This window comes from Cibotium barometz, chromosome 60 (genome assembly GCF_041138505.1).
Source record: "Cibotium barometz isolate CiBa-2024 chromosome 60, ASM4113850v1, whole genome shotgun sequence".
Classification (NCBI taxonomy): Eukaryota; Viridiplantae; Streptophyta; class Polypodiopsida; order Cyatheales; family Cibotiaceae; genus Cibotium; species Cibotium barometz.
The window spans coordinates 36,382,731-36,526,909 of NC_141105.1; the positions used below are offsets into that span (position 1 = coordinate 36,382,731).

The 144,179-nt window shown below is 44.9% G+C and overlaps 2 protein-coding genes and 2 pseudogenes across 8 annotated transcripts; 2 read left to right on the forward strand and 2 right to left on the reverse strand.

The window, feature by feature from the left end:
• The first annotated feature begins 22,942 nt into the window (after positions 1-22,942).
• Positions 22,943-88,065, forward strand: LOC147605300 (uncharacterized). 3 transcript variants are annotated; one of them, XM_086793936.1, is made up of 9 exons: positions 23,282-23,370; positions 23,484-23,532; positions 23,640-23,723; positions 24,090-24,232; positions 61,285-61,364; positions 61,481-61,746; positions 84,593-84,670; positions 84,771-84,833; positions 87,738-88,065. In XM_086793936.1, exons 3-9 carry the CDS (start codon positions 23,679-23,681, stop codon positions 87,780-87,782), a joined length of 720 nt encoding a protein of 239 aa, XP_086650062.1. In that variant the 5' UTR covers positions 23,282-23,370; positions 23,484-23,532; positions 23,640-23,678; the 3' UTR covers positions 87,783-88,065. The 3 variants fall into 3 exon arrangements, with proteins under 3 accessions (XP_086650061.1, XP_086650062.1, XP_086650063.1); XM_086793935.1 differs by having other exon boundaries at positions 22,943-23,532; XM_086793937.1 differs by lacking the exon at positions 23,282-23,370 and having other exon boundaries at positions 23,406-23,527.
• Positions 30,746-31,902, forward strand: LOC147605301 (uncharacterized; annotated as a pseudogene). Its single transcript, XR_015265228.1, has 2 exons — positions 30,746-31,004; positions 31,103-31,902. The product of XR_015265228.1 is annotated as an uncharacterized LOC147605301 (transcript).
• Positions 48,819-51,730, reverse strand: LOC147605302 (uncharacterized; annotated as a pseudogene).
• A 28,233-nt stretch (positions 88,066-116,298) lies between the features above and the next one.
• LOC147605303 (pentatricopeptide repeat-containing protein At4g19191, mitochondrial-like) lies at positions 116,299-142,633 on the reverse strand. Of its 4 annotated transcripts, XM_086793774.1 has the most exons (4): positions 141,991-142,614; positions 138,698-138,923; positions 138,302-138,485; positions 116,299-118,973 (listed from the first exon to the last, which is right to left on the reverse strand). In XM_086793774.1, exon 4 carries the CDS (start codon positions 118,744-118,746, stop codon positions 116,506-116,508), a length of 2,241 nt encoding a protein of 746 aa, XP_086649900.1. In that variant the 5' UTR covers positions 118,747-118,973; positions 138,302-138,485; positions 138,698-138,923; positions 141,991-142,614; the 3' UTR covers positions 116,299-116,505. The 4 variants fall into 4 exon arrangements, with proteins under 4 accessions (XP_086649900.1, XP_086649899.1, XP_086649897.1 ...); XM_086793773.1 differs by lacking the exon at positions 138,302-138,485 and having other exon boundaries at positions 141,991-142,633; XM_086793771.1 differs by lacking the exons at positions 138,302-138,485; positions 138,698-138,923 and having other exon boundaries at positions 141,991-142,592.
• Between the last annotated feature and the right edge of the window lie 1,546 nt (positions 142,634-144,179).

Here is a 144,179-nt window from a genome sequence, read left to right on the forward strand (position 1 = left end):
ATGTGTTAGTATTGAAAATCAATTGTAGACATGGCCATAGACACCTAGGAAATATTTTGCCATCTTAGGAGGTCATAATCATGATGGGATGTAATGCGACATAAGCAGTTATGATATGGCACGTCCAAGCAGGCCGTTAAAGAGCACACCTTTGGATTCTCTATAAAAGCCTCCTTTTATGCTATTGACTGCTGGCTGTTGATATATGGTGAACTAGAAACATTAACCTAACATGTATTGTGAACTAGAGACTAACTTAATACAATGTTGTTACCCTTACACATATGTTTTGTAATGAGAGTCCTTCATTAGGTGCTACATTTAATTCTTTGGTACTTTGTTTGTATGTATAATTAGAACCCGCTTATATGTGTGTGCACAAACCCACCACCCGGTAGGGACTAAGCCACACATAATATTGATTAGGGAGCATTATGATCCGAGTAGCCCTTGTACAAGCTATTATATTTGAATGGATAGATGAATGTAAATGGGTATATGAAAAGCTGAAGAAGGCATTAGCAAGTGCACCCACCTTAACATCCTCTAGGAGTTCCCTAGTGGGATGAGATGTGAAGCACTATATACAACTTTCATAGATGGACCTAGGAGAAAGGGGTTAATGAGACCCTTGTTCCCAATTCCCTACAATAAAGCATGGCCAAACAATGCAAGAATTTCGACGTGTGTTAGGTGGCTATCATCATATCATGTTCAAGCATAGAAGCCAATCTTAGAGATAGCTTCCTTTCAATGTTATGAGTTTAACAATCTCTACTTGGACTTGTTTACAATTCAACATGCAATTAAGAAGTATTATGGAAGTAGTCTTCAAGGGTCATTAATTAGAGAGGGTAAGCTTGACATTGATGAACAAAGCATTGAGGTAATGATACATCTACAAAAAAGCTCCCAAAGAGGGCCTCTTGGATTAACTTTTGATTAGGAAGGGGGCTGGGTGCACATTTTTTGACTTCTTTGACCCTAGGGGGCCTAGGCTTTGGTTTGCTAATGGGGCCTAATTACTACTCTTGTCCCCCTACCTCTTGGGCCCAAGCTTAGAGGTCCCCCCACCTAGAATCGCGCAGATTAAAAACCCTAAAAATTAAAAAAAAATAATTTTTTCCCAAAAGTGTGTTTTCCCTCTCAAACTCCCCCCCAACATACTCTAGGTTTAGAAAGCTCATTTTGAACCTCTTTCTTCCTCTTCTAAGCTCTCCATTGCTACAAAAACTCCATACCTCTCAAGCTCTCCCTCCTTGTCAAGCTCCCTCAATCTCAAGCTCCCTCTCCCTCTTTCTTCCTTTTGTAAGCTCTCCATTGCTGCAGAAACTCCATCCCTCTCAAGCTCTCCCTCCTTCTCAAGCTCCCTCCCTCTCAATCTCCCTCTCTCTCTCTCTCAAGCTCCCTCCCTCTCCATTGCTGCAGAAACTCTATCCCTCTTTAGTCTACTCTAGGTTCAGGAAGCCTATTCTCAAACTCTAACCCTCTTTTAAGCTTTCCATTGCTGCACTGAAAACCCTGAACTTTCTCTCCTCTCCACTTCCTTTGTTGTAAAACAAGCTTTTCTTTTCTCTTCTTCTCTTTTCTTACCACCATGGCTTCTTCCAGTAATGTGAGAAGACCTAGGGAGAAGGTGGAAGAGCTTGTGCTGCATAACACAAGAGATGAGAATGGAGTTTGGGCTCCAACAAGATTCAGGGTTGGGGCTTGGGTCTACATGCAGCCAAGCTCCAACAAGATTCAGAGTTGGGGCTTGGGTCTACATGCAGCCAAGCTCTAAGGGACCACATCAAGTGCATCAACTGGGGAATATGCTACATCATTGGAAGGGGCGGCTACAAGGCTTCAAGCATACTAAGAAGGAAGGACTGGTTGCCATAGTGCAACATGTGTATACCCTTGGAGACCTGTACATTCAAGGCCAACGACCAAGGTTTCCTTCAAATTGTCAATGTAACATAAACACAGCTTTAACAACATGCTAATGTTGGATTTTTTCTTTCAATTTTTCTTATATTTCTCCATTTTCTTATGTCTCTCTTCTGTAGATATTTTTCCCTCTAGTTATGTTGAGGAACAACCACTCCAAAGCCTCACTGGAGTTTTCTATGCTATGCATGCATCCATTGGAGAGGCAATGTTTGTATCTCTAAGCCCAAGTGATCTTGTGCCAAAACAGTGCGAATTTGGGCTCTACAGCAACGGTGCAGGCTCAAAATTCGCATTGTTCTGGCACTGCTCCCCTAGGCTCCTAGGGTCATTTCTGATGCATTCACTAAAACATTGATGGTACAAACTAGAAAAAACAATGACTAACTTGATGAAAATAAGTTTGCAAAAATTGTATATTATATTCATAATAAGAAGTGATACATCATCTTTACAAAAGCTTTCTTACAATACTTGATGAAAATAAGTTTGCAAAAATTATATTGTATTGTATTCATAATAAGAAGTGATACATCATCTTTACAAAAGCTTTCTTACAATATTGAGCTTCCTTCTCTTGTTATTAGGCAGAGTGTGCTCAAGGAGTGATTGGGCTATTTCTTGAGGATCCTCTATGCCTATGCTTTTGGCTATACCTATACGAGCAAGAAGCTTACCCCTAAATCCAGAACCAAAAACATCGAAGGCAAGGGATTTTTTAATCAGAACTATACATTTGGTGCGTTCAAGGCGCTAGATGTAGGAGTGGGCATATTGTTGAATGTACTTAAGCAGCTCAACATGCACTCATCGATCATTGGGGCAATGGAGAAAGGAGATGGAGTGGGGAGCCAAGTATTGCTTCGTGTATGCAATCTGCGTCTCATAATGTTGGGATGCAAGGGCGAGCGACTTTTCAAAGTCGACTTCACGAGAGAACATGATAAAGAGCTCACTCTTGCCCGTCCACGGGGTGGTGGAGAGGAACTCACAGAAGTTGTCAAAGTGGGTAGCCATGTGAATGTAAAGAGATAGTGTGAGCTTGTGCTTGGTTTCTATCACGTGAAAATGAGAAAGAAGGCACCTTTGGCTATTTATAGTTAAAATTTAAAGTTTGGCCTTTTCACACTAGACCGCTAGACAAAAAAATTACAGTTTGTAAAAATATTAAGATTTCAATTAAATAAAGATTGGTTAAAAAAGAGCATGCTACAAAATTACAAGCATGTTATCAAATCTAGGAGCAATTCTGATGCATTGGATAACAAATAATGTATTTTTACACATGATTAAAGGTATTTTTATCTTGTAAATTACTGTTTCTCATAATCAATGTACTCAACTTGATTATAAATGCACCAGAAATGATTCTGAGTGTGGCTAGGGGAGCAATGCGAGAACAGTGCAAATTTTGAGCCTACACCACTGCTATAGAGCCCAAATTCGTACTATTCTGGCATAGCTTCCCCAGCCCTCTAGGAGCAATTCTGATGCATTGGATGACAAATAATGTATTTTTACACATGATTAAAGGTATTTTTATTTTGTAAATTACTGTTTTTATAATTAATGTACTCAAGTTCATTAAATGATCCTGAGTGGCTGGGGGAGCAGTGCCAGAACAGTGCGAATTTTGAGCTTGCACCTCCGCTACAGAGCCTAAATTCGCACTGTTCTGGCATAGCTTCCCTAGTCCTCCAAGAGCAATTCTGATGCATTAGATTACAAACAATATAATTTTACACATGATTAAAGCTGTTTTTATCTTATAAACTATTGTTTCTCACAATTAGTGTACTCAACCTCATTAAATGCATCAGAAATGATCCTGAGTGGCTGGGAGAGCAGTGCCAAAACAGTGTGAATTTTGAGCCTGCACCACTGTTGTGCAGAGCCTAAATTTGCACTATTCTAGCATAGCTTCCCCAGTCCTCCAGGAGCAATTCTGATGCATTGGATGACAAACAATGTAATTTTACACATGATTAAAGCTGTTTTTATCTTATAAACTATTGTTTCTCACAATTAGTGTACTCAACTTCATTTATAAATGCATCAAAAATGATCCTGAGTGGCTAGGAGAGCAATGCCAGAACAGTGCGGATTTTAAGCCTGCATCGCCGTTGCAGAGCTTAAATCGCACTGTTCTGGCATAGCTTTCCCAGTCCTCCAGGAGCAATTCTGATGCATTGGATGATAAACACTATATTTTTACACATGATTAAAGGTGTTTTTATCTTATAAACTAATGTTTAGTGTGCTCAACTTCATTATAAATGCATCAGAAATGATCCTGAGTGGCTAGGGAAGAAGTGCCAGAACAGTGCGAATTTTGAGCCACATCACCGTTGCAGAGGCCAAATTTGCACTGTTCTGGCACAGCTTCCTCAGTCCTCCAGGAGCATTTCTGATGCCTTGGGTGACAAACTGGCACATGATAGACACTCCATGTTAAACAAACATGATCACACCGAGATATTATAAGAGAAACTTAAAATTTTAATTATCACAGAAGGTTACAAATGAAGGGGGATTTGAAACAAAAGAGTTGCTTCAAAAAAAAGGTTAACATCTAAGATCTCTAGATCGTGTCTTGCTCACCTCAAATGCATTGAGCTAGTTGCATGTCCTTGGCAGATATGGTAATCCTCTTTGCATGTATTGCAAGGAGGTTGGTGTCTTCAAAAAGCCCAACAAGGTAAGCCTCGGAGGCTTCTTGCAATGCTTCAAGGGCAATCCCCTGCACACGGAACTCGGAGGTTGCCGTTGGTGTCTTCAAAAAGCCCAACAAGGTAAGCCTCGGAGGCTTCTTGCAATGCTTCAAGGGCAATCCCCTGCACACGGAACTCTGTTCTATATCGTTGGAGAATCTCCTTCACTGTGTCAACGAAAGGGGCTCTTCTTATTAGCAACTCAGTGTTCCTCTGATAAAACTTGATTTCTTGTAGAGCCCTATGATTTCTTGTAGAGCCCTATGCCCTTGGCGCATCCTTCTCCTTGGAGCTCTCTGTGTTGTGTTAGTGCGTTGGCAAAGTTGGGACTTCCTTGGCTTGAAGAGCTTGACCTTTCTGCACTTGCGCGCACTTGCAAGAACCTGCTCTTGGTCTCTCTCATAGTCTAAATCCTCCTCCTCCTTTTTCTGTGGTACCTGTGTATCAAGTTCCTCCCGGGTAGGTAGGGGACCTTGTCCTGGTAGTAGGGTCTTGCCACCTATGGTGCTGCGCAATGTAGGAATGTTTTCACCAACCCAGTCGAGCTGCTCATCATCGGCCTCTCTGTCTTGATCTCTGGGGTGGCTGCATTGTGGGGTCTTCTTCGCACGCTTGCTCCCACTAGAAGGACCTGCATGTGTGTGCGTTGGTGTTGTTGTGGGAGGAGGATTGGACTGTGGTGATCCCATTGGGTGTGTCCTAGAATCCAAGGGGTCACTCTCTTATGTGGTCATTGGGTGCCTTGCACTGTGTTTTGTGAAGGCATGGTAACACGTGCGGTGTTCTTGGTGCATGTCATATCCATGTACGACTATGCTAATGTGGTGATGTGCTGGTGTCCTTACGTGGGTGTCTACATAGATCTTGAGCTTAAGCTCTCTAAAAAAGTGAAATGAAAATGAAGTGAGAGAAGGAATTATTAATAGTTTTTTTTAAGGCAAAAAAAAACCTAACTAAACTTATTTTCTTAGCCTTATTACATCTAGATTTATGCTGGTGTGTGCACAACCCAACGCCTCCCTTGTCTCCTCATTTGTGCATGCCAACAAGCACCATGCCTATGGGGAGCATTGGTCTGCAACCATTCAAGTCGAGCATGACTTTTTGCAGCCTTGCGTACCTCTTGCGCAAGCTTAGATTGACATTCGGGATTCAATCATTGAAATGCAAAAAGAGAAATTTTTGGCATATTAAAAAAATGGGTATTTTTATTTAATTTAAACAGAGAAATTTTCTTGGTATTTAGGTAGAAAAAGGTCTAAATTAATTTTGATGATAAGAGAGAAATTTTCACCAATTCCACATAAAAAATTAGGGTATACTAATGTTGATGATTAAATTGGTGAAAAGAATATTCTTAGATATTTTTATGTGGATAAATCAACAAATTGATATATACCCAAGATTGGACTAGTGGAAGAAGAGTATTTTTTATAAAATCTCGATATTCTCGTATATAACTATTTTTTTAATTCGATTGTGGTTAGGAAGGAAAGAAACTCATAAAGATAGAATTCTCTTACGATTAGAAGTTTCGTTAATTTATCTGAAGAAAGAATTAAAGTTAGAAGTAAACCAAATAATTTTTTGTTAGACCACAACCGTAAGAATGGTGGCTAGTAAATTACTTGCCCATCTCTCGAATTTGAATCAAGCAAAAACCTCGTGACCAATTCCAAATCTTGACACAAAGAATAGACTACCATTGAAATTAGAGTAGTTTTCCTTTAACCGAAATCACTAAGAATCACAGTCAAGTGATGGGTAGATTACCCTGATGGGTAGATTACCCTGATGTGAGATCAATGATTCTCATTAAGAAAATTTGGATTGTGAGAAAAAAGGGTCTTGTGGAATCACACTCAAATCAGGAATTCTACTTGCATAGAACCTCTATTTTTTTTAAAGGATTGTTTTACGCCAGAATGTTGGAGGAAGCATTTGGTTTGTGTGATGAACTAAGGAGAGACTCGTTTGCCAATAGAGCTGGCAGGGAGTTGTCGAGGGACGTCGCTCGCAGAGCAAATCCTGCCGAGGTCTTGACTAGTCTCGGTATGGTTAAAATGGTGCGCTTCCGGTACCATGGGCAAGGACCAACGAAGCGGTCGCTGAGTGAAGTGCTAGGACACACCTAAGTAGGATCCAAGAGGGTTCTGACCACGTGATGCACGGGCTCGTGGTTACTAGGACACCCATGCGTACGTCGAGGAAGATATAGATGAACTGGAAGAAGGAATTACTTTTGTGAACTGAATTTTGATATTGGATCTCGTTGGTTGACCAGCTGGTCTTCAACGAAGAGTCCAGATGATATATTTTTGTAAAACAATGGACTCAATATTTTGGAGGATTATGATCAGTAATACTATGGTTTCATTGAAAGATTGTTTTAAAGACAGCCGAATCTGTTAAAATGGCAATTTCTTATTGGGTGTGTAAGTGGTATGACTACTTTAAATTTTGCTTGAAGCGCTGGCTAGGGGGCCTGGGAACTCTTTTCCTCCGTACCCGGGCAAAAAGTGACCAAATTTTTATAAAGGAATCCTACCAATACAGTGGTTAGGCGGCTGGCTAACCCATGGGCCGGTTGGGGTTAGGCTAGATTGGGGGATTCCTGCGATACAAATAGTTACGATTAAGTTACGTTAGTTAGATTAAGTCCTAGGAAGACCCTTGTTCTGTGGGAGGGAATCGGCGCGATTATGCCTCGCTTCTAAAGGGGAGGAAAAGCGAGTATTCTATGGACCATGTGCAAGTCTCTTCCTTGATCTGGCCATGTGACTTTCGGGTTTGGTCGGATCAGTTTGGTTAGTTAAGACTTTGACTCGATAGGTTAATTCTTCCGTTAGATTATTTTCTTGGTGGTATCGCCCGTGCCTTCTGGGCAAGGGAAGTTTTTTCGGGTTCAGTTTCGGAGGAACCGCCGGGCTAGTCTCTTGTCTGGACATCTGTGGGCGAGGCCCTGAGTGTGGATCCCTCCCCCACGCGAGAGGCTGACGCTACTTCCGCCACCAGCGCCCTCGGAGGGGGTATCGCGGAGGGGGCGAGAGTCTTACACATCTAGTACAGTGGAAAGATTACCCTGAAGAGAATGCAACTTGGGAGGATGAAGCTACACTCTTAAAGGACTATCCCCAATTCATGAAACGAGATAAGGACATTTCGATTTCTTTAAGGGGAGAAGAATGTAACATGCCCATCTTCATTAATAAATATATGTCCTTGTAATAGATGAATTTATGAGTTTTTATGGTATAAAATCAGCTATTTTATTAAACGAGACATTCCCACTTAGAATCTTCAAATTTGGAGTCCAAATTTAGAATCTGCGGACGATTTTACCCTAATATAAGATACAACATCCAAAACGGACACCAGATCAAGCTTATACGCGAATTTGAGTTATTATTAGTTTAAAAAACAATACCTTAATAAATGCACGATCGGGTGTTCGATTGACAGACGGTCTGCATCCCAATGACCAGGGAAAAATCCCAAACATTTTTGTCGAAAAAAAAAATTTGCCTCCCCCCAGGCACCTGGATGGCATGCAAATCGAGGACAACGTCCCAAATTTGTGGACCTCACCCCCAAAAAGGACCATACACACTCACCAGGGCGCCCATACAATGGCTGTCTAAGGACCAAAGACCGACCACCCATTGTATGGTCCACACGTATTGCCACGTGGACATCCATGTTGCCTCTCACCGCCACCAACACCCCTTTGCATAGAGTACACCCTGCACAAGACCGTACCGCCAAGCCGTACCATCCTTCTACACTGCATACTGTACTTGCAGCCATCCCTTATAGCCTTCCTCTCAACACCCCCTAATCAGCCTACTCTTAGATAAGGCCATTCTCAATCACCCCACCCTTGTTGAGGAGAGGGTGTCCTTAACTCTTCTTCCCCCCCAGGAGAAAAGAGACTTACAGCTGCCCTCAGCTCTTCAGCAAAACATTTTTGCCTTTAGGACATCGCACAAATCCCCCCCATTTGCGTAGACTTTGAGCCTAGAGGAGGTTCACACACCCATAGTTTTTTGCTCATAGAGTAAGGAAACGATCTCGAAATCGAGATCCGACTAAAGCACTGCGAACGCAGCATCGAGCACTACAAGGTAGTGATAAGGATGGCCCCATCCCAGAAACGCCAAAATGTCACCTCGGGAGAAGCACACAACAATGAGATTAGAGAAGATGCTCCTAATGCAGCTCCAACCCTCCCGTTGTGACAAGCTCCACAAGGAAACGGTGGTCAGGTTAGTTTGGTTATCATTTAAAAAGAGTTTTTCTTTAATAGTGTCGATAAATCAAGAAAGAAGATGCGTATCTTTTCCATTGAAAAAAAATGTTAGAAATTCTATGAAACTAAGGAGGGAGGTTGCATTTGCTTGAGCAAGAGCTTCTTCCCTTGGATATCGATGTATAGCGCATCGAGAAGTGGAGGCTGATTGTCCTGGACCACCATTGTAAGATTGAGTTTTTAAGATTACAAGATTCATACTTTGCATAACGCTTAAGCTTTTTTAAAAGTAAAACATAGAAATCATTTTATTTCCCAAATATTTACAAAGACAAGTTTTATTACAAAGATCTGAGACTAATATAATTAGTCTTATTTGTTATGAAGGGAAAATCCTAAGCTTGACTATGACATAAGGGTAGAGCGGTCCACATAGGTAAAGTATGGGGTTTTCGTTGTAGTTTCTAAGACTCAAAAAACTGATGGTAAGGGTGGTAGACTCTGGATTGGGCTAGGTTCCAACACAGCTACTCTGTCGACAGGTAAGATCTGCATCACTCGGTCATACACCCAACGATCCTGTGGTATGAGAATCCTGTCTATAGTCACAGAGGTGTCGGGTCTAGGAGTACCCACCACGAACCAAAATAAACGGACCATCTTCAACTTTTCAATCCCAGGAATTTGCCTTAGGTCGGTGGTAAGGTTCCCAACTCGATCCGCTCAGATGAAGAAATATCTCGGCCCACAACTCGAGAAATCTTTACCCTATCCTCTTTCAATACGAGAGAAATGGGAGAGGGACATCTTCTCTAGTATCTACACCGTGGTGTCATGGAACTCGAAATTTGAGGAGTGACAAGCGGTCTCGAAGATACACTGGAAAACTAGAAACTTCGAGTAGGCATCTTCCTCTTCCTACAATCATTCAAACATCAATTCAAATTGTTCTTAGTAAGGCGTTTTTATTAATTAGCAGTATGTTAGGTAAAACATACATTACAAAACAGTCCAAATTGTCCTTAGTAAGGCGTTTTTATTAATTAGCAGTATGTTAGGTAAAACATACATTGCAAAACAGTCCAAATTCTACCAGAGGAAGGTATTGAATCCATCTTCTTGGTTCTCATCTCCACAATATGCTTTGAGAATGTCTTCAATTACCTGATTGACTCTCTCAGTCTGGCCATCAGTCTCTAGATGATAAGCTGTGCTAAAGCAAAGTTGAGTGCCCAAGGCTTAAAATAAGGACTGCCATAACTTTGAAGTGAAGTCAGAATCCCGATCACTTACTATTCTCTTTGGGAGACCATGAAAATTGAAGACTTCCTTGATGAATAATCGAGCAACATCAAAAGCTTTGAAGGTCTTCTTTGCTGGTATAAGATGAGCTACTTTGGTAAGTAAGTCCACTACTACCAGAATGGAGTCATATCCTCCTTGTACAGTGGGGAGACTTGTAACAAAATCCATACTAATGCACTCCCACTTCATTTGGGGAATATCCAAGGGCTGAAGTTTCCCAGGCATCTGGACCCTTTCAGCTTTGATCCTTTGGCATGAGAGACATTGCTTCAAGTAAGGACATCATTTTTCAAGCCTGCCCAATGAAAGCTTCTCCTTACGGCATTTAATGTTTTTACATAGCCTGGGTGTCCCGCAGCAGCGGGACTATCATGAGCTTCATGGAGAATTAGTTTCTTTAAAACGGGATCCTTAGGGATACATAGCCTGTGATTGAAGTAGAGGTTTCCTTCATGAGTGGAGTATCCCTTCATTAGATTCTTCTCCTTTTCTGAATTTTCCCCTTCTTCTACTAACTTCACCATCCTCTGATAATCTAGATCATGAGATGAGACTTCCTTCACCTTGACTAGTATGGGATCATTTGGCATCGAAATTGCACTTAAGAAAGATTTGCGGCTAAGTGCATCTGCTACCACATTATCTTTCCCAGGGTGGAATTTGATGTCGAAGTCATATTCTTTTAGGATTTCAATCCATCTCCTTTGCCACATGTTGAGGTTAGGCTAGGTGAAGATCCACTTTAGATTTTTGTGGTCAGTTACAAGCTGGAATTCGCTCCCCAAGAGATAATGTCTCCATATTTTGAGGCAATGAACAACTGCTAAGAGCTCCAAAGCATGGGTGACATAATTTGCTTCATATTGCTTAACCTTGCGGGGCGAGAAGTATAAGCGACTGGTCTTCCTTCTTGGCCTAAGACACCCAACAAGTGCTAGACTATTGGCATCAGTAATAACCACTTCAAACTCCTTGGTGAAATCGGGAAGTTTCAGGACTGGGGCTGAAGTAATAATGGCCTTGAGCTGATCAAAACTGTTTTGATGAATTGGCAGCCATACTATTTTGCAATCCTTCTTAAGAAGATCCGTCAAGGGTGCAGCTACCAGGACATAATCCTTGATGAAAATCCTATACCATCATGTGATTTCCAAAAACCCACAAACTTCACGAATTGATTTAGGGGGTAGCCAATCCAATATATCTTTGACCTTGGTGGGATTTATTGAGATGCCATCTTCAGAGAAAATGAACCCAAGATACTCAATTTAATGGGTAAAGAAGGTACATTTGCTCTTCTTGGCATAGAGTTTGTGTCTGCACAGCAATTGCAGAACCCTACGCACATGCTCCTCATGCTCTGCCATTTGACTTGGAGTAGACTAAAATGTCATCAAAAAAGACAAGCTCAAATTCATCCATGTAAGGACGGAATATATCTTGCATTAGGTGGTTGAAGGTTGTAGGAGCATTGGTTAACCCGAATGACATTACAGTAAACTCACAGTGGCCATAATGGGTATTGAAGTCTGTCTTGGGTATATATGCTTCCTTGACTCTGATCTAATAGTAACCAGACCTCAAATCTATTTTTGAGAAAACTTTGGCCCCATGAAGCCTGTCATCAAGAAGCTCGTTGATATGGGAGGGATAGGATACTTATTCTTGACAGCAGTGACTTGATTTAGCCCTCGATAATCTATGTAGAGGCGAAGAGTACCATCCTTCTTCTTTTGGAAAAGAATAGGTGCTCCCAAAGAAGAGCTACTGGGGCGTACAAATCCTTGCTCAATGAGTTGAGAAAGTTGCTCCTTAAGTTCAATGGCTTCAGGGAGGGACATTTTATAGGGCGTTTTTGAGATGGGTTGAGCTCCAGGGATCACCTCGATTTCATGATCGATTTCTCAAGGAGGCGGTAGCCCTGTAAGCTCGTCCAGGAAAGATGTCAGAGAATTCTTGGAGCTAAGAGGGTTCTGTCTCCTTACTAGGCTCAACGGCTTTGTTGAGCTTGACTAGGAAAACTTATTGACCATTACGTGCTCCCTTGAGAAGATGTTTTGCCTTGACTACCCTAGATTTAGGTTTACCTGTTTTTCCCTGAACGGATACTACTTGGCCATGCTCATTTTCAAAAGTGATACTCCCCTAGTTACAGTGAATGCTAGCTTTGTCTGCAATTAACCAATCCATCCCAAGGATTCCATCATAAACTCCTAATGGTAGGACTCTAGAGTGGCCATGAGTTTGCTCATTACCCAGCTCAAAATCAAGGTTTCCTATAGAGTGGTGAGATACTACTTCTTTCCACTAGCTAACTCTACATTCATTCTTCTAGTTGTTTTTTGACCCAAGTTTAATTTTTGCAAAAACCTAGGAGAAAGAAATGAATGGGTACTACCACAATCAATCAAAAGTTAGAATGGCTTACCGCGATGAGTGGCTAGGGTTTGGATTACACCAAATTGTTGATTCAAACCTTGATGTTCTACCGTCGCATGGACGGTGGCGCGCTCTTCTTAAGCCATTTCCAAGGTCAGTTCTTCACTTATAGTACATGTAGTTCTAGCAACTGTTTCTTTGCGGCCTCTGCCACGTCCACCACCTCTTGCACCTTGGTGGATAAGGGTTCCACAGCCTTGATTTCTTCTGCCACCTTGGGGAAATAATGTTGCTAGCTTGGGACCGTTGGCCCTAAAGTGTCCCGGCTCATTGCATTCAAAACACAAAGGGCCTTCTCTGAAGCAGCATACGAGCGGGGGACAAAAGAGTTGCTTTGCCATCCTCTGTTGTAGTAGGGGAAATTCTTTTGGGGTTTCTTGTAGGGCTGATCTTTAGGGTTTACCTCAGAGTAAGATCTCTTTTGAAGCTTAGCTTTGTCGATCCTTAGTTCTGTCACAAGGGGCTTTGCTCGTATGAGAGCATCCTGTAACGTGCTTGGCCTCATTGCTTTGAGGCGAGAATCTAAGGGTTCATTTAACCCTTGGTAGAAACGAGCCACTTGCTAGTCATAGCTGGGGCATACTTCCAAAGAGTGATAAATTTGGAATAGTAGTCTTTGAGAGTTAAGCTATATTGCCTGAGACTAAAAAACTCATTCAACTTTATGGACTCATGGGATGGGGGAAGATATCTTGCCTCCACGGCTTGCTTGATGTCTTCCCACGTTTAGCGCGGCGACTCCCTTGTCATGGCACCATTGTTTCCACCAGAGTTTAGCATCTCCAGTGAGGTGAAACCGTGCAAGCATAGACTGATTTGCTGCTCCAGTACCGGCAGCAATAGAGAAATAATCGTCCATCGCTTCAATCTAGACTTCAACATCCTTCTCAATCTTTGAACCTTCTCCTTTTAAAGGAGGGAGGTTGCATTTGCTTGAGCGTGAGCTTCTTCTCCTGGATATCGGTGTATAGCGCATCGGGAAGTGGAGGCTGATTGTCCTGACCACCATTGTAAGATTAAGCTTTTAAGATTACAAGATTCATACTTTGCATAACACTTGAGCTTTTTTTAAAGTAAAACATTGAAATCATTTTATTTCCCAAATATTTACAAAGACAAGTTTTATTACAAAGATCTGAGACTAATATAATTAGTCTTATTTGTTTTATGAAGGGAAATTCCTAAGCTTGACTATGACATAAGGGTAGAGCGGTCCACATAGGCAAAGTATGGGGTTTTCGCTATAGTTTCTACTAAGACTCGAAAAACTGATAGTAAGGGTGGTAGACTCTGGATTGGGCTAGATTCCAACATAGCTACGCTGTTGGCAGGTAAGATCTGCATCACTCGGTCATACACCCAACGATCCCGTGGTATGCAAATCCCGTCTATAGTCACATAGGTGTCGGGTCTGGGAGTACCCACCACGAACCAAAATAAACGGACCATCTTCAACTTTTCAATCCCACAAATTTGCCTTAGGTCGGTGGTAAGGTTCCCAACTCAATCCACTCGGATGAAGAAATATCTCGGCCCACGACTCTAGAAATCTTTACCCCATCCTCTTTTGATATGAGAGAAATGGGGAAGGGACATCTTCTCTAGTATCTGCACCATGGTTTCATAGAACTCAAAATTTGAGGAGTGACAAGCGGTCTTGAAGATACACTGGAAAGCTACAAACTTCGAGTAGGTATCTTCCTCTTCCTACAATTATTCAAACATCAATTCAAACTGTTCTTAGTAAGGCATTTTTATTAATTAGCAGTATGTTAGGTAAAACATACATTGTAAAACAGTCCTTAAATGGTAAGTCCTAGGAGCTAAGATCGGCTCTGATACTAATTGTAAGGTTCCCCCCTTCCAAAATAGGGAAAACACTTAAGATAGTCTACTAAGTCTTAACTTGGAGAAAATTTACTACTCGTCGACACCTTGACCATGCAGAGATTCAAGGATACAATTTGTAAGTAAGACCTAGTCCTATCCCAAAGGGGGAGCGTGGTCTTCTAAAAATCAAATTACCCATAGGGTAAATGATCCTAATTTGGGCAACTACTAATCTTGATTTCCTAGAGACAATGCTTTTTTCCTCATCCATGCAAGGCATAACCGCTGGCCTAGTCTTCTAGAATAGAGTTACCCGAAAATCTCTTTATCTAGCGTAGGGCTTTCACTTAATCTGTTGGAAAGCTACCTGACTAATCGGGTCCACCCGTCCGTGGAATGGTGCTGTCGGGGCATTTCATCCTCCCACTTTCCACCCTACTCACGCGTCAATTTGTTTTCTAATTAATCCTACCACACTGTTTGACATAAATAAATATGTTCCTTAAGGCCCTTTTCACAAGGTTCGTTTTAAAACAGCCTCTTTCACAAGGTTCGTTAAAACAGCCTCTTTCCACAATACTATAATGCGAAAGGCAAGATTTATAAAAAAAGTTTATACAAGAATCAATTTCATACAAGCTAAATCGGCTCTCTTATTCTTTTCCTTTATACTGCCAATGATCTAGAATTCGGCCTTCCAGCCTCTACATGCTGGGCAAAACCCTACGGGACCATACACCTCGTCGTCGCGTCGGCCATTGGTGAGGTCTCAAGCCGGCCTGTCGCCCCCCCCTCAGGCTCCGTAGCTCGATCCTCCCGCCTATCAGAGGGATGTGTATGCGCTAGGGTGGGCTTATTCACCGCACTAGCCAGGACCCTCAGAACTAGACAGCATCACAATCACTCGCCTCCATTAGCAAACCTCATTCTCCCAATGGTATGAGGGATACCATGGGTCGATTTGCTAACGATGCCGCCCAACTACACAAGCACGAAAACGGAGTTAGCGTTGCCAAGAGAAAAAAAACCTGTACTCTTTCTCTTAAAGATACCAATTTCAATACAAACCATTGATTACAAGATACAACATCACTTTAAATAGTAGTTTTATAAAAATTTTAACATTTTTTTCAATGGGAAAGATATGCATCTTCTTTCTTGATTTATTGACATTATTAAAGAAAAACTCTTTTTAAATGATAACCAAACTAACCTGACCACCATTCCCTTGTGGAGCTTGCAAACGAGAGGGTTGGAGCCGCATTAGGAGCATCTTCTCTAATCTCATTGTTGCGTGCTTCTCTCGAGGTGACATTTTGGCATTTTCGGGATGGGGCCATCTTTATCACCGCCTTGTAGTGCTCGACGCCGCGTTCACAATGCTTCAGTCGGATCTCGATTCCGAGATCGTTTGCTCACTCTATGAGGAAAAAACTATGGCGTGTGAACCTCCTCTAGGCTCAAAAACCTATTGCTAAAGTCTATGCAAATGGGGGGGGGATTTGTGAGATGTCCTAAAGGCAAAAAAGTTTTGCTGAAGGGGTGAGGGCTGCTGTAAGTCTCTTCACACCGGGGGGGAGGGGGAAGAAGAATTAAGGACACCCTCTCCTCACAAGGGTGGGGTGATTGAGAATTGCTGAGAGGAAGGCTACAAGGGATGGCTACAAGTACAGTATGTAGCGCAGAAGGGTGGTACAGCCTAGTGGTATGGTCTTGTGCAGGGTGTACTCTACGCAAAGGGGTGCTGGTGGCCATGGAGTACCCCGGGGGTTTATATAGCTGCAGGGCACAAGTGCGGGTACTGAGCAAAGTACAGTTGAAAGGACGATGTACCATCAAAGTGTATCGATCAGTGGTCTACATGGGCTGGGGAAAGGTATGGTGGTGGTGCACATGCAAAGGTGTGATACACATATACCCTTTTGGTAAGAGGCAACATGGATGTCCACATGGCGGTACGTGTGGACCATACAGTGGGTGGTCAGTCTTCGGTCCTTACACGACCATTGTACGGGGCACCCTGGTGAGTGTGTACGGTCCTTTTTGGAGCGGGGTCCACAAATTTGGGACGTCGGCCTCGATTTGTGTACCGGCTTGCCCGTAGGGGTAATTTTTTTTTGGGCAAAAATGTCCAGGATGTTCCCCTGGTCATTGGGGTGCAGACCGTCCGTCAATCAGACGCCCGATCGTGCATGTATTAAGGTTTGAAGGTCATTGTTTTCTAAACTAAAAATAACTAAAATTCGCGTATAAGCTTGATCCGGTGTTCGTTTTGGATGCTATAAAATCCTATATTAGGATAAAATCGCACGCAAATTCCAATTTGGACTCGAAATTTGAAGATTCTAAGTGAAAATGTCTCATTCAATAAAATCACTGATTTTTACACTATAAAAACTCATAAATTTATCTATTTTACAAGGACATTTGTTTATTAATGAAGATGGGCATACAACATCCCACAATGCAGGTCTAAGCCAAGGAGGAAGTCCAGAAATTTCAACCGACACCGGGCAAGCCTCTTGAAGGCTCCTATTTACATCAAAGAGGGGAACAAAAGGGAACACATGCACCAACTTATGGGCCATGAAAAGTAGAGCTTTCGCGAACAGTTCTAAGACAGATTGCCCTTTACTGAATAAGACATTAAAGAATCCCTAAATAAAACACATTAGAAATGCAAGACATCCTCCTGTAACCACTTGCCTACCTCTACCTTAGCAGGGGGTTTACCTAGAGAGAAGATGATAACACTACACAAAGGAAATAGCCCAATTCGATTATTGATAAACTCAGGGTTCACCTTCATGCATACCTTCCTTCCTTGGCTCTAAGCATGCGTGTTGAGCCATTAATCCAATCGGGAACATTTTTCTTCCTCTCCCTCTCACCACCTTCTTCATCATGGGATCGCTTCATCTCCTTTGTTTCCTCAAACTCCCCATCTCCCTAACCCCCACCATGCTCCTCCACCCCTTGCAGCCAAGGATCGACTATCTCAATCGTGTATGCACACATAAGAGATTGGATGTCCCCTCGACGTACGGGGACATGCGCCCCTACACGTGTGATAGTAACTTGCCACTCTCCCACTCGTTCGCTATGTGTCCACACTTTCCCATCTCTCTAAGTTCTTTACTCTTTCTCATAGGTATAAGGAGGCAGGTAAGGCTCGAGGCCAACCTTTTTTTTGGGACCAATACATACATACACACACACACACACACACACACACACACATACATACACACATAGTATATAAAAAAGAATTACATCCTTTTAGCCTTACAAACAGGCTACCACAACAATAGCTAATTTATCCATCACCCTCTATTAAGCAAGTTACAAATCAACTCCTATCTATCATCCTCAAATACAGAGGATGATTTCTCCCAAGAAATCTGATTAACCAAGCAAAATGCAGGCTTCCACCATAGCTTGAGCAGTGCATCCCCTATGAGCATGTTTCTCCAACACATCACCCTTCTTGAACCAGATTTTGACTGTTGGTCTGGTGCCAGTTGGGTTCTCAATAAAGGCAACAAAAGTGTAACTTGTTTGCTTTACCTTCTTGTACCATCTCTTAGTTTTAGGTCCATATTTGACTGGTTTGGGTTCCAATTTCAGCTTTGCAAGGCTATGAAAGCAAGAACACCACATAGTTAGGCAAAGCCCAGTAAAATTGCAAGTCACACCAAAAGGATAGGGATCAAGTGATGGTGGCTGATTGTTGCAGAGCCTTAATCATCTGAACCAGCTCTTCCCCATTTAACTTGTTAACCAAGCATATAGACTAGCACGTACATATACACTTATGCATCAACCCATTCACATCAATTCCTATGTCACAAGCTTTCTGAAAAATAATACAATTTCTAGAATTCCAGATCTCCCACAAACAGCAGAATCTGACTATATTAAAAATCAAATCAACATGTCCACCATTTGTTTCCCAACTCCCTATCCCCCATTGTCCTTGTACCCCTAAGTTACTAAGGATCCATTTCCCAATCTTGGATCAAGTACCCCTAATGGTAGGGAAATCCCAAAATGCATGCTTTCCATCTTCCAATGCAGTCTTACATCAAGGCCAACATCCACTGGTAAAATTCCTCTGTACCAATTTAGAACCAATAGGCAAAGCTTCCATGCAACTCTCCACATAAAGACCTAAGATTTAGTAGGCTTTTCAATCTCCCATATTGCCTCCATTTCCTTCTCCAACAGCTAGAACTCCAGCTCACTCTCCATATTTTATTACAATAAATGACATTATCCTCACTCATTCTCAATGCATTATTGTATAGAACCTTGGTTATACCTCTATCCAACTTGGATCCATTAAACCAGCAGTCCCTTACCTAGCAAGATTCATCCACTGCTGTTGATGTGCGCCAACCTTTTTGCACCTCATCCAACACATATCTAACAAGTTGCCCTTCCCTATGAGACAAAGCAAGTTCCATTCCAACTGCTCAGACTCCTTCCACCATGAGCAATCCACTAGTTCTTTTAGCATCATTGTCTAAATTTCCTTCTTGGGTAGAAGCAAAGCCAACTTGGAAGTTGTATGAGAGGGAAGATGAAGAATACCCAAACCTCCTTCACTTTTAGGCAGGCGAAGTCTGTCCCAAGCAAACCAAGCCAATGCCTTTTTATTGGATCTAACATTCCTCCATACAAAGTCTCTTATTATAGGTTTAACAATCTTCTGCCAATGTCCTTTTCCAAAGTCCAACACTGGGCATAAGAACATTATATAGGCATTCAAAACAATGTTGCATATAGCCACCCTATCATGGAAGGGGACTCTAATGCCTTCCCATTTCTTGAGTTTCAAAAAGAATCTATCCAATGCCTAGTTTGTTAACTATTTGTTGGTCACCTCAACCCTAAAAGGAACCCCTAAGTATCTAACAATTTGTCCCCTCTTCACAACCTCACATCCCCATCTTTCTAAGTCAAAGTCATTATCCTCAAAGAGGGTGATTAGCTTAGACTTGTGAATAATACATTTTGAGCTAGAGGCATAATCAAACTCTTGTATAATGCTTAAGTCCAATCTAACATTATCATTATCAGCCCCCAGAGAGAGTAAAGAGTCATCTGCAAAACATTGAATGATTGTTCTCCATTGCTCAACTTTAGCCCAGTTACCCTCCCCTTAGTAGAGGCATGTTCTAAAGCCACAATCAGGGGGTGAGAAGCAATAGAAAATAATAAAGGAACAAGAGGACAACCCTGTCTAGTTGACCTGTTCACCTCAAACCCCCCAACCACCCTCCCATTCAACAATAATTTGAGTTTCCTCCCAATGTAAGGGTGTATATACAAGATGCCATTTTGAAACCAAGCCCCATTTTTTCCATCACTCTAGCCACAAATGACCAATGAACCCTGTCATAGGCCTTCTCCAAGTCAAGCTGCCAAAGGATGTATTTCTGCTTAGTCCTCAGGGCCACATCTCTCCCCATCATGGCAGCATAAATATTGTCATATATAGACCTTCCTTTTATAAAGCCATGTTGTTTCTCATATATGAAATCTTGAAGGGCAAGGGTAATTCTAATGGCAATGATTTTAGCCAAGATTTTGTATATAACAGTCAACAATGTAATAGGCCTCCAATGATTAAATCTATCACATGCATTTTGTTTAGGAATATGCTTCACCAACCCTTCCTTTAAGTCCTTATCCAGATTACCTGTTTTAAAGGCATTTCTGCACATTCTCCATACAAAATCTATTAATGAAGGCCAGAAAGCAATGAAGAACTCCATAGACAGTCCATCCCATCCAGGTGATTTTTCTCTCTCTAACTTTAGAAGGGCATCCTAGCATTCCTCTAGCTCAATATCTCTCTCCAGCCATTTGGCCCTATCAAGGTCCAATCTCCTATTAACTTGCTCTAGCAATTTGGTCTCAGCTTGGAACCTCTTGGTTGATTAGTCTTCCTTAAGACTGAGGGTCAACCCTAGAAACTCCACCCATTTCGTGGCTATTAACCTCATCCCTTTTATCTCCTGTCCATTTTCATCCAGGACCCTACCTATCAAGGTCCAATCTCCTATTAACTTGCTCTAGCAATTTGGTCTTAGCTTGGAACCTCTTGGTTGATTAGTCTTCCTTAAGACTGAGGGTCAACCCTAGAAACTCCACCCATTTCGTGGCTATTAACCTCATCCCTTTTATCTCCTGTCCATTTTCATCCAGGACCCTACCTATCACCTCCTTACCCCTCAACTCTCAGTCAACTTAAACAAATACCCGTCTGGCTTCCTTTTATTGTTGAAAGTTTTCCATTTATATCCAATTTCCTCCCTCTTAGTGCATTTCTCATCTTCACTCTTCAACCTAGCTTGACACTTAAAGTACCAAGTTGTCTCTTCAGCAGTTAGTTTCCCAACCTGCCTCTTGTTTTGTAGAGATTCTAAGAGATCACTCCATATTTTTCTTTCCTGGCTTCTTTCCTAAACTCTCAATTTCCCAACCCCCCTAATTATATCTTGCATTTCATTGGCAAAAGTCCTCCTAGATCCTTCTAAGTTACCTCTCCTTTTAAGTCTCTCTATTGCCTCTTCAATATGATTGATAAACAGATCATCCTTTAGTAGCAAGTTGTTTACCCTTAGTTTCCTAGTAGGAAACTTATTTAGCTCATCTTCTTCCCAGTCCATTATATGCCTTCCCCATTTGAGGGACATGTGATCAGACAATGCAGTACTGGAATCCATAGACTTTCTCAGAGTATGAGGAACCCACACAGCTTGTTGGCTAAAGAAAACCCTATCTAATCTAGATGATGACCCAAAATATTGCAAGCTAAAATAAGTGTGGCCAGGATCTAAGCCCCAATCACCCATCTCCCATCCATCCCTTAGGCCTAATCTCCCTCTCAGCCCTTCTGACTTCATCTTCTCTTGTCCCATCCAAACAGTGCTCCCCCCACACCTATCCCTCTGTTTCTCAACCATATTGAAGTCCCCCATAAATATACAGTGACCTTGAAAGTTTAAATCAGCTATCCATTCCCACATCCCACTCCTCACCTTATGATTATGAGCCCCATAGGCATTAATTATCCAAATCCTCTTCCCTTCCAAAACTATTTCCACACAACCAAAATTCTTCCATTAGGATGATTAACTATGATGCTAGGATTTAAACAGCTTTTAACAATGGTAATGACTCCACTAAACCCTCCATTCACACCCCCATACATTACAACCCAATCCTTAAACCTATCCTTCCTCAAAATTTTAGGCCCGCATAAATTATGTTCTTGAATAGCCAATATAGACAAACCCCATTCCTTCACTAAACCCCAAAAAGCAACACTCTTCTTTTTATCCTTGATCCCCTTAACATTCCACGTATAGCCATTAGCTCTGAAAGTCGAGCTCATGATAATGCAGTTTCAGGCACCATCTCTACCTCTTTCCCACTCCCCCCATGATCCCCTTCTTTCTGTATTTCTTTCTAAGCTTCGTCCACTTGCTAGTTAAATTTATGAACTGATGAGGTCCCGCTATCCTCCTCCCCTAGCGGATGGACTTAGACTATCAGAAGATCTACTACCCTGATTAGCCCAAGCCACACCTTTGTTCACATTCTTTCTAGCCTCCTCCTTAGCATGTCTTACACTCATTTTCCGTTTCACCTTTCTCTAACCTCCATCTCTTGCAGAATCCCCATCATTCCCCAAGATCCCTTTTCCTTTATCCTCTTCCCCAGTATCTCTGCACACCTCCTTTTCAATGGTCGTATTTTCTATCCAGTCTCATGCTTATCTTTATTTTCACCCTTTGATTTAAACTATATCCCCTTTACATAATTTCTAGCAATATGCCCAAACCCACCACATCTAAAGCATGCTCTAGGAAAAGGCCCGAACTTCAACATCAGCTCTAGTTTACCTAGTTCGCCTAAATCCACTTCAACAAACTTGGGAGTCTCTATTGCTATGTTCCATGAAATACATACATTGTTAGCATGACAATTTCCCGCATCATCTTTTGGCAGATATAAAACCAGGCCAATCGCTAGCTATCTCACTTAGCGCTGGGCGAAGCCAAGGAGGTAAGCCTACCACCTCAACCCATACGAGATAGGCCTCATAAAGACTTTTATTAACATCGAAAAAAGGATCAAAGGGGATAGCATGCATTGGCCTATGATCCATAAACAGAGGTGCTCTAGCAAACAACTTAGAAACAGCCTGAGCTTTAGTAAAGAGAATATTAAAGAAGCCTTTACCTACATAGAAAACCTGGGAGACAACCCTACCACCATGACATATATCATCCTTTCCACTTGTGGTGGCAACCTTACTTTTTCTAATTAGTGCTGCTTTGAAGACCTGTTTTGGGGGTTTATTTATTTAGCCTTTAGAGAAATGTATAAAGAAAAAATCATTAAAACATTTATGTATATAGGTATTTTGAGCATTTTGACCCTAAAATGCAAATACGGCTTCACGAAGCGGAAAACTAGACAGTAGAGAGAGAAGCACCATCACAACAGCCTCAGTCTCTTGCTAGGGTTTTTGAGCAGCAACGCAGCGACGGAGGTGTAGTTAGGTCTGCTGCTGATTCTTCTTCACATTTTGTAACGCGCCCACATTTCGTAACGCGGCTTCGAACACTGTAGCTGGGAGGGGCAGCTCATTGGAGACCTCACTGGTGATCTAGCTGCCCTAACCCTAGCAGCAAGCCCTAATCCTAGAAGAAAAAACTAACCCTAGCAGAAAAATCCAACCCTAGCGGAAAATTCTAACAGGGATGGCTACAAATCTTGCTGCTCATCAGGCGAAACCGAGCGATTGACCTTCTGCAGAGTATCGATTTTGCGCGGATTTCGCTTCCGCCATAGCTTGCCCGCAGCAGAATAGCGAAAGCAACACTGGTACCCCTCCCTTTTTTTTCCCCTTTTCCTTCCCCCCGTTTTTCTGTTGCAGCACTGTTTGGCTCTTTCGCGATTCTTTCCTTTTCACAATTGGGAAGGTAAATACTAAGCACAGCTTGGTGACTGGAGCAAACCCTACCACCACAGTTCGAGCGAGGTCAGGTCAGGCTTTCTTTCAATTTCTGATACTCTATCTTCCTTAGCCAGCGTGTAATGTACAGGCAAAGTTAGGGTTTGGTTCATAGAAGTAAGTTTCTTTGATGCTGCAGACACCAATTTGTCCTTTGTAAAGTGCCTACTACAAAGTAATGTCTCAGCCTCAAGTCACGGTTACTGTTGGACGAGGCGGTCAGGTCAGCAATCTCATGAGCATGTGCATGTACATGAGTAGACGTAGATGCCCATTATTCACATACACGTGCTCTTAAATAATGTCCACATGTACATGAGTAGACATAGATGTCCATTACACGCATGCATGTGCAGTTGCATCATATACATTAGAAGACAGATGTCCATTATATACACACATGTGCACATACATGCATAGAATGTGTATATCTTAGTTTTTATGCCTCAATCACATGTGCCCTCAACTGCAGACCATATAATACGACGCTTAAGCTAAGCTCTTAGACTGCCTCTTACATACCTGTAATTAAAGATTTCATTTATTATGATGCTATGCTAGCACTAATTATCCTTTGTAGTGTACACAGAGGTCAGCCACCATCTCGTCGGGTAGAATGTATTCAGATCGCATTGGAGGAGCAGCAGAAAGCAGGAAAAGATCTGTTAAAGATCGCCTCGGGGGCAGCTTGATGAATGTTTCACCCAATGCTTATCAAATGAGCAGCAAACGGTATAGTCAGATTTCATTTTCCTCAGTAGATTTTCCAGTGAATGAATCGCTGCTGTTATGATTATTTTAAGTATTGAATCGTCGGGGTTGGTGTGGGAGCATCACTGTTGTTAAAGTTTGCGTGTAGACCAATTGACCTTAATAGATAGGTGAGGGTCTAGAATCCTTAGGGGTCTAACCCCTGTGACATTGTATAGGAAACTTATCAGTTTAGAAGGTTATGGTTTAGTTGGTCACTGTTGCATCCCTGTAGAATCCAGTACAAGAAGTTTTGTAGGCTTCACTACTCGGTAATTACAAAGTTCTCCATAGTTGATTGAGTAGGCTGATAGGGCCATCATATCATCATGCTTGACTGCATTAAGTTTTACAATTATGATGGTTTAGGTCTCTTAGGATTTAGCTTCAAATCTGAGGAGCTTGTAAATGGTTTTTATGCATTAGAAAAATTATCGATACATGTGGCAATCATGAAAGTTTTAGATACAAGTGATGCTATTGTAACATGCGGAAGCTTGGGAGAAGATCGGTAACTTCAATGCTCAGAAATCAGCACACTTTTCACGACGGAAATTAATGCACAAAACTGAATGAAGATGTGCGGAAAAAAGAGAGAGAGAGGGAGAGATGGAGAGGACACAATATTGGGTCCCAAATACCCTCTGTAGGGCCCCCACCACGGATGGTGTATTTGCTTTATTAGAATGATGTGAATTTGAAAAGAAAATACAGAGAACTTGACCTTTCTTGGCTGAGAAATCTATGCCCTTGACCTGCAGTCCTTCACCCCTTTGCTTTAGCAACTCCTTGGCTTGTCTAGCCCTTGTTTGCCTTGGCTCTTGGTGAAATATGAGATGAGATTATGGGATTGTGGGCTCACCCTTTTATACTACTCCTACAAGAGTAGTCGGCCAGCAATAAATGTTCCCACGATTGAAATTCCAGCATTTAATGCTGAAAATAATTACATAAAATGCTGCGTTTTTTTCCTAACTGGTTGGGCATCATGCGCCTGCTTCTGTATGGCTGGACAATGGTTTTGCAAACCTGGAGGGCTGGGCAGCCTGTATGGGCTGCCCCATACCTTCCCTACAGCCACACAAAGGCTGCATCTCTTGAAATCTGCCTTTAGCTTGCCACTAGGGCTGTCCTACAGCCTCTCCATGGCTGGTGGGTTCAGCCAGGGCCTTCCTGGCCCGCATGGGGGTGGTTCCACACTATCCCCATGCCCACACAAAGACCCGGGATAGCCCTATGGGCTGGCCCCTTGTTCTAAACGCAAACCCTAACTAACTACTCAGTGATCTGGCATCCGATACCATCAGAATCACTGACATCATTCCAGAGGGAGACTCACAGCGCGGACTGGCACTGTTTCATGTGCAGGACAGTGCACACCTGACCTTAGATTCATGTGCAGGACAGTGCACACCTGACCTTAGATTCCTGTGCAGGACAATGCACACCTGACCACGGACAACTGAGATGGAACCTTGATTGGGCTCACATGGGACCAGTTCACCATCCCAGGTCCTAGGTCCTGCACCTTATGTACAGATATGTCTATGTGGCATCCAAGTGCGGGATGCACGTGACATCCCCTTCTGCTTAACTTGACGGAAGCTACATAGCCTCCAAATAATCCGTCAATAATGGCGGATAGTCTTCGAAAAACTCTTTGTCGAGCCATACCGCTTCATGGGTCCCTCGGTCCTGAAACTTCGTGAGGAACTGTCTTAGTCTTCGGCCTGAGCCATGCTTGAAACGGTGCAGAAGGATTTGTTATGGAACCATAACTTCTGCTTCATCAACAATATCTGGTTTCGCTTCGTCTTTGACCTTTGAAGGGATAGGACATGCATATGGCTTTAACCAACTGACGTGAAACACATCATGCATAGTCCAACTCGGAGGTAGCTTTAACTGCATAGACACCTCATTAATCTTTTTCTTGATGGGAAAAGGTCCGAAGCTCTTGAAAGACAACTTCGGGCATCGCTTGTCCACCTGTTTGAACCTTTGCTTCATAATCCGAAGATAAACCCAATCCCCTTCCGAAAACTTCATATCCCTTCGGTCTTTATTGGCCTGTCGAGTGTAGGCCTCTTGCGCTTTAGCCAATCTGTCTTTTACTGACTCTAAAATCTCCTGGTAAGACTCCGTCACTCTGTTCGCTTTAGGTACTGAACACGAGGTCCTGGTTGACTGTCACCAGCCTCGACATTTCCCAGTATGAAAGGGGTCTGGTGGACTCCAAGATGTCTAAATATTTGGAAAGTATAAGCTTTGGGAATGGGAGATTATCCTAGAATACAAAGGACCACACTCCTAAAATTTATGAGAGTTGCTATTTTTGAACTTTTCATGGAGAACCGAGTACTTCTCAGAAGCACTGGCCACTGTCTGGGCTGTCTAGCCCATAAGTTGTATAGTACATGGTACTTTTAATGTACTAAGTGCACACTGTGTACTAGAGCAAATATACATGTGTGATAGGGGAGTCACACACTCACACTTGATGAGTTGACTTATCCCGACATATGTCTCTCTCTCTCTCTCCCTTTCTCTCCCTTCTTCTCTGTGTATGTGTCTCCCACATGAAACGTTGGAACATGTCTGTAACACTCAAGCCTGGTGCCCTAGCTGGGCTGCTTAGTGTACTGTGGTCCCATGGTTCTTGGTCTCTCTCGTCGTCGAAGCTCGCCAGAGCAAGAAAATGCACTTCTTCTCCGGAACGCAATCTGACCATCTGGTATCTGTGTGGGAGACGTCCGGAGGCTTCCGGAGGCTAAAAACCAACCGTCCTTCGAGGGGCAGGAGTCACTCCGAAAGGGGTAGTCCACCGGCATCTAAAAACCAGCCACACGAGCGAGAAAAAATTCTGGTTTCTTTGCTGAATCTTTGCACTTGAAGTAGGCTCTGATACCACTGTAACATGCGGAAGCTTCGGAGAAGATCGGTAACTTCAATGCTCAGAAATCAGCACCCTTTTCACGACGGAATTAATGCACAAAACTGAATGAAGATGTGCAGAAAAAAGAGAGAGAGGGAGAGAGATGGAGAGGACACAGTATTGGGTCCCAAATACCCTCTGTAGGGCCCCCACCACGGATGGTGTATTTGCTTTATTAGAATGATGTGAATCTGAAAAGAAAATACAGAGAACTTGACCTTTCTTAGCTGAGAAATCTATGCCCTTGACCTGCAGTCCTTCACCCCTTTGCTTTAGCAACTCCTTGGCTTGTCTAGCCCTTGTTTGCCTTGGCTCTTGGTGAAATATGAGATGAGATTATGGGATTGTGGGCTCACCCTTTTATACTACTACAAGAGCAGTCGGCCAGTTTTAAACCAGGTGGCCAGCAATAAATGTTCCCACGACTGAAATTCCAGCATTTAATGCTGAAATAATCACAAAATGCTGCGTTTTTTTCCTAATTGGCTGGGCATCATGCGCCTGCTTCTGTATGGCTGGACAATGGTTTTGCAAACCTCTTGAGGGCTGGGCAGCCTGTATGGGCTTCCCCAGCCACACAAAGGCTGCATCTCCTGAAATCTGCCTTTAGCTTGCCCCTAGGGTTGTCCTACAGCCAGGGCCTTCCTGGCCCTCATGGGGGTGGTTCCACACTATCCCCATGCCCACACAAAGACCCGGGGTAGCCCTATGGGCTGGCCCCTTGTTCTAAATGCAAACCCTAACTAACTACTCAGTGATCTGGCATCTGGTACCATACCAGATACACAGAATCATTGACATCATTCTAGAGGGAGACTCACAGCGCGGACTGGCACTATTTCATGTGTAGGACAGTACCCACCTGACCTTGGAATGCACACTTGACCTTGGACAACTAAGATGGCTCCCTGGTTGACTCGTCCTGGACTGAGCTCACATGGGACCTGTTCACCATCCCAGGTCTTGCACCTTCTGTACAGATATGTTTACGTGGCATGTAAGTGTGGGATGCACGTGACATCCCCTTCTGCTTAACTTGACGGAAGCTACATAGCCTCCAAATAATCCGTCTATAACGCCGGATAGTCTTCGAAAAACTCTTTGTGGAGCCATACCGCTCAGCCCTGAAACTTCGTGAGGAAATGTCTTAGTCTTCGGCTTGAGCCATGATTGAAACGGTGCAGAAGGATCTGTTCTGGAACCATACCTTTTGCTTCATCAACAATATCTGGTTCCGCTTCGTCTTTGACCTTTGAAGGGAAAGGACTTGCATATGGCTTTAACCAACTGACGTGAAACCAAGGTTGTTGCCGTACGTATGTACGGATCCGTACATTACCGTACAATCGTACGGTACGGTACGGTACCGTACTGTACGGATCCGTACGCAATCATTTAAAATAAAAATAAAAATAAAAATATGTGGCGTGTGGCGAGGCGCGTGTGTGGCGATCAGGCGATTGTAGATAAGCGACCAAATTTTGGGCATTTTGTGTGTACTTGCAAAATCGAGTGTCCTGTGTGTACCTGCAAAACTTTGCAGAGCAAATTTCCTCGCTCTCTCTCCCGCCCAGACTTCATCATGCCGCGCAAGACTAACCCGAACTGGGCAATCCACACCAATGTCCTGAGGGTTGTTAACACCCCTTCTCAGCAAGGGTCAGGTACTCGGCTATGGGCATGCAAGTATTGCGGGGAGCAGTACACTAGCACCATAACTCGCGTCATCAAGCACATGACAGGTATCGAGTGCACCAATCAATGTGGTCCATGTGATAAAATACCACAAGCTTTGAGGGACCTGCAATGGGTGGTGCAAGCAGTGTTAGAGGTGGTGAAAGTACGCAAGATGCTCTCCGTGATGCTTTTATTGGAGATGTTACAGGTTCAGGTACACTAGATGAGGGTGAAAGTCTTTTGGCTTCAGCCCAATCCACCACAGGCAGGAAGAGGACACGTACTGCCGATGATGAGGACCTCTTGCCACAAGATGCGAGAGGTACAGGGGAGGCATCAAAGCAATCCACTCTGTGTTCTTGTATCTCATCACAAGCTTGGGTAAAGGAGCGGCAAAGGGTGGCAGAAATGGAGATTTGTCGTACTCTTATTGAGTGTAATATATCCTTCAATGTGTTAAGGACAGACCAATGGAAAAGAATGGTGAAAGCAATTGCGTAGGTAGGGCCTACTGAGACGTGGACAGGTCTTGAGTATACGAAGATGCGTACATCCATGTTGGATGAGCAGAAGGCCTTGATAGACAAGGCGCTCACTCCTGTGAAAGCAGGTTGGCAGGAGTTTGGATGCACTATTATTTCAGATGGTTGGGCAGACATTCGCAAGAGGCACATAATCAATATCCTTGTGTCATCTTGCTTGGGCACCTATTTCTTGCGTGCCATGGATGCAGGGAGAGCAGGAGACAGGATCACAGGGGAGTTCATTTATGGCCACATTCGACAGGCTATCCTTGAGGTTGGGGAGGACAATGTTGTGCAGGTGGTGACCGACAACGCCTCTAACTGCAAGGCAATGGGTCAAATGGTCGAGGCAGAGTTTCCACATATAGTGTGGACTCCATGTGCTGCCCATTGTCTTGATTTACTTATGGAAGACATTGGGAAGCTTGTTTGGGTGCAGCCCATTGTTGCAGATGCTGTAAAGATCACCACCTCTTCCGCAAGAAGCATCAGACTCTTGCCATCTTTCGGAGCCATAGCCCTTTGGATATGGTGAGACCCTCCAAGACCAGGTTTGCCTACATATTCTTGGTCTTGGATAGGCTCTACAAGATAAGAGATTCACTATCATCAACAGTTGTGGATCCAAGGTGGCGACAGATGCATCATTCAGAGGATGAGCGTACAAAATACTTGCAGAGGCGGATCCTGGATGATGATTTTTGGCAGCAAGTTCATAGCCTTTCAGTTGCACTTAAGCCCGTGTATGTCCTTCTCCGACTTACAGACATGGAGGGCTCAACTTTGGGGCTGGTCTTTCATTTGTTTATGCAAATGAAAGACCATGTTGCTTAGTGCTCCATGATGACTGCTCAACAGTAAGCAATAGTTCTAATTTCTTCCTCTTTCTTTGATTTTTATGACTTCTCGATTCTCGATTCTCGATTCTCATGACATGGCAGGACTGACATGTGTACACTTAGCACTATAACCTAAGACATGTATTTTCAATCTCTCATTTTCAGCCGAGATGAGATCTTGGACATTGTAGACAAACGGTGGACATTCATGAGCCGTCCCATCCATGCGATGGCTACCATGCTCCATCCTCTCTACAGGTCGCCAGAGCTATGGAATAATACTGCTTTGAGCATGAAGCAGTCAGAGTATGTTGGAAGGATGTTCTCAGAGGAGGAGTAACTTCAGATCGATAGAGAGCTCACCACGTACATGAGTGGTATTGGTGCTTCATTTGTGAGACCTGTGTCATTGAGGAAGGAAGCCATGAAATTCCCTTTGACATGGTGGCACTCTTATGAAAGGTTGGTCTTCCAAACCTTTCACGCTTTGCTCTTCGTGTTCTATCTCAGGTAACTTGTAATTAATCTCTAAAGTATAGTCTTCGGAAGTGAAGCTTGATGTTTTAGCATTAAAAGATTTACAAATTTGCTCGCATTTTGCACTCATTTTTGCACAGGATTGCTCAGCTGGAGCATGTGAGCGGAACTCGAGCTCATACTCTCTTATACACACCAAGATTCGGAATCGCCTTAGTACTTCTCAATTAGAGAAGTTGGTGTACTGCAGAGCTAACATGAGGCTCGTGCGAAGCTACCATGCTTTGGGGTCACCGAAGCAGGTATAAATTGGAATTTGGACTCAAGAAGAACTTAGAAGTAGAAATTTTTTTCTAGTTCAATGAATATCCAATATGCAATTTGTGGCATGTTTAAACAGGTTGCTCCAACACTACTCAAATTGGTAGATGAACCCAGCCCGGAGCTTGTGGATCGGCAGATTAGAGATGAGCAAGATGAGATTTTGAGAGCTTTACATAGAGAGCTTGAGAGTGTGGATCGTTGTGTGACCCGCTCACGTGCACGATCTCTCAGCATTCCTCTACGCCAGGCAGCTCTAGATCCAGGCTCTGCGAGACGAGAGAGCATTCGCAAGGGAAAGCTTCCAGTTCGTCGCACCCAGCAAAGGCGTGCAAATGAGGCTGTCGAACTCATTCACACTCAGATTCCCGAGGCACATGACGAGGATGCACTGGAGCGTTGTTGCTGAGCCAGAGTTCGATGAAGAGGGCAATGGTATCAATGATGGAGGCATGCTCTCTTCAGAAGACTCATCATCTTCATCTGATGATGAGATTTGAGACTCTTGCGTCTAGAGTCTAGACTGTTAGACATCATCCCCTACTTGCTGGCTTCCTATTTGGTGTCCTATTTTAGCCTTTAGGGCTGACCATGTTAGTCAGAGGGGCTGGTCACCCCTCACTCATATTTTACCCATATTTATTCCCCATTTTATGGTCTTGGGATTTTCCCCAGTCGTGGAGGTATTTATCCCTAGTCGGCTGCCTTCATGTAGAGGTATATATAGCCGGCATGCCTCCCTCATATTTTACTGCTTGCATTGCTTGCCTAGCTTGTCTAGCTGCAGTCCCTCACTTACGAGGTTCTCCCCTCTTGCTCGGGACATGTATTCCTTTTGATGATGATATTGAGAGCAGGTTCTCACCTGTGTTTCCTCTCCATCTTTCTCTCTCTCTCTCTCTCTCTCTCCCTCCTGTGTTTCCACTTTCCCTTCTTCCGCTGCACATTCTATCATGGTATCAGAGCGTCGGTGATTTTCAGCGTTGGATGCTCCCTCCTATACCTCTTCATATTTGCGTTTTTTTGGCCCCTGGACAGACCTGCGTTTTTGCGTTTTCAGCAAGGGCAGCAGCACATAGGTTGCTGCGTTTTTCTTCAGGTGGCTGTCTACAGCAGTTTTCAGCAGTTCTCGGCATTCATACCCCCCCCTGTAGTGCTGGTCGCCTGTTTTGTATAGGCCAACAGCAGCATATTTGCTGCGTTTTTTTCTTCTACAGGTTTCTGATGCTGATTTGCTGATCTGAGGCTTGGGTGTACCTATTTCTTCAACGTTTCCATATTCAGCCCCTTATACCTCTGCGTTTTCAGATTTGCAGCCATGGTTGCTGCGTTTTTTCTGAACCGATCTTGCTGGTAGCTCTACCTTCACTTGGGCTTCATCTGTTGGACCCGAAGGTACCTTCTCTTCAGCGTTTTTCCTCATAGGAGGTGTGGACACTGGTTGGCCTGAATTTTCAGGTTTGTAGCCCTTGTTTGGCTGCGTTTTCTTCTCCAGTGGACACAGATCACTTGCAGAGGGGGTTTCTTGATTGGATTGTGGCTTTGGAGGCAGTTTGGTACTTGAGGAGGATTCTGAATTTCAGATTTCAGTCAGCGTTTTGCTGATTTTGGAGCATCTATACCTGTGTTTTGTTCCTGGCCTACACGGTTTCCCGGTTTCTACATGTTCCTTGCCTTCTGTTGGCGGTGGAGTGCTATTTTTGCTGGATAGCAGTGTTTTGGTTGCGTTTTGCTTCCCATAGGAGTTTTCTACACTCAGAGGGGGCCTTTTTCCAGCTACTTCACTTGAAGATCAGTTTCGGGAGCTGTGCTGTACCTGTGGAGACATTCTTCTTTGACAGGAGTTTACAGTTATTTGGAGGAGAGCAGTGATCTTTTCAGAGATCCTGAGCAGAGTTTATTTTGTCCGAGCTTGTGTTCTTTGCAGTATTTGCAAAACAAGGAGGGTGTTTTGCCCTTTTTGCGGTGCGATCCTTTTACATGGATCTTTTATCTGTTGCTGATTCTTGGGATCTGGTTCTACTTCTGGAACAGTCTTCTGCTATGTGTGATGCTTTTGAGGACTTTGTTGCCACTGCAGTTTATATTCCTGCTTCCCTTCCTCATTGTGAGGAGTCTACCTCTGCCTCTCTTTGTGATGCTTCTGAGGATGCCCCTCTCCCTGCCAGTTCTGATGGCTTGTTGTTTTGGAGGATGGCTTTTTGGACCCAGTGGGATGCTTTGGATCTGTGGTTGCTAACCGTGCCTGGGGCACAGTGGTACTTCCAGAGTTTTTTGGATTTGGATCAGAATCAGGTTGGGCTTGTACCAGTCCAACGATATCATTTTTCAGAGGGGGATGTGGAGTCCTTTCATCTAGCGATGCCCACCTCAGTGGCGTGTACTTATGTACAGCATTGGGCAACTCATGTTATGGAGTTTGAGCAGATGGACCCCATATTTTCTACAGAGTCTTTACATCTTGCGATGCCGACCTTTTCAGAGGATGCTCTTATACAGCATTTGGCTACTCTTGGTACAGAGTTGGAGCAGATTGACTCTATTTCTTTTGAGGATTCCAGTGAGGAGCAGTTTGCTTCTCTGAGGATTGATTATATACAGGATCTGATCTTGGTTGGTTATGAGGTTTTTCATACCTTCTCCAGGCTGGATACACGACATTCGACTTCGGGGAGTGTTCTTACACTTGGGTTTGGAACCATTATTTGGAGCAGCACGTCGCAGCCTATATGGTTGTCTTCTTCCAGAGGAACGGTGTATTTGGCAGCTTGTTCTGTTGCTTTTGCCGCTGAGTTACTGAGGAGATTGCTTGTGGAGCTTTCTTGGCACCTGTTTCTGCAGTCTTTCATCTTTGATCGAGGACGACGTCTCTGGCTTCTTGGAGTTTGCTCAGCATCTGGTGTTGAGAGGGGGTGTTAGACATCATCCCCTACTTGCTGGCTTCCTATTTGGTGTCCTATTTTAGCCTTTAGGGCTGACCATGTTAGTCAGAGGGGCTGGTCACCCCTCACTCATATTTTACCCATATTTATTCCCCATTTTATGGTCTTGGGATTTTTCCCAGTCGTGGAGGTATTTATCCCTAGTCGGCTGCCTTCATGTAGAGGTATATATAGCCGGCATGCCTCCCTCATATTTTACTGCTTGCATTGCTTGCCTAGCTTGTCTAGCTGCAGTCCCTCACTTACGAGGTTCTCCCCTCTTGCTCGGGACATGTATTCCTTTTGATGATGATATTGAGAGCAGGTTCTCACCTGTGTTTCCTCTCCATCTTTCTCTCTCTCTCTCTCTCTCCTGTGTTTCCACTTTCCCTTCTTCCGCTGCACATTCTATCATAGACAACTGTAGTGTTTCATTGTTTTGCTTTTTGCACTTGTGGACCAGGACATGTGCTGTAGACATGATATTTGTACTCTCTTTTATCATCTATGACTTTCATGGTTCTTACTTATATCACTATGACTCTTGACATGAGGTATTGTGTAATGGGCTTGGTAACTGATTTAAACTTTAAGTAATGAGGTTCAGTCTTTATTTTAAGTATTTTGGTTGCTATGTCTACAAAATATTCAGGTTTCTAGGACTGTTTACAAATGGTACGTACTGTTTACGTACCTTAAAATTTGTTCCGTACAGAAGTACGTTCCGTACGTACTGATAGGCTGTACACTACGTACCTTTCCACCTTGCGTGAAACACATCGTGCATAGTCCAACTCGGAGGTAGCTGTAACCATAGACACCTCATTAATCTTTTTCTTGATGGAAAAAGGTCCGAAGCTCCTGAAAGACAACTTTGGACATCGCTTGCCTACCTGTTTCAACCTTTGCTTCATAATCCGAAGATAAATCCAATCCCCTTCCGAAAACTTCATATCCCTTCGGTCTTTATTGGCTTGTTGAGTGTAGGCCTCTTGCGCTTTAGCCAATCTGTCTTTTACTGAATTTAAAATCTCCTGGTAAGACTCCGTCACTCTGTTCGCTTCAGGTAGTGAATTCGAGGTCCCGGTCAACAATGACTGGAAAGGTCTTATAAATGCTGCCTCATATGGAGAAAAAGAATCATTCAAAACAGCTTGAACTAAAGGCAAATATGATTCCCACTTACCTTGCTGATCGTGGACATAACACTTCAGCACATCAAAGGCCAATTGGTTGTATATCTCTGTCTGGCCGTCCATCTGTGGGTGGAATGCACTGGAAAAATTTAACTTAGTACCAAAGTTATCAAACAATGCCCTCCAAAAATGACTGGTAAACTTGGCATCTTGGTCTGACACTATGGTCCTAGGAATCCCGCCAATCGGGTACTAGTGCTGAATGAACAACCGGGCAACATCCTCGGCGGTCACATTTACTTTGCAAGGAATAAGTATAACAAATTTGCTAAATCTATCAACAATAGTTAAGCACTGCGTATTACACTTACTTGGACTGGGAGAGGCAGATTCGTGACAAAGTCCATGGAAATGTCTTGGAAAGGACCCTCAGGAATTGGCATGGGCTGTAACAACCCTATCTTCTTTCCACGAGGAGCTTTCACCTTTTGACAAATATCACAGCGTTGTACATATGTAAACACATCACGCCTCATCTTTGGCCAATAGTATTGCCGTTCCAATTTCTCCAGAGTCGAATTCATGTCCCTATGACCACCTGTAATGGCGTCATGGGCATTATGGAGAAGAGCTGCCCTGAACGACTTCATGACACAGAGTCGGCCTTTGTAGAAAAGCCAACCATTGCGTATCAGAAAATGGCATGGTTCTGTGGCATCCAATGCCTGTTCCCAATGTGTACCGAATTCCTCGGAATCCGCGTACGTGTGCTTCATGTCATCGAGTCCTATACCAACAAGATCAAGTCTAGTGGTCTGAATCGTAGTCACTTGTCCCTTCCTGCTCAAAGCATCAGCCACTGGATTGGCCTTTCCTGGAAGGTACTCAATCATACCACCGAACTGCTGGAATATCGGACTCCAGCGGTGTTGTCGATCACTCCACTGTGCACTTGGCATTGCCTGAATCCAGCGTAATGCCTAATGGTCAGTGCGAACCTCAAAGTCACGGCCACACAAAAAATGTTTCCAATGTTTCAAGGCCTGTATAATTGCTAGGAGTTCACGATCATAGACTGAGTAGTTTCTCTTTGCGGGCACTAACTTACGAGACATGTAAGCTACTGGATGACCATTCTGTTGCAGTACACCTCCAATTGCGATGTTACTCGCATTGGTGATCACCTGAAATGGTTCATCCCACGAGGCAAGTGCTAAACAAGGCGCTTCTGGTAAAGCCACCTTGAGGTTTTGAAATGCCTCCAGCGCTCGTGGAGTCATTTGAATCTTTTGCCTTCTTGTCTTCACTCCCTTTAGCAGATCGGTGAGATCTGCCGAGAGGTCAGAAAACTTGTCGATGTGGGTGGAGTATGCCTGGCATATACCCGCAAAGGATCTAATGTCATAGGCTGTGTGAGGTACTTCCCAGTTGACAATCTCGGCTTTAGCGGGATCAAGTCGAATGCCTTCAGCACTAATTATGTATCCCAAATAATGCACCTAGAACAGATAAAATTCCGACTTCTTTTCATTGACGTAGAGCTTGTTGCTTTCCAGCAACCTAAGGACTTTCTCCACATCAACGTCATGCTGCTCAACCGTAGCTGAAAATACTAGTATGTCATCCAAAAATATGAACACACACTTTCCAATCAAATCCTGGAAAACACGCATCATCATGCGGTTAAATGTAGTTGGGGCGTTCGTCAAGCCAAATGGCATGACCACAAATTCATAGTGGGCCCGTTCCGTACGGAAGGCTGCCTTGGGGATGTCCCCTTCCACAATCCGCACCTGGTAGTACCCACTCTTTAAATCAAATTTCGAGAACACCTTTGCTCTATTCAGCCTTTCGAGAATATAGTCAATTCGAGGCATCGGGAATCTTCTCTTGATAGTCAGCTTGTTGAGTACACGATTATTGGAATTTATGGCCCCTCTACATGGCTTTAGTAGTGGACCTTAGTAGACTATTTCTCTAAGGTTTAGTAGCTTGGCTTTAGATTTGGACCTTAGGAGATTATTTCTCTAAGGGTTAGTAGCTCTTTTTTGGATGGTCCTATTTTCCACTTTTTTATATGCCTTAGTGGAGAATCTCTACTTCTTGCTCTCTACTCTAGGCTTTGGGTGCTCACTTCTAGGCAAGTGATAAGCATCTTTCACATTGTCATTATGCTCATATGATTTGTCTTTAGCTAATCTAGCCATGCTTAAGCATAGATCCTTGCTCTAATCATGTGCTCAATCCATCCTTGAGCTCCCATGTTTTCTAACATGGTATCAGAGCTGTGTAAGTCACCCTCAAGCTGTGTGTAGTCCCTAATCTCATTTGCTAATCATCCCTCATTAATTAAGTCACTTTTACCTCTTCTCACCATAGCCCATCTGCACCCACAGCTGAACATTGCCTTGCTGTGCACAAACCACTTCAACAATGATTAAGCCCTCTTAGGGGCTTCAAGCTAACCCCTAGGCAACCCTCTATGTGGAGGCTCGAAGCAAAACGATGCTCACAACAGGCGGAATCGCCATCGCCATCGCCATCCTGAAGGAAAAATTTTGGTTTTTTGCAAAAATTGAGCCAATCACCACGAATTGATCTAATTCCTCTTAGCCCTGGGGGTTTTTGGGCATGGCAAACATGCGTGTAGCATCAGATCTGGCTGAAAATGTTTGCTTGTAGCTCCTCTAGCATTGTGGCAACTACAGAAGGCACTTTGGTCAAAACATAGATTAAGTAATGATTTCTTTGCTTAATCAAGTGTTTAGGGTGATGATATGATTTGTCTTAAGCTAATCTAGCCATGCTTAAGCATAGTCTTGCTTCCTAGTTCTTAATCCTTGCTCTAATCATGTGCTCAATCCATCCTTGAGCTCCCATGTTTTCTAACAACAACGATAATAGACACACAAACGGGAAGACCTATCTTTCTTCTTGACAAATAAGATCGGTGCTACAAATGGTGACACGTTGGGGCGGATGAAGCCAGATTGCAATAATTCTTGGAGTTGGCGGTCCAACTCCGATTCCATTGCCTTGGAAAGGCAATACGAAAACTTGCTCGGGGGTTCCGAGCTTGGGAGGAGGTCAATCTTGTGGCCCTCCGGTCTAGACGGGGGGAGTTGGGGAGGGAGGCTGTCCCGAAGAAAAATCTTCTGGAACTTTTCATGGAGAACCGAGTACTTCTTGGAAGCACTGGCCACTGTCTGGGCTGTTTGGATGTAAATTATCGCACATTGTGCGTCTTTCCTGACTGCTCACTTAGCCTGCAAGTGGCTTATGAGCGGAAAGTTCGGAATTCCTGGCTCACACTTAATGGTCACTGGGCCGTTTGACACATTCCGATTGATTTGGAACGTGTGCTTGTCCCACTTGACATCAGGGAGAAACTTGTGAAACCACTGAATACCCAAAATTATGTCTGCTCCTACAAGAGGGGCAACCATAAAATCGCGCACAAACTCTATGCCTTGAATAACTAATTTAGCACCTAGAGCTTCATACTTGACGCTCGTTGTCATGCCTGTGCTAAAACCCTCAACCTGTTTGTCCACCGAAGTCAGCTCGAAACGAGCACGCCTAGCGGCCTGTTTCGTGACCACATCCACCGTGCTGCCGCTGTCAAACAAGACGACAACTCTCTGGCCACCTATGTAGCCAAAGGACTTGAGCAATTTGTTGCGCTCATACTCCTGGTCATGGGCGCCCTTCTGCTTATCTTCAAGCTCCCGACTAATAATTGCTCCAACTGAAGCACCGGGGTTTGAAGAACTAGGGGTAGCCACTGGGGTTTGTGTGGGAGCTGAGCTGTGGAGGCCGCGGCGGCGGGCTTTGGAGGCTTCTTCAGACAATCCCGAGAAGTATGTCCTTTTGTATGACAAAAGAAACATCTACCCTCCTCCTTGTACTGAGAAAGCTCCTTAGCACTGAACTTGCCACGTGTTTTACCTGCCTCCGCTTTCTGGTCTGGAGTAAGCTTAGAGGCATTGTTCGAGTTCTTGGAGCCAGAGGCTCCCGGGCTTTGTCTTGGGGAAGACCCCGTTTGGTTCTGGTCTTTGCCCCCGAGGCGATAGCCCTGGGAGAAGCCGGCTGGAAAGTCTTGGGCTTGCCACCATTATGTTTCATTTCTGCACTCTGCGCAAGTGAGAGTGCGTCTTCAAAGGTGGCTGGCCTAAACATATGCACCTCCCATTGGATTTGCATGTCAAGGCCATACAAAAACTGCCCTTTCTTGTCCGTATCAGATAAGCCTAATTGCAGACATAAAGTCGAAATTCTATTGGCAAACTGAAGGACTGGTTGCGCGTTCTGACGCGCTCCTCTGAACTCGTCTTCGAGTCGCTCAAGGTAGTGGGGTGGTAGAAACCGCTGCTTAAGGTCGCGGACAAACTGGTCCCACATATAAGCTGCCATACCTACTCTGGTGTGGGCATGAGCCCACTAAGTCCACCAAGGAATGGCCTCACCTTCCAACTGGCTAAGATCACTCTGTCAGTATCTGTTTTTCTAACTGCGGCAAAGTAAGCTTCAAACTGATGCAACCATGAATAGAGAGTTGTGGGATCGAGTTTACCATTATACTTACTGAAGTTCATTTTCTCGGGAAAATGATTCGAGGGCACCGCCGGTGTCAATCTGGCGTCCAAAGCTGCGAGGTAACGCTCGTGCTCCACGCGTTGCATGGCTTTGTCTTCACGTTGTCAGATCTCCAATGCACGCATCTGCAACTCAAGCAAAGAGCTCGACTGTGATTGTGACCCCGCAAAAGGGTCCCTGTGTCGAGGATCTGGAATCAGGGATACGCAAGGAGAGGGAGGAGGAGACGGAAAACGCAACGCTGGAGAACGGGTACACTCTTCCAGAACCAATATCTGCGATCCAACTTGGTTGTCTGTTCTGCGATTGCTCACATCATCTGTTGGAACATGTCTGTAACACTCAAGCCTGGTGCCCTAGCTCGGTTGCCTGGTGCACTTTGGTCCCATGGTTCTTGGTCTCTCTCTCGTCGTCGAAGCTCGCCAGAGCAGGAAAATGCACTTCCTTTCCGGAACGCAATCTGACCATCTGCTATCTGTGTGGGAGACGTCCGGAGGCTTCCGGAGGCTGAAAACCAACCGTCCTTCGAGGGACAGGAGTCACTCCGAAAGGGGTAGTCCACCGGTGTCTGAAAACCAACCAAACGAGCGAGAAAAAATTCTGGTTTCTTTGCTGAATCTTTGCACTTGAAGTAGGCTCTGATACAACTGTAACATGCGGAAGCTTCGGAGAAGATCGATAACTTTAATGCTAAGAAATCAGCACACTTTTCACGACGGAATTAATGCACAAAACTGAATGAAGATGTGTAGAAAAAAGAGAGAGAGAGAGAGAGAGGGAGAGATGGAGAGGACACAGTATTGGGTCCCAAATACCCTCTGTAGGGCCCCCACTGTAACGGGAGGCGGACGCGTGTATTGGAATCGTATAAATGTGAACAAGATTCTGAGCACTTAACACTTGAGCATTACAACCACAAAGCTGAAAATGACAGTACACCACATAAAGGGGCCGATGATAGGCTGACCCCCCCCCCTTTAGGTTATATTACCAAAAGAGTCTGCAAGTACAAGTTTACGGGTGCCTGGGGATTCACCACCAGCCTGCACCTGATTCTTCCAAATACATCATGAATGAATACATTTCAAACAAGAGAATCTGTAGGTACATCCGCCCTACACACAGGTACATCCGCCCTGCACAAGCCTCTTCACAGGTACGTCCGCCCTGCACAAGAGAGTCACAATCCTCACAGGTACTCCGCCCTGCACAAGATGTAAATGGATCTTTAGGCCCTGTTTCCACGCGAGAAACTGATCCAGAAACCTGTGTTCTCCGCAAGCAAGTGTTCCCAATGCTTGCCCTAAACACCTGTTACACCAGGAATCCTTGAGACACATCCATGCTCACATATTCCATTGCTGTCCGGCCTGTTTTATGCAATAACCAGTCCAAAACAGCAACTTTCCATCGCGAGAATTCCACCTGTAAAGGGTCCTACAGCCCTGTGGAGGTCCCTAGAGCTGTCCTGTACTGTCCAAGTTGGCTTTGGACACCTGTAACCAGCCCAAAACTCGCAATAACCAGAAATTACAGGTCTGAAATTTACCAACCAGCCCTTTAGAAGAGTGTGGGGATCGATATCCAAGCTTGTGTGAGTCCGGGAAGCAAGCAACCAGCCCTGTAGCAACTCCCAAAGCTTCAACCAGCTCTCCAATGTGTTGAGTTATGAATAAAACAGCCCAAATGACCTCTTGAAGGAGGCGCCTTTCTCCAGTGCCACCTATGGGGCTTGGTGGGTTCACATACAGGCTGACAAGTGTCCCCATAAGGTGTCCAGGTAGGTGTCCAGCCCATAGTGCTCCATTTGTCATGTTTGTATAAGTTTAGGTCCAACCAAATGGGAAATGGCCATAAGCTGTCCGGACTTCATTAATTTTGGTCCAACCAAATGCGAACGCAATATAAGTTGTCCGGCCACTTATTAATGAGTGTGGACCTGCAAACCAATAAACTTTAGTAGTAAATGAAATAAGCTGTAAATTGAGTGTGGACGCACTTACCACCTGCAAAACCCATAAGCCCATAGTTTTAGGCCCAAGCAGGAGTGCACACACGTGTCCACAAGGTGCCCGGGCGTCCCCGGTCCCTCGGACTTCACAAGCCAAAATAACAAGCATTGTCCAGGCAGCAAGACAATGTCACGCAAAGTAAAATAAAGTTATGGCATGCATCATTTATGCATTGTGCACATGTAAACTTGGAGAACCACCTATCATCATTCTTGTACTTGAAAATATTCCGCCTGCCATCATAACACACCATGTGTGCATGGCCGGAATCCACACGGGCACCGCCCGAAAGTCCACAAATGTCCTGCCACGTCCTTGGACTCATATGCATCCACTCATATGATCCATACACATGCCCAGGTATAATACATACATGCATCCGCATGTTTCTAGGCCTGACACGCATCCGCATGTCCCTAGAATATAGGGATTTGTGACATCCCCCCGGCTTCTAATCAGTTGACCGCAACTGAAAAGCCTCCAGATAGGCCTTCAAAAGATTTGGGTAATCCTCGAAGTAGGCCTCATCCATCCATTTCGCATCCAAAGCTGAATAATTCTTGAACTTCACAAGGTACCTACGAACAAGTTTGCCTCCCGCAAGCTTTCGTTCCTTGTGAAAAACAATCTGTTCAGGTTGAAGAATCTCTTCCAGCTCATCCACCTCGGGTGGGTCTTCCAAAACCGGCTCAAACGGTGTCGGTCCCACATAAGGCCTCAATAGGCTCACATGAAAAGCATTATGCATGTTCCAATGATCTGGGAGTACAAGCCGAAATGCAACATCATCGATCTTCTCCAAGATCTGAAAAGGTCCATAATACCTGTTGGAAAGCTTAGGGTACTTTCCCTCTTTCCCTGGCCTCTTCCGAAGGCGTGCCTTTTCAAATTTCAGCAAGACCCAATCACCTTGTTTAAATTGTACATCCCTTCTATGCTTATCAGCTGCCTTTTTATTCTTAGTTTGAGACCTCTCTATGGCTGTCCGTACCTGTGCAAATGCAGTATCCAAGTCTCTGACATACTCATCTGCTGCAAAAATCTCATCCTTTGTACGAAGGATGGGTGGTAGTACCACCTTGCCATAGATAATCTCAAAGGGCGCCTTGCCCGTAGAAGTATGTACCGTATTGTTGTAGGCAAACTCCACAAGTGGCAAATACTTCTCCCAATCCGATTTACGGTCGGATACATAAGATTTCAGCAAGTCGAGGAAAAACATCCTAGCCATAAGATCTAGCTTTATTGTCTTGCGCACGGGAATGAAATGTGCCTGCTTGCTAAACCTGTCAATAATGGTCCAAATAGCATCATTTCCTTGTGGCGTCCTTGGCAAATCCATAATGAAATCCATAGCAATGCTTTCCCATGGTTCATTTGGTATAGGCAAAGGCTGAAGCAATCCAGGTGCTTTATGTCGGTCAAACTTGACCTTTTGACATACCATACATTCACGTACATATGCTTCAATATCCTTGCGAATATGTGGCCAAAAGAAATACCTCTCCAAAGCTTGTGCTGTGGCCAAAATGCCTCTATGACCTGCATATGGAGGAGCATGGCACTCATCCATAACCTTATGGCGAAGGTTCTTTACCACACACATACGATTTTGCATCATGAGATATCCATCTCTTATGACATAAGATGGGACAGCAATACCCTCTTGCAAATCAGCCCATACATGTGCAAAATCCTCATCCAGATGATAAGTATTACGCATATCCGATAAGTCCTCATGGTATGCAACTGTAATAGCATGAACCTGTGGTCGTCTAGATAAGGCATCTGCCACCACATTCTTTTTCCCTGGAGTGTGTAAAATCTGAAAATGAAACATTGAGAGGAAATTTGCCCATCTCATATGCTTCTCTGAGAGCTTACTTTGAGTCAAAAAGTATCTCAAACTTTGATGATCAGTTTTGACCATAAAATCAGCCCCTAAAAGATAGTGTTTCCAAATAGTAAGGGCATGAATTACAGCCAACAACTCCTTCTCATAAACCTGTAAGTGAAGCTCTGCATGTTGCAAGCGTCTGCTCTCATAGGCAATGGCATGTCCTTCTTGGTTCAAAACAGCCCCTATGCAGTCCCCACTTGCATCACATTCCACGACAAAAGGTTTGTGCAAATCCGGAATAATGAGTACCGGTCCCGAGATGATTGCACTCTTCAACTTTTGAAAGGCATCTCTCTCTTCTTGTGTCCATTTAAAGATTGCTTTCTTCTTCGTTAAGTCATGTAACGGAGCGGCAATGAAAGCAAAATGCTTGACGAACCTCCTATAGTAAGCACATAAACCAAGGAAGCTCCTCACTTCATGGACTGATTTCAGCTCTGGCCATTCTTGCATGGTTTGTATTTTTGCGGGATCCATGCGCACACCATCCTTTGATACAATGTGACCAAGATAGTGAATTTCTGGGAGGAAGAATTCACTCTTTTTTGCATTTATGTAGAGCTGATTTTCCTTGAGCTCTTTAAACACAATAGCCAGGTGCTCACGATGTTGGGCTTCATTCTTTGAGAATACAATAATGTCATCAAAGAATATACCTGTGAACTTTCTATGCTTTCTGAACACCCTGTCCATCATCCTGTTGAAGGTAGCGGGTGCATTTGTAAGGCCAAAAGGCACCACCAAAAACTCATAAAGACCAAAGGCTGTCCTGAATGCAGTCTTGTGTACATCTTGAGGTGCCACTCTCACTTGATGATACCCACTCTTGAGGTCTATTCGGCTGAAACATGCCGAACCTTCAAGCTTGTCCAAGATGTCATCAATGCGCGGAATCGGAAACCGATTCTTGATGGTTATCTTATTGAGGGCACGGTAATCAACACACATCCTGTAAGTACCATCCTTCTTTTGAACAAGAAGTACCGGCGAGCAATATGGCGAGGAACTAGGCCGAATCAAACCCTTTTCCAAAAGTTCATTCACCTGTGCCATAATCTCTTCTTGTTGACTAGCACTCACCCTGTATGGTGGCCTATTAGGTGGAGAGCTACCGGGAATTAGATCTATGCAATGATCTTCCGGCCTCTCTGGTGGCAACCTTGCTGGCAAAGCATTCGCAAAACAATCTCTAAACTCATTCAAAAAGTCAAGCTTGTCTTGATCTAATGTACTAACATCAACACTAGAATGTTCAATGGTATCACGTACAAAAACCAAGTAAGAACAAGCTGATTTCTTTATTGCCTTATTAATTTGTACATGGCGTACAAGAGGTATGGTACTTCCAGTAGTACCAGCATCTATAGAGTGCTCACGGCCTCTATGTACAAAGCTGATTTTCTTCTCTTTGTAAGCCTTAGTAGGCTCTAAACGGTGATGCCAGGGCATCCCCAACAAAACATCACAACCTGTAAGAGGAGCCACTAAAAAGCTCTCATAGTCGAGGTAGTCCTGTATATGTACACGGAGCTTACCAATGACCGGAGTTACATCAACCTGTTTGCCCTCAAAGGCGGCATCTGCATTCATTTGCATTCCCATGTCTTCCACATTGAGACCTATGGCGGCAGCCATCTGTACGGATATAAAGTTATCTGTGGAAGCATCATCAAAAAGAAACAAAGCGGGCTGATCCTTCAATTTGCCCCAAGCCTTGCATATGACTCTACTCTTGGGCTCATGCCCTGTATTACCCTGCACATCGGGTACAACATTCACAAGAGGCTTTTGCACATTAGGCTCAGCATTCTTAGGATTCTGTGGGCATTTAGGATATATATGATCTTTACTGCCACACTTAAAGCATTTTCCAGCCTTCCTGTACTCTTCCAATTGCTGTTTTGAGAGCCCAAAATTGTGGCGTTTACCCCCCGGCTTCTTTTCGGAGTCATCCTTTGCATCTCGGCCATCTTTGGGAGCATTCTTAGGTGGCTGTCCACCCTTTTTCTGGTCATAACCAGCCCTGAATTTGCTCTTGTTTTGACCTGCAAATGGCTTATTTGTGGGTGTTTTTATGTGCAAATTCTCCACAATCATGGCTGAGTGTATAAGCTCTTGTATGGTCTTATTTGGGTACACTCCCAAGCTTTGTTGAATGATGTGATGGAGCCCCGATTCAAACTTTCTCTTCTTCTCGTCCTCTCCAATCTTCATGAAGGGAGTAACCTTGAGAAGGACTTTCCAAAACTTTGCTATGTATGAAGCAACGGACTCTCCCTCATCTTGGGACAGCCAGTCCCACTCCTTGCGTACATCCTTTGCAAAGTTTGGTGGTAAGAATTGATCATAAAACTGAATTTTGAAAGAAGACCAAGTTGGGGCAGCATTTCCATCAAGTATTTTTGCAAGCCACCAATCACTTGCCGTATCCTTGAGATGCATTCCCACATGCCTGAGCATAGACTTTTCCGAAAAGTCTTCATTGCAAAAAGCTATCTCAAACTGTCTAATGAAAGCAAGTGCTTTGGTAGAGTCCATCCGTCCCTGAAAGTTTTCAAACTTTACATCCTTGTCACCGGACTTGAACTCTCGAGGCTTCTTCCTTCTATATGCATCCCTATGTACATCCTGTTCATCTGCATGATGATGATGCCGCGATGAAGATTCACGATCCCTCTTCGTTCTCTCTTGAGCCACACTCTCCAAATGAGTGGAAAGCTCAACACGAGAACGGACATGTCTTCTTGGAGCAAAGCGGGAATGAGTAGAGGATCCCTCATCCTTACTCTTCTCTTGACCTGCATCAAGCCTAGCACCAGGGACTCTTGTCCTTTCAGCATTTGGCACTTGCTGTGCTCTTTCTGCTTGTTGTGCATCATGTGCATCACCACGGGCAGCCATGAGGGGTGGCTTCTTGAAAGCCAAACTACCATCTGCTTCAGTGTATACATCACCCTTAACCATTAGGTATGCAAGTGCAAGCTCTTGGGGTTTCTCAACATCCATTTCCTTTGCAATTGCTTCAAAAGTGACTTCATGGACCGAAGCCTTTGCCTTCGCAGCCAACACCCTTTGTACATCCGGGTCATTTTTCAATGACCTAAGCTCTTCGGTTTCAGCCCTATAGCGTCGCACTTGACGCCTCAAAGATTCCAAATCAGAATGCATAGTGTCATGAGTACGTGCATCTCCATAGACATCATTGCCTGCAGCATCTCTTGCATCCTTTGTACCATGAAATTCACGGTCCTGTGTGTTCTCCACATTGTCAGAAATGTGGCTGTCCATGACACTCAAATCAGGTCACCACTTATGATTCCAAGCCTCAGATCGTTTTCCAATGAGGGGAAAAACTGAGCTCTGATACCAATGTAACGGGAGGCGGACGCGTGTATTGGAATCGTATAAATGTGAACAAGATTCTGAGCACTTAACACTTGAGCATTACAACCACAAAGCTGAAAATGACAGTACACCACATAAAGGGGCCGATGATAGGCTGACCCCCCCCCCTTTAGGTTATATTACCAAAAGAGTCTGCAAGTACAAGTTTACGGGTGCCTGGGGATTCACCACCAGCCTGCACCTGATTCTTCCAAATACATCATGAATGAATACATTTCAAACAAGAGAATCTGTAGGTACATCCGCCCTACACACAGGTACATCCGCCCTGCACAAGCCTCTTCACAGGTACGTCCGCCCTGCACAAGAGAGTCACAATCCTCACAGGTACTCCGCCCTGCACAAGATGTAAATGGATCTTTAGGCCCTGTTTCCACGCGAGAAACTGATCCAGAAACCTGTGTTCTCCGCGAGCAAGTGTTCCCAATGCTTGCCCTAAACACCTGTTACACCAGGAATCCTTGAGACACATCCATGCTCACATATTCCATTGCTGTCCGGCCTGTTTTATGCAATAACCAGTCCAAAACAGCAACTTTCCATCGCGAGAATTCCACCTGTAAAGGGTCCTACAGCCCTGTGGAGGTCCCTAGAGCTGTCCTGTACTGTCCAAGTTGGCTTTGGACACCTGTAACCAGCCCAAAACTCGCAATAACCAGAAATTACAGGTCTGAAATTTACCAACCAGCCCTTTAGAAGAGTGTGGGGATCGATATCCAAGCTTGTGTGAGTCCGGGAAGCAAGCAACCAGCCCTGTAGCAACTCCCAAAGCTTCAACCAGCTCTCCAATGTGTTGAGTTATGAATAAAACAGCCCAAATGACCTCTTGAAGGAGGCGCCTTTCTCCAGTGCCACCTATGGGGCTTGGTGGGTTCACATACAGGCTGACAAGTGTCCCCATAAGGTGTCCAGGTAGGTGTCCAGCCCATAGTGCTCCATTTGTCATGTTTGTATAAGTTTAGGTCCAACCAAATGGGAAATGGCCATAAGCTGTCCGGACTTCATTAATTTTGGTCCAACCAAATGCGAACGCAATATAAGTTGTCCGGCCACTTATTAATGAGTGTGGACCTGCAAACCAATAAACTTTAGTAGTAAATGAAATAAGCTGTAAATTGAGTGTGGACGCACTTACCACCTGCAAAACCCATAAGCCCATAGTTTTAGGCCCAAGCAGGAGTGCACACACGTGTCCACAAGGTGCCCGGGCGTCCCCGGTCCCTCGGACTTCACAAGCCAAAATAACAAGCATTGTCCAGGCAGCAAGACAATGTCACGCAAAGTAAAATAAAGTTATGGCATGCATCATTTATGCATTGTGCACATGTAAACTTGGAGAACCACCTATCATCATTCTTGTACTTGAAAATATTCCGCCTGCCATCATAACACACCATGTGTGCATGGCCGGAATCCACACGGGCACCGCCCGAAAGTCCACAAATGTCCTGCCACGTCCTTGGACTCATATGCATCCACTCATATGATCCATACACATGCCCAGGTATAATACATACATGCATCCGCATGTTTCTAGGCCTGACACGCATCCGCATGTCCCTAGAATATAGGGATTTGTGACACCCACCACAGATGGTGTATTTGCTTTATTAGAATGATGTGAATCTGAAAAGAAAATACAGAGAACTTGACCTTTCTTGGCTGAGAAATCTACGCCCTTGACCTGCAGTCCTTCAACCCTTTGCTTTAGCAACTCCTTGGCTTGTCTAGCCCTTGTTTGCCTTGGCTCTTGGTGAAATATGAGATGAGATTATGGGATTGTGGGCTCACCCTTTTATACTACTACAAGAGCAGTCGGCCAGTCATAGTTGTCACGGTACGAAAATACGATACCGTACGGGAATATTCGGTACGATATGAAATTTTGGGATACGGTACGATAAAATACGGTTTTTTAAATTAAAGAACACCTACAAACATAGACATTTTCAATTTGGAAGGGTAGAGTCTAGAGAAGTTGTTTCAAACCAAAATATCATTAAAAACAACTAAACAAGTTTGAAGTGACAAACAAAAGTACATAAAGTATAGAGGTGCGATGCGATCATGCGCGCTAGGCGCGAGTACAAAAAGAGAGGCTAGAGCCAAGGCCCAAGGAGAGACTAGACAAAGGCATCACTATCAGAGCTCTCGCTGAAATCATCCTCATGAGAAGAGGACACATCAGTGGCCTCGCCGAAGTCGCCATCGCTAAGAAGGTTGCCCTCATCATCGAACTCGGGCTCTCTAAGCTCATGTGAGAAGCCAAAGGGAGCATCCTCATCTGCAAGAGCGAGTGTGGAGCTACCTGATCCACGCCGCACATAGGTATGCACTATGTCCCTGGGAGCACCACGAACCGTGCATCCACGGCTTCCTACTTGCACTCCTCTGCCACTACCTCCACGCCCACGACGAGTGCGAGTAGGTCGTCGATCAAACGACTCGAGCTCTCGATAGATCTCTGCATAGATCCTCTCCTCCTCCTCATCCTGCACTTTGTTTACACTCTGAAGAGTGCCCCCTGTGAGCTTGAATGCATCCACATTCACCTACATTGTACAATGATCAAGTGACAAGCAATGTATTAGAATTTGGTTCCAAATTTCAATAAACATTGAAGTTTGAAATTTGAATGCTTATAACTTATAACTTATAAGTTGTAACTTATACCTGTCTTGCCGATTCCATCTTTTGCATTGCGCGCAACATGCGCAAGTTAGCGCGGCAATACACTAGCCGCTCTAACTGTTGCGTGCTCAAGCGATTACGTAACTTCGTGTGTACAAGTGAGTAGGAACTCCAGTTCCTCTCACATGCACCCGAAGAGCAATCCTGAGCTAGGATTCTCAAAGCCACCTTTTGGAGGCTTGAGAGCGCATACCCAAATGTCTCCCACCAAAAGAGGGGCTTCACAAGGGATTCCCTCTTCCAACAGGTAGTAGATGCAAACGCGGCTCCTCCCCTTTGGTCATTGTAGCTTATGAGCTCCTCAAGGAACTTCCCATGGCGATCCTCCGGCAATGCTTTGGGCAAGTAAGCATCTCGGGCTTCAAGTAGCTCCACGTTGGTGAAGAGGGCGGGTGATTTGTAAGCCGGATGTAATAAAGCGGCAAGACCATGGATAGGTCTTCGCATCCACTTCCACCTCTTCTCCACAATGGCCAACATACCATCGCGCTTCTCCTCGTCGATGCATGTCGGTCATCCGCAATACCCTATAGAAGGGCGTGACCGCAATGACAATAGTGCGGACCGACTGCCAAAACTCCTCCTTTAGGCAAAGCTGTTGCATGGCTTTGGCCTCCGCCGATTCTCGCTCATCCCACTCATTCCACATTGTGGAGACCACTGTTTGGCGAAGGGAGGATTTCACATCGTGGAGGCGCTCCAAGAGGAGCCACATGTAGGCGAAGCGTGTAGATGAAGACTTCTTCAATTCCAACTTGCTATGTTCGCGGAACATGGCAAGCACCTTCACCTTTGTGGTGAAGAAGGTAACAATAGAGATAGCTTCGGTCATTACTTCCTTCATCCACACTAACTTGCCCATATCCTCCATGAGCAAGTCAATGCAATGGGAGGCACAAGGCGTCCATACTATGGAGGGATAGTCCTTCTCGAGCAACTTCCCCATCCGACGGCAATTTGAAGCGTTGTCGGTGATGACTTGCACCACGTTCTTCGATCCAACCTACATGTCACAATGCACATGAATGGATGCAATGAGCGTATGCGGTATGAGACTTGAGTCACGACTCATGATATAGCCACATATGATCATATCACATATACTAAAGCCTAAACTTTAAAGACTTTAGTGCAATTTGAAAGTTGAAACTTACCTCCATGATGGCTTGCTTGATATGGCGATATATGAATGCACCCGATGTTTTCCTCCCCGCCTTTCCGGAATCCATGCCCCGCACAAAGTATGTGCCAAGAGGGCAAGAGACAAGTATATTGATGATGCCTCTCTTCTTCCGGTCACTCCATCCGTCGGAGAGGATGCTACACCCATACTTGGACCATGCCGCCCGCACCGGATTGAGAGATCTATCGATTCTTTCCCTCTCTTCCACAAGCCTCTTCGTGCGCATGTCATGATAGGAGACGCCGGTCCATCCTTCACATGGGCCCACATTTGCAATGGCTTTCACCATTGACTTCCATTGATCTACCTTGAGCACATGGAATGAGAGATTGCACTCAATAATGGTGCGTGCAGTCTCTAGCCGTTGCCGTTCTCGGAGATGTGATAGAGAAGAAGAGAACCCCCCGGTGGCTTGGGCTAGAGTGGCTTGCCTCATGGGAGACTCAAGCCTTTGTCTCTTTGAGGAGGCGGAGGCGGAGGCGGCACCGATGGAGGTGGCACCGATGGAGGCGGCGGGGGAGGATGTATCACAAGGCGGGGAAATGACCTCATCATCCGCCCTTGAGCTTCTACCACTATCATAGTGAGCACCCAATCCACCCTTGATCTTGTTGAAGATCTCATCGGATATAGCAAGGGGGACTTCCTTGCATGGTGCAACTTGCCCCCCCACCTTTCCAACATGTTGGAGAAGCCTAGTAACTCCACTTGTGTATTGTTTGCCACAATACTTACAAGTCCACCTATATGACTTGGACTTTCCATCGGCTTTCTCTACATGGATAGCATGCACATTGAAGGCTTCATTCTTCTCCCTTGTCATTGTAATAGAGAGAGAGAAGTTAGAAGATTCAAGAGATGGATAGGCTTGAGAGAGAGAGAGAGAGAGAGCCTAAAGGCTTGAGAGAGAGAGAGGCTTGAGAGAGGGCCTATGGGGGAGAGAGTGGCTTGAAAGTTGAGAGTTGAGAGAGAGAGAGAGAGAGAGAGAGAGGGGGGGGGGCTTGATGGTCACTTGAGCAAGACTCAAGAGAGGGGGGGGCTTGATGGTTACAACTCACTAGAGTAATGAGAGGCTAGAGCTTTGAGAGAGGCTTAGGGGGTGGGCATTTTATAAGGCCATGTAGCATGTCCAATGGGCACATGGGCCACAAAGCATGCCCAAAACGGCCAGCAAACGGCTACAAAACGGCTACAACAACGGACAGAAACGGCTAGAAAAATGCGCAGTCGGCGGCGGCGCAACGGCTGAAAATGGGCAGAATTCGCATATCGTACCGTACGATATCGTACCGGACATCGTACCGTACGAAATTGTACGATATCGCACCGTACGAATCGTACGTACGAATTGATTCGTACGCGTACGAGAAACAACCATGCGGCCAGTTTTAAACTAGGTTGGCCAGCAATAAATGTTCCCACGACTGAAATTCCAGCATTTAATGCTGAAAATAATCACATAAAATGCTGCGTTTTTTTCCTAACTAGCTGGGCATCATGCACCTGCTTCTGTATGGCTGGACAATGGTTTTGCAAACCTTGAGGGCTGGGCAGCCTGTATGGGCTGCCCCATACCTGCCCTACAGCCACACAAAGGCTGTATCTCCTGAAATCTGTCTTTTCCGCTGCGTATTTTGACATGGTATCAGAGCCCTAGCCTCTTGATAGATCTTGGGAGTTTTCTGAGCAAGAGGGGGATAGTTAAGTTGCTGATTGGTGGACTGTTTTGGACTGTTCGGGAAGAGAAGTTGCAAGAGGAAGGCGGGCTAAGGTGCTGGACAGCCACTTGCAGGTTGAGTTTTTTTTCCCACCCACCCACCCTTTTTCAGTAACATCCCCGCGATGCCAGATTTGTTAGAGATGGTTGAGAAGCACGTGAAGATCCCGACTCTCCCCACGTTCCCAATGGACCGTCAGTTGGACGGGAACAATTACGGCATCTGGAAGGTGATGATGGAGTCTGTGTTGGAGTCATATGACCTTGCTGATTTCATCGTTATCGGGGTTCCATGGCCGGAAGCAGAGGAAGGGGAGTTATTGTCGATGAAGAAGGACAGAGAGGCACAGCCACATATGTGGGATCGTGTCAACGCCAGGGTCCGTTCGTTTATCTTTCTCAACTGCACACCGCAGGTAATCAATCATGACGCTGGCCAGAGGTATATGGCAGCATTTGGCCTCTCTTTACAACAGGGTATCGCCCATGAAGAGAATCTCCTTGGAAGTACAGATGCGGGTTATGAGCCTTGCAAAGTCGTTGACGATGCGGGAGCATATTAACAAGCTGCAAGCTCTTCAGCAGGAAGTTCTTCAGGCTGGGAAGGAGATATCTTCAGAGGACATGGCGATAACGTTGCTGTCGCACTTGCCCTCTCAGTACTCAGTATTTTACTCGTCTTTGATTACCAGTGGCAGGCTCAGCACCATCACGTGGGAGGAGCTTGTGCCCAGGGTCTTGGACCAGGAGGAACGATTCACGAACCCTCCTCAGGGTGGAGGTTCGGAGGCCTTAACTGGCCAACGGTCGAAAGCCCGCAACACGGGCAAAGGGAAGGCTTCCTCGGAGAAGTCTTCTGAGAAGAAGTCCGACGCTGACCGCGAGAAACTAAAGGCAGAGAGGACGTGTAATGATTGTGGTGAGAAAGGCCACTATTGGAGGCAGTGTCCCAAGTGGAAGACCGAGAAGGGTGAAGATTCCTCAGTAGCAATCATGAAAACTCCGGCTTTTATGCACCTGGACGTGATGGACGCCGATGTTTCATTTTCTTTAGGCAGGGAGGAGATTGGAGGATTCCCCGCAACAACGGATACTCGGGAGTGGATTCTAGACAGTGGTGCTTCCAGGCACATGACTCCTTCCCGTTCAGATTTATAGGATCTCTGCAGGTATACTGGTCACATTCTTATTGGGGATACATCCACTATCCCAGTTCACAGTGAGGGCAGGTTGGAGTTAGTTCTCGATGGCAGAGGGGGGAAGCATTCCTCCCAGGTGTTGTATGTTCCGTCACTTGGTTTTCATCTGTTGTCAGTGCATCAGGTTTGCAAGACTGGCGTACGGCTGGTGTTTGATGATCATTTTGTTGCTCTATGGGACAAAGCAAAAGGCCAGGTGGTTTGGGAAGGCGGAGTGGAGAATGGAGTTTACAAGCTCTCAGCACTCTCTCTCCCAGGTCCTCAGGTTTGTGATGAGTGGCAGTCTGGTAATGGCCACTTAAGTGTGGATACGGTGCAGGTGCAGGCTTTTCGGGACCAGATGGTGGATAGCTTGCCAGTAGATGGCAACAGGTGGCAGGAGCTCTCTAGTACTGATGTTGGTAGTTCTTGTGTTCGTCAGTCAGAGGAAACTGAACAGGTCACTTATGCTCTGACGTCTCGTAGTATTCGGGACAAAGAACCTCCTGTAGATGAGGATGTTCTTTCCACAGGGACCTTTCGGAAAGCCAGGCAGGTGGCAGTTGATTACTTGCAAAAGGAGGTGCATACCCTAGGCTTTGTGGTTCCGAATTCAGAGGGGGTGGTTGACAGGTTACAGAAGGCCTTGCATGGTCTTCAGCAGGTTTCCAGGACTTGGTTTTTCACCGTAACAGGTGTTGATCCTTGTGAGCAGTGTGATGCCACTTTGACTCAGAAGCAGAATGGTTCATTGATCTTGTTGATAGACACCAAATTGGACGTGAGCTTCCTGATGAGGCTGTTGAGCTCATGGTTGCAGATGACTCTTTGGGAGGCACGATTGCGTATCCTGTGGTTTCTGCGGCATGCGAAGGATCTTGGACTCTTGTACACAGGAGGGGGATTGATTGATGGAGTCCAACTCCACGGTGGGAGTGACTCAGTTTGGGGAGGAGATCCGAACACGAGGAGATCTACTTCAGGCCCAGGAGCAGTTTTATGGCGCAGTAAGAGGCAGTCATCTTTTGCCTTGTCGACGATAGAGGCAGAGTACCGGGCTGCTGCTTGCGAGGTTGTGTGGTTGCGGAGGCTGCTAGGTGAGATTGGGTTTCCACAGAAGGAGCCCACAGTCATCCAGTGCGATAACCAGAGTTGTATAGCTATTGCTCGGAACCCGGTCTTCCATGCCTGGACCAAGCACATAGAGATACAGTATCACTTTGTACGTGAGAAGATCTTGGCTGGTGACATGTTGCTCCTTTATTGTGCGACGGAGGACAATGCGGCGGACCTCTTCACGAAATCTCTACCTTAGGCTATGCTCAGGCGGCACTCCAGCTCCCTTGGGTTGATTTCACAGCCAGGAGCTGAGAGGGGGTGTTAGAAGTCATCTCTTGTCTTTATCAGACACCAGGGCCTCTGTTTGTGGGTGTGCCCGCCCTGTATAGGTGTTTTATCATTTTTCCTCACTCGTATTTTTTTCCCATTTTTCCTTGGTGTGGGTGGATGCCACATGCTGGCAGGAGCCTCTGATGCTGGCCGACTGCACTCATGAGTTCCTGAAGACTGGCCGACTTGATCAGAGGAGGTCGTGGTGTTTTTTTGCTCGCCGACTGGCTTTGCCCAGTCGTGGAGGGCTGGTGGCACTTCATGTGCTGGCCGACTGCATCCATGGGGCCATATAAATAGGCCCCATGATCCCCACTTTTTACTCATTAAGTTTTTCTCGGGATCTTGTGTATAGAGAAGAGTTTACATGCCTATCTCTCTGTCTTTCTTGTGCTGTCTATTTTCTGCACTCTACTTGCTCTTGTGGTCTCAAGTTTGGTTATCATTTCCGTTGCGTATTTTGACACCCAGGTCCTGCACCTTCTGTACAGATATGTCTACGTGGCATCCAAGTGCGGGATGCACGTGACATCCCCTTCTGCTTAACTTGACGGAAGCTACATAGCCTCCAAATAATCCGTCAATAACGCCGGATAGTCTTCGAAAAACTCTTTGTCGAGCCATACCGCTTCATGGGTCCCTCGATTTTGAAACTTTGTGAGGAACTGTCTTAGTCTTCGGCCCGAGCCATGCTTAAAACGATGCAGAAGGATCTGTTCTGGAACCATAACTTCTGCTTCATCAACAATATCTGGTTCCGCTTCGTCTTTGATCTTTGAAGGGATAGGACCTGCATATGGCTTTAACCAACTGATGTGAAACACATCGTGCATAGTCCAACTCGGAGGTAGCTTTAACTGCGTAGACACCTTATTAATCTTTTTCTTGATGGGAAAAGGTCCGAAGCTCTTGAAAGACAACTTTGGGCATCGCTTGCCCACCTGTTTCAACCTTTGCTTCATCATCCGAAGATAAATCCAATCCCCTTCCGAAAACTTCATATCCCTTCGGTCTTTATTGGCCTGTCTCGAGTGTAGGCCTCTTGCGCTTTAGCCAATCTGTCTTTTACTGACTCTAAAATCTCTTGGTAAGACTCCGTCACTCTGTTCGCTTCAAGTACTGAACACGAGGTCCTGGTCAACAATGACTGGAAAGGTCTTCTAAATGTTGCCTCATATGGAGTCCTGCCAATAGCTGAAGAAAAAGAATCATTCAAAACAGCTTGAACTAAAGGCAAATATGATTCCCACTTGTCTGAAGAAAAAGAATCATTCAAAACAGCTTGAACTAAAGGCAAATATGATTCCCACTTACCTTGCTGATGGTGGACATAACACTTAAGCACATCAAAGGCCAACTGGTTGTATATCTTTGTCTGGCCGTCCGTCTGGTCTGTGGGTGGGATGCAATGGAAAAATTCAACTTAGTACCAAAGTTATCAAACAATGCCCTCCAAAAATGATTGGTAAACTTGGCATCTTGGTCTGACACTATGGTCCTAGGAATCCCGCCAATCGGGTACCAATGCCGAATGAACAACTGGGCAACATCCTCGGCAGTCACATTGGCCCTGCAAGGAATAAGCATAACAAATTTGCTAAATCTATCAACAATAGTTAAGCACTGTGTATTACGCTTACTTGGACTAGGAGGTAGATTCATGACAAAGTCCATGGAAATGTCTTGGAAAGGACCCTCAAGAATTGGCAAGGGTTGTAATAACCCTATCTTCTTTTCACGAGGAGCTTTCACCTTTTGACAAATATCACAGCGTTGTACATATGCATGGTTAGTTAGTACGAAAGGTACGATACGGTACGGTACGATAAAATACGGTACTAATTGGTACCTTAAAATTTTTTGAGGTACGGTACGATATTAGTACGTTTTTTTTTTAAAAATACTTCCTAAACTTAAAAATTGTAGACAAGAAGTTACAAAATAGTAGAACCATGAACATAATGTCATCATGCCATTAGAGTACAAAATTGCTACAAAAGGATAGGCCAAAAACTCATGGCATGGGCGACCGCCAACATGCGTACATACATGATACTACATACTACAATACATCATCGATGGGCTAGAAGGAGATAGATGCCCAATGCCTAGAGAGCTATAACATATCAAAAGTCTACATCATCACCAACATCTGCATGATCACTACTAGAGTGTCCATCAAGAGAGTTCTCTGAAGAGGACTCTTCGAAGGTGGACGAGACACTCTGGGGATCATTCTCGCTAAGTAGGTTGCCATCATCATCAAACAAGGGCTCTCTAGGCAGTGGGGTATCATCATGAGGGGGCAATGGAATATCATCATGAAGGCGGGGATTGGAGCTCGAGGATCCCCGCCTCACATATGTGAGGAGGCCACCCTTTGCCGATGTCGAAGGCGGAGGCCTATGAACTCGAACTGCTCGGCCCCGTCCATGCTGACTCCTGGTGCTGCGAGTATCTGCTGCCACAAGCTCACTATAGAGCTCCATGAAGATTGCCTCCTCCTCCTCATCAGGTTGTTGATTGACACTTGCAAAGTTTTCACTCGTCAAGGTGAAAGTGTCAACATTGACCTACACATTAAGGCACAAAAGTTAGAGTCTGTACAGTGTACACAAAACTTAAAAGTTATGAGTCATGACAAGTTAGAGTCTAGACTTGTCACTTACTTGCTTGGGACTACCCATACTAAGAATGCCCTGCATCATGCGCAAGTTAGTGCGGCAGTAGACCAACCGCTCCAACTGTCGTGTGCTCAGTCGATTGCGTATTCTCGTGTGTATGAGAGAATAGGAACTCCAGTTCCTCTCACATGCACCCAAAGAACAATCCTGGGCTAGGACCCTTAAGGCTATGGGTTGGAGATGCTCTAGTCCATACCCAAAATTGTCCCACCAAAAAAGGGGCTTCACAAGTGACTCCCTCCTCCAGCAAGTGGGAGACGAAAAGGAGGTTTGACCTCTCTGATCAACATAGCAGCCCAACTCCTCTAGAAAGGCATTGTGCTCATCAACTGGCACAGCTCGAAGCATATATGCATCCCGATCTTGTCGAAGCTCCCTATCGGTGCAAACTACTGGAGACTTGTAGGCTGGATGTACCAATGCTGCAAACCCGTGGATTGGTTTGTGCATCCACCTCCATCTCTTCTGTGCAATCTCCATGATTTGTGCTCGCTCCTCAGATGTAATGTCTGTGCAAGCCTCCAACTCCACAAGGGCAGCTCTAAAGAAGTGGACAAGAAGGCCCATGGTGGACCCCTCGCAATCTGTCATCCGCAAGAGCCTATAGAATGGAGTCATAGCAATGACAATTGCTCGGACTCTAGCCCAAAATCTCTCCTCTAGGCAAACGCGTTGCATGGCTTTGGCCTCTTCAGTGACGTGCTCATCCCAATCGTTCCACATGGTGGAAACAACTGTCTGGCGAAGGGCGGGCCTCACATCGTATAGACGCTCCAAAACCAGCCACATGTAGGCAAAGCGGGTGGCCGATGGCTTCTTCAAGTCAAGCTTGCTATGCTCACGAAACATAGCAAGCACCTTCACCTTTAGCATGAAGAAGTTGACAATAGATGTAGCTTGTTGCACAATCCTCTTCACCCAGCCGAGCTTCGCCACATCCTCCATGAGTAAGTCAATGCAATGACTCGCACATGGAGTCCACACAATGGTGGGGAATTCCTCCTCAAGCAAGCGGCCCATGCGTCGACAATTTGATGCATTGTCGGTGATGACTTGCACCACGTTTTGAGCCCCAACCTACATGGTAGATAAATCATATGAGTTGAGGGCTTTGCACAAATGACAAAATCAGCCACACTTAAGTAAAATAATGCTTACCTCTATGATCGCTTGCCTAATATGGCGGTAGATGAAACTCCCGGTTGTCTTTCTCCCCCTTCTCCCGGTGTCAACCGCACGCAAGAAGTATGTGCCAAGCGGGCAAGACACAAGGATGTTGATAATGCCACGCTTCCTTTGATCACTCCATCCATCTGTGAGAATAGAACATCCATACTTCGTCCATGCGGCTCGAATCGGGTCAAGGGCTCGATCAATTCTCTCCTTCTCTTCATCAATCTTCCTTGTGCGCATAGCCGTGTAAGAGACCCCCGTCCACCCCTTACATGGGCCCACATTTGCAATCGCCGTCACCATCTTCTTCCATTGCTCCTTTTGGAGTACATTGAAGGCAAGATTGCATTCAATAATGGTGCGAGCAATCTCTATCTCCGCAAGGCGTTGCCGCTCCTTAAGGAATGCAACCGAACCTCTCACACTACCCGTGACTTGGTGGAGAGAGGGTTGCACCCCTTCACGCTCCACCACCCTTTGCCTTTTGCCCGGTGCGGAGGCGGACCGTGCATCCGTGGAAGTGGCAGTGGAGGATACACCAATGAAAGAGCCGGTGGCCGCTTCATCATGTGCCGATGGTGGTGCCGGTGGTGGTGCCGGTGCGCGTGTTGATGATGCTCCTCTACTTGAATTTGAGCCGCGGCTCATCTTCCACGAAATGTCATCGGCAATGCTTTGCGGAATCTCCTTGCATGGGGCAACTTGTCCCCCAATCTTCGAAAGGTGTTGGAGAAGCCTTGTTGTTCCACTAGTGTATGACTTGCCGCAATATCGGCATGTCCAATGATGGGAGTTGGACTTCTTGGTGTCCTTCTCCACATTGAGGCAATGCAAATCAAAAGCCTCATGCTTCTCCCGAGGCATGATGGATAAGAGAAGGACTGAAGTGGAGTAGAGGAGAGAGCGTAGAGAAGATGAAGTATGGGAAGAGCTTGGAGGAAGAGAACTTGGAGTAGAGGCTCAAGTGGGTTGGAAGGAGCTTGGAGGAGGGTGGAGGAGGGTGGAGGAGAGGCTTGGAGTAGGGCTTGGTGCTTGAAGCTTGCTTGGAGTAGATGGAGGAGAGGCTTGGTCCTTGAGGCTTTTATAGAAGGACTCAAGAGAGATGAAGGCAAACAACCAAAAAAAACGGGCAGAAAACGGCTAGAAAAACGGGCAGAAAACGGGCAGAAAACGGCTACTTCCAACGGACAGAAACGGCTACTTCCAACGGGCAGAAACAGGCGATTTTCGTACCTAATCGTACGGATACGTACGGTACCGTACGGTACGATTCGTACGTACGAATCTGTCCGTACGACGTACGGAACTAAGCCTGTACATATGTAAACACATCACGCCTCATCTTTGGCCAATAGTATTGCCGTTCTAATTTCTCCAGAGTCGAATTCATGCCCCTATGACCACCTGTAATGGCGTCATGGGCATCATGGAGAAGAGCTGTCCTGAACGACTTCATGACACACAGTCGGCCTTTGTAGAAAAGCCAACCATCGCATATCAGAAAATGGCATGGTCCTGTGGCATCCAATGCCTGTTCCCACTGTTACCGAATTCCTCGGAATCCGCGTACGTTTGCTTCATGTCATCGAGTCCTATACCAACAAGATCAAGTCTAGTGGTCTGAATCGTAGTCACCCGTCCCTTCCTGGTCAAAGCATCAGCCATTCACTGGATTGGCCTTTCGTGGAAGGTACTGAATCATACCACCGAACTGGGAGTGTATTCCACCATAGTGTACCACAATAATTGAAACAAAGACTATATGATCGTCTTGTGAGTGAACATAGCAATGGCAGGTTTAAGGAGAGAAAGAGCTGGTTGCATGGATGTTGCTTGACTTGTGGTTCAGGCATCGAACCTTGATCTCATTGCTTTCTCAGGTGGAATCTTATAGTGATGTATATGCTTTTCTTGTCCATTCTACCATGGTGTACCACAATAATAAAGAGAGAGATTCAGTATGATTGATTATGTTATGGTCTTGTGAGGTCAACTGCAGTTAAATTGCACATAGCAACGACAGGTTTAAGGAGGGAAAGAGCATGTTGCATAAATGTGGCTGACTTGTTTTTTATTCATTGTACCTTGATCTCATTGCTTTCTCAGGTGGAACCTTATTTTGATGTGTATGTTCCCTTGTCATGCTGTGGAAGGCATTCTGAGTGGTTGTTTATTTGTTCTTGGTTAAGGATTTTATGTGCGTACATTCTTTTGTGTCCGTAGTTTTTAGCTTTGTGAATGTTTCTGGGCTTGTTATGCATTGATGTGTTCTCTAGGCAACGTCACGAGGCCAATTGGAAGCAGAGAGTTTACGAGGACGACGAGGATGAAGATATAATGTCAGCAAGTATCCATAGTAAGGGGATTTGTTTGGTTGGTGTCATGTTGATGAGACCTTTGCCTGGAGTTATGTGAATTGTGGATTACACGAGTAATTAGTTCTTATTATTTTGATTCTTAATTTTTATGCAGATGTTCAAAATCCTAGACAGGATTTGAGACACAAATTAGATCAGAAGAACTCCCTTAGGAGTAGGCAGTTCTCAAACGGCTCATCCAATGTGGGGAATGATTTGCGCGAAAGGATTTCTGGGCCCCCTCATCCCCCTCAAGCCCAAAGGGTTGTTGTGCGAAGGCACCCTTCCTTGCCTTTGAAGGGCATGCCTGTAATAGGAGCTTTGCCTCCACCAACTGTCGTTGCATCCCGAGTCAAAACAGTGCAGAAAGTTTCTATGGCAGTAAGTTTGCGTGAAGTTTCTTGGTTTCTGATTATTTTCCTGATTTGAAAGTATTCAAACTGCATTTGGCGCTGAAGTCACTGAAAGTTGTCTTGATAAGATTTATGATTTAAAAATTAAAACTTTTTTGGGTGCTCTCTGAACATGCAAATTCTTTTTTGGGTTTTGAAGGTGGTGGCCATGGTCTTGGGTTGTTGGTTTTCCTATGTGTCCTGTAGTAATATGTTTTGTAGTATGTCTATCTGAGGGAGCAATGAAGCTGTGGCTGTTTCAAATGTAGAGTACACACCTGCCCTCGAACAAATTTGGAGAATGGTCATGGACCACATTTACACATATTTAATCTTGAACATCTCCAAAGAACAGCCACATATGTCTCAAGTTTGGCATTTGCAAATAAATAAGATGATTGAGTGGAAAGTGGAATCCCTCTTCTCACTTTTTAAATAACAGTCTAGTCATAAATAGCCAATAACAAATGTTGGCTCGCTGAAGCTCCCGCCCCTCCCTGGTCGCGCTACCTGCACACCTGCGCCCCCCGCCTACCTGCCTGCTCGTCCCCTCGCGCCTCCCCTTGCCCCCCCCGCCTGCCTTTGCTACTGCGCCCCCCTCCCTCGCTGCACTGCCCGCTGCCCCTCCTATTGCCCCCCCGCCTGCCTTCGCTTCTGCGCCCCCCTCCCTCGCTGCACTGCCCGCCGCCCCTCCTCGCCTTCGCCCCCCCCCCCCCCCTCTTTCGCGCCCACCTCCCCTCTGCAGCGCCCCGACCCCCCCCCCCCCCCTCCGCCAGCTCTTTCTCCCCCCCACCCCTAGGGCTACTCCTTCGCCGCTTCATCCCCCCTCCCTTTTCTTGCTGACTTCCGCCCCCAGGGGGGTTTTTCCTTTTTCTCCGGCCTTCGTCTTCCGCCTCTCTGTGTGCAGCTCGGTTCTTGCAGGATCTCCGCTTTCGCCTCGCTTTCGCCATAGCTTCAGACTCTGATGGAGGCTCCTCCTGCCCCGCCTCAGAGGGACTCCCTTGCAGCCCCCTCGCCCGCCCCTGAGGACACTCCCATCAGGCTTTCTCTTTCGCCAGAAGAGGAAGCGAGCCTCACCGCAGAGGTGGAACGCCTCCAGGCTCATTCCACCATCTGCCGTATAGTCGGCACTCGCCCCAGCAGAGGGGAGATCCGGGATCTTCTCCAGGCCCGCCTTCTTGCAGATGTGGGCAAGATCCTGGACGTACAGCTACTGGGCCGTGGACATTACCAGATCGAGTTCGAGACCGCCCAGAGCGTGGCCAAGGTCCTTGCCATGAGTCCCCTTGACATCAGGGGTGCTCGGGCTTTCTTCAGACCTTGGCAGCATGGCTTTGACCCAGCAGCGGTTGAGCAGAGAGAGCGCCTTTTCCATGTTACAGTTTGCTTCCCTGGACTCCGCCGGGAGTATCTTCCGCTCCTCTCTAGGCTAGGAGCATTGGTGGGCTCGGTACTAGAGACTGGCCCCACAGCAGCTTCAGTGGTGGTCAGAGCAGCTGGGCTACCTTCGGTCAGAGTTTTGGTGTCTGACATCTCCTCCCTTCCTAAGGTCATTCAGCTACCTAGGATAGGGGGGGGATGGATTGATCAGAGAGTGGAGTTCTCGGGGCTCCCGAACCAGTGCTTCATTTGCAGGCAGGTCGGTCATCTGGCCAAGGCCTGCCCTCGTAGGAGACCCCGACCCTCACCACAGCAGCAGGCCCCTGATGGCCCGCCCACAGATGCGGCTTGGCAGGCTGCCTCCGGGACACCTGCTCAGGCCACAGAGACCTCGGAGTGGCAGCCTGGACAGGGGCGCCGTCGAGGGAGACAGCCACAGCAGCACGCCCAGAGACCGCTGCAGCAGCAGCCACAGTCTCAGCCTCACTGGGTTCCCGTGAGGAACAGCTTTGCTCCCCTCCAGGAGGAGACCCCTGCGGCGACGACTGAGGACCAGGAGATGCCAGCATCCCCTCCTTCACCCCCCCACCCCCGTCCCCTCCCACCGCCTCGCTTCCACCTTCGCCTTCTCCCGTCCCCGCTCCGGTTTCGGCAGCGGCTCCCTCTCCACCCCCCTCGCCCCCCCCTCCTCCCCCCCCGCCCGCCTCACCTTCCCGGGAGGCCTTGGCAGTCCCCTGGCGTTCACCTGCAGTCCGGAGGGCGCTGAGCACCGACCTCGCTCGAGCACCACAGAGGAGACCTACCATGCCGATTCGGGCTTCACGGATATCATCTATCCGCAGTCGGCTGAGTCGCTCGGCATTAGACAGCGCTCGGAGGCTTTTGATTATGCCTTCACACGGCTTTTTGGAGCAGAGGGCCCCCATGAGCCAGCACCCATCCGAGTTTATGTAGTGATACCTCCGGCCCGCGGGGAGGAGGCACTTGATTCAGCGGTGGCCTTCTCGTTCCCTCTATGTGGCCCTTGCGATCGGGAGTGGACTCTAGAGCTCGCTCTTAGCACTTTGAAGACTCAGGCAGTTGAGTTTTCTCATCATGTGAGCAAACTGGATGTGATAGATGTGATAGGCCGACTATGGGAGTTGGCTCATTTTTTCTTGGATCCCGGGAGTGTGGATGCCTCAGGGATTCGTCATTTGGTCGTTCACCTAGTGGCAGACTTAGCACGCGACCCTGGATATGTATGTATACACGAGGTTGCTGTGTGGGAGAAGGAAGAAATTAGGGTTAGGTTAATTCATGTGTGGGAGACATACACAGAGAAGAACAAGGGAGAGAGAGAGAGAAAGTTGTGGGGATAAGTCAACTCATCAATAGCATGAGTGTGTGACTCCCCTATCACACATGTATATTGCACTAGTACACATAGTGCACTTAGTACATTAAAAGTACTAAGTGTACTATGTACTATAACTTATGGGCTTGTACACACTATAAGAGTGGGCATAATGCCTTTACCCCAACAACCTCCCACTTAAAGGCAAAGTGCCCTTAAATGAAGGAAAAGAAAAATCAGCATGTACATGATAATATACAAGGCCATATCAAGGCTGAAACTGGCCTCATCCAATGCCCATCAAGTGTCTGCAATGAGCAAACTGCTCCGGAGGCAAACTCTTTGTCAACAGATCAGCCGGGTTGTCATCCGTATGAATCTTAACAAGCTGAATTTGCTTGTTCTCTGTCACCTCTCTGATGAAGTGATACTTCACATCCACATGCTTCGTCTTTGCATGAAAGACAGGGTTCTTTGCCAACTGGATGGCACTCTGACTGTCACAATGCAACAATGGAATATCCCCTGTATATCCCAAATCAACCACTAACCGAGATAGCCATAATGCCTCCTTGCAAGCCTCTGTGGCTACAATATACTCGGCCTCTGTAGTAGATAAGGCTGTGCACTTCTGCATCCTGGATATCCATGACACAGCACCTCCTGTGAATGTAAACACATAACCGGTAGTAGACTTCCGGTTATCTGGATGACCGGCATAATCCGAATCCGTGTAACCATGCACTAATGCATCCTGTTTGCCAAAGCAAATGCACATATCCTGTGTGCCCTTCAGGTATCTCATGACACCTTTCACTGCTTCCCAATGCTTCTTGCCAGGGTTGGCCATGTATCTAGAAACCACTCCCACTGCAAATGCAATGTCCGGCCTAGTAGCAACCATGGCATACATGAGACTGCCACAAGCTGAAGCATACGGAACCTTGGCCATATAGCTGAAAAGAAAAATCAGCATGTACATGATAATATACAAGGCCATATCAAGGCTGAAACTGGCCTCATCCAATGCCCATCAAGTGTCTGCAATGAGCAAACCGCTCCGGAGGCAAACTCTTTGTCAACAGATCAGCCGGGTTGTCATCCGTATGAATCTTAACAAGCTGAATTTGCTTGTTCTCTATCACCTCTCTGATGAAGTGATACTTCACATCCACATGCTTCGTCTTTGCATGAAAGACAGGGTTCTTTGCCAACTGGATGGCACTCTGACTGTCACAATGCAACAATGGAATATCCCCTGTATAACCCAAATCAACCACTAACCGAGATAGCCATAATGCCTCCTTGCAAGCCTCTGTGGCTGCAATATACTCGGCCTCTGTAGTAGATAAGGCTGTGCACTTCTGCATCCTGGATATCCATGACATAGCACCTCCTGTGAATGTAAACACATAACCGGTAGTAGACTTCCGGTTATCTGGATGATCGGCATAATCCGAATCCGTGTAACCATGCACTAATGCATCCTGTTTGCCAAAGCAAATGCACATATCCTGTGTGCCCTTCAGGTATCTCATGACACCTTTCACTGCTTCCCAATGCTTCTTGCCAGGGTTGGCCATGTATCTAGAAACCACTCCCACTGCAAATGCAATGTCCGGCCTAGTAGCAACCATGGCATACATGAGACTGCCACAAGCTGAAGCATACGGAACCTTGGCCATATCAGCCCTGTCTCTATCCGACTGTGGGCTGTCCATAGCACTGAGTTTCACATATGGAGGCAAAGGAGTACTAGTCTTCTTCCCCCCGTCCATATTGAACCTCTGCAAGACTTTGCCAATGTATTCCTTCTGAGACAAATACAACACATGCTGATTTCTGTCCCGAAGTATCCGCATACCCAAAATGTGATTTGCATCACCCAAATCCTTCATATCAAAGGTTTCATGCAGCCTATTCTTCAAGGCATCCATCTCTTTACGAGATTTCCCTGCAATCAACATATCATCAACATACAAGATGAGGATCAATAGACTGCCATCCAAAGCTTTTTTTGGTGTATAAGCAGTGATCTATGTCACTTCTCCTGAATTTCTGGGATTTCATGAATGTATCAAATTTATGATACCATTCCCTTGGTGCCTGTTTGAGCCCATAAAGACTCTTTTTCAGCTTGCATACAAGCTTCTCCTTTCCACTTACTGCATAACCCTCTGGCTGCTGCATATATATCTCCTCATGGAGATCACCGTGAAGAAAAGCAGTCTTCACATCCATCTGAATCAAGTCCAGATCATCATGTGCAACCAAAGCTAACACAGCTCTAAGTGTGGTCATTTTGACCACTGGAGAGAAGATCTCCTCAAAGTCCACACCATATTCTTGCTTGAAGCCCTTAGCCACTAACCTGGCTTTGTATCTTGGCTTTGCATTTGGTGCAACTTTGAGCCTGTATACCCACTTGCATGGCAAAACCTTCTTGCCTGCAGGCAAATGCACCAACTTCCAAGTTCCATTTTTATGCAGAGAATCCATCTCTGACTTCATGGCACGCTCCCAAAGAGCCTTGTCTGCCCTCTGTAAAGCCTCCTTATAACATGAGGGCTCCCCACAGTCAGTGAGCATCAAGTAGTCAACCCCTGGAACAAACCTGTCAAGGGCCCTGGAGGGTCTTGTGGACCTCCGTACCCAATGATCATCATTTGCAGGTTGCTGTCCAGCCTGCATATCACCTATTGGTGGCTCCTGTTCCATGCCACAAGGTTGAAAAATCATGCCCGGTATCTCCTCTAATTGTGGTATATCCATAGGGATATCTTCTGCCATCTCTGGCTGTCCATTTGGACCATTTTCAGCACCATTTAAGGGCTGGTTTTCCTGCTGTAATGGCTGATTTACAGCCCTTGGTTGTTGTCCATGATGTCCATCATCATCAAAGATGACTCTGCTAGGCTCCTGTTGCCTTGCAGGCTCCTTATACATGCATGTTTCATCAAAAATGACATCATTGCTACGTATAATCTTTTTATTCACGGGATCCCAAAGTCTATACCCCATTTCACCTCTGTCACCATATCCTAGGAATATGCATTTGTGAGACTTAGGATCAAGTTTGGTGCGCATTTCCCTGCGTATGTGCACGTACGCAACGCAACCAAACACTCTCAAGTGCTTGTATGACGGAGGCTTCCCTGTCCATACTTCTTCTTACTTCTTCTGGCACTTTCCCACCAAGCCTCGTGTTAGGTGACCTGTTTATAAGGTGAACAGCAGCTGAAATTGAACCTTTTCCTCACTCAAATCAGTGTACAGTCATGCCAAAACTTGCACAAAGCTGTGCCAAATCTGTATCAGCAGGTACAATAGCAATAAATGCTCTCCTGGCTGTCCAAATGAGTGAAAATCAGACTTTTACAGTCTCGTACACTGCATACAACAGTCCCGAACAGAAATTGGGCAAAGGCCCTTGACTGCAAGCTGATTTTTGAGGATTCAAGGCATAAAAGTCTTGCCTGCTGCTTTGCCAAGCTCAACAAGCATAAAATCTTGAAAAGCCCCTTGATTTAAGATCAATTGCTGATCATACATGGTACATTGACGCACATGAAGGCATCTAGAGTGTTCACGATGCTTCCCCCTGGCCACATATACATCCAGTACATAAAAGCCCCTTGATTTACAGGCACATTGAGTGCTTGTAAGGCATCAACACATTATCCACAGCATCAAATGCGATTGCCTGCATGCAAATCGATCCAATCGGCACAAAAGCCCCTTGATTTGCACTACAATTTGCTGCAATTTTGCCCAAATGTGCGATTTCTCACATCATACAGCATGTATGAGTGCTTAATTGCACAATTACATCAAAAGCCCCAAATTTCGACATCCAATTTCCTGCAAATTGATCCTGATTGTGACCAATGTCACCCAATTTTACCAATTTTGCTCAAAAATTGAGCAATTGGGCACCTGTACTGCAGGCTGAATTTTGTTGTTGCAGAAAAGGGGGTGATGATGCTGCTGCTGTTCTGTGCAGGTGGGGGGGGGGGGGGGGGGGGGCACTTCTTGCTGATGTGCCTGCAGTGCTGAAGTTGTACGGATGGCTGCATCTACCACCAGCTCATCCTCTGATTGGCTGTTGGCTACCTATAGCCCACGTAGGGGTGTCTCTGATTGCCTTCGCTTCGCCTGCGTGTCTCTGATTGACTGTTGGCTACCTATAGCCCACGTAGGCGTGTCGAGCTTGCCTTCGCTCCATGTCACCCAACTTGAGCGCCGCCCGCCTAATAGCCAGCCGACGACCAACAAAACCTTCGCCGCCTCCACCTAGTAGCGCTACACGTCGCCACGCTGCCTTCGCCTAGCGCTGGCGCTACACGCGACTTGGGCTGGCCTGTTATATTGACGCCCGCTTGCTTCTTCGCTCCACGCTCACCGCACCATGGTATGTCGACTTCGCCTGCACTTCGCTGCCTTATGGTAGGTTCTCGCCTTCGTGTAGTAGCAGCGCTACAGCATCTGCACAAGCAAATTGGGCGCCCACTACCTCATTCTGCCTCAGCAGTAAGTGCTGTCTCCGTTTCTCACAAGATCGGCCTCACTCACTCACTCCACGCCTTACAGAAATCTGATACAGAAAAGGGGAGGGAGGCGCTTCTTGCTCTGATACCAGTTGTGTGGGAGAAGGAAGAAATTAGGGTTAGGTTAATTCATGTGTGGGAGACATACACAGAGAAGAACAAGGGAGAGAGAGAGAGAAAGTTGTGGGGATAAGTCAACTCATCAATAGTATGAGTGTGTGACTCCCCTATCACACATGTATATTGCACTAGTACACATAGTGCACTTAGTACATTAAAAGTACTAAGTGTACTATGTACTATAACTTATGGGCTTGTACACACTATAAGGGTGGGCATAATGCCTTTACCCCAACAGTTGCTCTGTCAGAGCGGGAGCCAGTCGCCATGGGCCACAGCGACTGGTGCTTGATCCGTGATTCTTGCAGTACACCGGTGGGCAGATTCGCAGCCGCTCGGATGGGGACTACTCTCCATCCAAGCCGCTTGCGAAGGCCCGCCGTACAGTTGAGACAGCATCCACCTCAACAGGTCATCCATGAGGATCATCTCATGGAATGTACAGGGCCTTGGCGGAGCACATTTTATACGCTATCGTGGTTGCTTGAGGCAGAGCTTCAGAGATGCCTGGTTGGTGGCAGCATTGATATTTTGATGATGCAGGAGCACCACTTGGGTGAGAGCAGGATCCGGAGATATGGTTCGGTGATGCCTGGTAGATGGGACACCTTTTGGTCTGCAGGGTTTGGTCCTTTGGGTGGACAGGGAGGAGTATGCATGGTCATTGCAGATGTATGGCGGCAGGCCATTGTGGATCGAGGGATCATTGTGCTTGGTAGAGCACAGTATGTCATTCTGAGGATGCATGATGAGCTATTGGGCGTGCTCAACGTCTATACGCCCAATCATGCTAGTGCCAGAGCAGAGTTCTGGACCCAGGTTACGGATGCATTGCCAGAGGTTGCACATTGGTGTGTCGGGGGAGACTCCAACATGCTTGAGGACCCGGCCGATAGGGTGGGAGGCAGTCATGTTACAGTGCACGGCACGGAGCTTGCAGCTTGGGACCGGTTTTGCATGTCACTGAGGATCACTGATGCATGGCAGCATGGGGCCTTCTCCCGCTCTGAGGACAGTCTTAGTTTCTCTCGGTCGGATCGCCGGCAGGGAGGGACTAATCTATCACGGATTGATCGCTTTTATGTGGGCGACTGGTTAGGGGAGCGAGGGGGCTCCGTTGGCATTCTCGCTAGCACCTCATTTTCAGATCATTCGCCAGTTATCTTGACATTGGAGGAGAGGACACGGGAGCCCAGCTTGCAGTTGAGGATCCTAGAGAGGGTACTTACAGATCCTAGTCTCGCTGAGGACATTGAGAGGATCTGGCATGATAGTCAGTGCTCTGACCAGGATGCAGCATGCCAGTGTGCCCAGGGACTCATCGAGCTTAGCTCTTTTTTGCACGCTGCAGCTTTGACACGGTTAGGAGAGATTCGCGAGCGGGAGCATCGGCTGAGACGCAGCCTTGCTTCGCTACAGCGCCTTCAGGAGCAGCAGCCTGCATGTGAGTGGGTGGCGTCACAGCTGAGCCAGGCACGCCAGGAGGTTAGAGAGGCAGAGGAGCAGAGACATGAGTTTTACTATCGTCGTCAGGCCTCTCAGTGGACGCAGCTTGGTGATAGAGTGACTGGGGAGTTTTTTGAGATCACTGGACTCCGCCATGCTCGAGCAGGAGTCTGTCAGCTTGGTAGATCGGATGGATCGGTAGCTACTGAGCCCAGGGAGATCAAAGCCATTGCCACTGCATTCTATAGAGACCTGCTTTCAGCGGAGCCAGCCACTGGGGATCGAGATGCTTGCAGACAGACTGTGTGGGCCCATGTGCAGAGGAGGGTCACAGATCGTATGCGTACAGTTCTTGGTGCGTCTCTTTCAGAGATTGAGCTTGCCGAGGCCTTGAGGGTCCTGCCGCGACATAGTTGCCCAGGGGAGGATGGACTGACGCCGGCCTTTTTTATGCGCTATTGGGACCTTTTGGGGCCAGGTCTCCGCAGGGGTTTTCAGTATGTTTTGGACACTGGGGTGATGCCACAGAGCTTTTCAGAGGGCTTGATCTTTCTTATCCCCAAGGGGGAGGGAGTATCAGATGATATTCGGCATTGGAGGCCTATTACGATCCTCAATACTGTCTACAAGGTCTTAGCAAAGGCCTTGAGTTTGAGGATCCAGCCCTTCCTGGGGGAGTTGATTCATGCTACCCAGACAGGATTCGTCAAGGAGCGCAGTATCCTTGACAACATCTTTACTTTCTGGGAGGCGACGGCCCGAGCTAGATTTCTTGGTGAGGACTTGGTCGTGATGCCTTCTCGATTTTGAGAAGGCATACGATAGAGTTGATTGGGGTTTCTTAGAGGGCACTATGCTTCGCCTGGGCTTTGAGCCAGGATGGATCAGAGGGGTGGCGGCTCTGTATTCCACAGCTCGTAGCCAGGTGTTGATTGCAGGAGGACGGGGGCCGAGTTTTGAGCTGACCAGATCAGTCCGTCAGGAGTGTCCCCTCGCCCCTTTTCTTTTTCTCTTCTTTGCGGAGGCTATGAGCATGTATTTGACGGCAGAGGAGGTTGGTTTGAGAGGACTCCAGCTCCCAGTCCGAGGGGAGGACCTGCTCGATGCTGAGTTTGTGGACGACACGGGCTTATTTTTGCATGGCCAAGAGGCTAATCTTCTTCGGGCAGAGCAGTCGCTCCAGGTTTTTAGTGCAGCTTCGGGAGCATTGATCAATTGGCGCAAGACAGTGGCCTTTTGGATCAGTAGTGCTCCCACTCCGGCATGGAGCCCGGGCCCCGGTTCTAGATGGATTCCTCCTGGCACAGCAGTGCGGTATTTGGGATGCCAGATTGGACTAGATTTGTCACCTGAGCAGCAGATTGCCCCACTTCTTCTGAGCAATCGGAAGAAGCTTTTGTACTGGAGTACAGCTCCACTATCCTTGCCTGGGAGGGTGGTGGTGGCAAATCAGGTGCTGTTAGCGACACATTATGTCTTGCTGGATCTTCTCGAGCTCTTGCATCAGCCAGGTACAGAGGCTGATCAGGAACTTTCTTTGGTTTGGGCGGGACGGTCAGCCAGCCCGGGCAAAGGTTGCATGGGCAGTTATTACACTTCCGCTGGCTCAGGGAGGCTTGGGCATTATAGATCCAGTTGATCAGAGTAGAGCCTTATTGGGGAAGCTTATTGTTCGGGGGCTGCTTCCAGGCTGAGCCTTGGAAAGAGCTTCTCTTGCAGCGTCTGCAAGCTCGGGCTCCCCCAGCAGGGGGCACTTGGGCACCAGAGATTCGTTGGATCTTCATAGAGATGAGGAGGACAGGCCTCAGTAGAGGATGGGAGGACAGATTTGCTTTGAGCATCCTGAGAGCTTGGGAGCTGCTGAGACCGGGGCTCTCTCAGCGACCTCCTTCTTGTGTTGAGGAGCGGGCCAGACAGCCGCTCATCTGGAGCCCAGCGGTTCGCACAGAGCAGGGTCATATGCTGGGTTCTCGGCCTCGTCTAGCCTGGGGACCTTTAGCGGCAAGCCCAGCACGTAGTTTTGGAGACTGGCAGGCCTTCTGCAGTCTCCCATAGGAGATCCAGGTGGAGAGGTTGAGTCACTTCAGAGGGGGTTTGATTATGAGGGATGATATTCAGGAGGCACTCACAAAGGAGTGGTTCACGCCTTTCGAGCTAGTGGCCCCACGGTGGATGGGAGCTGTCACCAATTGGCCGACCATTTGGTCCATCTCCAGTTTTTGCGTCTCGTTCACTTGAGGCCAGGCCGGTGTCTCGTGTGAAGAGGCCAGTATTTTGCTGACATGGACGGGAGCGAGACTGGTGCCACCCGTGTGTTAGCAGGATGGTGTCGTATGGACGGGAGCCAGACCAGTGCCACCCGTGTATGACCTGGACTGTGTTCGACCCATGGGACTGTCACGCCATGGAAGAGCCAGTATTCGTGCCGTGTTTTGCCTATGGGACTGTCACACCATAGGGAGACTCGTGCCTGGAACTGTGTCTTACCTATGGGACTGTCACTCCATAGGAAGACCAGATTTTTATGTTTTTATGTCGTGCCAGTTTTGTGCCGACAGATATTTTGTACTTGTTCCATGAACGGGAGATATGTCCATGTTACTATTTGCACATGCACACATGATTTGCATGCTTGAAACTGTTTTCACATGACATGTATTTGTGTGTTTGCCTGCCTGACGTGTTACTTACTGAGCGGGGACGCCTGCCAGTGAGTCGTGAAGTCTGCTCTGTATCCTGACGAGTTTTAGTGCATGTGAACAGGTGGTAAGTATGTTGCACATGTTGCTTTTATTATTTTATCTCTAACCTCTTATTTTATAAGGTTAGGTGTTCACATTTATTTAAAAGTGGGCACCCCCTTTGGGCACCCACTTAGGGGCCAAGGTGGGGAGCCCCACTTTAAGTGAGTGTGGGGGTGGGCATGGTCACCTACCCAAACTCCCCACCCACATGCATGCGTAGAAATCTTTAGTGGTAACTTCACTTTAATTTCTATTAAAAAAGGTTTCCCCCTTCAAGCGTGGGCATGATTCGCTTCTTTCCTTTTACGTAAGATCACCCGGCGACCATCTTCCTTGCGCATGTTTACCCCAGGCGACTGCTGAATCTATTGTGCTTACGTACTCACTACAGGCGGCTGCCATCTCCCACGGAACTGCTGTGCATAGGCGGCTACTGTGTTGCAGCCGGCTGCCACCACCTGAAGGCTACCTGCTTCTGTGCTATTACAGTCGGCTGATTCTCCACAACTCCTCTTCATGCAGGCGCCAAAGCACTAACCTCTGCTGGTAGCTGTGTACGCTCTCTCTCCCAGGCGGCTGGCTGTAACTGTACTACAGGCGGCTGCTCACCTCCCTTACAGGCGATTACACCTTCACTGCTGGCGGCTGCTTCTCCTTTCCCAGCCAGGCGCCCATCACATGCTCTGCCTACACAGAGTTGGCTGCCACCATCTGAAGGCCACGCCTCACTCTACTGCTCCTCCAGGCAATCTCCTTCTCAGGCTGCAGCCAGGCGGCTGTGCACTGCAGCCAGGAGTTACGAAACTACACACCGAGGCCACTACTGAATTGCTCCCCCAGGCGGCTGTGTGTCCAACATCGTCGGGCTGCGTGTGCATCACCCACAAGTGGCGTCTTGCATCCAGGACATTGTCCACCACCAGTAAGCTGTACTTCTTCTCTCACAGCAGGCGGCTGTACCCTTCGTGGTGGTGCTTGTCTTGTTAGTTCTACACGAGGCAACTCTTTCTTCAACAAGGGTGGCTTCATATTCTACACAAACACCACAAGTATTGGTTTTCTATCAACCATCTACAAGTAAGTGATTTTCAGATTTGAAAAAGTATTTTATGTTTAAATCTGATAAAGGATTCATCCCGTTCGGCCAACACCCGTTCGGTGCCGGGTTGTCCAAGCTGTATTGGCGAACCTCGGTTCAAAGGTGGTGAGATCGGGAGAGCCAGGCGTTAGTACGAGAGCGCCTGTTTGTGCGTGGTCTCGGAACACCAGTGAGGCGCTCTCTGCGGAGTCCAGTGAAAGCACAGGACCGTAGCGATTGGACCACACCAGTGGTCGTTCTGCTTCGAGCTTCTACATCGAAATTCGAGCCTATTTGTTTGGTACTGTTTTCATATGTATATGGACATTATCTGGTTCTTGGAACCCATGGAGCATTGTATTCATTAAATACTCCCAATAAATATATCATATATTGAGGGGGGGGGTCGGCCCGTTCCGGCCCCAGTGCTGGTGTCCATCTTTCCATTTCATTTCATTTAAATTTCAAGTTGTTTTAAGTTGTCCATTTCATATTTGTGGTTTTAAAGTTGTGCTATTAAGCGTGTGGGTGTCCAACGGAGTCTTTCCCACTTGACGGGATCGGTTTCATTGGTATCAGAGCACGGTTGTTTCCCTCTTCCTAGTGGGGAAACGAACCTGTGTACTGGACATCCCGCTTTTTAGCAAACTTAAAACACAATGGACAGCCAAGGCAACCCTTTGGAAGTACCAAATTCGAGGGGTCCATCTAGTGCTTCTCGTGGGTCTGATGCCCTGCGTGGTAGGCACAAGCCCCTTGAAAGGGTTCTTGATAGTGAATCCAAGGGTCAACTGTCTCCAGGAAAGACAGTTATGCTTGAACAAGAGCCTGAAGCTATGAGGGCTGAAATGGAACATATGAGAAAACTTTTGCAGGCTCAAGAGCAAGAGTTAAAGTTCTTGCATGAAGATCCACATCTGCAAAGTGCTATTGAAGCCAGGAAGGCTGATGCTATGGTTGATGTAACTTTTGAATCAATGGCTCGTGAAGTGGGCAAGAAACCAAGGGAGTTGGCACTTGCCTATCTCCTTCGCAAAGGTGATATCAAAGAGGGGGATGACGGAGAGCTGAAATTCAGAAATCCACCTCGTTTGAAGCATGGAGATCCCGCATCCCAAAGGCTGAAATCTTTTATGCAAAAGGAAGAGGTGACTGTCACCTCTCGTCATGCATCCTCTCCACAAGGCACAAAGCCTGATAGATATATGTATGCCAGTGCTCATGGAGGGCATGAGAGTCACATGCATGCCAAACATGTATCTCATGGTGACAGGTTTGCTTCCAGAAAAATTTTGCCTTCTGAGTTGTCTCATGGAGAGACCATGCCATATGCAGGTCAGTCACATGCATCTGAGTTTCGAGTTCGTGGAGCACATGCCACCGTGCCCCATGAAACTTCTATGACGGCCCATGGAGCCCATGCAGACAGGACTGCCCCGTTGGATATAGGGAAAAGAAAAAGAGAAGACCATGAGCCTCATGCCAGGAAGCTCAAGGAATTCAAAGCAGGTGATAAATCTGTCAAATTTGATGTCTTTCATGGTGAACATGATGCTTCTAAGGTGTTAGCATTTGTGGCACAGTTCGACATTGCTTTTAGCGATGAGGATTTCACAGAAAAATCAAAGGTGCGCCATGCTAGCATGTTTTTGAAAGGGACTGCTGCCCATTGAAAAGATCACCAAGGATCCCATCTCTACTCGGAAGGAATTCAAAGATAGATTTTATGCTCAGTTCTTGCCACCCAATGCGGAGCAAACTCTCACTCAAAAGTGGGACAGGCTGGAACAAAAAGATAATGAGAGTGTGCAACAGTATGTTAACAAATTTTGGAAAGTGTTGCTAGAAGTGACTCCCTTCATGCAAATCACAGAGGATGAAAGAAAGAGGAAGTTTCGTTCTGGACTGCAACCAGCATATAGATCGGGTATTGAATTGCACCCAAAACATACGTTGCAACAACTCACAGCTTTTGCTCTTGCTACAGAGCAATTGGTGCTCAAGATTAAGCAGGATCAAGGAGGTTCCAAGGGGAAGGACAAGGCTGTCCCAAATCAGCAAAAGGGTGGACAGCCACCTAAAAAGAACTTCCGGGAGCCTTACAAGGGTGGTAAAGCTGAAAATAACACATCTAAAGAACAGGGCCCAAGGAAGAACAAATTTGGATTAACCCCGGAGCAAAGAGAGCAATATGCTAAGGATGGAAAATGCTTTTCTTGTGGTAGCAAAGACCACATGTTTCGGCAATGCCCAGATCGCAAATCAAAGCACGAGGACAAGCACACCAAAGCTAATGTACATGCAGTTCCTGATGTGCAAGGAAATACAGGTCATGATGCAAAAGAGCGTATGGTTTGCAAGGCTTGGGGGCAAATCAAGGATCAGCCCGCACTCTTTATGTTTGATGACTGTGCAATTGACAATTTCATCTCTATGCAAATGGCAGCTGCTTTGGGTATTGAGGTTGAAAACATGGGACCTCAGATTGAAGCCGAAGCTGCATTTATTGGTAAAGAGGTGCAGGTTACCCCTTTGATAGGGAAGTTGCGTATCCATATCCAGGGCTACCTTGACAATGAGCATTTCTTAGTTGCTCCACTGAATGGATGTGATGTATTGTTGGGCAAGCCGTGGCACCATAGGCTTGAGCCCCGCAAAGACTACAAGTCTAATATGATTTCTTTTATGCATAAAGGCCGCATGCATTTTATTGATGCTGGCAAAGAAGGGGATTCCATCCCAGTTGTATCACACATCCAAATTAATAAAGCAATGAAAAAGAGTCTTTCAGCGTACTTGGTTTTTGTGCGTGATAGTCTTGTGCCAAATCATCAAAATGTGGATGCTATGTCTAATGATAGGCTGAATTTTCTTAATGCATTCAACGACTGTTTTGCTGACTCGTTGCCAGATGAATTACCTCCCCAAAGGCCCGAAGATCACCGCATAGATCTTGTGCCAGGTAGTTCTCCACCTAACAAACCCGCATACCGAGTGAGTGCTGCACAACAAGAAGAAATTATGAAGCAGGTAAACGAGCTTTTAGAGAAAGGTTTGGTTCAGCCCAGTTCCTCACCTTACTGCTCTCCTGTGCTTCTTGTTCAAAAGAAGGACGGATCATTCCGTATGTGTGTGGACTATAGAGCTTTGAACAAGCTTACCATCAAGAACAGATTCCCAATTCCACGTATTGATGATATCTTGGATAAGCTTGATGGTTCAGCTTGCTTTAGCAGACTTGATTTGAAGAGTGGTTATCACCAGATACGTGTGGTGCCACAAGATGTCCATAAGACTGCATTCAGGACAGCCTTCGGATTATATGAATTCTTGGTAATGCCTTTTGGTCTCACCAATGCTCCTGCTACTTTTAATCGTATGATGGATAGGATATTCCGACCCCATCGCAAGTTTACAGGAGTCTTCTTTGATGATATCTTGGTTTTCTCCAAGAATGAGCAGGAACACAAAACTCATTTGGTCACAGTGTTCGAAGAGTTGCGAAAGCATAAACTTTTCGTCAATGCCAAGAAAAGTGAGTTTTTCCTTTCAGAGATTCATTATCTGGGACATATTGTATCCAAGGATGGAGTTACAATGAATCCTGCAAAGATAGAGACTATTCGGAATTGGCCCGAATTGCAAAACGTAGATCAAGTACGTAGTTTTCTGGGATTATGTTCGTATTACAGGCATTTCATAAGGCATTTTGCCATGATTGCCACTCCTCTACATGATCTCACGAAGAAGAAAACTGCTTTCAAATGGACTTCAAAGGAACAGGATGCTTTCTTGCAGCTCAAGCATGCGATCATATGTGGTCCAGTATTGATTGTTCCTGACTTGCACAAGTCATTCGTGGTTGAATGTGATGCTTGTGGTGATTGCATAGGAGCTGTCCTAAATCAAGAAGGGCATGCAATTGCATACGAGAGCCGTCGTTTGCATGATGCTGAGCTTCATATGGATATCTATGAGAAAGAGCTCTTGGCTGTAATTCACGCCTTAAAGATTTGGAAACACTACCTTCTTGGGGCTGAATTTGTAGTCAAGACAGATCATCAAAGCTTGAGATACTTTCTATCTCAAACCAAGCTTTCAGAGAAGCAAATGAGAATGGCAAACTTTCTTTCCATGTTTCATTTTCAGATTGTGCATACTCCAGGAAAGAAAAATGTGGTAGCCGATGCAGTATCTAGGAGGCCTTATGTTGCTGCAGTCTCAGTGGCCTCTCATGGAGATCTATCTGCTATGAGAGATTTGTATCATTTGGATGCTGATTTTTGCCATATATGGACTGATTTGATGGCTGGTCATTCACATGCCTCTTATGTTATCAACGAGGGTTATCTCATGAAGGATAATTGCCTATGTGTGGTGAAGGATTTGCGTCCAAAGGTTATGGACGAATGTCACGCTCCACCTTATGCTGGTCATAGAGGTATTATGCCTACTACTCACATGATTCAGAGGTACTTCTTTTGGCCAAGCATGCGTAAAGACATTGAGGCTTATGTGCGTGCATGTATTACTTGCCAAAAGGTGAAATTTGACAGGCAAAAATCTCCAGGTTTGCTTCAGCCATTGCCTATTCCCTCGCAACCTTGGGAAAGTATCACGATGGATTTTATTATGGATTTGCCTAGATCCCAGCATGGGAATGATGCTATTTGGACTATTGTGGACAGGTTTAGCAAGCAAGCTCACTTCTTGCCCGTCAAGAAAACCATTAAAGCTGATCATATGGTAAAGCTTTTTCTTGCTAATATTTTCAAGCATCATGGTATGCCTAAATCCATTGTTGGGGATAGAGATCCCAGGACTACAAGCCTATTTTGGAGGGCTTTGTTTGATAATATGGGTACTAAGCTTGAGTTTTCATCAGCTTATCATCCCCAAACGGATGGCCAAAGTGAAGCTGCAAATTCAGCTGTGTTGGATTTATTGAAATGTTATGTGGCAGATCAAAAGACTGCATGGGAGAAGTATCTTCCACTTGTTGAGTTTGCCTACAACAATACGATCCATGCTTCCACAGGAAAGGCTCCGTTTGAGATTATTTATGGCAGAGTGGTCTTGCCACCCATCCTTCGTACCAAGGATGAGATTTTTGCAGCTAATTAATATGTTCGTGACTTGGATGTTGCCTTTCGTCAGGTGCGGACAGCCATTGCAAGATCTCAGGATAAGCATAAAATGGCTGCGAACAAGCATAGAAGGGACATGGAAGTCAAAGAGGGTGATTGGGTATTGCTGAAATTTGAGAAGGCTAGGCTTCGGAAGAGGCCAGGACGAGAAGGATCATATCCTAAGCTTTCTCCTCGCTATTATGGACCCTTCAAGGTGATTCACAAAATCAATGAAGTGTCCTACAGGCTTGCTTTACCTAGTCATTGGAAGATTCACAATGCTTTTCATGTGAGTCTATTTCGGAAATATGTGGGGCCAGATCCTGATGAGCCTGTCACAGAAGATCCGCCAGAGATTGAAGAGCTTGAGGAGATCCTCCAGCCAGAACAGATTGTTTTTCACAAGGAGAGAAAGCTACCTGCAGGAAAGCTTTCCAGGAGATACCTTGTGAAGTTTAAGAATTATTTGCCTATTGATGCCAAATGGGTAAATGAGGATTATTTTGCAGATTATCCGCAATTGTTGCAGGCATATCTTGAGGCTTTTCAGTTGAGGTCAACTCTTTAGAAGCCCGGGGGGATGTCACCAATTGGCCGACCATTTGGTCCATCTCCAGTTTTTGCGTCTCGTTCACTTGAGGCCAGGCCGGTGTCTCGTGTGAAGAGGCCAGTATTTTGCTGACATGGACAGGAGCGAGACTGGTGCCACCCGTGTGTTAGCAGGATGGTGTCGTATGGACGGGAGCCAAACCAGTGCCACCCGTGTATGACCTGGACTGTGTTCGACCCATGGGACTGTCACGCCATGGAAGAGCCAGTATTCGTGCCGTGTTTGCCTATGGGACTGTCACACCATAGGGAGACTCGTGCCTGGAACTGTGTCTTACCTATGGGACTGTCACTCCATAGGAAGACCAGATTTTTATGTTTTTATGTCGTGCCAGTTTTGTGCCGACAGATATTTTGTACTTGTTCCATGAACGGGAGATATGTCCATGTTACTATTTGCACATGCACACATGATTTGCATGCTTGAAACTGTTTTCGCATGACATGTATTTGTGTGTTTGCCTGCCTGACGTGTTACTTACTGAGCGGGGACGCCTGCCAGTGAGTCGTGAAGTTTGCTCTGTATTCTGACGAGTTTTAGTGCATGTGAACAAGTGGTAAGTATGTTGCACATGTTGCTTTTATTATTTTATCTCTAACCTCTTATTTTATAAGGCTAGGTGTTCACATTTATTTAAAAGTGGGCACCCCCTTTGGGCACCCACTTAGGGGCCAAGGTGGGGAGCCCCACTTTAAGTGAGTGTGGGGGTGGGCATGGTCACCTACCCAAACTCCCCACCCACATGCATGCGTAGAAATCTTTAGTGGTAACTTCACTTTAATTTCTATTAAAAAAGGTTTCCCCCTTCAAGCGTGGGCATGATTCGCTTCTTTCCTTTTACGTAAGATCACCCGGCGACCATCTTCCTTGCGCATGTTTACCCCAGGCGACTGCTGAATCTATTGTGCTTACGTACTCACTACAGGCGGCTGCCATCTCCCACGGAATTGCTGTGCATAGGCGGCTACTGTGTTGCAGCCGGCTGCCACCACCTGAAGGCTACCTGCTTCTGTGCTATTACAGTCGGCTGATTCTCCACAACTCCTCTTCATGCAGGCGCCAAAGCACTAACCTCTGCTGGTAGCTGTGTACGCTCTCTCTCCCAGGCGGCTGGCTGTAACTGTACTACAGGCGGCTGCTCACCTCCCTTACAGGCGATTACACCTTCACTGCTGGCGGCTGCTTCTCCTTTCCCAGCCAGGCGCCCATCACATGCTCTGCCTACACAGAGTTGGCTGCCACCATCTGAAGGCCACGCCTCACTCTACTGCTCCTCCAGGCAATCTCCTTCTCAGGCTGCAGCCAGGCGGCTGTGCACTGCAGCCAGGAGTTACTAAACTGCACACCGAGGCCACTACTGAATTGCTCCCCCAGGCGGCTGTGTGTCCAACATCGTCGGGCTGCGTGTGCATCACCCACAAGTGGCGTCTTGCATCCAGGACATTGTCCACCACCAGTAAGCTGTACTTCTTCTCTCACAGCAGGCGGCTGTACCCTTCGTGGTGGTGCTTGTCTTGTTAGTTCTACACGAGGCAACTCTTTCTTCAACAAGGGTGGCTTCATATTCTACACAAACACCACAAGTATTGGTTTTCTATCAACCATCTACAAGTAAGTGATTTTCAGATTTGAAAAAGTATTTTATGTTTAAATCTGATAAAGGATTCATCCCGTTCGGCCAACACCCGTTCGGTGCCGGGTTGTCCAAGCTGTATTGGCGAACCTCGGTCCAAAGGTGCTGAGATCGGGAGAGCCAGGCGTTAGTACGAGAGCGCCTGTTTGTGCGTGGTCTCGGAACACCAGTGAGGCGCTCTCTGCGGAGTCCAGTGAAAGCACAGGACCGTAGCGATTGGACCACACCAGTGGTCGTTCTGCTTCGAGCTTCTACATCGAAATTCGAGCCTATTTGTTTGGTACTGTTTTCATATGTATATGGACATTATCTGGTTCTTGGAACCCATGGAGCATTGTATTCATTAAATACTCCCAATAAATATATCATATATTGAGGGGGGGGGTCGGCCCGTTCCGGCCCCAGTGCTGGTGTCCATCTTTCCATTTCATTTCATTTAAATTTCAAGTTGTTTTAAGTTGTCCATTTCATATTTGTGGTTTTAAAGTTGTGCTATTAAGCGTGTGGGTGTCCAACGGAGTCTTTCCCACTTGACGGGATCGGTTTCATTGGTATCAGAGCACGGTTGTTTCCCTCTTCCTAGTGGGGAAACGAACCTGTGTACTGGACATCCCGCTTTTTAGCAAACTTAAAACACAATGGACAGCCAAGCAACCCTTTGGAAGTACCAAATTCGAGGGGTCCATCTAGTGCTTCTCGTGGGTCTGATGCCCTGCGTGGTAGGCACAAGCCCCTTGAAAGGGTTCTTGATAGTGAATCCAAGGGTCAACTGTCTCCAGGAAAGACAGTTATGCTTGAACAAGAGCCTGAAGCTATGAGGGCTGAAATGGAACATATGAGAAAACTTTTGCAGGCTCAAGAGCAGTTAAAGTTCTTGCATGAAGATCCACATCTGCAAAGTGCTATTGAAGCCAGGAAGGCTGATGCTATGGTTGATGTAACTTTTGAATCAATGGCTCGTGAAGTGGGCAAGAAACCAAGGGAGTTGGCACTTGCCTATCTCCTTCGCAAAGGTGATATCAAAGAGGGGGATGACGGAGAGCTGAAATTCAGAAATCCACCTCGTTTGAAGCATGGAGATCCCGCATCCCAAAGGCTGAAATCTGTCCCCCCTCTCTCCAGAGGGTATGTTTACGTGGGGTGCCGCTGCTTGGTCGACTTCGTCAGGGCCTGCTATGGGCTATGAGATGGAGCAGGACAGTCAGGCCATCAGATTCATTAGGGGCCAGCCTCGCCTGGTTCCGTCACCGGATTTCTCGTCCGCCAGCTGGACACAGGAGAGGGATCTACGATGGGAGCTCCTCAGCAGCCTCACCATCTGGTTCACCTGGAGGGCCCGGTGTTTCACGGCCTTTGAGGGGAGACTGGAGCCACCAGCAGAGACTGTACGGGGGATTTGGTAGGAATTGATCCACACCTTGCGAGGACAGTATGACTGCATCCGGGGCGACTCGGATGAGGCGATCTTGCGGCGCCAGGCCTTTCACACCACCTGGCGTAGCGGCCCCTTCTATACCTTACACACGGGATCCCCCCTTGGCATTACAGGCCACCTGTTTGGCTTTCCTCCCCCCCCTATTGTATGATTTAGCCCCTCAGTCCTTTGTACTGATGCTTGTATTTTGCAGCACCTAGGGAGAGTCTCCCAGGCTGCCTTGCTGTATTCACTGCTCTGTTTCTCTTATGAGCAGGAGAGATCTTTTGTAGCCCTACGGGCGTTTTTATATAACTAATGAAAGGATCTTTTCTCGGAAAAAAAAAATAGCCAATAACATTGGATTTATTAAATATAAACCTTAGCCATCTAAATCGGCTTGCTTTTCCTAATTTTAGGGCTCCCCTAACCTTGCTGGATTAGTCCCAGACCCCAAGGGTTAGTGCTAGGTACGTAACAGTTAAAGAGGACCTCCCCCCAGTTGTTACATGTCTTGTATTGACAAGATTCCCCTGGGCGGGTGCGTAGTTGGGAGTCTAGAGGGCTTAGCCAATGCTTGGGGAGGGGATGCCCAAAGGCATTAATTGTAGAAGGTGAAAGCTCCAAGGGATGTATACCTTAGAGGATTAATTAGCCACATGGCAAGCATTGGGCTAGGGGGTGTATGGCCTAGCACATGAAAGTGGCATGAATCTAGGAAATACCAATCGTGGGTTTGAGGAAAGAATCTTACAAAGTGAGTAAGGGCCGTATTAAGTCTGGGAGGTGAATGAAGAGAGCAAGCCCTCTGTTGAATAGGGTTTCTAACGCTTGTGCCTAATCGCTTCTCCTCCCCCTTCCCCCCTTCCCCCCCACCCCCACCCCCCTGGAAAAAAGATCCTTCTATTAGTTCTATGAAAATCCAGCCAGCCTCTATCCCTTTCTGCACTTACGATTCCCACACGCGATTAGACTATGGCTGCAGACATCTCTCCTCATGGCGTTCATCAGATTTCAATGTTATGGAAAATGTCTTCCCCACTTCTTGCAAAGATGCCAACAAGTGAAAGTCTTTTCCCTGTTTTTGACTCCACCATTACACCCGTGCAGCTCCTATTTTGGCAGCTCTATGCTTCATCAATTTGTGCCCTTTATCTTCTGTATCTTTTTCTGATGTACATTTGCAAGGCTGGCCAAGTTGCTATTTAGATGTGTTACAGATCTAACTATTTTTTTTGCAAGTGAGCATTGTGAATGAAAATTTTGGCTTGCTGTTTTCTTGAAGTTAGCTTATTGTATCTTAAATTTCCTCAAGCTATGTTATTAGGAATACAAATTTAAGTAGATTCCTAGAAGCTACCATAGTGGACTTACCAAACTGAATGAAACTGCCTGCAGATTGAGCAACCAACTGTGGCAACACTACTACAATCTCTTGGTCTAGGCAAATACTCTATAATGTTCCAAGCAGAGGAGGTGCATGCTGAGAACCTGTGTGTGTGCTATAGTTTTAGGGTTTCCTACTGAGGTCCAACCGGTGTAACTGATGGGACCATTTATTTGTGTTTGGGCACAGGTAGACATGACAGCTTTGAGAAATATGAACGATGATGATCTTAAAGAGTTGGGTCTTCCAATGGTATAAATTTTCTTCAAACCAAAATTTTCATTGCTGGCAATTGGCTTTTTAAATTGGATTTCTTTTTGGCCTGCCTTGGTAATATGGAGGTCTAACTGATAATTTTTGCATTAGCGACTGTTTCAAAATTTTAGCTAAAAATGTTTTTTTTCTTGAAATGGTTTCAAAAAGTAACTAAAATAAGATCCATTTAGTAGCTTGCCCGTGTGTATGTGTTTCTAGCCAAGAAAGGCTGGCCCCTCGTAGAGATTTTTTTTTTTGTTTGTGTATAGAAAAAATTAACTCTAATTAAATTAGAGGGTGAAAAATGCTTGCTATTGTAATGATGATGATACATCACACTATGCATTGCATCCTGATTGTAATGATGATGAAACATTACGCTTCCCTTCTCCCATTCTTGAGAAGGGAAAGGATTTCTCCCTGGAATGGACTAAGCTACAGCACACTGTGTCCTTGTTCTTCTATGTGAGGAACAGGGAACGATGTTATGCTGTCGCTCGGCAAGAGATAGAGTGTAGTGGTATTCTGAAATGTAGGCACCTAATCATAGATGGGAGAGGATAGGCCCTTGGTGATTTTCTTTCTCATGCTCATAATTGGATCCTTGGGGGTGACTTGAGTATGGTTGAACAACCAGCAAACTAAAGAGTGAAGATGGAGATTGTTGAAATGTGACACACATGAGATTATTTGTGGCACTGCCCTTCATCCAGTGAGAGTAGTTAATAGCTCAAGAAAGCACTGGAATGTTTACCCTCCTCTTGATATTGTGACTGATGGTTCTTGTTGCTTATGGATGTCCTGTCAGATATCTTCTTTGGGATCCTAGTGAGTGGGAGTGGATTGACGCAGCCAGTCCTATGACGAGCCAGCCTTTTTTCAGCTACACTGTCTGTAATGCCAGGCTCCTTTTCCTTGGACAGATTCAGAAGACTCCTAAACTCAGGCCGCATTGGGAGTGTTATGACATCACCCCATTGATCCAAAAGAGATTTTGGCACTCATACATGTTGGCATCCACAAGATCGCACATGGAGCTATGGAGGATGAAATATCATCATGGTGGAGTGTGTGTGTGTGTGTGAGAGAGAGAGAGAGAGGCAGTAGAGCTCAAGAATGAGAGAGAGATTGCACAACTTGAATGGTACTCATATATGTGAGAATGAAGGACCCAAGTACATGCTTTTATAGGCACCCTATATAAGAGGGTGCTCACACAGAACCTGGGAGAGCTTAAATTGTGAGCTGTAGAGTGGAAATCATGGGCATCCATTGATGTAGCATATTCGACTTGACTTAGGGGGCTAGATTTCGAGAAAGCCCCAATCGGTGGCTACGGTAGAAGCTTCACTTTGATGATTACAACCATATTTGAAGCACATGTGAACCTCCCCTTAAGCTGAATAAGGCTGATTATCTGGGTTAGAGAGAAGCCTGTCATTGGTGACAGCATGTGTGCGAAAGAGGGCCATCGATGGCGGGGTGAAGCGGCTGTGGCTCCGTGCACTGGAGGAAGTGCTGAAGCAGGAGAGCACACACCAGCGTTGGTGGTCACACAGGCACTAGCAACGATGGCTGAGGATGAGAGAAGGCGGTGCAGGTTAGTCCGGATGCAGCAATAACGCACCAACGTATGTAAAAATGCAGCACTTGTGATTAACGCAGAGATGATGAAGCATAACTATGAGACCTAAACAAAAAAACGCAGAGATGGTTATGTTGATGATGGCGGCAGCAAAGACCTATGTTGGCATCCACAGGATGACACATGGAGCTATGGAGGATGAAATATCATTATCATGGTGGAGAGAGAGAGAGAGAGAGAGAGAGAGGGAGAGGCAGTAGAGCTCAAGTATGAGAGAGAGATTGCACAACTTGAATGGTACTGATGTATGTGAGAATGAAGGACCCAAGTACATGCATTTATAGGTACCAAGGCCTTCTCTTTTGACCCTAAATAAGAGGGTGTTCACACCACTAAGGACACTTGACTAGACTCCAGACTAACGCCGAAATATCCAACAATACGAGAGGAGCCATATCTCCCACTTCTTTTGGTTAATCTCCCCATTAATTGGTGGAGGGCTATTTTTGGAGTAGACCTTGCCTGCCCCAGATGCCTGGTAGCTTTTGACACGTTGCAACATTGCATATGGGGGGGTAGAGCTGCTCAGAGGAGTTGGGGTTCTATAAGCTCATTTTATGTGCAGCCTGAGGAGAGACACTATTTATGTTACTTGGGGTGCTATTGTTTGGCTCTCTCAGTCTAGTCCACAAATATTTTTTGAGGGCAGGGATCTGGCCACCGCCATAGTGATATGCAGAGGTATAGCCCAACGTTCTCATACACAGTATAGACCACCTTTGCAGAGGATTGATACTACTTGGGAGCTCATTGCCAGTATCACAGCTTGGTAGATTTGGAGGGCTAGATGCACAGAGGCTATTGAGGGCGTTCAAATATATAACACTGAGTGAATTTGTACTATATGTAATTTGGGGAGATATTATTCACATTGGTATGGCCACTGACCTTGTATACAGGGACCTTCCAGATTTGCGCAAGCAACGTGCACTGTTTTCATGAGGGAGTGGGATCAAGGGATCTTTTTCTCGTTGACCCCATGGGATTCTCTTGGCACCTTGGTGCCCCATATTGGTTGAGATCACCCTACCTTCTGGGATGAGGTTTTTTTTTGTTCTGGCTTCTTCCAGCCGTGATTTTGTATGGTCTATTCATACTTAATAGAAGTCTCTCTCCTTTCTGTTTAGAAAAAATGCTTGCTATGATTTTTTGGTGCAAGTTATTTTGGGAGGCTGCCTCTTTATTTGAGGGCGTTGGTTCAAGTGACAACTTACGGTCTTTGCTGCCCTTCTGTATCCATTTTGTTTTCCTTTCAGGGACCTCGGAAGAAGATCCTTTTAGCTTTGTCTTCGAGAAAGTGACCAATAAGGAGATACATTTATGCCTAAATGCTCTTCAGAACGTGCCCATTTAAAGGAGTAATGTGGCATGGGCCTTAGTAAAGCCATCATGCAAATCCAATCATTACAAGCTGATCAGGTGTAACCAAACAAGTTTTGTTTCAAGAGCCCTTTTGCTTACCAGGGCCTTGGAAATTCTGTAAATCTAATAACTGAAAGTAATGTTATTGAAGCTAAGGTGAATCATGCCTAACTAAGTACTAAAGTGTTTTGCTCATTATATGATACTGGATAAGTTTTTCAATAGATGTTGTAAATTTAGATCTAGCTCTTCTACTGTATGTAGGCTCTGTATAGCTTGAGCTGTGAATGTTGTCATGTGGCTATGGGGATGGTTTTTTCGGTGTGCATTGAGAGAGAGAGAGAGAGAGAGAGAGAGGATTCTTTTATTGTTCTATGGAACCGAAACATGGTCTAAGGGACCTGTCTAACAAATACCTCTGTAGGACTGGGTGAGATGAATGCAGTAGATAAGTATGCACGTGCCATACCTGCATGATTGCATTTGGTTCTTGAAGGCTTAATAGTTTGTCCAACTTGCTCTTTTTTTGAACTGAAAAAGGAGTTAGCTCACACTCCACCTTTTCATAAAGGCAGGCAACAAGTCATATAACCCGGGGGCACCCCAATCTTTTTCTCATCCTTAAGCTTTGCGAGGATCAGTATTATAAGTCTTTTTGAAGTCAATAATATTTCAAAACAGCCTGGTCTCCACTCACATTTATGGAGGAAAGCCACCTCAGTGGTATTTTGAGAGTTAATTTCTAGGACTCCCCTTTAAGATGGCTTTATTTATTTCACTTGCCTATCTTGTGGAAACCCTTTCACTTTACACAACTCCTGTGACCATTTCAACTTGGAGCATGTACTCCGTGTGTTACATTCACAATTTGCCATTTTTTGAGCCCCTCAAAGACTCGGGTAGGATGAAGAAATGGTTGTGCATGAGTCCACTTTCTAGTTATTGGTTGGATTGTATTGTCATTTTGGAATAATTTACTACATGGGAAACATAAAACCTCCCATGATTGGAGAAATGGAATATATAACAAATAGATGCATAATCTAGTCATATTTAAGTAGTTGCCAAGCCTTTTTGATTGGAACAACTATTCAAATGTTGTGTAATGCAATCGCCCATAATGAGTTTTGTAGATTCAAAGACTGCCATCAACATTCTCAGTGTGCAAAAAGGGAAGGTGACTATGACACCTTTGCTTTTCCTCACGAGACAAGTAAAGCATGCAAGAGCATCAATTATTATTAGAAGGGAGATATACCTAAAGTAATGTGAAGAATAAGAGTGAAGAGAGGCAAGGACTGAGTACTTATCCTCAGAGTGGTTTGGATGAAGATATTGCTACCACCACTTTTACTAGATGTGAGATAAGAGTCATTGTTGGAGTAGGGTAAGCAAGCTACCATAAAGGGTTGAGCTAGCAGTGCGACTCAAAAACAAGATCCAACCAAAGCCATGAAAAGGGGGGAGAGAATATTGTTATCCTAAACAGGAGATGAAAAGAAGCTACCATTTAGTATGAAAGTTCTAAGAGAAATGGTCAGGGCTAGCTAGCTAGAGCACAAAAGTAGTACATCCAAATGTCATATCAACCCTGCATTGTGCAAATTCATTAGATACTCTGAGCTATATCTTAGATAGCAATCTAAAGGAAGTATTGAACCTCAATTGATGTCCAAGATGTTTGGTGAATGATGCCATGCATCTCCCAAGGAAATGTTAATGCCTGAATCACATGTAAGTGATCCTACGGAGCATGAGCAAAACGTGAGAATTAACGTCAGGGATATTACAATACTCATTGCATTTTTATACTCAGAAATCTGAATGTCTATTGGGTCATTACTCGAAAAGAATGTAAGTCTTTGGATAAATCGCAAGGACAAGATGGACGATAACTTATGAGTAGAAAATGAAGTTTTAGCTAAATAGCTGCCTATAGATCAAGCAAGTCCTAGTGTCATTGCAATGCTTGAAGTTCAAACATTGGCCAACCCCAATAATCTTGGAGACTACTATGAGAAAGATGATACAAACACACTATTTCCAGTTTATTTGCAAGGGATGAGAATCCACACTTATCTGAGATTGTAGTGCTGGTGCTACAATTATAACCGAGCATTGTTGGGAGAAGTGTGGTAGATTACCTTTGAAACAAACTCATCTCATGGTCAAAATGGTATATTGTATGGTTACTAGACTAATGGGAATTCTTTGTGACCTAAAGATTAAAGCCTTTGCATTCACTTATTGTGTGGTGATGAACTTTCTAAAGCAACTAGATTCTTATGATGTTATTCTAACCCTTTATAAGGGAGTCCAGACTTGTGCATGATTGGTTGTACTTAAGGAAGGATAGCCATATATTGAACGTTAATCTTCAAACATGGAAGACACCCCATGGATGGATGATTATTTGGGGATGAATCTGCCACATCAAACTCAATTGTTTTTGTTCATGTGTCATGTTACGAGATCATCAACGAAGGAGGTGTGGCCGTACCTTATACTTTCATCAATATGGGAAGCGCTGAACTCAATTACATGGCAAGTGAATCTTGTAGCACTCATGCCAGTTTATCTGACATCGAACCATCTGATTCATTGTTAGATAGTTCATCAAAGGTAAAATGTTGGAGGAAAAGCGTTAAGTGCTACCAAGCTAACATAAACAATCTCTTGAATGAGAAATTATAAACGCTTAATAGCTGCATTTTTTTGAAGCAACTGAGGTTCATGGGGTGAATTCACTATAAACTAAGGAGAAGAACAAAGGTTCACGCACCCAAAGAGACCAATGACAAAATTTAAGAGCATAATTAAATAACCTGACTAATTGAGATTGTCTAAATTTAAGTGAAGATGTTACGACAAAGCATTGGCTCAAGTGGAAAGAGAATCGAGGAGAATCTTGGAGGAGAATGCAAGAATAACTAAAGTCTGAGACAAGTCCCAACATTTAATTTAAATCTAGAGCTCAATGTTTTAAAGAGGGTCATAAGGGTGTGTCCTATGATGGTCTAGTACACACCTAGGTCCTATGAAGTCGATCTTGCACAGCTCGGAGAGGATCCCAAACCAGTTTATCCTACGTCAAAGAACGCGAAAGATTTGATGAATCTTTTGAAATATTTTATGGATTGTTTTACTTAGAAGTACACGAATATGAAAGAAGTGTTTCATAAGGTGGTACAAAATACCGTACTCATATTTTCTTGGAGCCTTGTAATGACATGGGATTATACATGAAAAAGTTCTCCTTGTCAACAAATTAAGTCTCTTCGATCTGATAACCGATGTTTTTGCTATTGGGGCAATTGTCACTCTATCGAGACAATCTTTATAAGCATGGTTGAATTTGCAGTTGTAACATGTGCCTCCATAAGGAATGATATTGGGATTTTGTATGAGATTCGAAGTACTAAGAGAACTCAGGGGATTTTGTGCAGGGTCTTTGTGAGGACACTCTCCTATACAGTGTGGCTTTTGCATTAGAAGCATTGCATTGGGTGGCCTCCATAACATATTATTATTGAGATCTCTAGCTCTTTATTGCACCCCATGGCTTCAAATAGAGAGACATAGTCTATGGCTAGAGATCCTGTAAGATGCCCATAGAGATTATACTACTGCTCATATGGGTCTTGTTGCTCCATAGGAATCATAGCCCTCTTTATGTTCTTAGCATTATCGAGTACTATTGTATTGGTGCAGTTCTCGAAGAAACTAGTGGAGGTGGTAATTGCAATAGTCTATACATACCTCTCGGTAAGGTGTTTTGATAGGAACTAGAGCTTGTGTCCATTGGGGAGTGACTATGGGGCTGGCAAGGCTAATGGTTACCTTGGCATAGGTAGTAGGCACTGGAGGTTGTGCCGGTTAGGGAGTGACTGTGGCATAATGCTAATGGTTACCTTGGCACACGAAGCATCCTTCACCCTACAATAATGAGCTATGTCATGGTTCCCAATGGGCTAGCCAAATGAGCACAAAAATTGTTGTTTTCTAGGCCAGAGTTCAAGCTCATCACTAGCCCTATGGTTCCCATGGGGCTAGCAATGAGCACAAAACTGTTGTTGTCTAGGCCTTAATGGACACCCTATAATGACACCTAAAGATGCATAGGATACCTTGGTTACTTACGCTGTATAACATAAGTACTAAGGCTAGGAAGATACAATTAAAGCAAGAGCTGTATAATGTGAAAAGGGGTAAGCTATGAATTTAATGATTATCATTAAATCTTAAAGGGCTTGCAGATTCCTTCACCTCTATTGGAGAACCAGTTGATGATGTGATGACGGTCACTTTGCATGGGCTTGGAAAAAACTATGATCAGTTTCAAACATTACCAATAAATTTTTCCAAACATTTAGGACCTTCTACCCTTTTGATCATTGAGGAGATGAATGTTAGTGTCACATAATGTTCACCCTTTAGCTGAAGGGGGATGCGTGGATGCTAGTGTGCCATCCTAGTGAATTGGTATCGTGGTTGACCCCGCATTAAATACTAGTTACCTAGTGTTATTGGTATAGCCTGAGACCATGCTTGATGAGTGTATGTTGTTGAGGTGTAACAAGTAGTGCCATGCTTGATGACTGTATTGTGGTCAAAGTGAAACAAGTGGGCTACACTAGACAACTGCACACGGTTGAAGTGTAACAAGTGGTTTATGCAATTGATGTGCCATGCTAATTGAAGTGTAACAAGTGGCAATACACGCCATGCTAGATTATGTGTATAATGATACTCTCATCCTAGTGAAGTGTATGTTGTGTTTGTGCCTATCAATGTTTTCACATTGGGATTAATTGTAGAGAAGGCAATTAATTGAATAACTAATGTGTTTACGCTTGTGAGATAGGTGATGAGCAGTGCGCATGTCACACATGGAGGATCTTTTCTATATCATATCATCTCGGATTATTATTATTTCTTATTATTACGTGTGATTTGATGATGAGTGTGAGGGTCACCAATTTAGGTGCCGCACGAGTTTTATTGAAGCAGTCCATGTCCACCCAAGCCTCTGAGCCATGCCTTTGTGCCTTTGAGTCATGCTCGGTCACTGAACCTCTGAGTCTGTTTGTGGTATTCCATGTCCATAAGAACCTCTGAGCAATGCTTGATCAGCCTGTGATACCATTGTCACAGGATCTCATGTAATTTTTGAAGAATTAGTCGAAACTTGCATATACATCAAGGATTAAATCATAGACTTGAATTAGATTAAAAAAATTGAAGCATAGCATAAAATAAATCAAGAGGTAGAGTAGACATTACCATCAACACAGTATTGGGTGCAATGTCCCCCTGCATGTGTGTAGCTCTACTTCCACCACGTGAGTATTTCGAGAATTGTATTTAATATATAGCTCAAGGAGCTAATAATAGTTGTGCATACAAATTTGGGCTTGCTTTTCCTTTTTTACAAAAATAGCTCAAACACTAGAGCTTGTTCACACACAGTAAGTGTAAACAACTAAAACTTATCTAACATATGTGCTAGGAAAATAGCAACGCCACACACAAGCATGCATAAATAATAAGTAATAATCTTTTGGCACGTGGCCAACAAAAATAGCTCATAAAATATCCTTGTGTACATTCACACATAAAATAACCTTGTGCACATTTGCACATAAAATAACCATGTGCATATTCACACATTCCATTTATTAAGATGGTTTCTACACACAGTTAATCAAGCATATTTTTCTACGATTATTGTGCATCAAAAATATAATAAAATTTATACTTGTAATACTCTTTCCATTCGAAGAGCAATTGTTCTTAGTTGTGTAGAAGAAATCGAATAACACAAAATGCTGGAACAACAACAATATTGTGTTCGTCCCCCCTTAGTGCGGCAAGGTAAACTCAGAGTTCCGAACATGGCCTAGAGGCTGATCAGGCATGGCTCAGAGGTTCTTATGGACATAGAATACCACAAACAGACTGAGAGGTTCAGTGACAAAGCATGGCTCAGAGGCACAAAGGCACGACTCAGAGGCTCGGGTGAACATGGACTGCTTTAATAAAGCTCGTGAGGCATCTAAATCGGTGACCCTTGCACTCATCATCAAATCACACATAATAATACAAAATAATCATCAGTTTGATGGTAGAAGAAAACTTTGATACGAGTCTGGAAACACATTTAAGATAGTAGGCACACCAATGAACTCTCAGGATATACTTCATTCACCACTGTGGCCAACTACTCCTTAAAATCCTTGATTTTTGTAAGGAAAGTGTCCATGGAGTCTCCCCCATTCATATGCTCTAACTTTAATTACTTCCATAAGCAACACGTGATTCATTACGTACATGGTACAATGACACAAGTGCATCTCGAGTATTTTTAGAAATCCTGCATGACCGACTATGAGGAATGACACTTGTCTTGACTGAGAAAGTAAGCAACACATGTGCCTACGCATCTCTTCCATCCCACTTTATTTGTTCCTACGTAGGAGGGATTCTATCCTATGGTAACGTACCATGTGAAATTGAGTCCGTGTATTCAGATGTACCTTCTACATCATGTTCATTAAAGGAACTAGGATGTTTCTCAGTACCAACCACAAAATTCCATACGCCTTTGGCTACCAATACATACTGCATCATATAGGACCATAATGGGTAGTTGGTCCCGTCAAGCTTATCCTCCTCAGCGTGGATGACATCCGAAATACATCACTATTTGCGAATAACATCCAAAATGCATCACTGTTTTCCATTTTGATAATACCCAAGCAAGTAATCAAGGTGGCTGCTAATAAGGCCACAGAAAATGGAGACCTCCAAGGTGTACAAAAGAAATGCAGTGTAAAGTGAGTAGAAATTTTACTCGTAGGATGTAGAGATCGATGTCGCTGAAGTGTAGCTTGTAGACAAGCTCCGGTGTGGTGAGTGTCTGATGATGCTTTCACGTGTATCTTCACACCCGTTTTTAGTAGATATGACAACATTACTTTAGAATCTAATGAAGAACAATGCAAATCTGGTCGTCAAAGATGTCTACTGAAAAACTGAAAAACCACACCAACGTCCCCTAAAACACGCTTGGAATGAAAGTACTGCACACTTCACGGTCCTCTTTCTTCTCCAAGAAGGGCTCCTTGATCTAATTCAAGAAGAGAAGCAACTCGGGGTGAAGGGTAGGTAGCAAAGGGGTGATGAGCATATGCTCTGCATATGCTCTGATACCGTAAATGTTGGACACACACACACACACACACAGAGTAGCTTAAAGGAGCACACAATGAGATGAGATAGATAATTAATGTTTGTTTTCCAAAGATGATAAGTATACCCTAGCCTAGGTGTATACTTGAACGGGGAAAAAACCTCCTAAAGAGGGAAAAAGTGCCCCAGTTGGTCCTAGTGTGTTCACACATATCACTACCAAATATGGCTACATAATGCTCATGGTAATGATGAAAGAAACCAAGGCTAATGCTCATGGTGATATACACTAATTTTTTAATTAATCTAAGATAAATTCTTATGGTGGTAATGTATACTAATTTCTTAATTAATCTAAGACTAATGCTCACGGTAATGATGAAAGCAACCAAGTGGAGAGATAACATACCTAATTAGTCTAATTAATCTAAGGCTAATTCTCATGGTAATGATGAAATCAATAACTGGAGAAATAAACTACCTCAATTATTACATTCAAGAGTGCTTGATCTTCATTCCATCACTCTCATGGTGGGCCATTTATTCATGTCAAGAATCTTCTTGCCCTCTTGCAAGGAATCATAGTGATAGTGGCTAAACCACTTATCTTGGATCATGGAAGTCCCAATAGGAGAGGCAAAAACAGACCAAGAAGTGTGTCAATCCCTCTTGTTTTAGCCCTTCCTCTACTGTCAATCCTCTAAATCTTTCCAAAAGCAATGGTTAAGCTAGAAAGTTTCACTCTCCTCTCCATCTAGCTCAATCACACTCTCACTCAAGCTAGTAAGCATACACACTCCAATCACACACACAAGCATGTATACTACGATCCAAGCAAGTAATAAGGTAAGAATACAAGAGAAGAAGAAAGCTTTACACTTGAGAAATGATTGATTCTTCTCCTTCACATTATCAAAAATTATATATTTACACAACGGCTTTGCCCGATAACCCAAGTTAAGTGGGTGTCCATTGCCCATCTCTACTCATTTAAACAAGACTAATGGTGGCTGGCTTTTCTTACATTATTGCGCCAATGGCCATGAAAAGATATAGAGAAGAAGAGAGCTTGATGTCTTGCAAGCACACACACACACTCACACAAACCCTAGAAGAGAGCACACAAGGTGAGAGGCTGAAAATTCTTCTTCTTCTTCACACAACAAAAGAGGTCTACAAAGAAGATAAAGTGACTAACACACATAATAGAGTATATACAAGCGGTCCATAATGTGAACATGCTAAGAGAAGTGAGTAGATGTGGACTAGTCGGTGTAGTCCAGCTGTTGAATCTCTGGCAAAGATATGTCGGTGTGCCAGAGCTACCAAACCCGCTAGTGATATAAATGTCGAACGGTCATGTAGGCGCCTCGTGAGTGTCAGCTCATGTTGAGCTTGACATCTCCACACTCCCCCTCAAGCTCAACTCCAGATCATGAATTCCAAGCATATCTCAAAATCTGCGGAGCTTCTCAGCTCTCCCAAGGGCTTCGTGAAGATGTCAGCAACCTAATCCTATGTGCTGACGTAGGCCAAGTTGATGTCGCCTGCCCAAGACTCTCTCCTCCCTGATGAAGTGGTAATGTACCTCAATATGTTTCATCCGCGCATGGAAAACTGGGTTCCTGGCCAACTGTATACTACTAATATTGTCACAATATATGACAACCTTTCTCTCCACATGCAACCCCAAATTAGCACAAGTAGCTTGTGTAACCAAGCTACCTCACACGTTGCCACCGTAGCTCCTCTGTACTCTGCCTCTATGCTTGACAAGGCAACTGTGGGCTGCTTCTTGCTGCTCCATGTCACAGCAGCACTCCTCAATGAAAACATAAATCCATTAGTAGATCTCCTATCTGAGATGCTACCTACCCAATCTGCATCTGTGTACCCATATAGCTCCAATGGTACACCTGCTGCATAAAACAATGCATAATCAAAAGTGGCCATCAAGTATCGAAGTGTGCGTCGCACACTGTCAAGATGTGGTTTGCACGGAACCTGCATAAATTGGCTCTCTAAGCCAACAGTGTAGCTCAAATCTAGCTTGGTGATCGTCGTGACATAGATCAGACTCCCCACAATCTTCCTGTACATAGTGGGATCCTCCAACACATAATTTGCATCCGCACTAAGCTTGCCATTTTGATCTAATGGCACCGAGATTGGCTTACACAATAAGCCATCCCATATTTGGACAACATGTCCAATGCATACTGTCTTTGTGACCAAATACCCTCAGGTCTGCGAATGATGTGCGAATGACCTCAATTCCCAAAAAATTACGCAGATCTCCCAAATCCTTCATCTCAAACTTCCGTTTGAGAAGACTTTTCACATGCTCAATCTCATCCAACTTGTCACCCCCAACAATAAGATCATCTACATATATGGTGATGATCACAATACCCTTATCACTCTTGCACACACATACAAAGAGTGATCTGCATCAGCCATATGAAAACCAATAGTGACAAGATACTCAGCAATCTTTTCATGCCATGCTCGTGGAGCTTGCTTCAGCCCATACAAGGCCTTACGAAGCTTACACACATATACTCTGGGTGACCTGTATCCTCAAAACCTGGTGTGGTTGATCCATATACACCTCTTCTTTGCAAGTCATCATGCAAGGATGCATTTTTGACATCCATCTAATGTAAGAACCAGCCTTTAGCTGTAGCCACCGTAATTACAACTCTCACAATTGCCATCTTTGCAATTGGGACAAATGTCTTCTCATTATCAATCCCATGTGTCTGCGCATATCCTTTGGCTACTACCAATCTAGCCTTGTACCTGCTTATGCTACCATCACCGTTTTGTTTCACCTTAAACACCCACTTACAGCCAATAGATTTCTTGCCTTCAGGCAATGGCACCAAATCCTAAGTCTCATTTCCATACAATGCATCCATCTCCTCATCCATAGCTTTCTCCCAACACACATTTCCAATAGCCTCATCAAAGCATGTGGGTTCTACAACCTGCACAACTTTTGCCGTATACGCATAGTGATGTGCCACACATAACCATCATAAGTCAACCTCTGCACCACATGATTTTTGACTCTTCCAGATCTTCGTAACTTTGCATTCATGGCTTCCATAGCCTTCTTCACACGAGGTGTCCTCACGCTCCTCATCAAGGCTCATCTCCGAGCCACTAGAATCTCCATCAACAAGAGAATGGCCTGTAAAAATGTCAGGCATACTAAGGGGCTTAACCACTTTCTCTTTGCCTTTATATGATGTACAAACTACATTTTCAAGACTGGTATTATGACGTAGCCTATCACTCCATGGTCTATCAACAGAACTGCTGGATGAGGACTCTCGTGGTCCACTCAATGACTGTGATTGCTGACTTGCATTCTGTGCAACCACATTTCCACTTACATTAGCCCTAACATCATCCTTTTCAGTAGCATACCAGCTACTCATCTCATCAAATACAATATCCCTGCTTACCCTCAATTCACGTGTAGTAGGATTATAACATCTATATCCCTTTTGCTCAAGGGAATACCCAATAAACATACATTTTTCTACTTTTGCATCCAGCTTGGTACGTAACTCATTTGGTACATGCACATATGCAATACATCCAAAAACTTTCAAGTGAGACAAATCAAGTTTCTTGCTAGTAAGCTTCTCCTCTGCCTCTGGCGTTAGATCATGTATAGCTGCAATAGGAGTCCTGTTCATGATATAAACTGCTATAGACATAGCCTTAGCCCAAAAACTATGCGGCATATTCTTCTCTGCCCATCAATCATCGTGCTATCTCTACAATGTGACTGTTTTTTCACTCAGTAACTCCATTTTGCTGCAGAGTGTATCTACATGTAAATTGTCTCTTAATGCCATTCTTTTGCAAGAATTCAGAGAACTCATTGGAGAAGTATTCTCCCCATCCATTTGACCTTAGGCACTTAACATGCTTTCCTGTCTGTTTTCCAGCCATAACTCTGAAATTCTGAAAATGAGTGAACACTTCACTCTTCTCCTTCATGAAGTACACTCACTTTCCTTGTGTGGTCATCAATGAATGTTACGTAGTACTTGCAAACCACCCATAGACATAGTCTTCGCAAGACCCCATACGTCTGAATGCATAACATCTAGTACATCCTGCTCACATTTTTGTCACGTGGAAATACATGTTTTGTTTGCTTTCCAAATTGACATGCTTCACAAACTTTCTGCATACCTTCAACTTTAAACTTAGGCAACCCTGTCACAATTTGTTTAGTCTGCACAGACTTCATTCTTTGCACATTGACATGCCTAATTCTCTTATGCCAAATGTTTATATATGCAATAACTCTTGAACCATTTGCAAACATTACATCACTCACTTTAGACATATTTACATTCAATGTAAACATTCTGCCCACTATGTTGCCTTATGCAACCAACCTGCTCTTATCTTTAAAGTCTTCTACATAACAACCACCAAGGTTAAACCGAACCTGCAAACCCTACTCAATCATCTAGCCAATAGAAACCAAATTCTTTGTAATGTTACATTTGCAAGGTACTTCACCTTACCATCCTGCATAGATAATGGCACATCTCCAACATGGGCAATCGGATGAGTAGTGTGATCCCCTGTTTCGACAAAACCTGGTCTTTCAAGACTCTTCATTTCTTTGAACCACTCACTATGACTTGTCAGGTGGCTTGAAGCACCTAAATCAACATACCATACATCATCCTTACATGCTGCTACATCATTTCCAGACATAGCATTAACCACATGTTGCATAACAAACAACCTCTCATTGTACTCATTATTTCTGCTAGAGGATGCATAGTTGTTTTGCTGCACTTTTCCATTTCGCATGTCACTCTGTTTCTTATAGTAATTTGCCTGCACATGTCCAGGCTTACCACAATAAAAACACCCTCGTGTATCTTTATGCTACCTCCTTTGCCAATTACCACGACCTCTTTGACTCCCCCTGCCTCTAAACTGGCCTCTTCCATCCGTGTGTTGTTGCGAATCTTGGGACTGTTGCTACTGCCATAATTCTGATTACCTTTTCGGCCACCACCTTGGCCACGTCCACGACCTCTACCTCGTCCTCTACTTGCACTTGTGTAGAAGGCCTGCTACTCTGAATTGTTTTTGTTTTATGAAGACTGTTGATCTTCACCCAAATTCTTCTCTTTAATGATCAGCATTGACACTAAACCTACGAAGTTGGGAATATTCTCCCGAGTCTGAAATAATAGACATCTTGAACGCCTTGAATTGTGGCCCGAGACCACGTAGACACACTTCCACCTTTTCATCATCATCAACAGAAACACCAATTGATGCAAGGGAATTTACAATGCCCTTGATCTTCAAAGCATAATCATTTACATACATATTCTTCTTCTCCACAATATGAAGCTCATTCTTCAACTGAATATTTTGTGCCTTGGTGTTGGTTTCATACAGCTTCACCAAGGTGTCCCATGCCTCCTTAGGTGACTTGGCATCCTGTATATATGCCCAATCGTAGTGTCTTATATGCTGATGGAGAGCCAATACATGACTTTCCTTGCTCCTTGATTCCAATCCTTGAACTCTTTTATATCTGCAGTTGGATTAATCTTCGGTATCTTTGGTGCCTCTTCATGTTCACCTTCAATGTAGTCGTTGGGTGTGTGTTGGCACAATGAGGGGAATACAAGATCAACTACCCTGTGTTAAAAATGTGGTGCACAAATGTAATGGGTGCATTTCAAGCCATGTAGGTTAATTTCATTTCCATTATGATTTATGTGTGGGTAGCAACCTTAGGATTTGGGAGGTTATGCATGGTCATATGTATGCGGCGATAATAATGTATATGGGTCAATGACTGTGGGGCAAAGGTCATGTGCAGCATTTATGTAGATGTAGGCAAGTAGCATGTGGACCAAAAGTGTCTTTATCTCTTGAGATATGTATGTAAGACCCTATATGGATGAAAATGAAGCATTGTATGCCATTCTCAGTAATGCAAGTCATGATAATTTGATTAGTATCTCTGCCTTGATGCCACAATGTTTATGCTATGGTTCCTCTCCATGGATACAGGAATGCCAGGACATAATGCCTTATCTTGGATGCTTATGCCATGTTTGATGAGATGCCTTGTCACGCTTTACAATAAAGATGAATATGTGTTTTAATATCTAGATTATCATGATGTTATGTTTCCATTCCATGCCCATGTGAAAAATGCCATGCCATGTATATGTCATGCTCCAATGATGTCTATGCCAATGAAATATCAATGCCATGAAAGCCTTTATACCATGATGTACACCATGTATGTAAGCCATGAATGTTCATGGGCCATGATGATGTATGGCCCCATGATGATGGAGCCGCATGAAGACAAGATGAAGCAACATGTATGAAGACCATGGAAATGAAGCTCAAGATGGACACAAAGATGGAGCTCAACCTGAAGATGAAGAGAAAGATGAAGACCATGAAACCAATGCCGACAGATATGTTCCAATGAAAGCAATGCTAACAGATATGTTCCACCATGTTATGTGAGGACATGTATGTTTATTTTCCCATGTGTGTCATGTTATATGTATGGCCACCCCATTATGAGGAATAGTGGCTAATGTCCCCATGTATGATGTCTATGTTTATGCTGATGTATATGATGATGTCTATGTCAACCTTGGGATTGGGCAACCCTTGGTCAAGATGTGCCCATATGTGTGTGGATGTGATGATGTTTATGTTCATGGGCCATGATGTTATATCATGTTGATGTAGTCACCTCTAGCCACCAATGATGTAGGTTAAGTTAATATAGATGTGTCTCCATAAAAAGGGAGGGAAAAGAATATAAAAGAATATCATGTCATGTATATCACATTACTCTCTTGGGGGGCACCAAGGGGGGGGTTTAAATGTGGTACAATTTTATGTCAAGCCATGTAGGTTTATGTCATTTCCATTGTGGGTAGTGACCTTGGGATTTGGGAGGTTATGTATGGTCATATATATGTGAGAATAATGTGTATGGGTCAATGAATGTGGGGAGAAGGTCGTGTGCAGCATTTATGTGGATGTAGGATGCATGTGGACCAAAAGTGTCCTTATCTCTTGGTGGAGATATGTATGTAAGACACCCCATGTGGATGAAAATGAAGCATTGTATGTCATTCTCACTAATGCAAGTGGTGATCATGTGATTAGTATATCTCCCTTTCTTAATTGTAATAATAATTAGTGTTAATTTCATTAATCAGGGTATTTCTCATGTTAGAACCACCATATCTTCCACTTAGCACTCTCTTGCAATGAATACCATGATTCTCAACACCCTGACCCTATATGTTTTTCCACCAAGCAACTTAATAATGAGGAGATCAATTATAAAACTACTATAAAAAGCGTTGGTCATGGTTTATATTGTAAAGAAATATTATCATTATCTTCCTTTTCCCAATAACATACATGATACAGTGACACCTAAAGATGTGTGGGATACCTTGGTCAAGCTATTGTATAGCACACTTGTACCAAGGCTAGGAATATGTAATTAAAGCAAGAGTTTCATAATGTGTAAAGTAATAAGCTATATATAAATGATTACTCATTAAATAGAGATTAAAGGGCTTGTACTACTACACAAATGCCCTTACCTCTACTAAAGCACTAGTTGGATGATAATGACTTGGTGTCAGTCACTTTGAATTGGCTTAGAAAAGACTACGAATACATTTGGACATCTATCTAAACTTGAGAAAATTTCCCAAACTTTCAGGACCTTATAGCCCTTTTGATCAGTGATGATGAGATGTATGTTGGGAGTAAACTATCCTCCCTCAAGTAATATATAGGAGTAGTCCTTCTACATAGACACAATTAGAAATAGAGGTAAATCTTCAACTGGAGGAGGTTGAGGTGCAAGATGATATGGAAATAGGAATCATGGACAATAACAATAGGATTACAATTTACAAACATGTGGAAGAGGCAAGGGGAGTTAGAGAGGCCGATGTAGATGGCAAAGAAATCAAAGTGAAAATAGAATAGGCAAATAGTAAAGGACTACTATAAAATGCAAAATGACATTAAAACAAAAGGGAGCTATGCATTATAAAGTAAGCAAGATGGAGATAGAAAGTGAACAAATTTTTGTGATACAGCATCATATGCTTAGTTCCACGACTATAGATGTATTGAATTTAAGCGATGTATGGTATATTGATTTGAGTACCTCTATGACCAGCCATGGTGATTTATTCAGAGAATTGAGGTATTTGGAAAAGTCAAGGTATGTAGAAATAGCACATACACCTTGTTGCATGTTGAGAAATTCCCTTTGTCTATAATCTTGTAATCTTAAAATTGTTTTTACAATGATGGCCAGGACGATCACCCTCCACTTCCCAATGCGCTTTACACTGATACCCAGGAGAAGAAGCTCCTGCTCAAGCAAATGTAACCTCCCTCCTTTAAAGGAGAAGGTTCAAAGGTTGAGAAGGATGCTGAAGTCTGGATTGAGGTGATGGACGATTATTTCTCTGCCACCACCAGTGTACTGGAGCAGCAAATCAGTCTATGCTTGCACGGTTTCGCCTCATCGGAGATGCTAAACTCTGGTGGAAACAGTGGTGCCGTGACAAGGAAGTCACCGAGCATTCTCAAACGTGGGAAGACATCAAGCAGGCAATGAAGGAAAGATATCTTCCCCCATCCCATGAATCCATAAAGATGAATGAGTTTTTTAGTCTTAGGCAGTGCAGCTTAACTCTTGAGGACTACTATTCCAAATTTATCACTCTTCGGAAGTATGCCCCAGCTATGACTACTTCCCAGTAAGTGGCTCATTTCTGCCAAGGGTTAAATGAACCCTTAGATTCTCCCCTTGAAGCAATGAGGCCAAGCACATTACAGGATGCTCTCATACGAGCAAAGCCCCTTGTGAAAGAAATGAGGACTGACAAACCTAAGCATCAAAATAGATCTTACCCTGAGGCAAATCCTAAAGATCAACCCTATAAGAAACCCCAACAGAATTTCCCCTACTACAACAGAGGGCGACAAGGCAACTCTTTTGTCCCCCGCTCATATGCTGCTTCTTCCAGAGAAGGCCCTCTATGTTTTGAGTGCAATGAGTCGAACACTTTAGAGCCAACTGTCCCAAGATGGCAACATCATTTCCCCAAGGTAGCAGAGGAAATCAAGGCCGTGGAACCCCTATCCACCAAGGTGCAAGAGGCAGTGGGCGTGGCAGAGGCCGCGGAGGAGCAGTTGCTAGGACCGCCTGTATTATAAGTGAAGAACTGACCTTGGAAATGGCTGAAGAAGAGCGCGCCACCATCCATGCGGCAGTAGAATACCAAGGTCCGAATAAACAATTTGGTGTAATCCAAACCCCAGCCACTCATCATGGTAAGCCATTTCAGCTTTTGATTGATTGTGGCAGTACCCATTCATTTCTTTCTCCCAAGTGTTTGCAAAAATTAAACTTAAGTAAAAAAATAGCTAGAAGAATGAGTGGAGTTAGCCAGTGGGAAAGAAGTAGTATCTCGCCACTCTATAGGAAACCTTGATTTTGAGCTGGGTAATGAGCAAACTCATGGCCACTTTAGAGTCTTGCCATTAGGAATTTATGATGGAATCCTTGGGATGGATTGGCTAATTGCAAACAAAGCTAGCATTCATTGTAATCAGGGGAGTATCAGAAAATGAGCATGGCCAAGTAATATCTGTTCAGGGGATAACAGGAAAACCTAAATCTAGGGTAGTCAAGGCAAAACATCTTCTCAAGGGAACACATAAGGGTCAGCAAGTTTTCTTAGTCAAGCTCAACAAAGCCATTGAACCTAGTATGGAGACAGAACCCTCTTGGCTCCAAGAATTCTCTGACATCTTCCCTAATGAGCTTACAGGGCTACCGCCTCCTCGAGAAGTCGATCATGAAATCGAGGTGATCCCTGGAGCTCAACCCGTCTCAAAAACGCCCTATAAAATGTCCTTTCCTGAAGCCATTGAACTTAAAGAGCAACTTTTCCAACTCATTGTGAGCAAGGATTCGTACGCCCCAATAGCTCTCCTTGGGGGGCACCTATTCTTTTCCAAAAAAAGAAGGACGGAACTCTCCGCCTCTGCAAAGATTATCGAGGGCTAAATCAAGTCACTGTCAAGAATAAGTATCCTATCCCTCGCATCGACGAACTTCTTGACAGGCTTCATGGGGCCAAAGTCTTCTCAAAAATAGATTTGAGGTCTGGTTACTCTATCAGATCAAAGTCAAGGAAGCAGATATACCCAAGACAGCCTTCAATACTCGTTATGGTGACTATGAGTTTACTATAATGTCATTCGGGTTAACCAATGCTCCTGCAACATTCAACCGCCTAATGCAAGATATATTCCATCCTTACTTGGATGAATTTGTGCTTGTTTTCTTTGATGACATCTTAATCTACTCCAAATCAATGGAAGAGCATGAGGAGCATGTGTGTAGAGTTCTGCAATTGTTGCGCAAACACAAACTCTATGCCAAGAAGAGCAAATGTACCTTCTTTACTCATCAAATTGAGTATCTTGGATTCATCGTCTCCAAAGATGGCATTTCAGTAGACCCCGCCAAGGTCAAGGATATTCTGGAGTGGCCACCCCCTAAATCAGTTCGTGAAGTTCGTGGGTTTTTGGGAATCACGAGATGGTATATGATTTTTATCAAAGATTATGCCTTGGTAGCTGCACCTTTTACGGATCTTCTTAAGAAGGATTGCAAAATAGTGTGGCTGCCAATCCATCAAAACAGTTTTGATCAGCTCAAGGTCATTATTACTTCTGCCCTAGTCCTGAAACTTCCTGATTTTGCCAAGGAATTTGAAGTGGTTACTGATGCTAGTAGTCTAGCACTTGGTGGTGTCTTAGGCCAAGAAGGAAGACCAGTCGCTTATACTTCCCGCAAGCTGAAGCAATATGAAGCAAATTATGCCACCCATGATTTGGAGCTCTTAGCAGTTGTTCATTGCCTCAAATTATGGAGACATTATCTCTTGGGGGGCAAATTCCAACTTGTAACTGACCACAAAAGTCTAAAGTGGATCTTCACCCAACCTAACCTCAACATGCGGCAAAGGAGATGGATTGAAATTCTACAAGAATATGACTTCGACATCAAATTCCGCCCTGGGAAAGATAATGTGGTAGCAGATGCACTTAGCCGCAAATCTTTCTTGAGTGCAATTTCAATGCCAAATAATCCCATATTGGTCAAGGTGGAAGAAGTCTCATCTCATGATCCAGATTATCAGAGGATGATGAAGATAGTAGAAGAAGGGGAAAATTCAGAGAAAGAGAAGAATCTAATCAAGGGATACTCCACTCATGAAGGAAGCCTCTACTTCAATCACACAGGCTATGTATCCCTAAGGATCCGGCTTTAAAGAAACTAATCCTCCATGAAGCTCATGATAGTCCTGCCTGCAGGACACCCAGGCTGCTATGCAAAAACATTAAATGCCATAAGAAGGAGCTTTCATTGGGCAGGCTTGAAAAATGATGTCCTTCGGTACTTGAAGCAATGTCTCTCATGCCAAAGAATCAAAGCTGAAAGGGTCAAGATGCCCGAAAAACTTCAACCCTTGGATATTCCCCAAATGGATATATTATGAGAGTAGTCATTTTAATAGCATTAGCCCTCTTATGAGCCTAAAGTGCCCGGACGACCACAGTTTAAGTGAGTGTGAACACTTATGGTCATGTATATAAGTGAATATCTCTCATAATACAACATACTCTCCCATTGTGCAATTGAGCCTTGCTCTTGCTAATCTCTCTCCCTAATGCAATGCTAGTGAGTGTGTGTGAGTGAAGTGAGGTGAGAGGAGGCACGAGTACCCGTAGTGTAATGCGACGGTGTGACAATGCTCGCAGAGGCGCGGTGGAATTGCTTCTCAAGGAGTTGTAAGGCTTGGAGACCTCAAGGGTTACAAGCTCGGCCATTAGAAAGATCCTCGCACAACAGTTGCGGTTCACCAGGTATCTCTTTTTGGATATGTTTCAAGGAGGGTTAGGGTGAGCCATAATAGGCATCAATGTGATGACCCATCTACTGGCTTGCCCACTAAGCATAGATTCAATGCATGTACCTTCGTAGGGGAATCCCAATTCCCAAATTCTTCCCGTCACTACTCAAATTTTTGCATGAATTGAACAAGATCAGTAGTAGATCCATCAGATTTTCCCATGAGATTTCTATACACAAGTCTAGATGACAACTTTGTGTCATGTGTAGGTCCAAAATAAATGGGCGAGAATTCCATGGAAGATATGCTAGACACAGGCACAAGAGCCAATTGTGTCTCAATCACCAATATCAATGAGACAATCATACGCCAATGAAAATCACCAACCAGGTGCTAAGACACTTAAATAAGTGCCATGCACAAGAAACTAGTGTCTCGCACAGAAACGTGTGTTATGTAGACAAACTAGTGCCATTCAAGAGCACAAACCATGGTGACAGAAAAGCTGGTTCTCCATAGTTCTGGCAATCCTTCTCCCAATCCTAATAGTTCCCATGTTCTCCCATACAATCCCAACTCTGATCAACAAGCATGGTGTGGAAACAATGAAACACTCACTCCACAATCGCAACAAGAATCCACGTGTATGGTGGAGTGTTCATTGAATTGCCCTCTCACAATCCCAACATGAATCCACATGCATGGTGAGATGCTCTTGGCCTCTGTATGGGGAGATAGTGATTCTAATATCGCATAAAGATAAATAAATCCATGTCCCAAATAAATGGGCGAGACAAAACAGTCCCATAAATCCAGATATCATAATCATGTCCCAAGTAAGCTATATGGAGATATATCTCGGGTTATCTTAAGGATATGGTGAGGGGATATTTCTTTTGGCTTCATGACCAACCTGCAAAGAAAAGCTAAGTATACTTTGAGTTTGCAACAGTTGGTGCTTTTGCTATTCACTATGAAGTGTTTTTTATGGTCACTAACCCTTGTATAGCCATGCAAGGAGAAAGATGTTATTGTTTGCCTTGAGATGGTTTCAGGGAAACATTGTTTATGGCTCCCTTTATTGGGATGGATTATATCTATGGAGATTTCTTTCTTGGACGAGATTTATATAGATATTGGGCTTCACAAGCAATTTCTATGGACGAAACTGTCCGAGTTTATAGAGAGAAGAAATCTTTGGATATCTCGTGGATATGATGCTTTTATGGATAAATTCCACCTCTACTCCAAGGTGTGTGGTTAGCACGGAGTATGTGGTAAGAGATATGGTATACAAGGATTATGGTATACAGGTCTATGGATTCCTGGACTTCTTTTCTAGGGATTTGGATCTATCCTCAGGTTTATGGATTATTCTTTTTGGCTCCCTTTATTTCGGATGCATTGGACTTATGAAACTCATGGTTCACATACCTTGTGTAGTGTTCTCTTGTCCTACGTGCTCTCTTGAAGATTGTTTGTTTCTACCAAGTGGTAAGGTGGAATGGAGCATGGGCACTTCAGAGGGTAGTGTCGAGCACAACATACCATGTGTAGTGTTCTCTTGTCCTACGTGCTCTCTTGAAGATTGTTTCTTTCATATCTAGGTGGAACAATAGAGAGCAAATGGAAGGGAACATGGGCACTTGAGAGGGTAGTGTGAGTTGGTGGCCAAAACGCCTACAAAATATTGGTGGCCGAAATACCTATAAACTGTGTGTAGCAAAAATGCTTATGGAACACCAGGTTATCTATGCTACGAGTGATTGTTTTATCTTGTTACTTGAGCCCACCTCTCATCCAAGGTGTGTGGTCAGAGTACCAACGAAGTGCAAGTGGTAAAGTGGACATGACGCCTGGTTGGCATGGGACTTATGTCTCTATACCAAGGGTCATGTGGACCGATGCCTTGTTGGCAGGAGACTTTTTTTTGTTTTGCCCATTTACTTGGGACATTGATTATGATATCTGGACTTATGAGACTCATTTGTCTCGCCCATTTACTTGGGACATGGATTATGATATCTGGACTTATGGAACTGATATGTCTCGCCCATTTACTTGGGACATGATTATGATATCTGGATTTATGGGACTGTTTTATCTCGCCTGTTTATTTGGGACATGGATTTATTTATCTTTATGCCATATTAGAATCACTATCTCCCCATACAGAGGCCAAGAGGTTCATTGTTCATGTCACCATGCATGAGGATTCATGTTGGGATTGTGAGAGAGCAATTCAATGAACACTCCACCATACACGTGGATTCGTGTTGCGATTGTGGAGTGAGTGTTTCATTGTTTCCACACCATGCTTGTTGATCAGAGTTGGGATTGTATGGGAGAACATGGGAACTGTTGGGATTGGGAGAAAGGATTGCCAGAACTATGGAGAACCAGCTTTTCTGCCACCGTGGTTTGTGCTCTTGAATGGCACCAGTTTGTGTGCATAGCACATGTTTCTGTGCGAGGCACTAGTTTCTTATGCATGGCACTTATTTAAGTCTCTTAGCACCTGGTTGGTGATTTTCATTCGCATATGATTATCTCATTGATATTGGTGATTGAGACACAATCGGCTCTTGTGCCTGTGTCTAGCATATCTTCCATAAAATTCTCGCCCATTTATTTTGGGACATGATTTTGATATTGGCATTATGGAGACTTATTTAGTCTCACCCATTTCTTTGGGACATGGATTCTTCAGTTATATTGGATTTTTGAGACTGTCTCGTCTCGCCCACTTGATGCGACATGATTATATCTTGAATATATGGCTTGAAGCTTAAAGTTGCAGACAACTTTTAAGAAGCAGGGGAGGATGTCACTAGCGTGGACATTTCCCAGTATGAAAGGGGATGTCTAAATATTTGGAAAGTACAAGCTTTGGGAATGGGGGATTATCCTAGAATACAAAGGACCACACTCCTAAAATTTAGGAGAGTTGCTATTTTTGGCCCGACTCCGATGGAAATTCTGTTCGCGTCATTACATCTCGAATTGAGCAGATACAAAGAGTTGGCAAAGTGCCTATGAAAGAATTTCTACCAGTTGGGATATTTTTAGAAAGAAAGTTTATGGAAGGACCCATCTCTTAGATTGGGACATGTGGCAAGAAAGTGGACCAAAGTGAGACAAGTGGCCTCACACTTGTCACTACAGCTATTGTGTGGCTCTCCACTTGTCATTGTAGCCTTCTCTTGCCATTTTAGCTCATGGGAGGCCCAAATCTATAAATTGGAGGCCTCTCTCTTCATTAATGGAGGCTCTCTTGATGCACACTAGCCTCTGCCTGCTCTGACACTTGTTAGAAAGTGGATCAAAGTGAGACAAGTGGCCTCACACTTGTCACTACAGCTATTGTGTGGCTCTCCACTTGTCATTGTAGCCTTCTCTTGCCATTTTAGCTCATGGGAGGCCCAAATCTATAAATTGGAGCCCTCTCTCTTCATTAATGGAGGCTCTCTTGCTGCACACTAGCCTCTACCAACGTTACAGGCTGCCCTAATGATGGCTACTCTCTTTCTCTCTCTCTTGAGGGCTGCCCATGAAGAAACCCGTTTGTTGGGGACTGTTTTGGAGGCTTACATCGTGAAGAATTACTGAAGGCAAGGGTATTTAATCAATTATTATGATTTCTAACCATTGTACTTGTTGTACCAGCCCTTGTACCTGTTGTACCAACCACTGTACTGGCTGTACTAGACCTTGTACTTGTTGTACCTACTATACCAGCCATTGTACCGATTGCACCAACTTTTATACTTGTTGTACCAACCACTGTACCTACTATACCAATCATTGTACCTGTTGTACCAACATTTGTGCCTACTGTACTTGCTATACCAGCCACTGTTCTAGCTGTACCAACCTCTCTACTTGCTGTACCAGCCACGGTACCTGCTATACTAGCCATTGTACTTGTACAGATTGAATGGAGAGTTGTACTTACTGTACCAGCTCTATTGCATGAAGACCCGTGGTTTTTTGGGAAGAATCAGTACCCACACGGAGGTATATGGATTATATTGTTGGCTTGGCATTTCTACAGCCTATGTTCCGGCTTGGTTGCCTCGTGTTGGGCTGTGTTATGGCATTTGTATATGGATAATCCGGCATCTCCCGTGGGGAGAGTAAGGCCCTCAAAGCTTGTACAGGATATTATTCTCCTTGGGTTCCAACCTGTTTTTGGATGACTGTCATCATCCCATACTTTTTCCCGAAGTCCCTCTGTCATCCATCCATTCCTGGCAAACCTTTTCTCTGAAAGCCCGGCCCGGTCTCCAAACCGCTCTGTCACAAACTAAGATCTATGCATCTGGTTCCATCAAGTCCACAATCCATTCCTGCCCTGACTCTGAACACTGTCTTGGTCTTCATTCTTGAGAAATGAGTTTGGCAACCTCACATCACCCTTGGAGGATAAACCTCCCTTGGAACCGTTGCCCGAGAACCTATCTGACTCACAGGACTGCCATCCCCTTTGGCTTTGTGGAACACCACCAACAAACCTCCTGGGAGCTCTTCCCAATTCTGTGTTCCTTGCCTTGGGCTTCGTATCCGTGTACTTTCCTGTACCTTGGACGTGTACACCATCATATGGGACTGAATCAGTGTTTAGCTTTGCTGAGCCTGATGCTATGATACCAATGTTACACGCGGAAGCTCTAGGAGTCTTCTTTCAGCCCTAAACACTCCTAGAAACCATCTGATGCAAAACGCAGATATGTAGAGAGAGTAGAGAGAGAGAGGTGTGCTAGAAAATTCAGTATATAGATATAGTACAAAAAGGGTACTCTAGTTCCACAGCCAAAGGCTGCCTTATAAAAGGTGAACATCACCAAAATCTAGCCTAGTACTTGATCCACTCCATAGGGGAGAGTGATTCTAATAATGAGCACACTTTTCCTTTTATAGTAGTCTTGGACACTTTGGTGTACTGGCCGACTGCTAGTCGGCCAGTCTTGTATGCTTTAAATGCCTCTTTTTTTGCATTGCCCGACTGGTGGATTTTTCTTTGATCATCATGCGTCAATCGCCGCCTTGTCCTCTAGAGCGCTGCTGCCGCCTAGTCTTCTGAGGTACAGCCGCCGTCTCTTGATCAGATTCAGCTGACAAACACCTGCAGCCGACTGCCTCTTCCATGCCATGCTCCAAGTCCAATACCACTAAACAGCACTCCCTGCTTCACTTCTGGTTCTTATCTGGTTCAAAGTCTTTATCTGGCTGCCTCTTCTGGATCAGCGTCTGAAGATTGTCCATGGCATTGATCATGCACATGACATTTGTCCAGCTTTTATGTTTTATGCAAAGTGATGATGGATATGTGTTAGTTAAGGCTATGGCCATGTTTTAATGTTTTAATATGCATCGATGGTATCAACAAATGTGTCAAAGACCCTAGTCCCCCGGGCGCCATTTTCCCTACCATTTGCTCTCTATTGTCACATGGTAGCAGCAATCTGCAAGAGAGCATGTAGGACAAGAGAACACTACACAGGGTATGTGATCTTGTAATCTGGTTCCTCCCTCCTGCTACTTGCTTCCATATTTAAGCATTAAAGCTTACCAATTGCAAGTAGAGTCGATGACAGCGGAAGTCTTCACGATGGAAGTCCTTGGAGTAAAGAGATCTTCGATTTGTCGCAATTCTTCGCGACAAAAGTCTTTAAGAGGATGAAGAGAACCTTGGGAAAGCTTTCCCTATGGTTCAACTTGAGAGGGTAGTGTGGATTGCAAGTCTACAACGACAACCACGTGTTTGCAATACTGTATTCATATACATTGGTATGGAAATCTGGTCAGAAATGCCCATGACACTGTATACTTGATTCTCGCAAGATTAATATACTTTATTTGAGGGAGGGGTCGACCATTCCGGCTCATTGTGTGTCTCTTGTCAATTCAGCAATTTACTTCTTGTATTTGAGCAAGTGTCCATCAAATCTTAGTGTATTTAAGTGTATTGATTAGCATTGTGTTCAACCAAGTTACATATTACAATCTGCAATCAAAAGGGCATCAGGATGCTTTTCATGCTCCCTCTACAAGGCTGCCAACCTACGTCTGATAGCCCTCTCATGATCAATAATCTCCCGTCTCCTTTGGACTTTTGGCATGCCTACACCCAAAAGCTCTACCACATTCCCAAAATCAACCCCACGCCTTTTGGCACCCCTATGCCCAAAAGCTCCACCACATTCCCAACCTCATCCCCAAAGACCTGTCACCTCCCCAACCCACTTCCGCCACCCTCTTTACTAAGGCCATGCAGCATGGGAAGGCCAAGGACCACAAGGACTTACTAGCTGAGTGAAGTAACACCATTGTGCCAATCCATAAGACCAGGGACCCATTAAATCCAAACAACTACCACACCATCATCGCGATTGGCCAAACTTTACAGGTCAGTGCTGGAGTCCAAGGTCAGCGCCTTTGTACAGAGACATGAACGCAAAGCTAGGGGACATGCAGGACCTATTCCACCCTAGATCATATTTTTACATTGAGAGCCATCATTTAGGAGGCCCAGTCAAAGGGGCCTTGCTTCTTTGCTTTGTGGACTTCGGTAAGGCCTCTGATACTATACCCCAAGCGTGTCTTCTTAGACACCTTCAGGAAATGGCCCTTCCATTAGATATGATACGGGGAGTCGTGGAATTGTATGAATTGGTGACAAGCAGAGTCCAAGCAGCACCGAGCGGCACGTCAAATGTGATCTCTAGCACCATAAGGGTGAAACAACAGGGATGCCCTCTCTTCGACACCTTTGGCCTTTACATAGATGAGATCTCTGACTTTGTAGCTAAACTTAATGCCCAAACAATGAACAAAGTGTAGAAACAATCTGAAATGGTTCATTCCATCAAGAGAAGGGAAAACCCCTTTTATACAAAAACCCCGTACACATTACAATCCATTCATGTGGGATAACTCACACACACCTCGTGATTCCATATGTGCATACCACAGGCACCCTGCCCCTCTACAGGTGCCCCGGTGTTGAGAGTTCACCGCCTCGGTGAACAAAATAGAAAACTAGCACATAACTCCCATACATGTGTATAACCATGAACTACCACAATCCAAGAAACAAAAAATAGCCATCATCAACCACGTGAACAAGAGAAGGTGGAGTCATGCTTGAGTAATCGTGTTTCCAAGCCAGTTATCCCTACTGCACCAAGGGCGGGTCTAACCCTCCAACCCCTTGGATCCTAACCTACTGCACCACACACTCAGGGGCTCCTACAACCTTCTCAAGCATAAGATTGTTGACTTTGGAATAAGGCCCAACCATACAACCATCAAAACCATATACACATGAGTATGAGAATTTACAAGAATGTTCTCCTGTAATTTGTGACTGAAGGACATGCCCGTGTCCAAAAGAGGGGTTGGGATGAAGTCCAGACTCCAAATAGAAGTAGCAGTGATGTAGTCCACGTGCCAAGGAAGTAGCAAGCCCTGCCAATTAGCATTGGTTGGCCTCTGTATCAGATGCAGCTAATGCATTCTCCAGTGCAGCCATCAGCCCAACAACTTTCTGCAGCAGGTGGTGCCAGGTGGAGGAAGAAATAAGTGTATGTGAGATGAGGGTGTCACTGTGGAGTGCAAGGGGCGAGTGAGATGAGAAAAGGAGGTCGCCACGTGCCCACTGCTGCTATTAAGCCTGCGGCTGCTGCGCCCTTCTGAGACTAGAAGCCATGCCATCATCTTTGCATGGGTGACGGAGTGGTCTCCATGACCCGCTTCTCCACAATGGACCCGTCACCGAAGCAAGAGCAGAATAAGATCGCAGGATCGTTGTTCAACCAGCTGGCTGGCTAAGATGAAAGGAGATGTGCTCTTGACCGTAGTAGACAAGCATGCTCGTGATCCAGCCGGCACCTTCAGGAGGAGGCATACATTGTTGTAAACGGAAACATGCAGCTCATTGCCCCTGCCTCAGGTGGCTATGGCTTGTTGGACCGGGGCGGCAAAAGATAATAGGTGATGTGTTACGTAGAGGTGATAAGCAGATAGGTGAGGTGATAGGCAATAAGGGGCAAGCTGATAAGCAAGTGGAAGGAGGAGATAAGCAAGTGGAAGGAGGAGATAAGCAGGTGATGGCAGGGATAGGTGAGGTGGGCCTGATCCGTGGGCGCAGGAAGGTGTGAAGCAGTGGTGCCCCACTTGCAGCCAAACAGAGGTGCCACATCAGCAGGCCACGCCAAATAGTGTGCATGGATGGGCATGGCAGCAAATGTGTGAAATGAGCAACCACAGGTCTGAAGGGGGGGGACAGGAGCGTGCCGGCAAGGACCGCCGAGTGGGGAGCGGTGGGTGAATATGCTGCATCTACACCTTGGACAAAGACATGCTCCCCTGACTTCCACTGGAGTCCTCTAGGTGACTAGCCACAACAAGATAGGTTAGGATTTGGTATGCTAGGGTTACACAGTGGTTCCCCTCGCATGGGATTCATATGGCCCCCATTTACTTTAGTTTGGATGCACCAGTATTACACCAGGACACTAATTGACTTATCTAAGCTGCCCTCTTCAGACTGGACACCAATGTCACACGGTTGGATCCACTACAAAGATGCAAGCTTCCTACAAAGATCCACATTTACTGTGACCACTTTATGAAGCTTACAGAGGATGGCTTGGATGGCTTCATCGAGAAGCCTCCCTATCTTCTTTGACAAGTCACATGCCATGAGGATTGCGATCGGCCATATCAGAGTTTCATCACATCGCTTGAGAGTGGAGACTAGGCAAACAGAGGGCACTGCCAAAGAGAACAGGATCTGCTGATTATGTTCACTAGAGGTCGAGACTAAAGAGCACGATCTTTCAGATGCCCAATGTACCATGAGATACGAGGCAGGTTTTATTGCCTCTTCAAGGATTTGGCTCCCTGTCTTGGGTCATTTATTTCCTAGACCAGCGATGCCTGGGTATCTACTTGATCGTGCTGCACTGACACGGAGATCAGCTATGCAAAGAGGCACACCATGAGATACGAGGCAGGTTTTATTGCCTCTTCAAGGATTTGGCTCCCTGTCTTGGGTCATTTATTTCCTAGACCAGCGATGCCTGGGTATCTACTTGATCGTGCTGCACTGACACGGAGATCAGCTATGCAAAGAGGCACAGAGGCAGACCTTTCATCCAACCAACCCATCGTCTCAACGGTCACGAGATAGCCGTAACCTAGATGCCTCTACTTGACAGACCAGACATCACACACTGACATCGCATGTGCCATATTGATGAAGTGATATTCCCCATCGTTCTTCTCCCATATATCACTTTTCTATTTTTTATTTTAATGTGAGTTGATACTGAACTTACAATGCCGTTAGGTAGATTTGAACCCACAGCCTCCCTTTGAGAGGCATGGGCACTATCATTGAGCTAACGCTCAAGAGGCTTGTCACTCTTAGTTGAGATCATCTTATCATGTTCTTAATATATTACACTCTTAGTAAACTATCAAATATAGAGTCCAAAGCAGGCATGTATCCTGTCACCTTCATATGCAAATTTATTCTCTTAAGCTTTGCACAAGCATCATCACTTTGTGGATGGCATCTTTCCCCCACATGAAAACTGAAAACCTCACTGCCAACTTCAATGAAGGCTTCTCCTGGCTTCTTCCATACATTTGTTTCTCTTCTAAAACCCTTGACCTTACCGGCATCTTCCTGCATGCCTGCATGGGCATATAGGTTTGACATAAGCACATACACAGCAGAAGTTTTGCAATCCATATCAACTACAGATTCAAAGCATTGTAATCCAAGGTCCACATCACAATGTGTCTGGCAATGAGCTAGCAATGCAACCCAACCAACCATATTACAACCAAATGGTGCGGTTTTAATAAGGGCTTCTGCCTCCTTTAGGTGACCCGCACGGCCAAGAAGATCAACCATGCAATCATAATGGTCGATGATTGGAGAGACGTTGTGTTCTTCTATCATTGACTTGAAAAGCGAGCAGCCTTCATACAGGAGGCCCATACGATTACATGCTGAAAGAAGACAAAGGAATATAGCAGCATTTGGCTGCAAACCATCTTGGTGCATTTCTTGTGAATACTGCAATGCTGACTCATAGTCGCCGTGCTGGGCGTGTCCAGCTATCATTGCGCTCCACGCCACTAGATCCCGCTTTGGCAATGTGTTGAAAACCTTGCATGCGCCTTTGAGATTCCCACAGATTGTGTACATTTGAACAAGCTTGCTTCCGATACACACGTCCCCTTCGTAGCCACTCTTGACAATGTGTGAATGGATGAGTTCACCCTTATACAGAGATATCACACTTTCACACGCTTTTATGATGCTCATATAGGTGACACTGTCTGGCTCCACACCTTCATTAAGCATTTTCTGGAAAAGGTTTATTGCTTCTAGATTATCCTCAATATGTACATAGCCTGCAATTACCACACTCCACGTCACCACATTTTGCTCGGATGATCGATCAAACATGTTGCGTGCATCTTGAAGGCTTCCGTGTTTGGCATACATGTCAATGAGAGTGCTTGCAACAACAACGTCTGATTCAAACCCGTCAAAAACAACACGTGAATGAATCAGCATGCCCTCATCAATAGCACCCATGTTGCTACATGCTTTTACAATACCAATGAAGGTGACTTCATTCGGGTTTACACACTCTTGTTTCATTTGATTATACAGTTGAAAGACCATGTGGCTATGCCCATACTGGGTATATCCTGCAATCATGGCACTCCACATTACCACATCCGGCCTCAGAAGTTTATTGAAAACGCTATGTGCATCCTGCAAGTGTCCGCATTTAGCATACATATCGATGAGAGTGTTGCCGATATATGCGTCCAACTCAAACCCCATTTCAGTGATAAGGCAGTGGATAAGAATACCCTGGTCTAGAGCTGATGTAACAGAACAGGATTTCAGAATGCTGATGAATGTGGCTCGGTCTGGCTCCCACCCTTCTATCTGCATCACACGAAAGATGCCAAGGGCCTCATGACCATGCTGGTGTTTCACATACCCTTCAATCATCGAATTCCATGTCACCGAATCATGCTTTGGCAACCTGTCAAATGTTTTTCGGGCATCGTGCAGACTGCTACATTTACAATACATGTCAATAAGAGAGCTTCCAACAAAAACATTTGACTCAAAACCACTTTCAAGGAGGTCTGCATGAATGAACTTGCCTTGCTCCAAGGTGGAACAAGCTTTGAGAACTGCTACAAATAGATGTCCATCTGATCTCACATTAGACCGCTTCATTCGGCCATAAAGTTTGATTGCTTCTTCATCCTGCCCAAGCTTGGCATTGGCTGAAATGATCGCACTCCATGCAAAAATGCTCGGTTTACGTAGTTTTTCAAAAGCTTGATTCGCCTCAATCAAAATCCCACATACCGTAAACAATCGAATCAAATGAGTTGCCAAGAAGCTGCTGGATCCATATCCACTCCTCATGATACGGCGATGTATCTCCATGCCTGTTGCCAGGTCTTCCTTGATGATGCACCTCTGCAGAAGGTGATAGAAGGTCCTGTTGGGAATGTGAACTCCTTGATCTAACATATTATCTACAGCCTGAAGTGCCATGTCGAGCGGTCCCTCTTTCAATAACTGTTTGGGATTGTTGATAGTTTGATGTGACAAACTTCTTTGCCAGCACAACTTCACCAACGGAGAGGCCATTATGATTTACTTGTAGACATGCCCATTTCTGTCATGAGCATGACATTTTGTAAGGAGGCTACTGTATTAACAGAACCAGGAGAGAAGAGGGAAGGGTGATGAATCATGATATTGTGGGTAAATACATCCCCAAAGTATCTGATAAGCCCATTACTAAGCCTCTTCTGGCCGATATCCATTACCCACAACTCCCTGCTATGTGACAGGTTTTTCTTGCTGATGTGCCTCTGCATAATACAATTCGTTTTTTTATTAACATGCAAAAGTTTTGTTTTGCATAAGATCTTAAACAAGCAATGAGTTCAAGAAGTCCCTTTACATCATAGAATAACCTCTCCAAAAAAAATTAACAACCAGTCATAAAAATCTCTAATAACTTCTTTTCCCCCAGCCAGTAGGCTGAAATACACAAATCACCGGGGAGGATAGTCCCCTCCATGGCTGGCCGCTCTCGGAGGGAACTACCTCAGGGGAAAGCCAAACCAATGTAGTGCCAAGTGGGGTCTCGGGCACTCTCCGAGAGGAAGGGACCCTGCTGCCATATACGTAGGGAGGCCTCTTGACGTTCCGCATGCGGTCCGAACCTCCCTGTAACTTCCCCCACTAGCAGCGGAGGGTATGAGTGATATCTGTCCATATGGCATGGATGACTCCGTGGACCCATGGGGAGGGGGGTGGGTTTGGGGGGCTTGCCCTCAATGGTCTCGCGCTGCATCGTGCCCTCCAAATGTGTCATGCCGCTGTGCTACTGATGAAACTAATCCCCTCACCCAGAGACTAGGCGAGGCCCAAGCTGAGGGGGGCCCAAGCTATAACATGCGCCCAAGGGGTGGCTGCTGGGCATCCTGAAGAGGCGGTTCCAGATCAACAGCTAGCAGTACTCAAAAAGCCGTGTTCAGGCCTCAGGTGTCACATGCACCCTGCACTGGAGTGCTATGTGACAAACTAGCTCTACATCAGTGCACCACTCATCAGTAGGAATTACCTTTTTTTTAGGAATATGTTGTCGTATGCCGTGGCCCCATTGTGAGCCCTCAGGCACGAGCTACGTAGGTCAGTCTCTGAGCCTTAGAGGTCAATCAAGTGTCAGTCCTCTTAACCCACTTGGAGAATCTATCAGATAGTGCACGTAGCAGTCCAGCCATAGTTGTAGAGTTGCATTAGGGCATTTAGTTGCACAGTATACAGGCCTACGGGCCAGGCCATGGCCACAAGGACTCAGCCAACAGCAGTAGCACACCTGGCCATGACTAGGACTCAGCCGACAGCTTCTGAAGCTTCATTGCTACAGTCAGCCAGCAGGTATTCTCAGTCGGCCAGCATAAGATGTGGCTCAGCAGGCGGTCGGGCAGCCCTTCAGTCAGTTGGCATCAAACGTAGCATTTCCACTAAGCGAAGCATTTTTTATAGCATTTAATGCTAATAAATGTCCAAAAGTAACTGGCCAACAGCCTTGTGATGGCCGACCAGCAGCTTGGAGGCATATAAATGCAAGCACTTCATTTCCCATTTATTCATTCAGGTATTCAGCATAAAATCAGCAGCCAGGACCAGTTCCAAGCATTGCCATAGCTCCATGAAGGGTTAACTTCAGCATTCAACCAACATATGTGCATCCCTCAGTTTTGGGGTTGCATAGTGGTCATTGAAGTGCCATTCAAAGGAGCTTGGACAACATCTGGATCAGCCTCTGTTGGGTCTACATCATCCTTGCGTTGGCAGTCCTCAGTCATCCTTCATTCTCATTGTAAGTTCTCCAAAGATCCTACTTGCAAAGGGGGGCCTTTCAGTGGGTAAATTGGGACCCAATACTGTGTCAACTCTTAGCTGCTTTCTCTCTCTCTCTTCTACTCTCTCTCTAATTGGAATTGCACAGACTCACAGGTATAAAGAAGGCTTTGTTGAATGTTATGACGATCAACCTCCTGCATGCTACATTGGTATCAGAGCTGCAGGTTGTAACCCAACTTGGCTACCCTAAAGTGAGAGCATTCTTTGGATGGTAAACTACGGTTGGGAAAAACCACTCAGACCTCCACAATGTCAGGAGAGACATCGTCACCAAGCTACAAGGAAGATGTTGAAGAGGAGTTCTACAGGGAAGGCGTCAAATTGAAGCCAAAAAAGAAGAAGCGGCACAAGAAAAAAAAATTAAAGAAGAGGCTGAAAAAGCCAAAGCAGCAGCTAAAAAAGTTAAAGAAGAAGCAGAAAAGCCCAAAGAGCTCTCAGAATTGGAAAAATTATTTCTTCTCATGGAGAAACAACGGCACAAAGAACACCTAGCCAAAGAAGCTCGCCATGAGGATGAACTACAGGCTGAGGAAGCTAAACGCAGGGAGGAAGAAGACCGAAAGCAGGCAAACCAAGCTACCCCACGAAAGGCTTCATCGTAAGGCTATGCAACTCCAAAATCAGCAATTGATAGCCGCTATGCAGGCGAATGTTTTGTCTACTCTCCCTACACTGGCGAACCAAGGCGCAAGTTCCTCCACCACCCCAGCTACCACCGTCATACAGGCTCAAGTGAACTTCAGTAAGTGTGATCATGCCGCAGTTTTACAATTCATTCATCAATTTGTCGCATATTTTCCTTTGGATAAGCTTTCAGATCCACAAGATCGAGTCCACCTGGCGCGGCACCTCACCTTTCATGCGAAGCAGTCACTTGGTGGCAACATTGGTTGAGTCTACATGTAGACCCGTACACAGAGGCTCCACAGTATGTATGGGACACCTTTGTGTCCGACCTAAAGAAAAGGTTTCTCCCTCCCCAGTACATGACCAACCTTGAGGATGAGTTTTACAAACTCTCCCAAAATGGGTCACCCGTGCTAACTTACTCTAATAAAGTAATCATGTCAGCACAACAGTTAGGTATATCCGAGGAGGATAAATTGAAACAATTCATTAGAGGTTTGGTAGAAACATTACGTTTATTGTACGTAATTTTGAGCCACAGTCTTCTGACAGGGCACTCACTCTTGCTCATAATCAAGAAATGATGTTGAACGGAGGTAAGCCCAAGCAATCCCAATCTAGCTCCAAACCCCAACAACAATCATCCACAACCCAACAGTCATCTCTCAGGGGGGGGGGGAAGGGGGCTCAGAATAGCAAAGATAATAAGAAAGAATCACAGAGCACTTCAGGAGGTAAGAAGGATAAACCCTTTGCACCTAAGAAAACACCCGAGGAAAAGGTCAAGGAGGGCATTACTGGTGGATATCTCCAACCAGCAGAGCAAACACAGTATAAGGAGAAGAATAGATCTTTCTTCTGCCACACCGTGGGGCATGGTAAGAAAGACTGTACCAAGTGGCAGGCTGCAGCTACACCTCCCGCATCGGCCGCCAATGCAATCAAACTCTTGCCCGCCTTAAACATCGTACCCACAGTGGTATTTGACCATATGCAGGAGGGCGAGGTTGAAGAGCAAAAGAAAGCCCTCATTCATGCTTATGGCACAGCAAAGAGACAACAGTTCATCATTCTCTTTGATATGGGCAGCCCTGAGGATGCTATTTCTCCTCAATTGGCTAAAAAGATGAGTTGTACTCTTGTACCCCATCATCTGGACGTAGACAGGTTCACACCCGGTCTTCGCACACACATCTCTCATAAGGCTCAACAATTCTCATTCATGGTTCAAAAGGCCACATTTCAGCGAGACTTCATTGTCTCACCTCTTTTGGGGTGTGATATGATCCTCGGCATTCAGTGATTTAGGGAGTATGCACATTGCACCCATTCCTGATTGGAGGCAGGACACTTTCACAATTGTTGATGGTGTTCCTGAGCCTGTCCTAATTCGCGGGGATAAGAGGATTCCATGTAATTCTCCTAATTTCACACATCCAGGCCCAATGAGCTATCAGAAAAGGAGCCAAGTGTGCATTGATTTATGTCCGTAGCCAGCAGTCTGTTGTTGAGTCAGCAACTCCATTAACACTAAAGTTGGGTGGTCTCCTAGCACAGTTTTAGGACATCATGCTAAAGGATGATCTTCCACCACAGCTCCCACCTAGTCGTCCTGAGGATCATCGCATTGAGTTGGTCCTCACCCAGTAAGTTCCCCCATCGCCTTTCTAAGGCACTGGAGAGCGAACTGGAGCAACACCTTTCTCCCGGCTACTCCGCGCTGGATTTATCCGGCCGCCATCCTTGCCCTTTGCTGCACCTATCTTGTGTGTGCCGAAGAAAGACAAAGTATCCAGGATTTTGCGATTGGCCCCAGGCCCATCGGAGTTAGGGCCCTAGGATTAATATGGGGAGGGGGCAACTCCACTTTTGGTGTGCATGCCTCTCTCTCTTCATTCTCTCTCTTCTTTTTGGAAAAACGTGTAGCATACGTGCTGGTGGGAAGCGTGGAAAAGCAAGAGGGAACTAGTCGGCTACTGCAGAATTCTGGCTGCTGAAAACTGTGTGAGAAAACAGGCCGTACACATCTGTACAACGGCAGGTACAAACAGTACGACTGCAGGTACAGGCAGCGCTGTTAGGAATCTGTACTGTGGCTGTTTGCAGGCGGCTGCTGTTCCTGGTACAGGCCGTACAATACTGTACGACTACAGTACAGTGTACGTGTCAAATCCCCACGAATCCCCTCGTGATCGATCTTGGTTCAAAACTCGAATCCTGCAAACAAACAAGGGGGTGCAGGCCTGACTCACCTCCCAACCATGACAGCCGTGGGCAAGCCCACAGTCTTGGCTGTCCCCACCGAGCCACGAGCTGAGCTAACTAGGATGACGTACCGACCAATCTCCTCCTCGCGACGTCCCATACCACCACGAAGCTGCCCTCGCGGGCCTCGAGATTGCTGCCGGCCTCGGCTGCATAAAGCAGGTGCACGTCTGCACTAGATCCAGGCTCCAAGACCATAGAGCTCTCACAAACTTGCGAGACTCTCTATAATAAAATAACTAACCTTGGCCACCCTTTTATAGGCTCTTGGCCGGTCATCGGGCGTCCACACTTGGCCGCCCGCCCGTCCATACTTGGGTGCCGCCCGTTAGTATTTCCCTAACTCAGCTCGTCAATCAGCCTGCCTAGTTCCAAGCTTCCCCAAGCCTCGAAACTAGTCTTGCATGCGTATAGCACACGGTAGATACCCACTGTGCACATGACATACTCCCCTTCCTCTAAGAGCTCACTCCTGAGCTCACTAAAAAGCTAGGGTAATCTCTCTGAAGAGAAGTCAATGTCTCCCATGTAGCGTCCTCCTCAACACGATCCTTCCACTTGATCTTGTATTCCGTGATAAGCGTATGACGCAATCTTCGTTCACGAAAGCCAAGAATCTTTTCAGGTTCGTGCGGAACAAATGTCATGTCCTGGACATCTATAATTTCTTGAGGAGTAACTAACTGATCTGCTCCACCCAGTACTTCCTTAAGTCTACTGACATGAAATACAGGATGAACTTTCACATGAGAAGGCAAATCCAATTCATATGCAACTGAACCAATCCGTCGTGTAACACGAAATGGTCCACAGTATCTAGGGGATAATTTCGGAGATCTACCTGTCCGTAAAGTCTCGGAATCTTTCGGAACTCGCAAATACACCATCGTTCCTTCAGAGAACTCTCTAGGTGAACGATGTCTATTAGAATAAAACCTGTCTCGGTCTTGAGCACTTCTAATAGATTCCTTCGCAACTTGTAACATTTCCTGCATATCTTGCAAAAAATTACGTGCTGCATCATGCTGAAGTTCTGAGAATCCTACTGTAACAGGTGATCTAGGTTGAAAACCATACATAAGCATGAAAGGACTAAACCCTGTAATCGTATGCTTAGTACTGTTATATGCAAATTCTAACATAGGAAGATAATCCTCCCATGAACTCTGTCTTTTGGATACATATGCTCGAAGCATATCCTCCAAAATCTGATTCACTCTTTCAGTCTGGCCATCAGATTGAGGATGATTAGAGGAACTCAAATTCAAAGTTGTTTCCAACTTCTCAAAAACAAGTTTCCAAAAATCACTCGTAAACTTAGAGTCCCTATCACTGACTATGTCCTCCGGTAACCCGTACAGTCTAAACAATTGCTCGATAAATTGCCGAGCTAATTGCGTAGCTGTAATAGTCTTCCAGGTCGGTAAAAATCTAGCCATTTTTGTCAAGCGATCTACCACAACCCAAATAGAATCGTGGCCTTGATGTGTTCTTGGCAATCCGGTAAAAAAATCCATGGAAATACTTTCTCATTTATTACCTGGGATTCGCAAAGGATGCAACAACCCAGCCTGTCTAAAGCGTTCAGCTTTATTTGCCTGACAAATCTGACACTTGAGAACATAATCTTCTACATACCCTTTCATCTTCGGCCAATAAAAAGTGCGTTTCACTAAAGATAGCGTCCTATGTACCCCAGGATGTCCAGCAGAAGGGGCGTGGTGACACTCCCTCTGAATCTTGGACCTAATGTCCGGGATCTGTGCTACACAAATTTTGTCATTACGGAATAGCAAACCATTCCGAATCATCCACTGACCTCCTGCAGCCTGAATAGTAGACTGCTCAGTCATCGAGTCTTTATCAATCAATTAGCTCCCGTCCTGGATCTTCTGCCAAAATGGACCAAAATAACTATCAGTCCTGCAAAGCCCTCTCAATGACTGAAATAAGTCAGTAGAAATCTCGGTGAACGACAAAGAATTCACCTCTCTAATCCGACTAAGCGCATCTGCAATATTATTCATGGACCCTTTCCGATAACGGATCTCAAAACCAAAATCTTGCATTAACTCTGCCCAACGAGCTTTCCTTCCTCTCAAATCATCCGCATCACACACATACTTGATTGACTGATGATCAGTCAATACCACAAACTTGGAGCCATATAAATAATGTCTCCAAACCTTGAGAGCATGAATCACAGCATAAAGCTCCTTCTCAAGGGTTGGCCAACGAGATTGAGTGTCGTCTAGCTTTTTACTTTCAAAAGCAACCGGTCTACCATCTTGAAATAAAGCAGCCCCGATAGCATAGTCACTGGCATCAGTTTCAAGAACATAAGGCCGACTAGGATCAGGCAATGCTAAGATAGGTGCTTCTTTGACTTTATCTTTCAAAAGTCTGAAGGCCATATCCAAATCGTTATTCCAAGTGATAGGCTGATTGGACTTACGTCCACGACCTTTCAATAAGTCGGTCATCGGTAGTGTGAGCTGAGAGTACTTCCGTACAGATTTCCGAAGAAAAACAACAAAACCGAGAAAAGAACGAAGTTGTTTCACTGTTCGCGGTATAGGCCAGCCCAAAACCTTCTGAACTCGGTCATAGTCAATGCTCAATCCATCTCTAGTAATCTTGTGTCCCAAGTAAATGATGTCGGTCATAAAGAACTCACATTTACTCAATTTAGCATATAGTCGATTCTGTCTCAAAATAGATAAGACAATCGTGAGGTGTCTGACATGATCCTCAAGAGTACGACTATAAATCAAAATATCATCCAGGAACACCACCACACATTTCCCTAAATGTTCACGAAAAAGATCGTTCATCATTTGCTGGAAAGTGGCTGGAGCATTGGTTAACCCAAAAGGTAATACGAGAAACTCGTAATGACCATACCTAGTCCGAAAGGCGGTTCTTTCGACATGCCTTTCATGAATACGTATCTGGTGATAGCCAGTACGTAAATCTATCTTCGTGAAATATTTCGCTCCTGCTAACCGGTCAATTAGGTCATCTGATCTAGGGAGAGGATAACGGTTCTTAATGGTCAGCTTGTTCAATTTCTTGTAATCTATACACATTCTCCAAGTATTGTCCTTCTTCCTCCTAAGCAACACAGGTGCACCCCATGGTGATTTACTTGGACGGATCTGGCCCATCCTCAAATAATCTTCGAGTTGTTTAGCCAACTCATCTTCCTCAGCTTGGCTCATCCTATAAGGTGGAATACTCACAAGATGAGCACCAGGGATCAAGTCAATACGATGATCTACTGCCCGTTCAGGTGGTAAACCCGATGGCAGTTCCTTAGGAAATACGTCTTGAAACGAATCAAGTATCTTCTGTAATTCTTTGCTTTCAAACACACTTAATTCATTCACATCCATGGAAGGGATGAGAAAAGAAGAAAGTGGAATCAATACACAATGGAAAGCGGTATACAAAGAAGAATTCATTATATTTCCAAAATCAATTGTATTTACAAGAGGTCCCTGAGAGGGATGAATACAATCACCTAAAATACTATACTTGGTGTCCCTATGCTGAAAAGAAAAAATATGACTAGACCAATCTATCTGGACATCAAGAGTCTTAAACCACTCAATCCCTAATAACAAGTCTACATTTTCCAGATGCATAACATAGCATTCCAGAGTATCTTTGTAGTCCTGAATCTGGATTGGAAGCATCTCCACCTTGCGATTCCAAACTTGTCTGCCCGCAGGTAGACGTACTTCATAGGTATGGTCGCTGAGTGTCGTATCAAGACTCAATTTTTGCACAAGTTTGTAGTTAACAAAGTTATGCGAACTGCCATGGTCTAATCAGAACAAGTACTAGGGCGAGAAAGTACAGTAATTGACGTACCTGTCAAAGACAACTGGTTAGCTGCCTTTGGCTTGGGTCCTGCGTTTGACTTGGTACCCTTTTGCTTTGGGCACTCGTTACGCATGTGTCCTTTTTCTTCGCAGATAAAACAACGTCCTTCCTTCTTGAGCTTCAAAGCCCTAAGGAGTCGTTTCTTCTTCGCTGGTGTCGAACTTGTATTCTTCAAAGATTGGTCCGAAGACTTGCCTTCAGTCGTGTTAGCCATAGGTGCGGAGAACTTTCTTTTATGCTTGTTCCCCTGCTCGGTAACGGGTTTTGACTTGGAAGAGACCATCGTATCATCATAGATACGAGCTGAATGAATGGCCTCGTCCAAAGTTTTACATTTGTTATTTTTAACCTGTAATCGGTACGAGTCTGGTAAACCAGCTACAAAAAACCCCAAAAGAGTAGTGGGATCCATCTTTGTAGCTTTCATCTACAAATCACGAAACTTCTAGAGGTAGACCTCATAAGTGAGGTGCTGCGAGGTCATGGTCAAAGCTGAAAACCGGGCAAACATCATAATCATCCTCTTTCTTGAGGAATTCTTTCTTGAAGACGTCTTCAAATTGTGCCCAAGTCGTTGGCTTAGGGTTCAGTTCCTTCCACCAAAGCAAAGCTTTGCCGGACAGGAAACCTGCTGCTAACTGGATCTTCTTTCCATCATCATATGGATGAAACTGAAAGTGAACTTGCCACTTATGTAGCCAAGTGTCCACGATCTCCTTGGTTCGCTGCTTTTGCTCGCCCCCGAACGGTTCCGGAGTAATGTTGGGGCCTAAAGCTGAAGCCAAGGTATCCATACCCGAGAAAGTAGAGAGGGTAGTGGTCAAGAGAGCGATGGAGTTCTGCAAAGCTTGCATCTGAGCTGCGATTTGTGCCTGAACGAAGATTGCGTCATACGCTTATCACGGAATAGAAAATCAAGTGGAAGGATCGTGTTGAGGAGGACGCTACATGGGAGACATTGACTTCTCTTCAGAGAGATTACCCTGGCTTTTTAGTGAGCTCAGGAGTGAGCTCTTAGAGGAACGGGAGTATGTCATGTGCACAGTGGGTATCTACCGTGTGCTATACGCATGCAAGACTAGTTTCGAGGCTTGGGGAAGCTTGGAACTAGGCAGGCTGATTGACGAGCTGAGTTAGGAAAATACTAACGGGCGGGCACCCAAGTATGGACGGGCGGGCGGCCAAGTGTGGACGCCCAATGACCGGCCAAGAGCCTATAAAAGGGTGGCCAAGGTTAGTTATTGTATTATAGAGTCTCGCGAGTTTGTGAGAGCTCTATGGTCTTGGAGCCTGGATCTAGTGCAGACGTGCACCTGCTTTGCGCAGCCGAGGCCCGCGAGGGCAGCTTCGTGGCGGTATGGGACGTCGCGAGGAGGAGATTGGTCGGTACGTCATCCTAGTTAGCTCAGCTCGTGGCTCGGTGGGGACAGCCAAGACTATGGGCTTGCCCACGGCTGTCATGGTTGGGAGGTGAGTCAAGCCTGCACCCCCTTGTTTGTTTGTTTGTTCGTTTGTTTGCAGGATTCGAGTTTCGAACCAAGAAATCACGAGGGGATCCGTGGGGATTTGACAGTGGTATCAGAGCATACCTCGTGAACGAGCAAGTCGGTAGGTAGAGAAAAAGAGGTCGAAGAACGGTATGTGTTAAAAAACTTGCTGTTTTTTTCTGTGCATACTGCAGTTTTCAGTTTTGGTATGTGTTTTTTCTTCATCAAAGAACCCCATGTTGATGGGAGATGGTAGGTTGAATAGGGTTGATTGCTTTTGCAAAGAAGAGGCATGTTTGTTGTGCAGTCGTTTAACCTACAGGGAGAGAAACAGAAAAACGAAAAAGCAAGTTTGCTTTTCGTTGTTGAACGAGAGAGAGAGAGAGAGACGTGCTGTCACGCTGGCAGGTTGGTGCGCTGGCGCTGGCGAGTACTGCAGGCAGTGGTTATAGGCGGGCTGAAGGCGTCTAGGCCAAGCATGGCGGGTACCCAGGCCACGTGGCCTTGTGGCCAGGCTAAGGCAGCCAGCCCAAGCGGCACCTAGGCCAAGCGGGCAGCGCCCAGGCCTACGCAAGCGCCCCAGCCAGGCCTACGTAGCCTAGCGCAGGCGGCCCAGGCCAGGCAGGCCAGCCCTTACGCCAGCCACGCCCTGTAGGCGGCCAGCGCAGGTAACGCATCCGGCTGGTGGTGCAGGCGCACACGAAGGCTGGCGAGCTGGCACGGGTACAGCCGCACGCAGGACACGCAGGCGCCAGACGAAAAGCATGCGCCGGCAGCTCACCGACGGGCGAATCCAGGGGGAGAAAGAAAAAAAAACACTAAGAAAAGCTTTCGTTTTTTTTAGCTTTCGGTTTTTTGGAGTTTAAAAATTATTTTTTTTAAAGTTTTAAAAGAACCCCCCCTCTCAAAGGTTTCAAAGGTTTCAAGATGTTTATTTTTTTATATTTTTTTTAAGAAAATAGAATATATATATCCATATATATATATATATATTTATTCACGAAAAAAAAAACACACAAAAGCTAAAGCAAAAGCTAAGCATAGCTTTTCGAGATTTTTTTTGGCTTTTGGGAAACCTTTATAAACCCCTCACGTGGGCTTCTTGCCACACATCTCTCGAGTTCTCAAGTTCTCAAGTTTTCAAGCTCTCAAGCTCTCGAGTTCGCTCGCACTTTCATTGCGCAAAGATCGAATTTTCTCTCCACGTACCCTCTTCACGATGTCGACCCAATCTCCACTCAGTACTTCCTTAAGTCTACTGACATGAAATACAGGATGAACTTTCACATGAGAAGGCAAATCCAATTCATATGCAACTGAACCAATCCGTCGTGTAACACGAAATGGTCCACAGTATCTAGGGGATAATTTCGGAGATCTACCTGTCCGTAAAGTCTCGGAATCTTTCGGAACTCGCAAATACACCATCGTTCCTTCAGAGAACTCTCTAGGTGAACGATGTCTATTAGAATAAAACCTGTCTCGGTCTTGAGCACTTCTAATAGATTCCTTCGCAACTTGTAACATTTCCTGCATATCTTGCAAAAAATTACGTGCTGCATCATGCTGAAGTTCTGAGAATCCTACTGTAACAGGTGATCTAGGTTGAAAACCATACATAAGCATGAAAGGACTAAACCCTGTACTCGTATGCTTAGTACTGTTATATGCAAATTCTAACATAGGAAGATAATCCTCCCATGAACTCTGTCTTTTGGATACATATGCTCGAAGCATATCCTCCAAAATCTGATTCACTCTTTCAGTCTGGCCATCAGATTGAGGATGATTAGAGGAACTCAAATTCAAAGTTGTTTCCAACTTCTCAAAAACAAGTTTCCAAAAATCACTCGTAAACTTAGAGTCCCTATCACTGACTATGTCCTCCGGTAACCCGTACAGTCTAAACAATTGCTCGATAAATTGCCGAGCTAATTGCGTAGCTGTAATAGTCTTCCAGGTCGGTAAAAATCTAGCCATTTTTGTCAAGCGATCTACCACAACCCAAATAGAATCGTGGCCTTGATGTGTTCTTGGCAATCCGGTAAAAAAATCCATGGAAATACTTTCCCATTTATTACCTGGGATTCGCAAAGGATGCAACAACCCAGCCTGTCTAAAGCGTTCAGCTTTATTTGCCTGACAAATCTGACACTTGAGAACATAATCTTCTACATACCCTTTCATCTTCGGCCAATAAAAAGTGCGTTTCACTAAAGATAGCGTCCTATGTACCCCAGGGTGTCCAGCAGAAGGGGCGTGGTGACACTCCCTCTGAATCTTGGACCTAATGTCCGGGATCTGTGCTACACAAATTTTGTCATTACGGAATAGCAAACCATTCCGAATCATCCACTGACCTCCTGCAGCCTGAATAGTAGACTGCTCAGTCATCGAGTCTTTATCAATCAATTAGCTCCCGTCCTGGATCTTCTGCCAAAATGGACCAAAATAACTATCAGTCCTGCAAATCCCTCTCAATGACTGAAATAAGTCAGTAGAAATCTCGGTGAACGACAAAGAATTCACCTCTCTAATCCGACTAAGCGCATCTGCAATATTATTCATGGACCCTTTCCGATAACGGATCTCAAAACCAAAATCTTGCATTAACTCTGCCCAACGAGCTTTCCTTCCTCTCAAATCATCCGCATCACACACATACTTGATTGACTGATGATCAGTCAATACCACAAACTTGGAGCCATATAAATAATGTCTCCAAACCTTGAGAGCATGAATCACAGCATAAAGCTCCTTCTCAAGGGTTGGCCAACGAGATTGAGTGTCGTCTAGCTTTTTACTTTCAAAAGCAACCGGTCTACCATCTTGAAATAAAGCAGCCCCGATAGCATAGTCACTGGCATCAGTTTCAAGAACATAAGGCCGACTAGGATCAGGCAATGCTAAGATAGGTGCTTCTTTGACTTTATCTTTCAAAAGTCTGAAGGCCATATCCAAATCGTTATTCCAAGTGATAGGCTGATTGGACTTACGTCCACGACCTTTCAATAAGTCGGTCATCGGTAGTGTGAGCTGAGAGTACTTCCGTACAGATTTCCGAAGAAAAACAACAAAACCGAGAAAAGAACGAAGTTGTTTCACTGTTCGCGGTATAGGCCAGCCCAAAACCTTCTGAACTCGGTCATAGTCAATGCTCAATCCATCTCTAGTAATCTTGTGTCCCAAGTAAATGATGTCGGTCATAAAGAACTCACATTTACTCAATTTAGCATATAGTCGATTCTGTCTCAAAATAGATAAGACAATCGTGAGGTGTCTGACATGATCCTCAAGAGTACGACTATAAATCAAAATATCATCCAGGAACACCACCACACATTTCCCTAAATGTTCACGAAAAAGATCGTTCATCATTTGCTGGAAAGTGGCTGGAGCATTGGTTAACCCAAAAGGTAATACGAGAAACTCGTAATGACCATACCTAGTCCGAAAGGCGGTTCTTTCGACATGCCTTTCATGAATACGTATCTGGTGATAGCCAGTACATAAATCTATCTTCGTGAAATATTTCGCTCCTGCTAACCGGTCAATTAGGTCATCTGATCTAGGGAGAGGATAACGGTTCTTAATGGTCAGCTTGTTCAATTTCTTGTAATCTATACACATTCTCCAAGTATTGTCCTTCTTCCTCCTAAGCAACACAGCTGCACCCCAAGGTGATTTACTTGGACGGATCTGGCCCATCCTCAAATAATCTTCGAGTTGTTTAGCCAACTTATCTTCCTCAGCTTGGCTCATCCTATAAGGTGGAATACTCACAGGATGAGCACCAGGGATCAAGTCAATACGATGATCTACGGCCCGTTCAGGTGGTAAACCCGATGGCAGTTCCTTAGGAAATACGTCTTGAAACGAATCAAGTATCTTCTGTAATTCTTTGCTTTCAAACACACTTAATTCATTCACATCCATGGAAGGGATGAGAAAAGAAGAAAGTGGAATCAATACACAATGGAAAGCGGCATACAAAGAAGAATTCATTATATTTCCAAAATCAATTGTATTTACAAGAGGTCCCTGAGAGGGATGAATACAATCACCTAAAATACTATACTTGGTGTCCCTATGCTGAAAAGAAAAAATATGACTAGACCAATCTATCTGGATATCAAGAGTCTTAAACCACTCAATCCCTAATAACAAGTCTACATTTTCCAGATGCATAACATAGCATTCCAGAGTATCTTTGTAGTCCTGAATCTGGATTGGAAGCATCTCCACCTTGCGATCCCAAACTTGTCTGCCCGCAGGTAGACGTACTTCATAGGTATGGTCGCTGAGTGTCGTATCAAGACTCAATTTTTGCACAAGTTTGTAGTTAACAAAGTTATGCGAACTGCCAGGGTCTAACAGAATGTGAATTTTATGGCCATTCACTTCTCCATAAACTCGGAGAAGGTCATGCAAGCCAAATACTTTAGAACTGAACAGACAATCAGAACAAGTACTAGGGCGAGAAAGTACAGTAATTGACGTACCTGTCAAAGACAACTGGTTAGCTGCCTTTGGCTTGGGTCCTGCGTTTGACTTGGTACCCTTTTGCTTTGGGCACTCGTTACACATGTGTCCTTTTTCTTCGCAGATAAAACAACGTCCTTCCTTCTTGAGCTTCAAAGCCCTAAGGAGTCGTTTCTTCTTCGCTGGTGTCGAACTTGTATTCTTCGAAGGTTGGTCCGAAGACTTGCCTTCAGTCGTGTTAGCCATAGGTGCGGAGAACTTTCTTTTATGCTTGTTCCCCTGCTCGGTAACGGGTTTTGACTTGGAAGAGACCATCGTATCATCATAGATACGAGCTGAATGAATGGCCTCGTCCAAAGTTTTACATTTGTTATTTTTAACCTGTAATCGGTACGAGTCTGGTAAACCAGCTACAAAAAACCCCAAAAGAGTAGTGGGATCCATCTTTGTAGCTTTCATCTACAAATCACGAAACTTCTGGAGGTAGACCTCATAAGTGAGGTGCTGCGAGGTCATGGTCAAAGCTAAAAACCGGGCAACAACATCATAATCATCCTCTTTCTTGAGGAATTCTTTCTTGAAGACGTCTTCAAATTGTGCCCAAGTCGTTGGCTTAGGGTTCAGTTCCTTCCACCAAAGCAAAGCTTTGCCGGACAGGAAACCTGCTGCTAACTGGATCTTCTTTCCATCATCATATGGATGAAACTGAAAGTGAACTTGCCACTTATGTAGCCAAGTGTCCACGATCTCCTTGGTTCGCTGCTTTTGCTCGCCCCCGAACGGTTCCGGAGTAATGTTGGGGCCTAAAGCTGAAGCCAAGGTATCCATACTCGAGAAAGTAGAGAGGGTAGTGGTCAAGAGAGCGATGGAGTTCTGCAAAGCTTGCATCTGAGCTGCGATTTGTGCCTGACGCTCCGTCGAAGAAGCTTCGAGAGCTACTTTGAACTCTTGGAAATCTGTTTTTGACACAAAATCGTCAAAAAGATCGGCATCGGTTCCTTCCGTAACCGGCAAGCCTTCGCGTTCCACGAGGGGCTCCAACTCTAATTCTTGGGTCGACATCGTGAAGAGGGTACGTGGAGAGAAAATTCGATCTTTGCACAACAAAAGTGCGAGCGAACTTGAGAGCTTGAGAGCTTGAAAACTCGAGAACTTGAGAACTCGAGAGATGTGTGGCAAGAAGTCCACTAGAGGGGGTTTATAAAGGTTTCCCAAAAGCCAAAAAAAAATCTCGAAAAGCTATGCTTAGCTTTTGCTTTAGCTTTTGTGTGTTTTTTTTTCGTGAATATATATATATATATATATATATCTTTATATCTTTATATATATATATATGAGAATATATATATATATATATATATCTTTATATCTTTATATATATATATATGAGAATATATATATATACATATATATATATATATATATATCTTTATATCTTTATATATATATATATGAGAATATATATATATATATGGATATATATATTCTATTGTCTTTCTTCTTTTTTTTTAAACATCTTGAAACCTTTGAAACCTTTGAGAGAGGGGGTTCTTTTAAAACTTTTTTTTTAAAAAAAAATAAACTCCAAAAAACTGAAAGCTAAAAAAAACGAAAGCTTTCCTTATTGTTTTTTTTTTCTCTCCCCCTGGATTCGCCCGTTAGTGAGCTGCCGGCGCATGCTTTTCGTCTGGCGCCTGCGTGTCCTGCATGCGGCTGTACCCGTGCCAACTCGCCAGCCTGCGTGTGCGCCTGCACCAGCCGGATGCATTACCTGCGCTGGCCGCCTACAGGACGTGGCTGGCGTCAGCGCTGGCCTGCCTGGCCTGGGCCGCCTGCGCCGCTAGGCTACGTAGGCTTGGGTACCCGCCATGCCTGGCCTAGACGCCTTCAGCCCGCCTATAACCACTGCCTGCAGTACTCGCCAGCGCCAGCGCACCAACCTGCCAGCGTGACAGCACGTCTCTCTCTCTCTCTCTCTCTCTCTCTCTCTCTCTCTCTCTCTCTCTCTCTCTCTCTCTCTCGTTCAACAACGAAAAGCAAACTTGCTTTTTCGTTTTTCTGTTTCTCTCCCTGTAGGTTAAACGACTGCACAACAAACATGCCTCTTCTTTGCAAAAGCAATCAACCCTTACTAATCCTACCATCTCCCCATCAACATGGGTGTCTTTGATGAAGAAAAAACACATACAAAATCTGAAAACTACAGTATGCACAGAAAAAACAGCAAGTTTTTTAACACATACCGTTCTTCAACCTCTTCTTCTCTACCTACCAACTTGCTCGTTCACGAGGTATGCTCTGATACCACTGTCAAATCCCCACGGATCCCCTCGTGATCGATCTTGGTTCGAAACTCGAATCCTGCAAACAAACGAACAACAAACAACAAAGGAGGTGCAGGCCTGACTCACCTCCCAACGATGACAGCCGTGGGCAAGCCCACAGTCTTGGCTATCCCCACCGAGCCACGAGCTGAGCTAACTAGGATGACGTACCGACCAATCTCCTCCTCGCGACGTCCCATACCGCCACGAAGCTACCCTCGCGGGCCTCGAGACTGCTGTCGACCTCGACTGCATAAAGCAGGTGCACGTCTGCACTAGATCCAGGCTCCAAGACCATAGAGCTCTCACAAACTTGCGAGACTCTCTATAATACAATAACTAACCTTGGCCACCCTTTTATAGGCTCTTGGCCGGTCATCGGGCGTCCACACTTGGCCGGCCGCCCGTCCATACTTGGGTGCCCGCCCGTTAGTATTTCCCTAACTCAGCTCGTCAATCAGCCTGTCTAGTTCCAAGCTTCCCCAAGCCTCGAAACTAGTCTTGCATGCGTATAGCACACGGTAGATACCCACTGTGCACATGACAGTACGGACGGGTCTGGAGCAGGCGGCGCTGGACAGCACAAGTGCAGGTTGTGTGCAGGCGCAGTCCAGTCCAGCAGATACACACGCACGTGCAGCTGGAACTGCTGCAGTTCTGTCCATACTGGTACAAACAGAGCCGTACAGCTGCAGGCAGTACTTTTCTTGATACACGCGGCGTTTTTTTGGTACAGTCGGTGCAGCATCAAAGGACTGCAGGTACAGCACTGAGGTGGATGCAGAGAGGAAGGTACAGACAGGTACACCCACACGTGTGAAGCAGAGTTGTTGAAACAAGTGTGCAAGTACAGACTGGTACAACCACTTCCTCCGATGCAGATCCACGAGCTGATTTTGGTAAGCTCTGAGTTTGTTTATCTATCTCTCTCTTTCCGTTGCCTTATGTCTATTGCAGATTTGAGCTATCTGGCCCCTTGTGAGAGGAGAGGTATGGCAGATTGAAAAGGGTGGAGACAGAGATTGAACAGTGAATGTATGTTTGTGCTGAGAAGTTGAATCATGTGCATGAGATATGCCAGATGTATGCTCATGGCTGCCCTGCTAAATGGTCTTGGCTGATCAGAGGGAGGCACAGAGTGTTGCTTTGAGACACAGATCTATGTGTGTGATTCCTCTGTGCTAAGAGGTATTGTGGGCTGTCAGATTGGACATACAGGTGGACTCTCTTGGCTGATTTTGTTGTACTCAGCCTTACATACTTTTGAAATTGAATAAAGAAATACCGCAAGGGGCGCCAAGCTTTGGGGCCAACAGGTGTCGCTTTGTTTTCAGATTTGGGCACTCTAGCTCCAATCTATTTTGTTTTCATATCTAGACTACAAGTGGAAGGGTGACTGCTAGTCCACCACACTTTGGTTTCTACCAGAGGCCGGTTTCAGCTACACATTCGGGCACACATTTTGGGCTTGGTTGGCCATGGTGTGCGGCCTTGCGCAAATGTATCAGAAGAGGTTAAAGATGGTTGCAGGAGGTTGCATGCAGACAGTCGTAGCGGTGTTCATGGCAAAGAGGCTTTTGTGGATGCTTTGGTGGATGATACGGGTGGAGATGTATCTCAAGGTGCAGGGTCCGCATCAATGGGCACACAGGGAAGTGCACAAGTTAGCGGTACTGCAAATGTTGGGTCATCATGTAAGAAGAGAAAGATGTCTAAAGGGAAGGGGGAGTTGGCAAATGCATGGAATGTACAAGCAAGAAAGCAAGCAACCATTGCAGTGCGCAGATTCTTTTATACCGAGGACATTCCCCATTGGAAAGTGAGGAGTTGTTACTTTTTGGAGATGGTGAAGGCAATTATTATACACACATATATATATAGGGTTATTGACCAACTCCAATAATGCTTTAGCCAAACAAAACTATCTCCTGCTGAGCTGAAGGGTGTTGTAACTACCTATAGAAACTCACAATCCTACAATCTGCATTCATATTGCCTTCTGTGGTCTTGCTAGTCCAAAGCTATCTCCATGGGTGCATCTCTCAACCTTGGATTAAAAAAGGAACTAATTCTATAGGGCAAAAAAATGACCAACGGATTATGAAAGCACCAAGCATATCAAAAGCACTTCTTTTAAAAGTGAGTGAAACCTTAGGAGGTTTTGGTGCTATATAAGAGGATCCATCAAATGCTACCCACAACAAAACCCAGCAAATACTTCAGTAGGCTTCTAAATGCATTCAAAAGGTTTCCTCCCTCTTCATTGAGGGGGTAAGAGTGAGAGGCTGCAGGTGCTGTATGGAAGTTTAATAGGGTAAGGGCTTTTTGGCCTGGTCTGCATATAGAGAAATAAATTGCGTTTTGAAAACAATTCCATTTCTCCCCCCTTCTCTCTCTCTCTCTCTCTCAAAGCAAAGGTAGGCTTTTAGAATAGAGATATTGTTCTCTTGTTTTGTAGTAGAAGCCATATGTGCTTGCATGTAACTGCTTGAACGTTACAAAGAGTGTAACTGAAAACTGTTTTCAATGCATGGCTCATTTCTGTGAATTATACTTCTATCGAGGACTTCCAGTGTGCCAACCTGCAGCATCGTAACCTTCCTCTTGCTTATAATTTGCGGCAACGTGATGTTAGTTGTAAAGCTTGCATATCCTAAGACTAGTTGAGGCATTACATAATTATATACATACCAATCATAAATGGAATTTTTTGGAACCTTTGACACGAGAAGGGGCCCGCCTTTGTTGGCTAGAGAGAAAGAAGAAGAGAGCACCAAGAGAGTTTTGTTCTGCCTCTAGTCATCATTGTTTTCACAAGTCGGCTCTCACCGGTTCTTTTTTTCTGTTTTCCTCCCTGCACCCCTCACTTTGCATTCTTTGATGACACATGTCAAAAGAGACTTCAGTCTTTTTTATATATAGTATAGAGAAGCTTAATATATTATTGGAGTGGAGAACCTCTTCAAAGTTTCCTTTTCTTTTTTAAATCGGAAGAAGAACGAGAAGATTTGTATTATTCAGAAAACATAAGACTAGGCTTTTTTAGAGAAGCTTAACTCAAAGGTAATTCTGTATGGAGTTTTTCACCTCCTTTTTAGATCCAAGATGAATCGAGCTAGTTCACCATTTTCTTCTGCAAGCTTATTTCCAACTTATGTCCACGCTTGTTATTGTCTTGCTCGGTCCGCTCTGATGCTCCAGATCTTCTCCTCGTATTCTTCACGCACTTCATTAATAGCCAGCACTTCCTCCACCTCAATCCTAGATTGCTGAGCCCGGCACACAGTGTTGTCTGCTTTAAAATCATCCTCATCTGTACATACAGAGCATGCCTCAGGCTTGGGCATTTGAGAAAATCTGCATTATGAAATATCGAATAATTGCGCATAATCCAAATACATCAAATATATTCTACCCTAATTGTATTCCATAACTTAGACGAGCAACCAGAAAAACGTCCCCAAGTAAGATTTGCTTCCACGTCAACTGAGTTTTCTTGATAGGGGGAAGACATTGATGCATAAACTCTAAGAGACTTTTATTAAATTTGCAGGAGATAAAGAGGTGGGATATTGTCTCCTCTTCTTGTCTGCATCTAGGGCACAATCCATCTCCAATTCTGATTTTTTTGGCTCTAGAGTTTGTCTGCAGTCCTTTATGCATAATGAGCCATAGCAATATAGACTTCTTGGGGGGAATTATAGAAGACCATATTTTAGAGAATCTGAATTCCCATTGTTTCCTATCCCACATCAGGCTCCATTTGGCATTCAACCTAACGTGCACCGACATACCATTGAACGGCAAGGGGGGGATGGGCAGAAAAGTACTGGAATGAGACCAATAGAAGGCATCTAACATAAAGGTACTCCTGCATTGGATGAGTGTGGCCTTGTCTGGGTCCCACTTGGATAGTCTGGACTGGAGGAAAAGCATATCATCTCTATTGAGTCTAAACATCTACATTAACTGTTCAGGTACAATCCATTTTTGTGTAGTGAAATCCCATGCATCTCCCTAGCATTGTATCCCCTTCTTTGATAATTTATGAGCTCTCTTCAGATTGTGTGCATCTACACAGTCGTCCAGGCAAAGTGAGAACCAAATGGAGTCTAGATGGAAAAGACCTACCGCTTTCCTATTAACCTTAGACAGACATATCATATTGATTCTCTTACTCTGTTCCATGCAACCCACATACTTTTGACCAAATCAGAGTCGGTAGGTTTGATTTGATTCTGGCTGAAGAACAATAGCAGAAGCGGGAGGCTTTTCCATTGAGGTCTCAAAGACAATCTATGTCCACTCAAATTTCTATGTATTACGACAACCCAATCTGAAATCAAGCTAGTACAGGCTTTTTATAATCCATTTGGTAAAACCAATCTATTGGCTAGGTCCTCCGCATTCGGAATACCCAACCCCCCCTTTTGTTTGGGTTTGAGTGCAGTATGTCCGAGCAACCTTTGGGATTTTATATACATTAGCATCTCCCGCCCATATGAAATTTTTGCATAATGTCTGAAGCCCTTTGATATTACTCTAAGAAGGTTTCCAGCATGAGAAGAAGTATATGGTTGTGGGAATGAGTAGATGTTTGAGCACCACGCATCTGCCTGCTAGATTTTGTTAGCGTCCTTTCCATCTATCAAACTTCATCTTAACCTTTTCCATTACCCACTGCCATCTCTATTTCATGGTCACTCCGAATCCCATCGGTATACCTAGCAGTCTGAAAAATTGCCCCTCTTTGATGACTTGACAGCCCTCCTCAATTATCCACTTTGGAGGGTCTTTAATAAGCATTTTGATACCGGTTTTTTCTGATGATTAATTAGGGATCCTAAAGTAGTACATAATATCTCGAGGCAGCACCATAACATTCTGATAGAGTTTTCATCATTGTGAATCAATCCATTAGTGTCATCTGCAAATAGCCTGCAGACACAGTTGACCTTTGTTATTCGGTAGGTCTATGTCTTTCAACTCTCCTTTCTGTAAAGCATCTTGAACCAGCCAGCCAAGTGCATCGGAAGCTATGGCAAAGAGTAAAGGAGCAAGTGGGCAACCCTATCTGATTAACCTCTTAATTTCGAAGGGTTTTGAGAGTCTTCCGTTGATCACCACTCTGGCCCTGGCATTCCCAAACCAAGCAATAACTTTTCTAATAAATAAAGGCCCTAGTCCCATCTCCTTGAGAGATTGGAGGATGAAGTCCCATTATAACCTGTCATATGCTTGGTCAAAATCAATCTTAAAGAACACAAAGTCTTGGTTGGTTTATTGGGCATGTTCCACTCCTTCCCACAAGGCAATGATAGCATCAAGGATGTATTTGCCCTTTATGAATCCTTTTTGCTCTCCTCTTATCCACTGTTTAAGATTATTACTATTGTTACTCAGTCTCCTTGCCAGCACTTTAGCAAAAACTTTATATGTTGTAGGAAGCATGGAGATAGGTCTCCAGTTAGATAGAACATCTTTGGGACCCCTTTTGTGAATCAGTTTGATTAAACCTTCATTCAGAGAAATTGGTAGAGCACATATTCCTCTTCTTCTTTAGAGCTCTCCTCTCCTGGTTGGGAAGGTTAGGCAATATCCGTCTCAGAAGGGGGGTAAAGCGATTGTTTTGTTTTACCTTGGGGTTACCTTTTGGAAGCTAGCTTTTGTTGATGGGTTTACTTCTCCTACCCACTGTTTGAAAGCCCTGGTTGTCAGTCTCTATGGGACTCTTCTTTTCCTCCGATTTAGGAGGAGGTGGGGGGAACTTGATAGGACAGTTTCTTCTGAAGTGGTCCTTAGCTCCGTAGTGGAAGCATGTGTTAGGAATATTCTTATAGACTAACGGTTGGTCAATGGAATAGCTAGTCCCAGCTGAGATTGTCAAGTTAGTTGGCAATTCTTGGTTGATGTCCAGCTCTATAAGGGCTTGTGGGTGCCACCGAGGATTGAGATCATCTGTGGTCTAGTCCCTATCAGTCTACCAAGAGGGTTTACTATTTTCAGCAGTGGGCATAAGTGAAGAGGCAGTTGGGGAGCTCCACCCAAATAGGCACCAGAGAGGGTGTAGGACCCAAGGGAGAAGTCTGGGGACCATCTAAACACATACAGCGGGGAATTTTTGATCATCCATTGACCTGCCCCTAGAACGTTTAAGGCCATTTGCTCTATTTTAAATAGAAAACAATAGTAGTTATTTGGTAAAAATTGGGTCTTTTTTATCTCCCATCCCCTCATGATCCAATTGTTTCTAATCCAAGTGCGCAGGATCTCTACTGGAGGTCTTTATCCAAAACATAGTCCCACTATTGCTCTAGCCTAGTAAGAAATGTTCCACTGGTTCACCAGATCTTCAGGTATTGAGACAGAAAGTTTCTTACCAATTCCAGGTTGCCGATTTTGCACTCGAGAAGGATCGTTGCCTTCTGTTGTAGCATTAAAGCTTTGCCCTTATTTACTTTGGCCAGCACCTCATTGACCCATCTGATTCCTTCCTCCTTTAGAATAGGGGAAGTCATGTCGCTCCTCTCTGTGAGGCCTCCAATGACATCTCTTGGTCTGACTCAATCTCCACCTTGGGCGCTTGCATCTGAGACGCCATATCCTGGGTTGTAGACAGAGCAGAACTCTATTGCTGGTTCCGAAGACTGGTGAAAATTCCCCAACCTAAATAAGGAGAAGGCGCTGCATGTTTCTCATGTAGAGCATGGCGGCTTTCCTGCATGAATTCCCTATTTTCCCTCGTTGAAGCGTGTTAGGCCCCCTGCACTCCTTGTATTGATTGCCCCTCTTGGGACGACGAGCCCTCCAGGTGAAGAGTCGGTTGTATTGGTTTTTGAAATGACGGCTTGGAAGTCTGTTTGGGGGTGCCCAAACCAGAACCCCCTGGTTTCGCCATGGGGGAACCCAGGGTCAAAGCGCACAGAGGAGAACAATCAATCGGTCGTATAGTTTCCCGCCTCGCCCTCCTCACCTCCTCCAACAAGGGGAGAGAGAGAGAGAGTGAAGACACATGCATCCTATAAGCTTGAGTGTTTTTTATTTGGCAGGTTAAGGCTTAGATGTTTGCAACCTTAGGAAAAAGGCATGGCACCCATTCCATCATGGTATTTTAGTGGGCATTAATTAATGAATACAACCTAATTGATTGAATAAGAAGGGGGGGAGAGAGAGAGAGAGAGAGAGAGAGAGAGAAGACACATGCATTCTATAAGCTTGTTTACCTCTAGTGTTTTTTATTTGGCAGGAAAAGGCTTAGATGTTTACAACCTTAGGGAAAAGGCATAGCACCCATTCCATCATGGTAGTTTAGTGGGAATTAATTAATGAATACAACCCAATTGATTGAATAAAAAGGGGAGAGAGAGAGAGAGAGAGAAGGCACATGTATCCCTATAAGCTTGCTCACCTCCAATGTTTTTTATTTGGCTATCAAAAAATAAGAGGGATTTTTTTTAATTTTATCTAAGGTTCTCACCCACACCTAAAAAGTGATCAGTAAGGTGTTGAATGCTTATAAAAAATATGGATTTTCTAGAAATAGGAAAAGAGCCTTGGAGAAGGCCAATATTTGGCTCTATAGATCTTGCTTAAAAAGGGTGGAGCATCGCAACCTCTACCTTTAAATTTCATGAGAGGTCCTCTCAAAAAATGAATGCAAGTCACCTCTTTAAGCTCACTCAATTATACGTGCATCCTTGTAAGGACATTGAATTATACATGCAACCTTGTGAGCTTGCTTGTGTCATAGCATAAGACGGATAGGCAGGCAAGCATTATAATAGCTTTCTTCCCCTCCTACCTCACGCTTGCGAGCTTGCTCACCTCTTACATATACTAGCCAAAAAAAAATCATCAATATACATATACATTCTCAATCTCTCTCTCTCTCTCTCTCTCTCTCTCTCTCTCTCTCTCTCTCTCTCTCTCTCTCTCTCTCTCTCTCTCTCTCTCTCTCTCTACCATGCTCTCCATTTCATGCCATGGACTTCTTGTAGTTTTCCCTGCTCGTGCCCATGTAGCCATGTACTTTTTCCTCTCCTATATGCTTCACGCTAATGCCTAGGTGCTCATCCAACTTTACACAAGTCCCTTTCCCCATATGGTTCACACTAATGCCTAGGTGTTCAGCCAATTTTGCACAACTCCCTCTCCCATAATGCATAGGTGTTCAGCTAACTTTGCCCAAGTGTCTAGCCAACTTTCGGGCAAGAGCACAATCCCCTTTGTAAACATTCATCCCCCAACTCACTCGCTTCCATGCCTAACAACCCACCCTTCACTCCATTGCACAAGGCATTCAGGCATTTATCCCTTGCCTCCTCTCTTTTTATTTTTGTTGTTGTAGGAGTAAGCATTATAGAAATTACATCCTCAATGAGAGCAACGAGGGCAATTTGGAAAATTGAAAGAGGTCCTACAAGACCTCAAACCATTAAGTAATTCATCAAAATCTGTCCTTAGTTCTAAGATGCATGGATGTATAAGCTTACTCAAAGACATCCTATATCAATAGGAAAATGATTTTTAGGATTACAGAAACAAGTAGAAGAGGACCACTCAACCCTTC

What these genes read in the sequence shown, in the direction of transcription:
- LOC147605303 (XM_086793773.1), bottom strand. Translation starts at nt 118,746, where the DNA reads ATGGCCTCTCCGTTGGTGAAGTTGTGCTGGCAAAGAAGTTTGTCACAT.
- LOC147605300 (XM_086793935.1), top strand. Translation starts at nt 23,679, where the DNA reads ATGTCTCAGCCTCAAGTCACGGTTACTGTTGGACGAGGCGGTCAG. An exon ending in CTGTTGGACGAGGCGGTCAG is followed by an intron (nt 23,724 to 24,089) that starts GTCAGCAATCTC and finishes TAGTGTACACAG; the next exon opens with AGGTCAGCCACCATCTCGTC. An exon ending in TAATGTTCCAAGCAGAGGAG is followed by an intron (nt 84,671 to 84,770) that starts GTGCATGCTGAG and finishes GTTTGGGCACAG; the next exon opens with GTAGACATGACAGCTTTGAG.